Raw genomic sequence first — 144179 nt, 5'->3', positions numbered from 1 at the left:
GCTGTGTGTGAGACATGGTTGTGTGTCTGACGAAGGTGCGGCCGTGTGATGGTATGAGTGTGGCCGTGTAGGCCACACAGACTAGGCTATACTAGACGTGTGGGCTCACACGGGCATGCCCCATGGGCGTGTGAGCCCATATTTTTGAAATTTTCCCTAGGGTTGCACGGGTCATTTCAATCGACTGTAGGCCTACTGTAAGGTTGGTAAGGGTTAACCAAACCCTAAATTATATGATTTGATATTCTGATAGTTTGCTCTGAGTAGGACACCGATACGTATGTCCGATTTTTCTGTTATATATATCTAATATCTGCATGAAAGCATATTAAACATGATATTTCAGTATCTATATTCTCCATTTATGATCAGAGTGTGAATTGTATGTATGAAGGAAGTGTTCTGTATGACGACCTTCACCTATATTCTAACAGCTTGGCTGTATATTATCTGATGTGCTGTAATGACATGATATGGTGTGTAGGGTTGAGTGAGTGTTTTTAACCCCACATGGTGTGATGGGATGGTCGGAGTTGGTGTGTAGAGGATGGGATAAGATTTTGTTTATATGTCCTGCATATCTGATTTTGTTATATGTATCTAAAAAGGACTTAAGTCCGAATTTGAATCTAACTGTGTATGTGATTATTATATGAATGGCATGTCTATTTCCGTTGGGTTACACACTGAGTTTAGAAAACTCACATCTATTTGTCTGTTCTATTCAGGTAATCCACGGACTTAGGCGGATCGGTGTGACTGAGCCTCACGGTGTCCATGAGTTCGTAAACTGTTTAAGATTATGGTTTTCATTTTTAATTTAAGGATTACTTTTGGGAGTTTTGTAATAATTGGACTCTCCGAATTGTTTGGCTTAATTTTGGGTTTTGGGTTTTCGTTTTAACACTTTATTTGCGACGGTTATCTAAAAACACAGTTTTTACTTAAACCAAGGTTTTCCAAAAATACGATTGGAATTTTCAAATATAACATTTTCTATGACTTCCACTGTAAATTACTTTTTGGAAAATAAATTAATTAAATAATTTTTTCAATAATAGATATAAACAAATATGAGTCATAAACTTGAATGAGTTATCGAAATAACTCCGTTTTCAAAACCCTTCTTCGTGGCATATCCAGATCCTGTCATAATATCTAGGCCAGATTTGGAGTATTACATTTAGTAGTATCAAAGCAAGGTTGCAAAACTCAGGCTGTGAATTTTTGGGTTCCAAAATAGTGTTTCAAAAAGAACTGGTTTTAAATAACTTGGATTATTTTAAGTAAGTATGTGGTACACTGAGTCTCCGGCGTCGATCCCGTAAGTATTTCTAAATTTAAATAGAATATTTTGAAAACACTGTAGTTAGCACTTTTTGAAACTATAATGAGTTAGTTAGAGACTAAAACCTCTGGAATAATTCTAAACTTCTGATAATTTGTGTATAAAATATCTACTAATAAATACTGGAAGTGAAACATAAAATTTTATAATGTAGATAAAATTTGAATTTACAATGAGTGCCCATGGAACTTGCTGTCGTGGTATTCATGGGCGCAGTAGGGTCCGTAGAGAGGCTTGAATTGAGTCTTTCTCTTTGGGTGTATGCCAAATTTAGACATGACTAAGACACTGATCTCGCCTGCTATAGAGACTAGGTCTCAAAACAGCTCGACTGGGGACGACACACTGTCTTAAGCCATGTTAAGGGTGTTGGAGAGGGTCGCTGGACCCCATTCTAGATCTGAGGGCCATGGGTCGGTAACTGAACGACTTCGGTCCAATAGAGCTGAGCTATTTAGGGGTGTCACTAGAGTCGCCCCTACTGTGGCTGAGTATTGGTTAGAGGCCACCGTGAGGATTATGAACGATATAGACCGTACTTCTGAGCAGAAACTAAAGGGTGCAGTTTCTTTGCTTCGTGATTAGGCGTATCAGTAGTGGTTTTCGGTTGAGGAGGGTACTCAGCCTGATCGTCTAAGTTGGGATTATTTTAAGATTGCTTTCCAAGAAAAGTATGTGGGCGCGAGCTAAGTTGATTCTTATAGGCATGAGTTCATGAATCTCACGCAAGGTGATAGATTTGTGGTTGAGTATGAGGCCTAGTTTCTAAGGTTGAGCCACTACGCTCAAGCCATGGTGGCGTCTGAGTATGAGAAATATGTTCGCTTTGAGGATGGCTTAAGGGATAATCTGAGAGTATTGATTACTCCACAGAGGGAGTAAGAGTTCGCAGTTCTGGTGGATAAGGCGAAGATCGTCGAAGAGGTTAAGCGCGTGGAGCGCCAGAATAGAGATCGTGAGAGATGCAAGAAGAAGAGGAATCCGGAGCCCTCTAGTTCTATTTAGAAGCCTAAGAAATGGTCTAGACTTGATGGGCCTGTCAAAGTGGGGGTTCCTATTGCTCCTACTAAGGTTCAACCATGTGGTGATTATGGTAGGCACCATCTGGGCAAGTGTTGGAGGAGGATAGGGGCTTGTCTGAGGTGTGGGTCTTTAAAGCATCGGATTCAAAAGAGTGTCCACAGCATGCTGATTAGATACAAGCTTCGAGACCGAGTTCTGTACAGCCTTAAAGGGCAGTCCAGTAGCCACCTAGAGGCCGTGGACCGACTAGGGGTGGTAATGGTATAGGCCGAGGAGAGAGAGCACCGGGCAGAGGTACTAATAAGACTAAGGTGAGATAGTCTGCATTGATTTATGCTGCTCGACGTCGAGAGGATAGAGATGCTCCTGATGTTATTACGAGTACGTTCTTTATTTTTTATGTTCTATATACTACTATAATAGACGTAGGTTTTACACATTCCGATATAGCTAGTACTGTTTCTGAAAACTTAAGGATTTCTATAAAGTGTACTACTAGTGAGATTACCATACTAAGTCCGTCGAGGCAGTCTGTTCGACTGAATAAACTTTATAGGAATGTTTCATTGGAAGTACAAGAGACTGTGTTTCCTGTAAGTCTGATGGAGCTATCGTTTAGGGAGTTCAATTTAATTTTGGGTATGGACTGGTTGGTTAAGCATCGAGTTAGCTTAGATTGTGCGACTAAGAAGGTTGTTCTGACGACTAAGGATGATAAGAATGTGGTTGTGATTGGTGAGTGTCGATATTATCTGTCCAATGTTATCTCTGCTCTTGTGGCTAAAAAATTAGTTTGGAAAGGGTGTGAGGCGTATTTGGCCTACGTTAGTGTAGGGGATATTAGAACAATGAGGGAATTTTTGAATGTCTTTCCTGAGGAGTTACCAAGTTTACCTCCGAATCGAGAAGTTGAATTCAGCATTGAGCTTCTACTCGGAACAGCTCCAGTGTCCATTGCTCTATATTGTATGGCAACGAATGAGCTTACAGAGCTTAAGGCTTAACTTCAAGAGCTCTTGGATCATGGTTTCATCCATCCTAATGTGTCTCCGTGGGGGGTACCGGCTCTATTTGTAAAGAAAAAGGATGGCACTATGAGGATGTGTATCGACTACCGGTAGTTCAATAAATTGACTGTGAAGAATAATTATCCACTTCCGAGGATTGATGACCTGTTTCATCAATTCCGAAGGGATTCAATGTTTTCAAAAATAGATCTCCGATCTGGTTATCATAACCTTAGAGTTAAGGAAGGTGATGTTTATAAGACTGCATTTAGGACTTATTATGGGCACTACGAGTTCCTAGTTATGCCCTTTGGTTTGACGAATGCTCTGAATGCATTCATGGATTTGATGAATCGAGTGTTTTAGTCGTATCTAGATCAGTTCATCATGGTCTTTATCGATAATATTCTTGTTTACTCTAAGACTGAGGATGAGGATGAGGAGCATTTTAGAGTAGTGCTTCAGATACTCGAGGAGAAGTAGCGCTATTCTAAGTTGAGCAAATGTGAGTTCTAGTTATGAGAGGTAACTTTCTAGGGTACGTGGTTTCTGCTGAAGGGATCTGAGTTGATCCTAGAAAGGTGAAGGCAGTGTTTGATTGGAAACAGTGTAAGAATGTATCCAAGATCTGTAGTTTTTTGGGTCTTAAGGGATATTACCGATAGTTTTTTGAGGGGTTCTCTCTAATTACAACTCCTTTGACTAAGCTTCTGCGTAAGGGCGTTCCTTTTGCCTGGACTAATGCGTAACAATTGAGCTTCGAGAATCTCAAGTCTATTCTGACTCAGGCTTCTGTTCTGATACAGCCTGAATCTGGTAAAGAGTTTGTGGTCTATAGTGATGCATCACACGTTGGTTTGGGTTGTGTACTGATGCAAGATGGTAAGGTTGTAGCTTATGCATCTCGTCAGCTTAAGACACACGAAAGGAATTTTTTGACGCATGATCCCGAGCTAGCTATTGTGGTTTTTGCGTTAAAGATCTGGAGGCATTATCTGTATGGTGAGAGGTGTATCATCTACACTGATCACAAGAGCCTCAAGCACCTCTTTACTCAGAAAGAGTTGAATCTTAGGTAGTGTCGGTGGATTGAATTGCTCAAAGATTATGATTGCACGATAGTGTATTATCCTAGTAAGTCCAATGTGGTAGCTGATGCTCTCAGTCGTAGAGCGATGGCTGATTTGAGGGCGATGCTCGCTCGTCTTAGTCTGTTTGATGATGGGATTCTATTAGTCGAATTGCAAGTTAAGCCGACTTGGATTGCGCAGATTCGAGAAAAGTTGTTAGGGGATGAGTATTTGGTTTTGCAATCCTGGCAAGTTGAGGGTGGAAGTACATATGATTTTGGGTTGAATAAAGATGGGGTTCTATATTTTTGAGGTCGGGTTTCTGTACCAAATGATTCTGATCTAAGGCAGTCGATTTTGAGGGAGGCGCATAGTAACCCTTATGCTATGCATCTCGGTGGTAACAAAATGTATCGCGATCGTTGTGAGTGGTATTGGTGGCCAGATTTGAAACATAAGGTTATAGATTTTGTTGCTTATTGTCTGACGTACCAGCAGGTTAAGGCTGAGCACCATTTGCCTTCGGGTTTGCTACAACCTGTTAAGATTCCTTTATGGAAATTGGAACGAGTGATGATGGACTTCGTTAGTGGGTTTCCCTTGACACCCACTAAGAAGGATTTTGTTTGGGTCATCGTGGATCGATTGACCAAGTCTGCTCATTTTGTTCCAGTTCAGATGGACTACTTTCTACAAAAGTTAGCGAAGCTTTACATTTTTGAGATTGTTAGACTACATGGGGTTCCAGTTTCGATAATTTTTGAAAGGGATCCTCGTTTCACTTCTTGATTTTGGAAGAAATTACATGAGGCTCTGGGTTTGAGAATGGACTTCAGTACTACATTCCATCCTCAGACCGATGGTTGATTTGAGAGGGTGATTCAAATACTAGAGGATATGCTTCGGAGTTGTGTGATAGAATTTCAAGGTAGTTGGGAGGATTTTCTGCCATTAACTGAGTTCGCCTACAATAGCAGTTTCCAGTCTATCATCCAAATGACACCTTATGAAATGACACCTTATGAGGCTTTGTGTGGTCGTAAGTGTCGTACTCTATTATGTTGGACTAAGTTGGGTAAGTGACGGATTTTGGGTCCTAAGTTGGTTTCTGAGACCGAAGATAAGTTTAGACTGATTCAAGATCGTTTGAAGGTGGCTTCTGATAAACAGAAGTCTTATGAAAATCTAAAAAAGAGAGATATCGAGTACTCTGTGGGTGACTTCATTTTTCTCAAGGTTTCTCAGCGGAAGAAAGTTCTGAGGTTCGGTCGTAAGGGCAAGTTAAGCCTTAGGTTTATTGGGCCGTATCAGATTCTGAAGCGTGTGGGATCAATTGCTTATCAATTGAAGCTACCTTTAGTGTTAGACTATATCTATGATGTGTTCCACATCTCGATGTTGAGGCGGTATCGATCTGATCCATCTTATGTTGCCTCTGCCAAAGAGATTGAGGTTAGACTAGATTTGACTTTTGAAAAGAAACCAGTTTAGATTTTGGACCATGATATTAAGGTTTTGAGAAGGAAGTCCATCCCATTGGTTAAGGTTTTGTGGCAGAATCATTAGCACTAAAGGAGCTACGTGGGAACTTGAGGACTCTATACGTCAGCAGTATCCTCATTTGTTTGGATCAGGTAAATTTTGATGTCGAAATTTCTTTTAGGGGGTAGAGTTGTAACGCACTGATTTATTTATTCATGTTTCTGTAAATTCTGACACAATTAGGTATCTGCTTCAGTAATTAAGTGTTCTGGGTGTGTGTGTGAGGTCTTGGGTTCAAGTTTCACCTATGCCAAATTTTGTTATTTTAGATCTAAGCCTTACCCTTGTCGAATGGGCTTATATAAATCTGTTCATGAATTTATATCAGAATGATCCTGTTGGTTCGAGTGGTAAGAAGTTAGCTTGCTAGAGGTCTTGTGTTCGAATCCCTACGTGATCGAGGGTGATAATTTTTGCTTCGGTTTGACTGAAAGAGTTTGGATGGAATTGAAAGTCTGTTTAAATGGGTAGTTATCAGTTGGTTAGTGGTGGATTTAGTGGGATTTTGTGTGGTTTTAAATCTTTTTATTTTATTTTATTTTCAAAAAAACTTCGGCTCTCTCTCTCCTTAAAAAAATTGACTTTGGTTTTCCTTTCTCTGCATTTTTCTGGCAATTGACAATTCTTTTTCCTTACTATCTGATTTCTGTCAATTTAATTATTTAATCTTGGTGTTTCAGCTTTTTAGTCTTTTTGTGAGTTTGGTAAGTGGTGATGGAATGCTTTGCCCGAGTTAGAGAGTTTTTCCTTTAAATCCATTTAGAACGATGTTGTTTTACGGTTGGTAATGATTTTTTTTTGGCAATAGCAAGTCATGAAGAACGGGACTCTCCTCTCGCGGAATCGTAGTTGGAATCATTCGGGATATTGGGTAAGTGTTGAACACTCAAGTTTTCACTATTTTAGGTTTTTTTAGTTCGGTTTATCTGTGAGTTTAGACTGATTTTAGAAGTTTTTTGTGTCGATTTTAGGTGTTCGTTGGCTCGGGAGTGATTTCGCATCAAAACTATACTAAGTATGTACCCAAAACGTAGAAAATCAAGCTTTGGCGAAAGCTGAAAAACCATTATGTCGATGCCATATGGCCGTGTTCCTGGCCGTATGGGTGGCCGTCTGTGAGACACAGCCATGTGTCTGATGAAGGTGTTGTCGTGCGCAAGAAACGACCATGTGATGGTGTGAGTGTGGCCGTGTGGGCTACATGGGCTAGGCTATATTGTGAGCCCATACTGGCATGTCCCCACGAATGTATGGGTGTTGGGCCAGGCCATATGAACCACATGGGCAAAGCCAATCCGAGCGTGTGGGCCCATATTTTTGAAATTTTCCCTAGGGTCGTACGGGTCGTTCTGATCGACTGTTCGCCTACCTTAGGGTCGGTAAGGGCTAACCAAACCCTAGATTATATGATTTGATATTTTGATAGTTTACTCTGAGTAGAACATCGATATACATGTCTGATTATTTTGTTATATGTATTTGATATCCAATTTAAATTATAAAATGTCAATTTAAGGCTAATTACAAAAAGGTACACACACAATTCACATATCACATTCAACATGCAACAAAAGGAAATATATGTACACTTGGTTTCCCCCTTGAAGAGTACACACACAATTCGGCTAAACACCAAACAAAAACATTGATCAGACAACTCTCAAAGACATATCATCATTCGACCAAATTAAACAAGAAGTACTCACATACACAATTCACATTTAACTAAGTCCCACACCTGAATTACGCAAGTTCGCAGTCTAATTGCTAATTCGTAATTTCCCCCAACCCAAAATCGAACGAACCTAATCATGCAAATTAGATAATTTTAAATGTCAGGATCACAAAATGTAATTCTAAGTGTTTGTTGCTTAGAAACAATCAATCCACAACAAGCTTCGCTTTCAACAAGTTGCCTAATTCTTTCGCTTCAATAAAAAAATACAAATTCATTAAAACAATACTAAGTTATCAATTCTATGGAGATTAGTCTAATTTTAATTTTTAAACTAATTTTAATTAATCTAAGTCAAAATAATCTAATTGTATATCTAATTTAGGCCTAATTTCAATTTCACCATTACTCAAACATTATTTATCATACACTATATCTACATGTATCGATGTCAATAAATTAAAATTAAATTTAATATAAGAAAATTAATCTAATAATTCCACCACATTTACCTCATCCTCGAACAATTAATTAATCTAATTTTAACTCAAATCAAGTTATCATAAGCTGCAACAAATTCAACTTAATTATCTTTATCCACCACAATTAGCATTGATAAAATTGTACCAACTAATCTAAATTGTCACATTAAAAAAAGAAAAAAAGAGAGAGAGACTAATTTAAAACTAAGCTACATGAAATCTAGTTACACTTAACTTAGAAACAACCCAAGTTAATTTGGTTAATTAATTCTATCAAATTTTAACTATATGATTAATCAAAACAATTTTCCAATAAATCAAACTTTAATCAAAACTAACTAATCAAACCATAAAATTATAAAATACCAAAAGTATAAAACCTGATACGTGATATTCGCGACATGTTTTAAATATTTATAATTAATCGTTCTTGAAACTAACTATTATCACGATGAAGGCAAGTGTACCTATCGAACAGTAGTATAGCTTTAGCAAGACCGAATTGTCGAACCCAAAGGAACCAAGAGTACTAGTAATTACTTTCTTTTTATTATCTAGCCTAAAAATTAAGGGGTTTGTTTATCTAAACTAATTACTAAACTAAGAGTGCACAGAGAGAAGATTGGGAAAAAGCTTTTGGGAAAACTCGATTGATTAAGACAATACCCAAGGAAAAATCCACCTAGACTTCACTTGTTATTTGACTCTGAATCAGACAATTTATTAATTTGACTTGATCCACAAAAATCCCTAAGTTATATTGTTATCTCTCTCGAGACTAATAACGTCTAACCCTAGGTTGATTAATTGAAATCTCTTTCTAATTAACACCTAGTGTTGTTTTAACTCGATCTATGGATCCCCTTATTAGGTTTCACCCTAATCTGGCAAAATCTTATCACCCTCTAGGCGTGCAATCAACTCCGCTTAATTATGAAAAATTTACTCTTAGACAGGGTATATTCCTCCTCTGAATAAGAGTATTAACTTGAATCAATATCCTGGAATATTAAAACAAGAATTAAGAACACATAATTAAGAACAAGTCAAATATTAATCATACAATTCAGATAATAATAACAAGATCCGTCTTAGGTTTCATTCCCCTTAGGTATTTAGGGGGTTTAGTTCATAATTATAGAAGAAAACATCTCAGAAGAATAATGAATACAAAACATAAAGAAAACCCAAAACCCCAGAATGGAAATTGAAGGGAGATCTTCAGTCTTGATGATGAATCCGGCTTTTGAGATGGACCAATCGGCTTCCTTGAGCAATTCCTTGTCTCCTACTCTGCGTCCCCCTTCCTAAGTGCCTCTTCAGGTGTTTAAATAGGCTTTAGAATGCCTAAGAGCCCCCAAAATTGGTCTTTTCTGAATAGGGTTATACTTGGGCTCAGCAGGGACACGCATGTGTGACACACCCGTGTACGATTACTCCAGCCCGTGGTCAAGGCTGTTGAATAGGCACGGGCATGTAGTCTACCCGTGTAAGTCGTGCTTCGATCCTGCCAAAGGGACACGGCTATGGGACACGCCCATGTGAGGAATCCCAAGCCGTGTTGATTTCCCATGTGGGTCCATTTTCTCTATTTTCAGTCTATTTCTCGCTCTTTTTACTCTCCTATGCTCACCTAAGTATAAAACATGAAATTAAAGAATTAGGAGCATCAAATTCACCAAATCTAAGGAGAAATCATTAATAAATGTGTTAAGCATGGGATAAAAATATGTATAAATTACGGTTTATCAAAACCCAAATCCGTCCATACATGATAATAAAAACATCCACAATATCATTATATCTAGTAGCGATTCACAATACTGTTAAACAAGTGCAGCAACTAAACCAATTTTGATGGCATTTAAAGGTAATGGTTGAAGCAAACAATAGTTGAAAAAGAAATGAAGGAATCGATGTTGCAAAGTTTTGAGATTAGAACAACGACCACAAGATAATTGATGACTATAATTAATGGCTGGTCGGCAAACACACAGTAGGCTAAAATATGAAGAAATTGAAGCTTATCAACACCCAAATAATAGCCAGCACATTTAGATGGCAAATAGTGTGAGGTTGAGCAACAAAATTGAAGCAAATTAAATAGCAAGTCAGTAGCGAAAGTAACTAGTAGTATCTAATAGGAGGCTAATCAATAAGTATTTTATAACACCCCAAAATATATATGTAATAGCTCATTTTCAGTGAAATCGGAACTGTCATTTCGAGACCACAAATCTGAGTCTAGAAGAAAATTTATTTTAATATTATTTCATGCTCTGCATTATGATATATATGTCATATGCAAATTTCGTAAAGAAATTTTACTGATTTATGTCTAATCCGATAAAAAGGACTAAATTGCATAAAATGTAAAAGTTGAGTTCTAGTAGCTAAAAGGATCAAATAGCTATGGCATTCAAAATTTTAGGTCCTTATATGACAATTGGACCATTAAGAGGAGTTAGTAGATAAGTATAATTAGTCATTAATGGAAAATTAATTAAAGAAAATGATGAAATTGGAAAGTGAAATAATAAAAGATGATAAATGATAAAATAATTAAAATATCATCATATTTCCCAAATAAAACATGGAAACCCTAGCTAAGAGAAAAGAGTACAAGCAAGCTTATTTGGCTTAATTGGATAAGCATTCTTGTTTCGTTTTTAGTAATTTTTATGTTTTCGAGATCGTAATAGCTTAATTTAGCTATCTTGAGAATTAATTTGTAAAGTTATCAAAGTACTAGGGTTTTTACATGGATGAATATGTATGAATTATGAAATTTATGGTAGAAAATGAAAGGTTGTTGATAGGTAAACAACTTTTGTAAAGTGAATTTTGATGAAATTATGATTTAGGGACTAAATTGTAAAGATGTGACATTTATGGAAAATTCTAATTTTTGTGAAATACATGGGCTGTTATTATGATATGCAGAAATCAGATAGACTTATAATAAGGATTAAACTGCATGAATTTCATTTTTCGTGCCTAAGGACGAAATCAGAATTAATTAAAAGTATAGGGGCGAAATGATAATTTTGTCTAAGATGTGAATTGGATGGAATTGAATGTGAATTTTATTAAATTAAGTTAAATTTACTCATATAGATTCAGATAGACCTAGTACGGAATTAGATCGAGGAAAACAAAGAGTATTGGATTAGTACCCTACAAACACGAACATTGTCGAGGTAAGTTCGTGTAACTAAATTGTATATTTATGTGATATGCTTGATTTATATGTTTGTAATTTGTATAATTTTTAAGTATGAAAATAAATCACATATCCGACAATGTCTGACAGGAAATAAATCCAATTTGAGCAAATGAAATTAGATGGATACAGGTTTCCTGAAGTGGTTGTGGTTCTGTATATGTTGCGAACACACCATAGCTCGCAAGAGCATCCCGTTATAACTCATATGAGTATCTCAATATAAGATCTCTTGAGCTTTTCGATACATGTTTCTTCCAAGCTTCTCGTTTATATGCTCCTATGAGCATTCTGATCTGTAGTGATCCTACATGTGTTGCGGACACACCACAGCTCTTATAAGCATCTCAATATATGGCTATTCAGAGCTTCCCAATTAAAATCTCTTTCATGAGCTTCCTGATAATAGCTCTTCAGAGTTACCCGTTAAGCTCCCATAAGCTTTCTGATTTAAGCTCTTATAAGCTTCCTGTTATTAAGCCCAGATAAGCTTTCCGTTACAAGCTTACACGAGCTTTCTGTTATTTCACTTGGAAGAGCTTCCCGTTTAGATGCTCAATGAGCATTCCTGAATATGAATTGGCAGAATATAGTATGTACACTTTGTGTGTACTAATCATGTATCCATCGATATTATAAATGGTTCAACAGGTAAAGTTATGATAAATGACAATATGAGTTTGTGATAAAAGATTATGGACATATATTTGACCACATGAACATGACTTGTATATGAAGTTTGAATACATGATAAGGAAGGTACATGAATAAGGAAACTTGATTAATGATAAGTTCATACTTGTTTATTGATATTCAAGTGAAATAAATGATTAACATTTTTATGAGGATATGTGTATGGGCTATTGGCCAACTTACTTTGAATATATTATGTATATTTACCTTAAATGCAATTAAATGGTAAGTTAATTTCTGTTATACGAACTTACTAAGCATGAAATGCTTACTCTATTCTATTCCCTCTGTTTTATAGTAATTCAGAAGCTCGTTGGGTTGGAGGCTTGGCGGAGATACCATCGCACTATCCATCAGCTTATTTCAGTATATATAATAAATACATTTTGGTTATAATGGCATGTATAGGCTAAAGTGGTTATGGATGGTAAGTATGTGTTTGGTTGAAATTAGCCATTTGATATGGCTTGTAATTTAGTATGTTTTGATGTGTATATATATGGCCTTAATGTGTTTGATATGTTCTTGAAATAGTTGAATGATGGAAATCTTGAAAGTATATTAAAAATTGGCTTGTGAATGTATTCAAATGTTAATGTAGGTGGAAGACCAATTGGGTGAGAAATAAGGCTTGAAAATGGTCGTATTTTGTCCACACGGGTAGAGACACGGGCGTGTCTCAACCGTGTGTGACACACAACAATGTGCACGGGCGTGTTGTTCGAGCATGTGTCCCCTACATCTTTAAAATTGCAAAACAGATTGCTTAAGTATTTTTACACGGGCAGAGACACCGGCATGTGGCTTGGCCGTGTGACCTAAGTAAGTAACCACCCTAATTTAGACACGGGCTGGGACACAGTTGTGTGTCCCTATTTTGAATATCCACATGGCCTGAGACACGGGCATGTCTCTCGACCGTGTAAGACACACGGCTTGGCCACACGGGTGTGTGTCCCTTACACATTGAAAATTTTTTGAGATTTTGCAAAAAATTCTCTGAGTTCACTGTTTAGTCCCAACTTGTTTTAAATGCATATTTTAGACCTCGAAGGACCATTTAAAGGACAATATGATTGATTTCGAATATGAATAGTAAATGATATGAATTAACTGTATTTGTTCTGTAAACTCTGAAAATGCTCTGTAACCCTGTTCCAGCGACTGATATAGGTTAGAGGTGTTACAATATAAGGTTTCATGAAATAAATCATTAATAAATGACTTGGTCTTGACGGATAAGTAGTTAAGCACTCTTTAGAGGTCCTAGGTTCAAACCACACATTTCTCATTTCTTTTCTTTCTATTTTCAGCAACCTAGGATGAAACCGCATTAAAATGTATATTATTTAGAGTGAAAATTTAACAAGTGTGGATAGTTGCCTAATGGTTAAGCATTCTTCTTACTTATTTGAAATCTCAAGTTCAAGTCATGTCATACTCTTCCTTTTTCTTTTTATTTTTAGAAAAAAAGGGTAAATTTGCGATCCAACCCCTCGAATTTTCAAAACCCTAGGTATTTCATCTAGTTTTCCTAATTACATATGTATTTTATTTCCTCTTCAAATCTAAATAGAATTTTCCTCTCTTCTTTTTAAATTCTTCTTTTTCCTTTATTCTCCTTTTTCTTTCTATAAAATTTTACATCTTTTGCTGAAAACTATTCTCTTGCAGTCCCAAATCAAAATCAATTTCATTAAACCCATTTTTCGACTAATTGTTGAATTTATCATTGATGATCTTTGAATTCTCATAAAAAAGTCGATAAGTACTCTCATTTCAATTAGTAAAACCCGTAATTCTGAAATAGCATCGTTTCTCGCTAATCTTCCAATTCAATTACGAATTTTGCCGAAATTCTTGATAATCTTGGTTAATCTTGAAATTCGTTATTAATCCTTGTATAAATACAGTTTGAAGGACTTGATTTAGGTATCCCTGATTAGATTTGAACGAGAAGGGTGTCATTTGGCCTCTCGGTAACATGTGTGTATTTTTGTACAAGCGAATTGGGGCAAATCGTTCCTCAGGATTGGGCTGTACGACCAGCCACACGAGTGTATGGGCCATACATGTGGACCACACGACCCCCTCACATGGCTATGTTCCCTTAGAAACCTTAGGAAATTCAATTCTCACACGAGTTATGACCCTCCACATGGTCATGTCACCCCTACGCCTTGATTTTGCAATTTCCACATGACCTCAGTCTGTTACACGGCCTACCCACACGGTTGTGTAACCCCTCCATGCAGTCTAAGGATTTTTACATGGTTCGGCCACACAGTCGTGTGTCCCCTATTTCTCAAATTTATAGTTTTACCATAATTTTATGTTTTGTTCAGATTAGTCCTTGAATGGTTCCTAAACTATTTTTAGTGCTTAATTATATTTAATTGAGTTATTGATAATATGAATAATGCTAGAACCCATGAACTAATTTCCTGAATATATATTATATTTATATAATTACATGAATTGTGATTAAATATGTTTATTGTATCTGTATTTGTGAATTGTTTGTACAACATGCCGTATGATTTCGTTAATTTGGATCCTTGAAAAACACATGTTTTGGTTGCTGTAACTATTAGTTGAGAGTATATTTAGTGATGCCATCTTCAATCTGTTGTAAGCATGTTACCCATTTTTGTTTTTTTCTGTTATAAGCATGTTGTATTTTATTTCATGGGATGAGACGTTTTGAAAAGAGGAAGTTCTAGCAGAATATTAATCTGCAACTCTGGCGGTTTATCCACATACATTTGGAAGCTTTCATATTGAATTATGTTGTGTACTCACAACCATCTGGCAACGTATTAACCTACAACATTGGTGGTTCACCCACCCATTATTTGGCAACTCTCATTTGCATTAATGTAGTGTATTCACAACCATTTGGCAGCCTGCTAACCTGCAACTTGGTGGTTTATCCACAGCCCGGTGTGTAGAGATGGACGAGTTTTCAAGAAATATTATTATGGTGTATAACAGTGGGGGAGGTTCTTTTCTATTAAATTCGAAACTATGTTGCATTCCATACAAAGTATGTGCAAACAATTTTGAGATTTTTGAGATGGAATATATGTATGTATATATATTTATGTATGATGTTGATCTATTAATTTGACATTCCAAATATATTATTGCGAATTATTATATGTAATGTGATTTTGTATGCCAAGTGGTGGAGTTGATTATTTTGTGTTAGAACTCACACTGAGCTTCATAGCTTACTCCCTTTTAATTTCTATCTTTTCAGACAACCCACTAGGTTAAGATGTAGGCACAACATCCGGCGGGTCTCAACCCAATTTTTCATTTATAAAATTACTTTAGGCTCGTTATTTGATTTATTTTAATTATTATTTTCCAAAGACTGTATTATTAATTTGTTTCGAACTGTGGCTTGGGACTTAGGATTTGGGTGTGTTTTCATATTGCATGAAATTTAATTTGAATTTTAGGATATCAAGTTACGATTAATAATTAGCTATGCATAGACCCAATTTTATTAAAAACATAAATAAATAACATCTTTTTCCGCTACTAAACTTTAATTAAAAATGTTAGGAATAATAAATTGATATCTAAACTAAGTTCTCTACTAAATTAAACAACTGTTTTAAAATGACTGTTCTCAAAACTCTAATAGCTCTCTAGGTCACTCCGGTGACTAGTGTAATCTTCCGAATTCAAGTCAACGTCTAGGTTGGGTTGGGGAGGTTACATATTTTGTACAACATTAGTCGGTCAACATGAAAAATAGTAAACACGCATACACCATTCACAATTGATTTGAATCCCACACCTCGATTACAATCCGTAGAACATTAACAATTGATCGGAGCACTACTACAACTCGGATTCATTTCGATTCCTTCCCAGTCTGCAACTTGGACATGGTAAACATACAAAAAAATGATTAAAATCATCTAATGAAACCTCTATGGCATTCGATCAATAGAGATCAAGAAGGAAAAGTAAATCTAATTGATTGGATCAACTTATGCTACACTAGTTTGAAGATATGTGTTAATAGTCGATCAATAAAAATGAACTATCACTAACCAAGCTAAGAGGGTTCGACCAAAGGGTAAGAATATGTACCAAATCAACAAAAAAAAAGAGAAATAATGATGAAAAGATAAGACTTAGATGGGGTAGTAATGCAACAATTATGAAAGCAACAAAAGCTTCAATGTGCGACAATGGGAGAAGGAGAAATGGACAACAATGGAGAATAAAAAATGACAGCAACTTATGAACAAATATTGATATTAAAAAGGCAAGGATTGAACCAAATAAAACATAAAAGTGATAGGCAAAGGGGCGATACAAACAAAAAAATAAACCTTGTGTTTTAGGCTACAACAATGGTGGGTTACAGGAGAAAATTGAAGAAGGGAAAGGAAAAATGAAGGGGACAAAAATAGCTTGAGGAAAATAAAGAAAATAGGCTAAACATAAAATAAAATGCAATTTATACCTAGGTTAAAAAGGGCTTGGACGACAACAAGGTTTTAGGGAGCAGAAACGCTGAAAAATAAAAAATTGCAAGAGAAAGAAATCAAACTCAAGTCTCAAGGTCAATTTCACAAACTCTTTACCCCTAGGCCAATTCCTCATTCCTTTCATAAATGCTCAAATAATACCTTAAAAATTAGGGTAAGATAACTCTCAGCTCATTAACCTGATTTTTGGGATGAGACAAAGCCTGTTAATTAAAAATAATCAAAATAAAGTTTATTAGTTTAAAAACATATTAAAAATGTAACTTACAAATGAAATAAAAAAATTTAAAATAACCAAATTAAAAATTGCATTGCAAATATTGTATTTAAAAAATATTAAAAAAACTAAATTGAAATAATAAAAATGGTAATTGAAAAAAAAAAGCGATAATAAGACCATACCTTGAAAATTTTTCTTTTGATTGACTTTTCTGATTTATGTTCTAATTGTATTTGCAGGGATGAAATTTATAGGGAGAGACAAACTAATAAAAATAAAATAAAATGGAAGTTAGAAACGATGAATTTAATTTAATTGAAATAATTTAATATTAAATTTCTTAATAAATATATGCAGTAAATGAATAAGCATAAAAATATAGTGTATAAAAATTTATTCAAATAAAATTACAAAAAGGTCTAGATAACATAAATTGATATTTGCATGTTGTTAGTTTTATATTAACTATATAGATTTGTTACTTTGGTTATATATGTATATGTCCTCCCAAGCTTCCTAAACAAATTTGTTTTATCGCAAGTTTTTCTAACCATGTCAATTTTATTCTTCTTTTTCCTCATTTACTTCTTCTTGCTTTTGTTTTAATAATTTTCTGTTTTAATTTTTTTAATAACTCCTTGTAATTAATTATTTATATATACCATGTATGTATTTGTCAAAATGTAAATTAAGTCGTTTATAAATTCTTATGTTATGAGTAAAATTCTCATATTTCCATTCCTAAATCATGAAGTTTAGTGTAATCTCATTTTTCAATTATGTGGTAAGTGTTTGACCTCTTCAAAAAGCACTCGCAACAAAAGGATTAATTTTTACTACTATCAACGATGATTAACCTAATTTCAACCAAAAATAATAATATGTTCCACTAGTTTTCACGTCTCCTTTTTTTGTTTTACAAGTCCCTCTTTCTTTTGTAAGTCTTTCTCAAGTTTTAATTAAAGTAATAATTAAGTTTGGTTAAAGTTCACTATAAGTCCATGTACTATATTATAAAGTTTATTTTAGTCCTTATATTACCAAAAGCAACATTTTAGTTCTTATACATTTTAGTCCTTAATATTTTAATCCCTACACGTTAATTTTACCGTTAATGAAATGGCGTGACTAATGTGATATTAAAAAATTTTAAATCAAATCAGAAAGCTAGACAACAATTATGTAGAATGAGTAGAGGTAAGAAATTGATTTTGCTTTTACCCCAAATTGTTTTCAGTTCTATTAGTCTTTTTGTAAATAATTGTAATGTTTAAATTGTTTGTAGTTTGGTCCACATTAGTCGTCATTCAACTATATAATTCCATTTGTTTTCATGACCAATAAACTTTTAATTTGTTGTAATTTTTTATTTAATGCCACATCAACTACCATTAAGCAACATCATTCTATTAACAATAAAGTTAATGTATAGGGACTAAAATGTCAGTTTTCAAATGTACAAGGACTAAAATTTTCCTTTTAATGGTAGAGAGACTAAAATGAAATTTTTTGATGTGGTACAAGGACTTGTAGTGAGCTTTAACCAATTAATTTTACAAATTTTATATTAATTGTAGGAAAGTTAAAGATTATTAAAAAATAAAAAATAGAATTTAAAAAAAAAACACTAATAACTAATCAGAAATAAAATATTTTAAATTCATTATCATGAATGTTTTTAATTTATAGAACCGAATAAAAATAGTTGAAGATTTTCTCACGTTAGTCTAATAAACAAAATTTTGACACGTTAAACCAAACAACTAATTGTTTTATTGATTAAGGTCATATTTGATAAATAAAAAAAATTAAATTACGAAAATTTAAATATTGAATAAAAGTTTTAAAATTTATTTGATATATCACTTAAAATTAAGTATAAAATATAATTAGGAGGTTAGATAAATGTTATTTTTTATTTAAAAAAAGATAAATATAAAATTAAAATTATGATTTTTTTATTTTTATCTTTATTTTTAAAATATATTTCACATTATATTAAATAAAGCTAATTTTAAAAAATAAAATAAAAATTGAAAAGGAAGTGCTTTAAGTTTATTTTTGTACAAGTTTCAAATGGAAATCAATAAAAATGTTTATTAGTTTATTGTTTGGTTTAATCTCAATAGATTTAATTTAATATTTTTTTAGTATAGTCATAGGTTACTTCATCCATTTTATGGTCCAAATAAAAATATTATAGTCCCAAAACAAAAAATTATAAAATAAGTTTAAAGTACTTTAATTGAAAAATATCTGAGATGTATCTTCTGAATGCCGAGTTCTTGCCCTAACCTCATAAGTTATCTGTAAAAATAATAAACTAAGAAGTGAGCTAATAAACTCAGTGTGAGTCATAACTTAAGAGATCAAAGTCAATAAATAAAATATAGCACTCAAAACAAATGTTATTCAAAATTTCATAATAATAGAGACTTACAAATTTAATGTATAAATGCATGGTCATATTATTGGAAAATACTTTTGGAAAACACAACGGAAAATAAAATTTTGAGAAAAAAAAGAGTTTTAATTGTTTTTTTCTAAAACAAGAACTTGGTTATTATATCTAAAGTAATAAACATTGAATTAAAATTGTACATTTTTTATTCGTCTAGAATGAACGCTTCGATCGAGAAATCTTCTTTGCTACCCTCAAGCTCACATTGGTCAAGTGTGGGCTCACTTCTAATCAGAAAATTTTTTACAAAAATTATCAGTGGGATAATTTTGCAATTTCTCAAAATTTTTGAGACAATTTATAAATAAAAAACATCTCTAGAAATTTCTTGAAATAATTTCTTTAGAGAATTTTCTCTATACAACTTTTTCTTGAATTTAATTTAAGTGTGTGAAAAATAATTACCCAAGGCTCTCTTTATACAGGAGAGTTTAGGGAGATCAACTATAATTAAACTTAATTACTTTAATATCAAATTAATATAATACTTATCAATATAAATATTAGATTAAATTTAATATTAAATCTTATTAAATTAATAGAAAATTTATTTAGAAGACAAAAATTAAATTAAATTAAATATTAATATAATCACTTTAATATAAAATTAATAAAATAGATAAGTATTAAATTAAATTTAATATTAAATCTATTAAAATAATATTATTTTTGAAATAGTTAATCTAAAATTAAATTTTATAATAGATTCTCAGTAGAAGTGTAATTCTTCCACTGCTCAACTTTATTTTATAGTTTACCCTATTTAATTCTAAAAAGTTAAGTGATTAATTAAAATAAGGTAATAGTTGGGTGATCGATTTTGTAGTTTACCCTATTTAATACTAATGGTGGCAACATAAAAAAATTAGGGTAAACTACCTATTTAGTCACTCAAGTTTATACTCGTTCTTATTTTGGTCACTCATTTACAAAAAAATGTTATTTTAGTCACTCACATTAGATAATTTGTTAATCTTAGTCACTCTACTGTTAAATGTCTTTGGTCACCAGACGAAATGTTGACGTAGCACTCTTTTGATTGGTATAATAACAAATTTAGCCCTTAATACTATGCATATTTTTCAATTTGGTCCTAATTCTAAAAAATTCAACAAATTTAACTCTCAATGTTTGCATATTTTTTCAATTTAATCCAAACTAAAAAAATCAAAAAATTTGTAATTTAAAAACTTGGAAATATGAATTATTTATTATGAAAAGACATAAAAGTACAAAATATTAAAAAAATATTATTAGATTTTAAGATTGTGAAACGAGTTAAAATTATGTAAAATATTTTAATTGTAAAACCTTTTAATATTTTTATTAAAATAACAGAAAAAAAAAGAGTTTTGAAACCTAGAAAAAAAGGGTTTTGAAACCCTTCTCCTCTGTCGATTAGTTGAATAGATTAAGTTTTTTTTTTCTTTTGCTCAGTCTAGATTTTTTTTCTTAATCCAAAATTTCTAAACCCATAGATTTCTTGATCTCTCCTTTGTCAATTTTTATCTTAAAATTTCACCCATCTTGAAACCCCTAAACTTATTTTTTGAAAGCCCATAGATTTTTTTTAAAGGTTTTTAAAACCCATAGTTGAACAGAGTAGAAAACCTAAGAACTATTTTATTTGAAACTCATGTCTTCGCTAGAATCATTTTGAAGCTATAAAACGTGTTAATCGAAAAATTTTTTTTTGAAGAAATTAAAAGTTTCAAACTATGAATAGGAATTAAAAAAAATATCTGACTTACTGCTTCTTTGCTAATCGAAGAGAAGATTTTGAAGAAATTGAAAAGGTTTTCAACTTAAGAAATGGGTTTAGGGTAATTGAAGGTTTTGGATTTAAACAAAAGAAGAGAATAAACAGAACTTTTGTTTGTTATCTGAAAACGTAAGAATTTTTTCTTTTTCTAAAAATAATAAGAATTATTTATATTTTATATTTTTTATAAATAATATATATTTTCAAGTTTTTTTAAATTTTAATTTTTTTAAATTTTTGACTAAATTGACAAAACGTGTAAATATTGTGGGTTAAATTTTTTGAATTTCTTTTAGAATTAGGACCAAATTAATAGAATGTGCAAAATGTTAAGAGTTAAATTTGTTATTATACTAATCAAAAGACTACCACATCAGCATCTTGTCTTGTGACCAAATGCATTTAACGATAGAGTGACTGAAATTAACAAATTATCTAACAAAAGTGACTAAAATAATTTTTTTTTAAACGGGTGACCAAAATAAGGACGCGGGTAAACTCAATGATTAAATAGGAAGTTTACCCCAAAAAAATATAATGCTTAATTAAATTTAAACATTTCCGTGAAATCCTTTAATGTTTTTAAAATAATATAACTTATTTTAAATATAAAATGATATTTTAGTAATTCCTTAATTGAATTGGTGCCTAATTGACTAGTAAGACCAAGTAAATGGTTTAAATAATAGTATATATAATTCCTTTTGCTTTATATTTTTCTATTTCTTTTTCCTCTCTTTTGATCAAGGTTTTCAACATCGGATTGATGGTCGAATTGGTTAGGCCACCAATTCTTGATTTGATTGGTTCATTAATTTGATCAAATAAATTACTAAAAATTCATAAAAATAAAATATTTAAAAAATAGAGAAAATTGGTTCAATTGGATTTTTAACTTAATTCAACCAGTCTATATTAATCTCTAATGTCTCAATCTCGAGAGGGCGAATTTCAAGCATTGATGACATTGTCAAATATTATAAAGGAAGAAGAAAGAAGAAAATGAGAGAGAAAATGTAAAAATAAAATAAAATAAAATAAAAGAATTTTAAAAAAAATTAAAGCTTATATGACATAATAGTTTGATTGGAATTTTTTAAATGGTATAATTTTTTAAACTCTGTTTATTTGTTTCAATCAATCACTGATTAGTTTATATTATTTTATAATTATTTGACCAATGAATTTAACCTATAAATAGGCTCTTTTACAACCTTAGAAAAAACACCAATTAGAAATTAAAACTTATAACACATTTAGAGAATTTTGTGTTTACATTTTGAGGGTTCTTTGTTTTCAGGTTTTCGGGGTTTAGTTTTTATCGCCATCTTTTGTACTCTTCGTTCTTTTGCCATTATAGTAAAATTATCTTTACCCATAGTTTTTTTATCCTCTATGGAGGGGGTTTTCCACATTAAATTTGTGTGTTCAATTTTTTAATTTATTCCCTATTTTTTTTACTTGTTGTTTAATCGGGTCGATCCTAACAAATGGTATCATAGCTAGTTCATTTTTCATAGATCAGCCCCTTCAAATATGGCAACAACAAGGTTTGAAATTGGGAAGTTCGTTGGTAAGACAAATTTCAATCTGTGGTAAGTTCGGATGATGGCAATTCTAGTTCAAACCGGCTTGAAAAAGGTTATTACCGGGAAAAAGCCTGAGAATCTAAATCAAACAGAATGAGAAGAGCTTGATGAAAATGACTTGTTTGCAATCCAGTTGTGCCTTGCGAATACAGTATTGCAAGAGGTATTGATGGAGAAAGCCTCATCCGCCTATAAATAGGCTCTTTTACAACCTTAGAAAAAACACCAATTAGAAATTAAAACTTATAACACATTTAGAGAATTTTGTGTTTACATTTTGAGGGTTCTTTGTTTTCAGGTTTTCGGGGTTTAGTTTTTATCGCCATCTTTTGTACTCTTCGTTCTTTTGCCATTATAGTAAAATTATCTTTGCCCATAGTTTTTTATCCTCTATGGAGGGGGTTTTCCACATTAAATTTGTGTGTTCAATTTTTAATTTATTCCCTATTTTTTTTACTTGTTGTTTAATCGAGTCGATCCTAACAAATGGTATCATAGCTAGTTCATTTTTCATAGATCAGCCCCTTCAAATATGGCAACAACAAGGTTTGAAATTGGGTAGTTCGTTGGTAAGACAAATTTCAATCTGTGGTAAGTTCGGATGATGTCAATTCTAGTTCAAACCGGCTTGAAAAAGGTTATTACCGGGAAAAAGCCTGAGAATCTAAATCAAACAGAATGAGAAGAGCTTGATGAAAATGACTTGTTTGCAATCCAGTTGTGCCTTGCGAATACAGTATTGCAAGAGGTATTGATGGAGAAAGCCTCATCCGCCTTGTGGAAAAGGTTAGAAACTCTTTATGCGACTAAGTCTCTGGCTAACCGTTTAGTGTTGAAACAACGTCTATTTACGTTTGACATGAACGAATGTGAGCTTCTTAAAGATCACATCAGTCAATTCCTTAAAGATCACTTGGCAAAGATGGCGTTGTGGAAATATGAGTCAAGGTGGAGATTTGTTAAGTATGGCTCATATTTCAGTCAAATTTGAGAAATAATCTTCTAGCTAAACTCTGTTTATTGTTTCAATCAAATGCTGATTAGTTTAGATTATTTTATTATTATTTGACATATGAATTTAGCCTATAAATAGGCTCTTTTACAACCTTAGAAAAAACACCCATTAGAAATTAGAACTCATAACAAATTTAGAGAATTTTGTGTTTACGTTTTGAGGGTTCTTTATTTTCTGGCTTTCGGGGTTCTTTGTTTTCGGGTTTTCGGGGTTTAGTTTTTATCTCCATCTTTTGTACTCTTCGTTCTTTTGCTATTATAGTAAAATTATCTTTGCTTGTGATTTTTTATCCTCTTTGGAGGGATTTTTCCACGTTAAATTTGTGTGTTCAATTTCTTAATTTATTCCGCTATTTTTTTTACTTGTTGCTTAATTGGGTCGATCCTAACAGACACCACATTTAAATCATCAATTACAACCTAAAATTTCACTCCTTCTATATTCAACCAATATGCCATTCAAAGGCACCTCAATCAAGGACAATCATCAATTAGCTAGGTTAAAGCTATACATTACCATAAGCAACTTATTTCATTCAAATAACAACCAATTTGACCAAATATAAATACATATACACTTTCAACAAATTACCATTACAAGTATAACCAACTAAACATAGCTTTAAGATTTCCATCCCAACATTCAAACACATACATTCCAACTAATCAATTCACAAAAGAGCTACTATAGATTAATACTAATATAAATATTCACAAACATACATAACTATAGACATTTGTTGGCTTTGAACAAAACATTTAACAAGTTTACACAACATCCTTTTTATACAAGATACCTAAAAAGGGACATTCAAACATCCAAATTACCATATCTAACCAAAACAACCTAAGTACATGCCAAAATACAAAAAGAAGTACATCACTAACATTGACTTCGGAATTTTTCGTGGATGTTGAGTTGTTGAACAAGAGTAAGTACCTAATTTGCATTCAAAGAAAGATTCAAACATTAAATAAACTCATTCATTCAAAGAATCACACTTACACCTAGTAACCTAACTTTTTTTACATTTCAATATATATAAGTTTATTCTAAGGAAATTTACCATACTAATCCATAATTCATATTATATATCTTCCAAAACATCTTTGACAAACTAAAATTTTCTCAATAGATATATTATTCCTTACCGATACTAGTCATCCAGTAAATGGCACCCGGTGCCTAACGATTAAATTGTAAATAAGTGTTTCACCCAGCACTAGTCAAATAATTGACAATTATAATAATGTGCCCAACACTAGTCACATAAACTAATGAAAGTTGCACCCAATGCTAGTCGGATAAACTGACAAATATAATGGTGTGCCCTGCACTAGTCAGATAAACTAACGAAAGTTGTGCCCAGCATTAGTCGGATAAATCGACAAATATAATGTTGTGCCTTACACTAGTCAGATAAACTGACGAAGATTGAGCCCAGCACTGGTCAAATAAACTGACAGATATAGAGGGTGTGCCCAGCACTAGTTGGCTGAACCAACATTACGTACATAATTGCATAATTCCATATTTCATCAATTCATAATCAAATCTCTTACATTAATCAACTATGCTATATTCCATGATCAAGTTCATAACAGTTTCAATATAATTCCATAATGATTCATTCAAACAATTAATGATTAGATATTCAAATGACTATTAATTTTAAAAATTTAATAATTTAAGTTCAGTTTAAGGAATACGAACTTACCAGATTTGACAGCTACTAAGATTGAAGATGATTACTCGATAACCTTCTCATTTCCACGGTTATCAACTGATGCTCTTGCTTCTCAATCTAAAATCAATAGCTTAATTAATTTGCTTAATTCAACCATCCAAAATATTTATACACAAGCCATTAAGCTTTTAGTTACATTTTCCATATTTGCTCTCAACATAAACTTTTAATACAAATTAATCCTCAAATCAAAATCATGAAATTCAATAGTTTAATTCATTTATTCCCATTTAAATATTTTAAATTCTAGAATCATATAATCATCTCTTCAATAATATTTACATAAATTCTCCAAACTTTCATCTTACGTACAATTTAATCCTTACTATCAAAATTGTCAAATTAAACGCCATAAAAATTTAATTCAAATAGTCAAATATTTCATGACACTCATATAGTTCCACCACAACTAAAATTTGCAATTCAACTCTTATGTTTTCCAATTATAACATTTGAATCCTAAAATTTATAACTAGAAATAATTCCCATATAAAGTAACTAATTTAAACCATAAAACTTATGAACTCATCCCCCTCCACCATAAGGCCTTTTGTAATCAAACAAAACAATCCTTAAACTTCTATAATTTAACAAATAAGTCCTTAGATTAACTTGGTTAAGCTACAATTATCACAAAAACACCAAATTTATAAAAAAAATGGGGCCTAAATCACTTACATGCATGCATAAATAGAAACCAAAGCTTCAATCTTCTACAATGGTGTATCTCTTCTTTCTCACAAGAAACAAAGAAAAAGAGAATGATGCCTATTTGTTTTATTTTTTATTTCTTTCTTTTCTTTCTTTAGTTTTAACTTAATTACTATTTTACCAATTTAAACTTATTAAATTTACAACAAAACCACTCATACACTTCTACTATCTTGAGAATTGGTTTTATTATCCTCTAAGCCCATTGAATTTCCTCTTTATAATTTTTATTTCATTTACTAATAAACCTCAACTCTTGAATCTTTTACACTTTAGCCCTTTTTACTTAATTATCTATTTGAACCTTAAAATTTCCCTGTTAAATTTTAATACGACATCCATAAAACCATATAATTACCAAAAATTAACATATATATTTTAATTGACCCACTAACCAGAATTGGGGTCACAAACCCTTACTCCCGAAACCATTGGAAATGGGTCGTTACAATTCTCCCCCTAAAGAATTTCATCTCCAAAATTTACCTGAAAAGAGGTGCGGATATTTGAGATTTCATCATTTCCTCATATTCCTAAGTTGCTTCCTCGACATTATGACTACGCCAAAGAACTTTTCTGAGGGAAACTCGTTTTTTACCAACACTTTCACCCTGCGAGCTAAAATTTTAAATGGTTCTTCCTCATATGACAGATCAAGCTGAATTTCCACATCTTCTACTGAAATAATGTGAGACGGATCCGAACGATATCTCCTAAGCATTGACACATGAACAACATTGTGTATTTTCTGTAGTTCCATAGGCAATGCCAATCGATAAGCGATCGGTCCAACCTTTTCAATAACTTCATATGGTCCTATAAAATGAGGACTTAACTTTTTATTTCGCCCGAATTGAAGAATTTTCTTCCAAGGAAAAACCTTTAGAAATACTTTATCACCTACAACAAATTCAATATCTCGTCGTTTCAAGTCTCAGTATGATTTCTGTCTATCGGAGGTTGCTTTCAATCTGCTTCAAATCACCTTGGCCATATTTTTCGTTTCTTGAATCAATTCTACCCAACAACTTTCTTCTCACTCAATTCAGACCAATAGACAAGTGTTCTACAATTTCAACCATATAAAATTTCGTGTAAAGCCATTTGAATGCTTGATTAAACTATTATTGTACACAAACTCAACCGGAGGTAAATTACGTTTCCAACCCAATTCAAAATCAATCACACAACCTCGAAGCATGTCTTCCAAAATATGAATAACATGTTCAGATTGCCTGTCCATCTGGGGGTGAAAAGTCATGCTAAAATTTAGCCTCATACCAAGTGACTCATGCAATTGTTTCCAAAACCTCAAAGTGAATCGGGGATCCTGATCAGAGATAATTGAGATAGGTACACCGTGTAATTTGATGATCTCTTGATTGTAAATCTTAGTAAGTTTCAGTAGTGACCAATCAGTTGTGGCTGTGATAAAATGGGTCATTTTCGTAAGTCGGTCAACTATCACCCAAACAAATTTTTTCTTACTTGGGGACAATGGTAATTCATTACGAAATCCATCGTTATGTGCTCCCATCTCCATTTAAGAATAGAAATAGGCTGAAGCATTTTGATGGGGACTTGATGTTTTGGCTTGACCTGTTGACAGGTTAGACATCTAGCCACGAATTCAACTATTTCCCTTTTCATGTCGGGCCACCAATACAACTCCCGAAGGTCGAGACACATTTTCGATCCACCAGGGTGCAAAGCAAAAGGGCTGTCGTGAGATTCACGAAGTATCAATTCTTTTAACTCAACAACATTTGGAACACAGATTTGATTACGAAATTTAGACAGTCACAATTATCAATGCTGAAATTTCTAATGGAGCCATTAAATCATTTTTCTCTTATCCACCAACTTGTTATCCACTAACTGAGCTTCTCTAATATGATCAAATAGCACTGGTTAGACTTTCAACTCGGTCAATAAAACATCATTACTATTAACATTGAGCTGAGTGAACATCGCTCACAACTTAACTATAGATTTTCTGCTCAATACATCCACTAAAACATTAGTTTTCCTAGGGTGGTAATCTATAACACAATCATAATCTTTCAAAAACGACCCAACGATGTCGTCTTAAATTCAACTCATTTTGAGTTAGAAGGTATTTAATACTTTTATGATCAGTGAAGATATGACACTTTTCACTATACAAGTAGTGTCTCCAAATCTTCAAAGCAAAAATTACAGCAGCTAACTCTAAATCGTGCATTGAGTAATTATGTTCATGCGTTTTCAACTGTCTGGACGCATACACAATCACCTTCCATCTTGCATCAGAACACAACCTAAACTGTTCATTGAAGCACCACTGTAAACTACAAAATCCTTTCCAGACTCCGATAAACTTAAAACTGGTGCTTCAGTCAACATTTATTCCAGTTTTCCAAAACTTTCTTGGCACCGATTGCTCCAAACGAACTGTACATTCTTTTGCAATAGCTTTGTCATAGGTAAAGCTATTTTTGAAAATCCACTAATGAATCTTCGGTAGTAACCAGCTAAACCAAGGAAACTACTAATTTTTGACACATTATTCGGTGCTTTCCACTGAATTATGGCTTCAATCTTTTTTGGAACAACACAGATCCTGTCTGAAGAAATGACATGTCCTAGAAAAACTAATTCAGGTAGCCAAAATTTGCATTTACTAAGTTTTCCGTAGCATTGTTTTTCTCGCAAAACTTGTAAAATAGTACATAAATGTTGTTCATGTTCAGCTTTTGATTTTGAATAGATCAAAATATCATCAATAAAAACTACCAAGAACTAATCTAGGTAAGGCTGAAAGATGCGGTTCATGAGATCCATAAATGCCACAGGAGCATTCGTCAGTCTAAAGGGCATCACAAAAAATTTGTAGTGGCTATAACGCGTAAAGAACACAATTTTTGGTAACTCACTATCTTTGGCTTTCAACTAATAGTAACCCAATCTTAAATCAATTTTAGAAAAGATTGAAGCTCCTTTCAATAGATCAAACAAGTCATCGATATGAGGAAGAGAGTATTGATCCTTAATTATTAGCTTATTTAATTATAGATAGTCAATACAAAGTCGCATCGAACCATCTTTCTTTTTAACAAATAAAATCGGAGCTCTTTAGGGTGATATACTAGGACGTATAAAGCCACGACCTAGTAAATCTTATGGTTGAATTTTCAATTCTTTTAATTTGATCGGTGTTATACGATAAGGGGTGTAACGACGAAAAAAATTTCTCTTTCTGTTGGTCGCTAATTGGGGCGATTTATTAAACATTTGAAAACCAACTTTCGATTTTATTAACAAAGGGAGTCGCCACCGATCCTTTTTTGTAGGTGTGATCGGACACCTAATAAAATTATTTTAAAACAAAAAGAAGGCCAAATTTAGGTCTACGTGAAAGTCCAGAGAAAAATTGGGGTTCGGGAGTCAGTTACGCGCGAGGAAGGTATTAGCACCCTCGCGACACCCAAAATTGGTATCTCATAAACATGTGTTGACTTGATTTTCAAAAATACGAATTCAATTTGACATTTACTTGTGATCCAATTGAAAAATGAGAATTTTTAGTTTTCGATTTTTTTATTAGAAAGGGTGCCCCGTTTTTTAACACAAGCCGACAAATTTCACCCAACATAGCGATGAAATCGATGGCTTAATATTAAATCGGTACATTGCCTTATTTTTGAAATTAATTAAAACATGAGAAAAAATATTCCTAAAGTGAGAAATTAAAAATAGATAAAGGACGCAAAAAAATGATATCATTAATGAAAAATATTAACACAGAATACTAGAATATTAGAATAACAATAATAATGATATTTACAAAAAAATAAAAATAAAAACAAATCATGTACTAATAATAAAATAGGAAAAATGATATATTTGGTAATAATAATATAAAATAATAATATGTACAAAAAAATACATATATATATGCATATAATAAAAGTACGTAATAATAATAATATCTACAATAAAAGAAAATATTAGGAAACGTACATAAAAAATATATACATAAAAAATTTACAACAATAATATAAAATAATGATATGTACAAAAATATATATATATACATATGTACATAAAATATACACTAATATAATAATAGTTATAATAATACTAGCAATAGTAATAATTTGTAATAATAATATATACACAATATGGTATTTTAAAAAATATATATATGTATATATAATAGTATTTGAGAATATATACATAAGATGATATAAAATACATACATGGAATAGTATAAGAAATATATAACTAATGGCATTAAAAAATATATACATAATATATATATAATACATATAATATATATACGTATTAGAAATGATAAAAAATTATTAACACACTACATAAGTAAATAAAATATGATAATAATACTAAAATAATTAATTTAAATAGTAAAGTAACTAAAAAGAATTAAATTGAACTAAAAACAAAATATTTGGGGCAAAATTGAAATAAAAATAAAAGGAAAGGACTATATTGAACATGCGCGGAAATAGTGGGGGGCCAAAACAACAAATATTCCTTCCCATCAAAACTCAGCACATCAGTGGGGACTAAATTAAAAATCGCGACAAATTTCGGGGCCAAATTAAAAAATGAATAATGACTTAATTGCAAAATAATAAAAAGTGGAAGGGCTAAAAGCGTAATTAGCCCTTCCTTAAAGAAAACGCGGATCCTAGGCAGGTCGGGTTGGGTCGAACCGGTCCAAGTCAAAACGACGTCGTTTTGGAGGGCTATATAAGGCCTAAAATAACCAAAAAATTCATTTGGTGAGAGGGAAAGAAAAAAAAGAGAGAGGGAAGAGAGAAGGGAGAGAGAAGGGAGGGGGGAAAAGGAATCCGGCCAGGGGCCGGTCACCGGCCGTCCGTCGGCCGCCGTCCGTCGCCGGCGCCGGCCACAGCACGTGGTGGCCGGAAAAGGTAAATTTTTTTTATATTTGTTTTGTATATATATTATTATATTTTTTATTATGATGTATATATATAGATTAATAGATTCGAAAAAGGGAAAAAAATAAAATAAAAATAAAAATAAGAGTAAAATAATAAAGAAGATAAAATCACCTTTAGGAATTTTTTAGCTTTCGATTTCTGAGATTTTTGGTTTGTATTCTACGCTATCCACTTTCTTTCTTGGTTTTAATCTGCTAATATTGATGCAAAAATGAAGATAAATTCTTTGTATTGATAAAAAATTCCCCCCTTTACATGATTTTTGAATGGCTTTTTATAGCCATCTTTTACATGATTTTCTATTATCTTTTTTCTATTTTGTAGGTGATGGTGGCAGACAATGGATGTCAAAAATGGGAGGAAAAATGGGGCAAGTGGGAAAGTGGCTAGGTGGCTAGGGTTTCTTGGTTTTTTTGGGGGGGCTTAATGGGCTTTTGAATTGGGTTTAATATTTGGGTTTTGTAATGGGTTTGGGTAGATGTAAATGGGTCATGGGTTAAGGGTTTTAGTGGGTTTAGAGGTTTGGATGGGTTTTGATGTAATCGGGCCCGGGCAATTTAGGCTTCTACAGCTGCCCCTCTTTGCTCATTGTCGTGCAACAGGAATAGAGCAAAGACTTTCAAGGAAGACCAAATTTGCCCGGTCTTGCTAGGTCTTGACTTGCTTTGGAACTCTTCTTGTTTAGTTAGTCCCTTTTCAGTCCACCGCATCTTGTAGCTTTGGTTCACTCCACTCCATCTTATGATATACGCCTTGTAGCTTCAATCTATTCCAATGTAACTTCAAGGATATGAAATTTATGGCTTCGATCTACTTCACTGTAACTTCAGAAAGGTGAGATCTACAACTTCAATCTGCTCTTCTATCGCTTCAGTGAGATAAGGTTTGTGGTCTTTTCTTCTGCGACTTCAGAAAGGCAAGATCTGATGCCCTCGATCAACTCCACTGCAACTTTAAGGAGACTGAATCTGACGTCTTCAATCAGCTTCAATCTTTATTCTCTACTCGGCATGTGATCCTCTCGCAATATGAGTTGATTTTTGAAACTTATCTTGAAAAGCAGATTTTGAAAATACCTCGACATGTGACTCGAGGCTCAACTCACCTCTCGCAGAAATTAAAAAGCTCAACTCACCTTTCAATATAAATTGAAAAAATACCACAGTGTGTGATCTGAAGCTCAACTCACCTCTCGCAATATGAGTTGATTTTTTTTTAAGACGGAAATTGAAAATACCTCAGCATGTGAACCGAGGCTCAACTCACCTCTCGCAATATAAGTTGATTTTTTTGAAAACAGAAATTGAAAATACCTCAACGTGTCTTGAGGCTCAACTCATTTCTCGCAATATGAGTTGAATTTTTTTTGAAAACAGAAATTGAAATTACCTCAGCGTGTCCTGAGGCTCAACTTATTTCTCGCAATATGAGTTGATTTTTTTAACAACAGAGATTGAAATTACCTCAGCGTGTCCTGAGGCTCAACTCACCTCTCGCGGTATGAGTTGATTTTTTTTGAAAGATATAAATTGAAAAGCAGAAATTGAAATTACCTCAACATGCCTTGAGGCTCAACTCACCTCTCGCAATATGAGTTGATTTTTGACAAACAGAAATTGAAATTACCTCAGCGTGTCCTGAGGCTCAACTCATTTCTCGTAATATGAGTTGATTTTTGAAAAATAGATTTAAACACAAAAATTGACAATACCTCAGCGTGCCCCAAGGCTCAACTCACCTCTCGCAATATGAGTTGATTTTTGAAAAACAGAAATTGAAAATACCTCAGCGTGTCTTGAGGCTCAACTCACCTCTCACAATATGAGTTGATTTTTGAAAAACATAAATTGAACAGAAATTGAAAATACCTCAACGTGTCTTGAGGCTCAACTCATTTCTCGCAACATGAGTTGATTTTTTTAAAAAGTAGAAATTGAAAATACCTCAATGTGTCTTGAGGTTCAACTCACCTCTCGTAATATGAGTTGATTTTTTTTCAAACAGAAATAAAAAATACCTCAATGTGTCTTGAGGCTCAACTCACCTCTCGCGATATGAGTTGATTTTTTTGAAACAGAAATAAAAACATCAAAATACCAAAAGATGTCAACTGGTGGAACTTAGATGTCTTTTCCTTTGATTCAGTACAACTATCATCACATCCTCTTGCTCTACTGGAATACCTATATATGTCATGCATGATGTTATCATGATATGCACATTTTGGTCTTAAATGCCTTTATGCCTACATGATTATACTATGCGCCTTGGGCTTGTTTATCATATGTCCTCTTTCGTCATGATTTTTGATGATCTGTGTTCATTGCTTTGACTCTTGACTTTCTATTTAGGCCTTGTACCCATCCTCAAGCTTCATGAGTAACCTACATTTCTCAGATATCACTCTTTTGCCCCTGGTTGAACTTTGTCCTTGTGTTGAGGCTCTTGTACTTATCAAATTCTTACCCGGGTAATGCTTAACATTTCTTTCGTTTAGAGTATGTCATTTTACTATTTATCATGTAAATGAATCACATTATGAGACGCGTGAAAATGGTCAGGTAGGGACAAAAGGATACCTCACATTTATTTATTTCAAACGTGGCAAACAAAGAAAATTAACCAATGATAATGAGAAAGTGCCATAAAAAGACAACGGATCGCATTCAATGGATACAGATGCTCTAGATATTCAACACACGAACTCTTCCACGTTTCTTATCAAGAATCTTTTCTAGTATGGCTTCTTGCGTAGAAGATTTCGAGCTCCTGAAAAATGCTTCAAATGCTGTATTTTCGCTGTTTAACCCACCGTTCAACCGCCTTGCTCTTTAAGCCCGGGTTTGCTTCATTAGAATGCCCTTTCGGGTTTTCATCCTAATCTTTTGTGTTAATCAAGATGCCCTTTTTGGGTTTTCACCTTGATCCCCCCCTTTTTTTTAGGTATAATATTTCTTCCCAGCATCTGAATTTACTGGATTAGGTAACTCCTTCCCATCCATCTCAGTGAGAATCAAAGTTCCGCCCGAGAATGCCTTCTTTAAGACGTATGGACCTTCCCAATTTGGCACCCATTTTCCTCAGAAGTCTTTTTGTATTGGGAGAATCTTTCTCAACACGAGTTCTCCTTCGTGGAATTCTCTTGGCCATACCTTCTTGTCATGGGCCGCGATCATTCTCTTCTGGTACATTTGTCCATGACAAATTGCCTTTAGACGTTTTTCTTCGATGAGGTTTAACTGGTCATATCGAGCTCGAACCCATTCTGCTTCCTCAAATTTCGACTCCATTAAGACACGTAGAGAGGGGATCTCAACTTCGATAGGTAGCACAGCTTCCATTCCATAGACCAGAGAGAAAGGAGTTGCCCCCGTAGATGTCCATACAGATGTGCGATATGTATACAAAGCAAATGGTAGCTTCTCATGCCAGTCTTTATATGTCTCAGTCATTTTCCCAATAATCTTCTTAATATTCTTGTTGGCCGCTTCAACAGCTCCATTCATCTTTGGGCGATAGGGCGAGGAGTTATGATGCTTTATTTGGAATTGCTCACACACTTCTTTCATCATCTTGTTGTTCAAATTCAAGGTGTTATCAGAAATGATTCTTTCAGGCAAACCATATCGACAAATGATTTCCTTTTTCAAAAACCTGCAAACCGCAGTCCTCGTCACATTGGCAAACGATGCGGCTTCTATCCATTTCGCGAAGTAATCAATAACCACAAAAATGAATCGGTGTCCATTAGAAGCTTTTGGGGAAATTGACCCTATAACATCCATGCCCCACATAGAAAAAGGCCACGGAGAAGTCATGACGTGAAGGGGCAAAGGGGCTACATGAATTTTATCACTGTAAATTTGACATTTGTGGAATTTTCATGCAAAATTAATGCAGTCGCTTTCCATCGTCAGCCAGTAATATCTGAGTCTCATAATCTTCCTGGCCATAGTGAAACCATTGGCATGTGTCCCGCAAATTCCCTCATGGATATCCTTAAGTATTTTTCTGGCTTCAACAGCATCTACGCATCTCAAGAGCACCTGATCTTTTCCTCTTTTGTACAGGATGTCCCTATCAAGAACGAATCCCGCTGCCATTCTTCTGATTGTTCTTTTGTCGTTCTCGTTTGCTTGTTTGGGATACTTTTGATTCTTGATATATTCTAAGACATCATGGAACCATGGCCGTCCATCTGTCTCTTTCTCAATGCTGAAACAATGTGCAGGGACTTCATATATGCTCATTTGAAGAGGCATTATTTCTGTTTCCCTGTTTGCTTTGAACATTGAAGCCAAAGTGGCCAGGGCATCAGCCAATTGGTTTTCTTCTCGTGGGAGGTAATTAAAAGTTATTTCTTCGAATTCTTTAATCAACTCTGCCACTAGACCTCTGTATTTAACCAGTTTCGAGTCTCTCACTTCCCAATCTCCACGGATTTGGTAAATCACCAAGGCTGAGTCTTCGTATACCTCTAAAGCTTTGACATTTCGTTCAATAGCTGCACAGAGTCCCATGATACATGCCTCATATTCTGCTATGTTATTGGTACAGAAGAAATTCAGCCTAGCAGTGAGTGGGTAATGATTCCCTTCTGGCGATATTAAGACTGCTCCAATCCCATGCCCCAATGCGTTCGATGCACCATCAAAGCTCATCTTCCATGACTTCTCTTTTGGTGACTCGTATTCTTTTTCTGTAATGCACATCAAGTCTTCATCTGGGAAATCAAATCTCAATGGCTCGTAATCCTCCGTTGTTCGAGTTGCTAAGAAGTCAGCTATTGCGCTTCCTTTTACTGACTTTTGACTCACATAGACGATGTCGTATTCTGATAGTAAAATCTGCCATTGTGCCATTCTTCTTGAGAGTGCAGGTGATTCCATCATGTACTTTATTGGGTCCAGCTTTGAAATTAACCATGTTGTATGATACACCATATATTGCCTGAGTCTCCGAGCTACCCAAACCAGAGCACAACAGTATTTTTCAATGGATGAATACTTTGCCTCATATTCGGTGAACTTTTTACTGAGGTAGTAGATCACTTTTTCTTTCTTTCCTGACTCGTCATGTTGCCTCAGTACGCAACCCATTGAATTTTCGAACATAGTCAAATACAATATCAATGGTCTTCCCGGAGTTGGCGGTACTAGCACTGGAGGACTAGATAAATATCGTTTTATCTTATCAAAGGCCACCTGGCATTCCTCATTCCATTCTCCAGGGTTATGTTTTCGAAGAAGCCGAAAGATTGGGCCGCATTGGTTGGTAAGTTGAGCGATGAATCGGGCGATGTAGTTTAACCTCCCTAAAAATCCTCTGACTTCCTTTGGCGTGCGCGGAGGTGGTAACTCTTGAATAGCTTTTATTTTATCTGGATCAACCTTGATACCTCTTTCACTGACAATGCAGCCCAGCAATTGTCCCGAGGTAGCCCCAAACGTACATTTGGCCGGATTGAGCTTTAGTTGGAACTTTCTCAGTCTGTCGAACAATTTCTTCAGGTTCACTACATGCTCTTCTTCCCCTCGGGATTTAGCAATCATATCATCGATGTAGACCTCTACTTCTTTATGCATCATGTCATAGAATAACGTCACTATAGCCCTCTGATATGTTGCCCCAGCATTCTTTAACCCAAATGGCATCACCTTGTAGCAGAATATTCCTCACATTGTTACGAAGGTAGTTTTTTCCATATCCTCAGGGACCATCTTGATCTGATTATACTCCGAGAATCCGTCCATGAAAGAAAACAATGAATGTTTTGCTGTGTTATCCACCAACGTATCAATGTGTGGTAAGGGAAAATTATCTTTAGGACTTGCTCGATTCAGGTCACGATAATCCACGCACATTCGTACTTTACCGTCTTTCTTTGGCACCGGGACTATGTTAGCCACCCATTCTGGATATTTGGAGGCTTGTAGGAACCCAGCATCAAATTGCTTTTTGACTTCCTCTTTTATCTTCAACAACATCCCAGGCCTCATCCGTCTTAGCTTTTGTTGAATGGGCTTGCATTCTGGCTTTAATAGGAGCTTATGGACCGCTACATCTTCATCCAATCCTGGCATGTCCTGATATGACCATGCGAATACATCTTTGTACTCGCGAAGCAAAGCAATCAAATTATGCCTGGTGCCCCCTGAAATAGAAGTCCCAATCTTCACTTCTTGCTTCCTTTCTTCAGTTCCCAGATTTATTGTTTCAACAGATTCTTGATGAGGCAAAATCTGTTTATCCTCTTGTTCCACCATTCTTAGCAAGTCAGGAGACGAGACATAGTCTTCAGCATTTTTTTCGACTTCGAATTCTCCTAAACAAACAACTTTCTCAAAATCGATTTCAGGACTCGTAACGGGTTTGTTCATGCTGTTGACATCTGAGCACCTGAAAGTTGAATGGAAAAGGAAACTATAGAGGGGCATCCAAACGAAATGTTATGGCATGGCATGAGGCAAATGCAAGGACAGGCTATGAAATGAGAAAATGATTATGAAATTAGTGGTAATGCGAAAGATTATGGCAAAATGCATCTTCATTAATATTTATGATAAAGAGCGAATGCAAGCTCTTACAAAAGAATTCTATTATATCTAAGGATACAATAGAATGTTAATGTTTGAGCATTAGTCTGAAGACTTATAAACTATAAGAAGGTCCTCGGCAGTCCAATTGTTCAACATAAAACCCGGGGGACAAAGGCGTATCCTTGAGATATCTTTACTTATGTCAGCTCCTTTGTCAATGACATTTATACTGATGTTCTGAAAACCCTTTTCGATCATTAACATTGTGCCTTGTGCATTATCCTGCCTCGAGTATATCATTCCCACAGATGTAAATGATCTTGACAAAGGAGGGAATTCCATAGGTTCCCATTCTGGTTCTCGGCCTAAGGTTCTCGCGATCCTTCTTTCCTGATCTTTCTTCCACTGTCTTCTTCTTTGACGCATATCTGACCAAAAACCCAAACCGTATCGGGCCTTGTGGTGCACTGGCTTTAGAGCCCTGACTATTCCTTGCAAATATCTCCCTAAACCTTTTCTCGCTCGAGCTCCCCTTCCTACAGTCAGTTTGACACCCATCCTGGTATTTCTTGACAATTTTGGCGCGAAAATTCTGTTTCCCTCAGCGACGAATGTGGCATTGACAAATTCAAGAGATCGGAAGGAACATTCTACTGCGTCTTTGCTTACTTCAAGGTATGGCGCATCAGCAGAGATAGATGCGACAATGTCTTCTTCTCCCTCGACAGTGATCAAACAACCATCCATGATAAATTTCACCTTTTGATGGAGGGATGATGGGACTGCTCCAGCAGAATGGATCCAAGGTCTTCCCAAGAGACAATTATATGATGGTGTGATGTCCATGACTTGAAACTCAACATCATATATGTAGGGACCCACTTCTAGAGGGATCTCGATTTTTCCCATAACTTCTCGTCTTGTTCCATCGAATGCCCTTACTGTAGAATGGCAGGGCCTTAGATAGGATATATCTATCGGAATCCTGGAAAGTGTGGCCAAAGGCATGACATTGAGTGCCGATCCATTGTCGATGAGCACGTTCGGTATTATATAGCCCTTACAATGGGTTGTGATATGCAATGCTTTCACTGAGCCTCTACTATTGGGCGGTATTTCATCGTCACTAAAAGAAATGAAATTATCTGCATTCAAGTTGTTCATCCATCTATCCAGTTTTTCAACGGATACATTGTTTGCCACATAAGCTTGATTTAACACTTTCAGCAGAGCGTTCCGGTGTGGTTCTGAATTCAACAGTAGAGATAATACCGAGATTCGCGCTGGCTGTTTACTCAATTGTTCTACCACGTTGTACTCACTGTGCTTGATAAATTTTAAGAATTCCTGTACTTCCTCCTCGTCCACATGCTTTTTAGCTTCTTGTTCAGGCACAGTTTCATGCCCATCTTCGGTCACGTGCATCGGTGCTTTTCCTTTCTGTTTCAAGTCACTGTTCTTCTTTATCTCCTTCGAATAACATTTTCCACTACGAGTGAAATGACCTACTTCCCCGACGCTTCCAGTCATGGCTTTGGGTTTTTCATCTTCAGGTGTGACGATATTAACGTCATATTTCCATGGTACTGCTTTATTGTCCTTGTAAGGGAAAGGAGACGGTACTTCAATTATCACTTTTGGTTTCACCGGTTCCTTCCTTGCATCGTAATAAATTACGAATGGTCAATCGGCGCTATACGGACAACCTGACGATTGATTATCGGAGGTACATACTTCTTTCTCATTGGCCTCTCTTTCATTAATGATCTCAATCTCCTTATTATCTATCCAGTCTTGCAGTAACCTTTTAAATTCCTCACATGATTAAATGTTGTGCCCTACAATTCCATGAAAATCACAAAAAAAATTGACATTCTTTTCTGAGATTATCGTCGGGGCGACAGAGCAATCTATTCTTGACCAGTGCCTCCCAGATTTTCTGCAAAGGCGTCCTTATTTCTGAAACACATCTTCTGACTTGCCATTCATCTTCTTTCCCCACTGTGCTTACATTCCCTTCAGTATGGTTAGGGAACGGGTTCCCAGTTGCATTACTGGCACTATCGAATCGTAGGATACCCGCATCAATTAGTTCTTGAACTCTCCTCTTAAAGGCTAGGCAATTTTCCGTGGAATGTCCCTGGTTTCTCACATGGTATTCACAACTAGCGTTTGGGTCGTACCATTTCGGGTATGGGGGCCTCAAGGGTGCCTTATAATGCGGGGATATCAATTGCTTCTCCAAAAGTTTTGGGTACAGTTCCCCATATGACACAGGAATAGGGGTAAATTGTAGTCTCTCGGAATTGGGTTTTGCTGGCCTCTGCTCGTTTTTGGGTTGACCTTGGGCGGGTATTGTATTTTGTGGGAATGTGGCGGTTAGTCTCGGGTTACTTGTGGTGTAAACGGGGTAAGAAGAGTAATGAGGCGGTGTTTGGTAGTAAGGGGTTTGATGAGGGTAATAGAAATTCGGAGGTGGATAATTTCGAGGTCGGGTTGGTTTGGATATGGGTTAGGGGCATAACGGCTTCCCATTCCCACCATGTGGGCTTCTGGTTCTTTCTTCTTCATGGGTGCTGCCCTTCTTGAACTTTCTTGACCTTCCATTCTACCGCTCTTGACGGCATTCTCTATAAGCTCACCGGATATTACAATACCCGCAAAGTCTTTCGTGGCACTTCCCACTAGTTTGTCATAAAACGGTACTTTCAAAGTGTTAATGAAAAGAACGGTTATCTCTATTTTTGTTAATGGGGGTTCCACTTGGGCTGAGACATCCCTCCATCTCTGCGCATACTGTCTAAAAGTTTCTGATGGCTTTTTCTCCATCATTTGCAAAGTCATCCGGTCTGGCACCATATCCGATACATGCTTGTATTGCTCACAGAATGCTGATGCCAAGTCCTTCCAAGATCGGATCCTTTCCCTACTAAGTTGGTTGTTCCACCGAAGAGCCAATCCTACTAGACTATCCTGAAAACAATGTATGAGTAGCCGGTCTTCATTCACGTAACCAGTCATTTTTCGACAAAACATGACAAGATGCGCCTTTGGACATCTCGTGCCATCGTATTTTTCGAAATCAGGCACCTTGAACTTCGGAGGCAGAACTAGATCGGGCACCAAACTGAGCTCTTTGGCACTTAATGCAGAGAAGGCTTCAGTACCCTCTATTGCTTTGAGTCTTTCCTCTAAGCTCCTATACTTCTCTTGAGCCTCATGATCGTCCATTCTCAACCTGGCTATTTCCGCTGGATCGTCCAAATCTGGAACAATTGGATTGGCAGGATTAGCCCCAGAATTTGATATGAATATTCCTTGCCCTAAATGAGTATGTGGCACCGGCCATTGCTCTGGGTCTGTGGGTTCTCCTTGGGTGTACCCTCTTTGTGCTACTCGGGCGTGTTGTGGAGTGAATTCGGGGGGATAGAGCGGGTCTTGATTGTGATTAACTCTTGATCGAGATTCCTCAATGTCAGGGCTCTGCATGGGTCCCTTTCCTTTAACTAAAGCTGACATCATCTCCATCATCTTGGCCATTTGATCCTTCTGTTCGAGTGATTATTCTCGTGATCACACCATTAAGTCTCTCGTCTCTTGCTGTGACCTAGCCAACTGCTCTTGTAATTCCTTTTGGATTCTTTCCATTCTTTCAATCCTTTCATTGAATTCAGCCTCCATTATTCTAGTTTATCGACGCGTTCTATACGAGTGGCGTGGTTCCAGATTTAAAGTATTGCAACTGCGAATTGTACGTTTTAACCTCAGCAAATGAGTACGGGATATGCCATGAATGAATGAATAAATGCATGAATGCTTGAATGCCAAATGAATGTTAGTCATGAATGACATGTAAGGAATTGGTGTTGATTTCAAGATAGCCCCTATTTAGGCATTTCGTTCATCAAAAGAGTTCATTACAAAACATTTTGCCATTTTTGATTCAGCTATTACACAAACTTTCTAGCTATATCGCCATATTTCTTTACTCGCTCTAAGAATTCTGATATGCTCGATCGTTGGCTTGGTGGGAATTGGCAACTAAGATTTTCAGCTTCTTCCGATAATTGTACCATGTACATGGCTACCCCACGAACTTCATTGATCAAATAGCTAAATTGCCTTTCTTTTTCTTGGAGGCCCTCTTCGTAAGCACGAACGTCTCTATCTTTTTCTTCCAAAGCCTTCAAGAGAGTATCTAACTGTTGTTGACGATCTTACAGCATATCTTCTAACTCTCGTATCATTTCTTTTAGTTCTTGACGTTTAGATCGACTAGTCATCACCTCGGCAGACACAACTTCATATTCGGCATTCTTCTTCCTCAATTCTATCATAGCCCGCGCAGCCTTTTCTTCCTCTTTCTTTGCTTTTCCTTTCCAAAATTTCATCCCTCCTTTAATGTTGCTTATCTCCTCTTTCCATTCTGCCGACGACTTGCCCAGCCCACTATTTTTTATTGTGCCTTTTAACTTTTTATTTTCCAGATGGAGGTCTCTTAAGTCATTTCTCACGACTTCAACTTCTTTTTGCACTTTCTCGGTTCTGGATCTTTCGATCTGGACGTCGATCTTCAACTGGTAATTTTCTTCTTGAAGAATACTAATGTCCCGCAACATTTTGACCTTTTCGTGCTCAAATTCCTGTCTTGCTATTTCTAGCTCGGATGGCACTTCTGTCGAGAAAGGATTCTAGACGGCGTAATTTGTCGACGAGATTTGCTGGGTGTTCACCCGTTGCTTTCTCCATATGTCGTAATCTTGGGTGAGGGTATCAGCATATAGAGCTAATTCTATGTGATGAATTCTCTTTCAAGACTTTGCAGTATCTCGGACCCTCTTCATATATCCTTCACCCGTAAAAGCAAACTCTGATTGTGCTAATCTTCCGGTGGCGGGTATGAATTGTCGCGAAGAAAATTGCCTTTGGACTAATAGTGGGGCATATTCGACTCCTCCCCATAATTCGAGTAGTGGTACCCAATCTTGATCTCCGACCTTGTATAGCAGAGCCGAAGGGCGTATCCACGGTGCTCTCCACGTTATATCCTCAGTTCGAAGGTTCTAAAAAACTGAGACCCAATGCTGTTCAGTGACTTCCTTTGGCCATTCTTTCTTGAGATAAGCTTCCAACGGGGCAAATGTTTTTGAAAACATATGGAACGGGGTACGCTCTACTTTCCAAAAGTGACTCAAAATCCAGACATTTAGTAACTGCGCGCATCCAATAAAGCGTCCTTTCCCCATTTTCCTACAACTATTCAGGGATCTGAAGGTCTCGGCTAGGATAGTCGGGACGGGGTTGATTCCTTGTTTTAACCTTTCAAAGAAATCGACTACTGCAACTTCAAGATGTCCGAGAACTTTCGGGAAAATGATCAAACCGTAAATGCCCAAAGCGAATAGATTTATCCTTTTCAACATGTCGGGATGGTTCAGAACCAAATCTTGTAGGGCAGACCATGGAATACAAATGGTTTCATTCTTCTTCTTTATCTGTTTTTCGGCCCATGCGTCAGTCATGTCTGTCAATCTCACCAACTTTTTCTTGAAGGTCATCGGATTAGGTTTTTCACATATATCTTATAGGGTTGTACATTATCGATACGAAGCAGAACAGCGTACTCTTCTATAGTCGGGGTCATGTCTTCCTGGTTGAAAGTAAAACATTGGTAAGCCGGATCCCAAAATCTGACCATGGCTTGGATCAACCGTTCGTCTATGTTGACAGCAATCAAGTTGGCTATGTCCCCATACCTCTCAGTGAAGATACCCCTAGTGTCCGAGTCCCACTAATTCCAAACCCGAACCAAATCTTCAAAGTTATTCTGGCGGACATTCACAGTTACGTGCTCGGGCAGATTGGCCATACATCCCTCCCGTAGACTATCCCCTTTTTCTTTCTGAGTTTTTAGAGACCAATCTCGGACTACGGCATTTTTTTCGGTTGTTTGTATAATTGACTCTTCCATTAGAAACCCGTTTTTTGGCAACTAATCTTTAGTCAACACCTTTCTAATATGATGCCTATAATGCATGATGAAAAACAATACGACAAAGACAAACAACCTTGATTAGTAATTAAATACAGACAGAAAAAATATGGAAACTTTAACGAATCAAACTACCCAAATCTAGTTTATTAAACAGACCCAATCCCCTTTGTATAGAAAGTGAAAATGCAAAAGGCAAGAGGCATTCCTCCCGTGCACTTATTTTGGTGACTACTAAACGGACGGAGGTTCTGCATGGCTCTAGTTAGGTGGCTCGTATGGTTTATTATATGCGGTTTTGGTTCTAGATAGGTACTCGAATTGTCCGTACTGTCATCTGCTAAGATTAGTACGAAGCCTCGGTCATAGCCTATCACAGACTCACAAGTTCAATTCGAGGGATTACATTTACTTATGCTTATGCGGAGGGACAAGTTAACTCACGAAAGCATAAGTCATATGTAACCCGAAAGTATTCACTAGCCTGTGCGGAGGGACGAGTTAACTCACGAAGACGTAGCGTTTACTTTCACTTAAACAGGGGCGGAGCCCGGGTAGAGAGCTCATGTTAAAATGCAAGTGCACAGTGTGTGGGAGAAACTTGCAATCCTTTCATTTATTTTAAAACTACAAAACTAAAACGAAAGATAAAACAAATTAGGGGATACGTATGTATAATTTTTTCGAAAACAAAACTTAAGTATCATGATTAAATATTAATTTGAACACGGAAATTTGAAAATTTTGACAACACGCATTTAATTCAACTCGACTCTAAAATATGGAAGTCCCCAGTGGAGTCGCTAGTTGTAGCGACAAAAAAAATTTCTCTTTCAGTTGGTCACTAATTGGGGCGATTTATTAAACATTTGAAAACCAACTTTCGATTTTATTAACAAAGGGAGTCGCCACCGATCCTTTTTTGTAGGTGTGATCGGACACCTAATAAAATTATTTTAAAACAAAAAGAAGGCCAAATTTAGGTCTACGTGAAAGTCCAGAGAAAAATTGGGGTTCGGGAGTCAGTTACGCGCGAGGAAGGTATTAGCACCCTCGCGACACCCAAAATTGGTATCTCATAAACATGTGTTGACTTGATTTTCAAAAATACGAATTCAATTTGACATTTACTCGTGATCCAATTGAAAAATGAGAATTTTTAGTTTTCGATTTTTTTATTAGAAAGGGTGTCCCGTTTTTTAACACAAGCCGACAAATTTCACCCAACATAGCGATGAAATCGATGGCTTAATATTAAATCGGTACATTGCCTTATTTTTGAAATTAATTAAAACATGAGAAAAAATATTCCTAAAGTAAGAAATTAAAAATAGATAAAGGACGCAAAAAAATGATATCATTAATGAAAAATATTAACACGGAATACTAGAATATTAGAATAACAATAATAATGATATTTACAAAAAAATAAAAATAAAAACAAAACATGTACTAATAATAAAATAGGAAAAATGATATATTTGGTAATAATAATATAAAATAATAATATGTACAAAAAAATACATATATATATGCATATAATAAAAGTATGTAATATTAATAATATCTACAATAAAAGAAAATATTAGAAAACGTACATAAAAAATATATACATAAAAAATTTACAACAATAATATAAAATAATGATATGTACAAAAAATATATATATACATATGTACATAAAATATACACTAATATAATAATAGTTATAATAATACTAGCAATAGTAATAATTTGTAATAATAATATATACACAATATGGTATTTTAAAATATATATATGTATATATAATAGTATTTGAGAATATATACATAAGATGATATAAAATACATACATGGAATAGTATAAGAAATATATAACTAATGGCATTAAAAAATATATACATAATATATATAAAATACATATAATATATATACGTATTAGAAATGATAAAAATTATTAACACACTACATAAGTAAATAAAATATGATAATAATACTAAAATAATTAATTTAAATAGTAAAGTAACTAAAAAGAATTAAATTGAACTAAAAACAAAATATTTGGGGCAAAATTGAAATAAAAATAAAAGGAAAGGACTATATTGAACATGCGCGAAAATAGTGGGGGGCCAAAACAACAAATATTCCTGCCCATCAAAACTCAGCACATCAGCGGGGACTAAATTGAAAATCGCGACAAATTTTGGGGCCAAATTAAAAAACGAATAATGACTTAATTGCAAAACAATAAAAAGCGGAAGGGCTAAAAGCGCAATTAGCCCTTCCTTAAAAAACGCGGATCCTAGGCGGGTCGGGTCGGGTCGGGTCGAACCGGTCTAAGTCAAAACGACGTCGTTTTGGGGCTTAATTGTAGCCCCCAAAACGACGTTGTTTTGGAGGGCTATATAAGGCCTAAAATAACCAAAACATTCATTTGGTGAGAGGGAAAGAAAAAAAAAGAGAGAGGGAAGAGAGAAGGGAGGGGGGAAAGGGAATCCAGCCAGGGGCCGGTCACCGGCCGACCATCGGCTGCCGTCCGTCGCCGGTGCCGGCCACCGCGTGCGGTGGCTGGAATAGGTAATTTTTTTTTATATTTGTTTTGTATATATATATTTTATTATATTTTTTTATTATGATGTATATATATATTAATAGATTCGAAAAAGGGAAAAAATAAAATAAAAATAAAAATAAGAGTAAAATAATAAAGAAGATAAAATCACCTTTAGGTATTTTTTAGCTTTCGATTTTTGAGATTTTTGGTTTGTATTCTACGCTATCCACTTTCTTTCTTGGTTTTATTCTGCTAATATTGATGCAAAAATAAAGATAAATTCTTTGTATTGATAAAAAATTCCCCCCTTTACATGATTTTTGAATGGCTTTTTATAGCCATCTTTTACATGATTTTCTATTATCTTTTTTCTATTTGTAGGTGATGGTGGCAGACAATGGATATCAAAAATGGGAGGAAAAATGGGGCAAGTGGGAAAGTGGCTAGGGTTTCTTGGTTTTTTTTTTGGGTTATGTTTTTTTTTTTTTGAGGGGGCTTAATGGGCTTTTGAATTGGGTTTAATATTTGGGTTTTGTAATGGGTTTGGGTAGATGTAAATGGTCATGGGTTAAGGGTTTTAGTGGGTTTAGAGGTTTAGTTGGGTTTTGAGGTTTAGTTGGGTTTTGATGTAATCGGGCCCGGGCAATTTGGGCTTCTATAGGGGGTATGGACATAGGATCTGTACCAGAGAACACTTCGATTGCAAATTCAACCTTCAAATTAGGTGGTAATTCGGACAACTCCTTAGGAAACACATCAGAGAATTCACAAACAGTTTGAATATTACTGATTTCACTATCCCCAGTCTTTGAATTTATAACATAAGCTAGAAAAGCATCACAACCCTGTTTTAACAACTTATTAACTTGAATCGACGAGATAATCTGATTTGAACCACTCGTTTTAACACCAGTAACTTATAAAATCTCACTACTCGAATTTTGAACCAAAAACTTTTTCTTTTGGCAATCTAGAACTACCCCGTGCTCGGTTAACTAATCCATACCCAGAATTACATCAAAATCAGCAAAAGATATAATTAATAAATCCACTAGAAAGGTCAAATTTTGAATTTTCAATGGACATCGTTTACAAACTTGATTAACTAACACTGTTTGACCCAACGGACATGATATAGACATGGCTGCTTTGGACATCTCAAATTTCATACTCCCAAATTTGACCAGATCGATATTAACATATGAATGAGAAGAACCAGAATCAATCAAAGTATAAACAGGTATGTAGAATAACAGAAAAATACCTGCTACAACATCAGTAGCATCTCCTTCATCACGTGTCTGCACAACATAAACATAAGCCGACGCTCTGGCCTCAGGCTGATGAGTGACTGTTTCGCTCCTTTTTCTTGATCCACCTCTCAAAACTGATTCACCTATACCCATCCCTCGACCCTTAACTACGGAGGTGGCTCGTTGTGTTTCATCAAGTGAATTATTTTCATTCTTCAGACACTCACGGGTGAAATGCTCCAACGATCCACATAAAAAACAACTCTTTGCCAATTTCCAACATTTTCCCCAGTGCTTCTTTCCACAATGTTCACAAGTCAGAATTTTAGAATTTCTACTCGGCCATTTTACACTCTCAACCAAAACTGTAGGAGTCCCAAAGCATTTTGCATTTATCTTACCAAAATCCCGAGACTTTTTGCATTTTATTCAATGCTGTCAGTCTTGCATCTGTCTTACCAAAATCTCGAGACTCTTTGCTTCGTTTTGTTACTGAATGAGAGCTAGGAGTCCTAAAGCATTTTCCCATAACCTAAGAAGGTTCAAATTTCTTATTTAATCCCAGAGATTGTTCCACCATTTTTGCTCATTCAAATAGATCCACAAACTCTTTAATCTTCAGTGTAACTAACTGAGTTCTGATTTCATCCTGCATTCATCGTAGGAAACGCTTACAGCTTGCTTCTCCGATAGGGATAAGTTCCATAGAATACTTTCTGAGTCACATATATTCTCGTTCATAATCTACCACTGACAAATCTCTTTGCTTCAACAATAGAAATTCTTGTTTTCTATATTCGAGATTATAAAGGAAGAAAAAAGAAAGAGAGAGAGTAAATTCTTTTTTAAGTTTATATGATGTGGCAATCTATTATTGATTGGAATTTTTTTATCAGATATAACATTTTTAGTGTAAAATGGGTAACGAAAAAATACTTGTGACTAGCCTTATTCAAAGGTTGAGCTATCTACCCAAGCTTGAAGGCCTACCCGAAAATTTGGAGGTTTAGAAAAAAATATTAGGGTCAAAAAATGAGCTTGAGAAAAAAACTAGACCCATTTAAAATATGGGCCGAGCTTGGGCTTGAACATACAATTCCTGAGATGACCTGTTTTTAAGTTTATAATGTTTTGTATTATGTTACTTTTATATATTATGTAACCTATAATGCAAAAAAAAAATCTATGCAAAAGAAAAAAATAAATCTATGGTAATATATAATATTACTATAATGTAAACATTACAAAAGGCTTAACTCACAAATTGGTACCTAAGCTATACCATTTTTCTCATCATGGTCCCTAAACCTTTTTTTTTATCATTAGTAGTACCTAAACTATTTTTTCCCAAGTTGGTATTTTCATTATTCAAATTGTTAAATCTATTATTAAAAAAGGTGTAACCTATAAATTGATACTTAAACTATGTTTTTGTTTTCATTTTGGTACCAATACATTTTTTGTCACAAGTGATACCTAAATTATTATTTTGTTACCCATTTTACACAAGAATGTTCTATATGTTAAAAGAATCTGTCACATCCCAAAAATAGGGTAGAAGAAATAAGGAGAAAAATTTAAGAATTTATTTTTTTTAAAGTATAAGGTAAGAGAACTAGAATGCCTTAAAAATTATTTGTGTTAAAAAAAATAACAAGAATGAGCCTATTGGTTCAGTGTTAAAGCCTTAGCTTACCTCTAGGTCTTTATTTTGAAACCTCTTGTGTGCATTTAGCCAAAATATTTTATTTTTCTATTTTTACCCTATGGAAGTGTCGAATTTTCAAAATAGCCCAACCAAAAAAACTATTTTTTAATTTAATCCTTATTTTTAAAATAGTCCTAATTATACATGAATTCCTAAAACCTAATTCAATTAGGGAAAAATAGTTTTATAAATAGGAAATCTTTTCAAACAGTGGAATTTTTACCTAGTAAATTTTCAAGGAAAACACCCTCAAGTTCTTCTCTTTCTCCACCATTACCAAATCAATTTTCAAAGCAAAAGGATTCAATGTTTTCAAAATCGTCGCTCTCCAAGTAGATCGTCAATCTCCTCTCCCAAATTAAGGTTTTTGTGTCATCAAATCAGGTGTGAGATCTAAACTTAAACCTTTATGTAGATTTGAAGTAGTAGAAAGTAGAGAACTTGTATAGGCGAACACCAAAAGAGAACCCCTCTATATGTGCGTACCAATGTGCGAGCCCTTGTGTGTGAGCCTATGCATAAGCCCTTGTGTATGAACCTAAGAGCAAGCCCCTATGTGCAAGATCCTTGCATGTGCGAACCCTTAGCATGTGAGAACCCCCTAGTATGTGTGAACCCTCTTGTATGTGAACCCTTTTTGAATGCAAAACCCTTATAGGCAAGCCCTCTCATGCAGATCCCTATTGTGAACCCATATGCAAAATCATATAAGATTTATTATGTGAACTCCTAATTTATATCTTCGTGAACCCTACATGAAAATCATACGAACTCTATGTGTTTATACATGCGAACTCTCCATGTACTACTATGTGAACCTAAATGATTAGTTATGCAAACCCTATATATATACATCTGAACCCTAGGTGATTAATATGTGAACCCTTCATGTTGTTACATGTGAACCTATGTGTCTATATATGTGAACCATATAGATTAATATGTGAACCCTAGCATTAGTAAGTTTGTGAGCCCTTATGTGCGAAGTACTTGTGTGAACCCTATGTACAAACTCTGTATATGCGAACCCCTAAGTGTGAACCTTACTCGTGCGAACCCTACTTATGCAAACCCTTTTTGTAAGCCCTTAGGTGCGAGTCTATATGTGCCACCCTATATGCGCGACCTTTGTAAATGCAAACCCTACTTATGTATGTGTTAGACAAACTAAATATGTTAAATCGCATGAGTATGTTGTATATGTAATATTGTTTTAATTCACATAAATTAATTACTTAAGTGAATTTGACGTGAATGAATTCATGAACACATGTTGTTATATGATAAGTTTAAAGATATCAAATGTAGCACCGATTGATGATAAATAGCATAATATGCTAAGTATATGTGCATAGTTATATAAAAATAGGTATGGAAGACGAAGAAGTTCCATATGAGATAGAGGCAATTTAAGTCCAGACCCAAAAATAATACTACACGAAGTAGGCGGCAATGTCTTCAAAACTGAATTAAACCAAGATGATAGTTTAAAAAGCCATCAAAACCGGACAATTGAGATGGTAAGTTATTATAGTAAAAGTCATCGTCACAGATGACAAGTGAATGGCCATCTTCGTCGGGAAATCCGAGATAGTTAGTTATTGATATGTATTTTGGAGTGTCGAGCAATGCTCAAGGACGAACAGGATGGATGGGTGAGAAATTAAAATTATAATTGCATCACATCATTAGTATATCCTGTACATGCATGGATTTATTAAATATTTCTTATATTATGCTTAATTTGTTATATGTCATGAATTGAATGTTTTACTGTTTGTGTAATTATATATACCGATTTAAAAATTAGACTCACACTGGCTGTCATAAGCTCATTCCCCCTTTTTCTTACCTCTCATGTAGCGCAGAGAACTAGGACTTGGAATTGCATCCGAGGGACCTTAGATTAGATACTTATATTGCTTTTATTTTAAAAGTTTCATTAAAGTTTTCCTTAATCATTTTAATCTTTTAGACTTGTAATATTAATTATTCTTACTTTTATATCTTAGGTTTGAGATTGATTAGCTTATTAAGCATGTTACTTAATTATTACTCTGATATTTGCATATTATTTGGTTTAGAAAACTATTATTTTAAATTTTTTTGCTGCTTTACAAAATACCTAAAGTTTTGATAAATCTTTTCTTGAAAACCTCAATTGTTTTAAAAACGCCACAAAAATAAATGTCATAATTAAATTTCTGAGAGAAGCCGACTTAGCAAAAAATCCTAAGTCAAGTCGGGGGTGTTACAAATTCCAACCAATACTAATTTGTCATGTAAACTTAAAAATATTTATTTACCTCTTTTTTTTTTTACATTGTTTCTCTCGCTTTATTTTTTCTATTTCTCTATTTTTTTTCTTCTTTTATAATGTATTGCAATACTAGTAATGCTCGAAACTCATTCTTCTCAGGTCAAGATGCTGACAATTAATTCTGTTTTCAAACTTCATCACATGCTTGTTCAACCAGGAGATATCGAAAAAGTTATTTCATTGATTAAAATCAGTGTTTTCAAAACCAAACTGGAGATAAGTGTTGAATTGATAGACTTGCAAACCAATATAGGTTGGTTGAACCAAGCTAAAAAATAATAGAATCAGATTTCTTTATTTTTTGTTGATTTTTTTTGTAAATTTTAATTATTTATGCGATTGAACTAGAAGAACTAATCAAACTAAGAACTAATAGCTTGAACCATAACGACCCGATAGTCATGAGTATCAGAAAGTGTATTTTTGGGCCTCCATTTCGAAAAACAAATTCGTAAATATTTATTAAAAATATTTACGATGATTAGTAGTGTAGTTAATTAGGTTTTGGTTAGGTGAATTTGTTTAAATTAAGGTTAATTAGGTCTAAGGATTAAATAGAATAAAGTGTGAAGGCTTATTAATAAAATAGAGAAAAATAAAGGGACTAATTAAGCAAATAAACCATAAAATTTACAATTGTATGGTAATAGTAAATTACATGTGTAACAATATTATACATATATTTGTAATAATTATATATACTTACTTATTATTTAAGAAAATATTATTATATTATATTATATTATACTATAATTAAAGTATAAAATAATTAATTAATTAATTAAATCAAATTATGACAAATGTGTAGTAATGGCGAAATACATGTGTAAAAATAATAATCATATGTATATAATAATACATGTATTTCTTATTGTAGAAGTAAAATATATATTATAATATAATATAATAATAAAAAGAAAACATAAAAGAAAAAGAAAAAAAAAAGAACAGAATCGGGGAACGAAACAGGGGAAAGAAAGAAGAAAAAGAAAGGAGAAATTTAGAGTTTGAGGTTGAAACTCAAAGTGCTAACGTTGTGCCAGAGACCTCGACTAAGAAAGGGAAATACAAGATTAACGAGGAGTAGCTCGAGAATTATGGTTTGAATTTCTATAATCCAAATTTAAAAATTTTTATTTGTTGTATTTTAAATTAATGTGTATGGTAAGTAATTAAGGTGAGTGTTGTTTATTATTATCTTGATATTGAAATGAGATTATATGAATTTGTGATTGATGAAATTATTGATTGATATTGAAATGTGAATTTTGTGACAATGAAATACTGAATATTGGTTGTGTCTGAAAAGTGAAACGGAAACCCTATTAACTGTATCGGGCTGAGTCAGACATAGTTGACATGCCATAGGATTGGAAGAGTTCAGAGATACTTCGACTACGAGTCGATGAGACACTGGGTGTCAAATTATTACTTCGGATAAATTCGATAAGGTACTGGGTACCAACTTACTTCGGCTTGGCCGCTGGGTGTCAATCTATTACTTCGAATTATCCGATGAGGCATTGAGTGTCAAACTGGTGTGTTTTGGTTGGATCCGTGTATCCGTCCAAGTCCGAGTCTTGTTAATAGGGGTAAATGAATAATAAAGTCTTACAATTGATATTGAAATGAAATGATATGAGAAATGGAAGTGATATAGTGAATTGAAAATAGAATGTGAAATATGTTGACAACATATAGAATATTTGAGTTATATATTCATGAATTGAGTATGGTATGAAATGATGTATTCATGAATTGAGTATTACATGACTAATGCCATTGACGAATAAATATGGTTGATATGTGAATAATCATTTATATAGCAATTGTGTGAATTAGGATATTGTTTAATAAATGAAAAATGTTAGTTATGATATGATACTAGACATTAATATGTCCTTATAAATTTAATTGTGCCTATTATTATATTATATTGTTTTTTAAATATTCAGATTATAGAAATACCACTGAGTTTTTACTCAGCGTACGTTTTGTTTTCCATGCGCAGATTAGGTACAGTGATTTTGAAGAGTTGTAATCGAGGTTGTGAGCATTCATCTCATCACATCTCCAAGTGCCAAAAGGGTATGTTTCAATATTTTGAATAGAATGGCATGTAATTAGGAAGATCAAGTATGTTCCAAGCAATAGAGACTAAAATATAAATTATAAAAATTTATTATTTTTTAATGTTCAAATATATTAGTGATTTGCCAAAATCACTTTGGCACCAATTTTGATATTCCTATATCAGGTTCCTTGGGTCGAACTGAGTTTAGGGGTGTTACATGAACAATTCTACCATTGGTCCTGTTCTAAAGAAAGAAAATATATATATAAGAGAAAATAATAGTCTTTTTTACCCTATGTCAATTTTTAATTGGTTACCTTTTTTATATAAAAATAGACTTTATAGTTCAACTAACCATTGAACTAACAGAAGTACCAAATTAGGGAAAAAAAAGTAGTTTAGGCCACTTGTAACAAAAAAAATTTTTAGGTACCAAAATGGGAAAATGCATACTTTAGATACCAATTTATGGGTTAAACATTTTTTTCAAATAGGCTTAATGGTTTAACTAATAGAGGTACCAACTTCAGAAAAAAAAAAGTAATCTAGGTACCACTTATGACCAAAAATAGTTTAGGTACCAAGATGGGAAAAAAATGTGTAATTTAGGTACCAATTTGCGAGTTAAGCCTAAAAAAAGGTCAAGATGACTATATATAAAATTTTAATAAATAAATAAAAATGAATAAAATTATTAAATATTAAATTAAAAATTAATATGGGTAGTCCTAAAATGAGCTTGGATTAACCATTCACAAATATGGGTGGACTTGGGAAAAATTTTAGTCTCATATTTCAAGTCGAACCAAGTTTGGATACACTACAGGAAAATAGGGCTTTAGCGGCATTTTTAGTGGCGTTTGGAGAAAAAACGCCACAAATATTATACATTAGCGGCGTTTGCATTAAAATGTCGCAAAAAACTGAGCAATAGCGGCGTTTTTGATCCAAACGCCGCTAAAAATAGAGCAATAGTGGCGTTTTTAGTCAAAACGCCGCTAAAAACTAAACAATAGCGGCGCTTTTGAAAAAACGCCGCTATAGATCCAGCTTTTAGCTGCGCTTTTTAAAAAACGTCGCTAGTGCTCAGTTTTTAGCGGCGCTTTTGGAAAAACGCCGCTATTGCTCAGTTTTTAGCGGCGCTTTTTGAAAAAACGCCACTATTAATCGAGGTTTTAGCGGCGCTTTTGAAAAAACGCCGCAAAAAAATAATTTAGTTTATGGGTTATGGGTTAGTGTTTAGGGCCTAGAGTTTGGAGTTTGGGGTTTGAGGTAAATATGGTAAACTACTTAACTTGTGTATCTTAGATTTTTTTTATAATATAAATCTAAATAAGATAAATATAAATTATTATTTTAAAAATATATATATATCAAAATGGGTAAAATCCCAAAAGTATACATGAACAATGGTTTAGTGTGCAATGGGTTAAATCCCAAAAGCATAAATTATGAACACAATTATTGATATAACATCATTTTATATGACTAATTATTTTTTAATTTATATGTTAAATATTTTCTTATATAATTGTAAAAGAGATAGTATTAATTTTAAAATATTGAATTAATTATCATTGTAGTTTATGGTTTATGGTATATGGTTAAGAGTTTAATGTTTATGAGTTACTATTTAAGGTTTATATGGATTATGGGTTTAGGGATTATGGGTTATGGGTTAAGGGTTAGGGTTTAAGTTTTAGAGGGGTTGGGGTTTAAGGTTTAGGGTTTATGTTTTATGATTTAAGGTTTAGGGGTCAAAAGTTAGGGATTTAGGGTTTAGATTAATTAGTATTTTTTTAATTTATATATTAAATAATTTATTATATAATTGTAAAAAAGATAATATTAATTTTAATATATTAAAATTATGATTATAGTTTAAATTATTTAAGAGATAATAGATAAACTTTATATATATTAAATGGTTTAGGATTTAAGGTTTACTTAAGATTTGTTAAATGATAAAATTTTTTACAATCAATTAATACTTTTATATTTAAAAATATTTAATCTAAACCATTTGATTCATTTAAATATTAGATTTAAAAAATTGATAAATAAATAAAAAAAAGTAACAGATTGATACGGATAGGTAACTATCTATTTTGGATAGGACTAGATTATAACAAATAAAAATGAAATACAAAAACTAAAATCATTCCGCATCAAATTCTAGCAAAATAGTTATATTTAAGTTAGGAAGAAATATCTCTAATGAAATGGAGATTAGATCGGAAAAGAATAATATAAAATCATGATTAACGTCTCAATCTTTAATAGAAATTTGATATGTGAGAGATTTATTACTTACATTGAATAATTTTAACTTAATAATTAATTACAGCCATTTAATTATTTGTTTTCTTATTAAAATACACGATATTTATTTTCAGAGTACTTAATTTTTTTATTTATAAAAACTAATTTATAAAAAATAGTAATAATAAATATTTTATAAAATTATTTAACTAATAATTTTTAGCAGATAAAATAAAAAAAACTTTTAACAGAAAGCGGTATCATTTTATTTAACTAATAATTTTTAGCAGTTAAAAACGGCATCATCTTATTTAAAATGAAATAATTTGTAATAAAAACGCCACAAAAAAATCATTTCACTTAAAATAAAAAGCGCGGTTTTATTCCCAAATTTCCCCGCTCTGAAACCCCTCCGTTGCACTTTTCAATCAAGAAACTCTCCAGCAGATTTGGTTTCCAGTTAGACTCTGAGATAGAAGAGATGGCAGTGTAGATAGGCTTTCAGCATTTTCAGCTATCTTCATCCCTTTGTTCACACTTAGTCTTAAGCAGAACCTTTCTCCGCTCTTGGCATCTCCTTGTGTTAATCTTTTGTCTGTAAATATTTGTTCCTTCTTTCCCCTTTATTTTCTTATCGATTTAATCAATTTTTTCAAATCATTTCCATGTTTATTGCTTTGAGTTATGCCGAGAAAAACTACATATATATAATCATTGCTTTTCTGCTGTTTCGATTTTGCATGATATATATATACATAGCGAGCGAGAGAGAGAGAAATTAACAGGTAAAGCAGAGGGAGAATCGTGAAAGATTCCTAAGGTGGATCTAAGACAAGGGAAGAGGCCATTGCCGCCGTCTGATCATGAATCGGAAGAGAAAGAGGAAGCACCCCATCAGTTCTACACGGCTAGGTCTCAACAAGACACCAACGCCATGATTCAAGCCCTAACTCACGTTATTGGAAACGATAATAATAATAATCCACTACTTGTTCAACTTCATCACCATAATCAATACCAATACCAATCTCAACATCAACCTCAAGGTACATATCTACTATCTGGTTCACTCCTATGCCATCTGCCAGATTTTATCGTGTTATTTTGGTATTTGTGTATTTATCAGATCAAAGGGAAAATTAATTTGGTTTTGGAATGAACTTACTTGGGTTGCATTTGCAGATGATGGAACTTATGCAATGAAGAAAGTTCTCATTCAGAATAATGAACAGTTAGAATTGGTTCGGGAGGAGATCCGTGTTTCATCCTCGTTTAGTCACCGTAATCTTCTTCCCCTTCTTTATCATGCTATCATTTCTGTTAAGGTAATTGTTCAGATCTCTCATTCTAATTAGCGGTGTAAAATAAACTGTTCTCATTTGAATCTGCCAAATTATTTCCACAGCTGTCGTTCTGAGGCACTACAGCTTCAGGTGCTTTTTACTTCTTTACTTTTCTTCAGTATTGAAGAGTCTTCTTATATTCTCTGTTTTCAAACTTCTTTCTCATCCTCGCTGAAAACTATCCCAAGCTCTTCTAGTTCCTTAAACCTGTATGCTTCATGTTCTACCAACAAACATATGCATGCTTAAACATGAACAAAATGATGTATGAGTACATAATTGGCTTATCTGTTTGATGCATTTTTGATATCCTAAAACATGCTGATGTAACAATGTTTGATTGCTAATCACATGATTTTCACTTTTGTTTTCTCTTCAATAATGATTGATTGCTAATCAATGTTTTTTTTTTTTACCAGGATGCTGTCTAACAATTGCATAACCAAGCCATGTTTTTAAGATTGATTGCAAATGACTGATATTGTGAAATAACACTTACATAAGATAAAGTAGTAACTCGGGCTTTGGTATGCAGGATGAACTGCTTTGGTTGGAATTGCTTGATAATTAATGTTGCTCATTTTTATAAATTGGAAAATAATTTCAAACCGTTGGTATTTAAAATAAAGGCTATATTTTTATAAAAGTGACAAGTCTCTTTTTATTAAATTATTAAGTTGCCTATTTTCCAATGCTTTGTTTTCTTATTATTAGCTTTATTGTGTAATCAGCATATTCTCACTTGTTTGGGATGAATGGCATATTGTACATACAGAGGCTGCGAAAGCAGTTCATAAGCCAACCAATGTGGAATGCTTGAGCGGGCTTACAATTAAATTGGCTGCTTTGGGTTCAGAGCACACAGTTGTTGTTACTGGTATGAAACTGGAAATGCTTCACAAGATATGGATTATATTTTCTTGCAGTACTATTTTGGATATGCTTTTGATATGTATGCTTGGATGTAATGTCTGTATTTCCTTTTCTATGTACTTCACCAGATGGAGGTGAGGCTTTAAGTTGGGGAGCAGTTGCATCTGGAAGACTTGGTCATGGCCTTGAGTCGAGCATTTTTGGTTTTTTAACAAGCGACAGGTTACATTTTATGTTTACTTGATTATTGGCTGATATAAGAGAGCCTTCAGCTATTTTAGAACGGGAAGGAAAGGATCTGATTAAGTAGGCATGTCAAAGACAAAAAGCATAAAAATAGACTGGAAATGGTTGTTATTGCCAAGGCCTACTTAGACATTTTAGATCGGGAATCACCTATTTGATGTCTCCTAGGAATGCCAACTTTTATTAGTGTTTGACATGCACAAAGCTATATTTTTTTTTTCCTTCTGCCTACAGATAGTGTACTGTTTGTTTTATTTTCTCCTTTCCCTTCTTTCACTTTCATATTTGTTTGTTTTACTCTTCCTTTTAGAAATCAGATTATTTTTTCTGTTCTTCGTTTATTTTTTATTATGAGTTTCTATTTTCATTTCATCTTGAGCTTTCTGTTTTCTCACAGTAAAGATTTTTAAGTTTATATATTTATAATTTTTCAGTGAATATACACCAAGGCTTATAAAGAAATTAGAGGGTATCAGGGTAATCTCTACCTGTAACTTTGAACTTTTTACTGGTGTAACTAAAATTGCGGTGGATGTGTCAATTTCTTTCTGCTAACTGTGGACCTTTGGCTTCATTATTTATCCCTGCATTAGGTCAAAAGAGTTGCAGCTGGCTTGTTGCATTCAGCATGCATTGATGGTAATTTGAAATGATTTCTCTTATGGTCAATCAATTTTTATGACCTTATTACTGGACATATTCCAAACTTTTGTTTTCAGATCTTAATTTGTCTAGGTATTGCAGAAACTAGGTCTTTGTTTGTGTTTGGGGATAAAGTGGTAGCTAATCTTGTAAGTTCTAAACCTGTCAGTTTTAACACCACCTAATGTTTCTAGTCATATGGCATTTTTGAGTGATGTTATCTTAATGAAAATATTTAGGGATTTGGGGAGGCCAAGAATGCAACCATGCCATCCATGATCAATACATTGCCATATTCAGAAGAAGTTGCATGTGGTGGCTACAACACTTGTGTTGTAACAAGTAATTCTCTTTATTGCTGGAACAAGTCTTAACCAAGATCAAGATCAAAGTACTTCACTAAGTTATATATGCAGGCATTGCAATGAGAGGTGATGATGATTTGACATTATATTCTCATCAGGATGAATTTTATTTTAGAAATTGTAATACTTTGTGTGTCTGTGTGTGTGTGTGTTTTTTTTTTAGGTATTAAATTACATATTGAATCAATGTTTATGTATTAAATTTAAATTCATTAATTTTTATATTTAGTTTTGAAGTTTAAATTTTAATGGAAAATTTAATTTAATTAATATTTTTTATTTATCCTTAAAAGTATATAGTTTAAAGTTCAAATTTCAAAAATTAAACATAATATAATATTTAACATAAAAATAAATATTATTTAATTAAAATAAAATATTTTTTTTAAAGTTTATGATTTTTAGCGGCGTTTGTGAGAAAAGCACCGTTAAAGCCATGACCTTTAGCGGCGTTTTTTGCGGCGCTTGTGAAAACGCCGCTAATAGTTCTAGCGGCGCTTAAAAACGCCACTAAAGGCCAAAAAAAAACGCCGCTAAAAGTCTATTCTCCTATAGTGATAAGTATAAAGTGTGTTAATATTATACTTAAGCCTGACCTGAATCTATCCCGGCTCGGCCCATCAACACATCTGCTTATGCTAAAAAAAGTTCAGGTCTCAACTTGAAAAAAAGAGTATAATTTAGGTAATAATTTATGGATTAAGTGTTTAATTTTTTTTTTAAATATACACAATTTGACTAACAATTGGACTAATGGAGGTACTAACTTAGAAAAAAAATTAGATACCAATGATCTTAAAAAATATAAATATTAAGATGAGAAAATAGTATAATTTAAATTGTAATGTATTGGTTAAGCCAATTTTACATGAATAAACATCATTATCTTCATATAATTTAAAAGTGAAACAAACTAGTTATGACTAAAATAGGGCCCATTATACCTATTAAAGCTTTTAGGTCAAACAAAAGGCAAAAAGTGAGGTTCCAGCAGAATAAGTTGGAATAAAAGCCCCTATATTGACCTTATATCCATTACCAACATAAATGCATCCATTGCTCACTGACATTCCACCATAAACAGTTGCACCAGTCTCATATGACCACAAAATTCTCCCATTTTTAGCATCAATGGCATATATAGGTCCTTGTTTATCTGTTGAACCAGCAAAAAGTACACCATTTGCTATGGTGACAGGACCACTAACTCTGGAATTGCTCGGATCTGCTGTCGACCATAGGATTTCATCGCTTTTAGCATCCATTGCCACCCATCCACTAGCATTCGTATTTGTTTGGGACGGTATTAAAGTAAAATTCATGAATAGCGAGTTGGCTAAGTTGGTGTAGACCCTCTTCTTATCCGTAGCCGCACCCCAAGTGCCTCCTCCTCCTGGACCACCAGGTCCGACCTCCTATACATCCAAAGTGAAGGTTTTAAAGGAAAACAATGGATAGAAAAGGACACAATGAAGTAAAACTTACAGTAGACCAAATAAGGTCACCATTATCTCTATTTAGAGCCCAAGCAAATCCACTTTTTTGAACAGCAATGACAATATCTTGCTTAGTTCCATTGCCATCGATACTTAGCATCATCGGGGCCTCTCCAAAATCGGCATCAGGGTTGGGACCAGGAGGACAATTCAGGGTGGAAAGGTTATTGCAGGCTAAGAACCAAAGATCATATCCCCCTAGCTGACGATACCATTTGATTGCACCAGTTTCCAAATCAAAAGCTAAGATTGAATTTGAGTGGTTTTCGGGCTCAATACACTTGTCTGGACTAGTCGGCACAGTTTGATTATTCTCAGCTTCTTGACATTGGCGTATTCGAAGAGGGGCTGAATATAGGTTCCCGGTGCTAACATAGATATGGTTTCGAGTTGTATCGATGGATGGACTACTTCCCCAAATGGCTGCTCCTGCATATTCCCCCTTTTGACCGAAATTATCAGGTAAAGTAAAGGTTTGCCATAGGACTTTGCCGGACCGGACATCTAATTTGGCAAAGCTACCGCGGAATATGCAGCATTGCTCTATGCTTGCGCCTTCTTCTTCTGAAGATGTCCCTACGTAAAAATGCCTGCAAGATTTCTTAGATGTAAATGTATGCTTTTTTAATCTATTCTTTATCTCTTTTAACATGGGTATTCGATATATATTATTTTAAATTTTTTACTAAGCCCCCAACTTTGTTCCACGATCCCCATTGGATAGTTTTTAGGAATTTTTTTTCTTTGAATTTAGAGGTTTTTGAAAAATAATATCTTTGAACTTATATCAAGACATGCATACAACACAAAAATTGAATATGAATATTTGAAAGAAAAATGAAAATGGGAACAAAACAAACTAACCCTTTATAGTAAGTTCCAGACATAGTGATGATACAGCGGGATGGTTATCAAGCTGGGTTGACCAAACAAGCTCGCCAGTTAATCTTTCGACAGCAATAACAATGGCACGGCCAGAGATTCCAATGATGAGCAAATCATCTGCAATTGTTGGCGTTGCTCTTGCAACTGTCCAGTTAACATTCACGATAAAACCAGTGGCATTAAGCCCAGTTAACTCATCCAAGTTTTTCTCCCAAACAAGGGACCCATCACAGGCTTTAATAGCATATATGTTCCCGTTCCAGCTCGGAAAATAAAGGGTTCCATTGAAAATCGCTGGCGTCGCGGTTATGTCTTTGCCTGCAATGAATTCCCATTTCAAACGCAAATTGGAGACTGTTTCAGGGCTGATCATGGTCTCCTTCTCCGCATATCTTCGGTTATATAAGTCCCCACCATGGTTCACCCAGTTTTGTGAAGACTTGGGCTCTTTGGCAACTGAGTTCCACTGCAAACAATAAACATCTTATAAATATTAGTATTAGGAGATATTGTCCATTTTGAAAGTGAAAACCATTTTAACTGTTTTGAAAATCTTCTGAGTTCTAACAAAAGAAATTATCCTTAGAATGGATTCCCACAATATGCAACATAAAGCTTTAGGGTTTTTAGGAAAAGAACTTACAGCAAATCCTGCAAAGGTTGGGTTGAAAAATGGGAAAATAAATATGAATGTGAGAATAACATTGTTGTGGAATATGGAGGCCGCCATTGAACTTGAATGTTGGTATATATGATATATCACTGCAGGAATTTATATAGAACATAATCAATACCAATTTAGCAGCCATAATTATAATAACTCATTTTAGTCCTTTGAATTTGTGGTTTGCAATAATTTTGTTTTGCGTAAGGTTATATCTAGAGTCGGCTAATTAATACTTGTGGAAGGCGGTATTCATCCTAATTGGTTTGACTATGTATGTGGTTTGAATTTATACAGTATTTTATCATTTATACTCTATCTAGAATCATATATCATATATATCGCGTGTGTGTATATAATACTACAGCTCCAAGTTGATCTCAACAATCTAAATTTTATTCAAGTCAATACCTAAAATTTAAATATAAAATTATTTATTTTTATCTCTTAAAAAAACAAATTTTAACAATTATCTTTTATGTATAAAATTTGATATTTAAATTTTACTTTGGCTTTCCATTATACTTATTTTTATTAAGTTTTTATATATTTTGATTGGATATGTATATAAAATTATATATTTAAAAATAATAAAATATTATTTTATTCAATGAAATGAAAATAAAATGAATTAAAAATATTAAAATATTAAATTCCAACTAAAACTTAATTAATGCATAAAACTAAAATATTTATTTAATTTCAAAACCAAATTAATTAAAATATGAAAATATTTTATTCAATTAAAATTATATATTTAAAAATATTTTTTTATTAAAATGCTTATAAGTTTCTATTAAATTGTGCTATGTATTATTTCTAAGTAATAACAATTTCTCAAATTTTTTATAACATTATTGTTCTATGAAGAAATTTGTATTACGGAGAACATTATTGTGATATTATGTTAATATTATATAATGAAAAAGAAGTATAAATTATGTTTCTTAATTGTATCATCATAAAAGATTATATTTCTCAACTGTAACAAAATAAATAATATTTGAAAAAGTCAATTCTCAAAAGTTTTCAAATATAGAAATAGATATAATTTATCGAAACTAAATAGGTAATTTCATTATTCTCTCTTTTGGTTGCTCCCTTCCTACAATAAAATACTATAAATATTAATGTTAATATTGTGGATGCGAGCCTTTTTAATTGTATTAGACATATATTATTTCTAAAATTAAAAATTTATTTCTACTTTCAAAAAAATATGATGGCCTAATAGTTAAAAGTGTTTATTATCTTAAGTGTAATTTTGTTTTGAGTCGCATTGATCATATTTGTTGTTCAGACTTTACTCTATTATTGTAATTAATAAAAACGTATTCAATTATTCGATTTAGCACGATGAAAGGTGATTTCTTGTATTGATTATTGATGTATGATTTTCTTGGAAAGGTGATTTACCCGACAGTCTTATTATAGTATGATTTTCTTGAAAAAAAACCAGTTATAAAATTATATTTTTTAATATTTTTGAAAATATGTCTTAGTAAAAAGCATTTACTTTACAATATTTTCTAATTTCTTCTCATTTATTACCTTCCCATTTTAATACCAAATCAGACTAGAAAATCAATTAAAATCACTGTAATTAAAAAGTATATTCTCTTAATTGACAACTGTCAATGTTTATGGCTAATTTTACTAATCTTTTGATTATACTATATTACAACGAAAACCTCATTCAGCTTTCACAAATTTCTGATTAAAAAAAATCATGTATTGTACAAAATGTTCACAATTTCTGAATCTCTACTACTAAATTTCACTACATCATTTTATTTATGTTGCTAATGAAAAGTGGGTAATCCTATAATCCTATATTGGTTGATAAAATATTTTTAAAGAGATTTAAATATAGCATTCTCTTTTATTTTTATTGAGTAATTTAAAAGCTCAACACACACACGTTGCTGTCGCCAAGTCTGTGTCTGTGTCTACGACATATACATAGCATTTTTTTTTTATAAATCCTCTGATTTTTGCGAAAAATTTAGTCAGTTGTATTTTTTTTAGAAGATTAACACAATGTGGTTTACCACTTTTCCCTTTCAAGAAATAGTAATAGCAGGTCATTTTCCTCATTTTACATAACAAACAAACAATAATTTTTCTCTCATGCTCTTTTTCTTTCATTTGTTTTCTTTTTACCAGTTTTTTAGTCAAATTTTTGCCTACATTTTCTGCTTTGTTTTTCAATTCCTTTTGAGAAAAGCAATATCAATTGTGTTCCATCTTCTTTATTTAGGTGTACAACCCATCACTCGGCTCAGTCCCAGTCCGTGTCCGTTTCCTTCTTAACACGTGTCTACGACACATAGTGCGCGTGTTTCTTTTTGGACAAAAATTTTGTTTTTTAATTTATTTTCAGAATATTTTTAATTATGAAAAATCCTCTAACTGTTGTGGAAAATCTGACCAGTTTCATTTTTTGAGGAAACAAACACTGCATGTTTTACCATTTTGCCACTTCGAAAAACAATATAAATAGTAGGTCATTTACTTTTACATAATAAGCAAACAACAATCTTTCGGTCATTCTCCTTTTCTCTCGTCTGTTTTATTTTTAGTAGTTTTTCAATCGATTTTTCGAGAAAAAAATACCAATTATGTTTTACATTTTTTATTTGAGTGTACAAATTGCTGCCCAACCCGATCTATTTCCATGTTAACATTTGTCTACAAAACATACTGCACATGTTTCCTTTTGGATAAAATTTATGTTTTTCCTTTTTTAAATTATTTTAAAAATATTTTCAATTATGGAAAATCCTCTGATTATTGCAAAAAATTTGGTCAATTGTATTTTTTGAGGAAACTGACACTACATGTTTTACCATTTTGCCCTTTCAGAAAACAGTATAAATAGTAGGTCATTTTTCTCAATTTACATAACAACCAAACATCAATCTTTCTCTCATTCTCCTTTTCTCTCGTTTGTTTTCCTTTTAACAATTTTTCAATCAAATTTTCGATTATATATTTTTTTGTTTTTTGATTCCTTTCGAGAAGTGCAATATCAATTGTGTTTCACATTCTTTACTCGGGTATACCAATCGCCGCTCGGCCTTGGTACGTGTCCTTGTCCATGTCCATCTTAACACGTGTCTATGACATGTATCGTGTGTGTCTCTTTTGGGATAAATTTTTTGTTTTTTTTTAAATATTTTTAGTTGCGGAAAATCCTCTAACTATTGTGAAAAATCTGGTCAATTGAATTTTTTGAGGAAACTAACACTGTGTGTTTTACCGTGTTGTCCCTTTGGAAAAAATATAAATAGGAAATAATTTTCCTCATTTTACATAATAAGCAAACAATAATCTTTCTCTCATTCTCCTTTTCTTTGGTTTGTTTTCTTTTTAGTAATTTTTTTAGTCAAATTTTCAACTGCATTTTTTGTTTTGTTTTCTAATTCCTTTTGAGAACAATAATACCAATTGTATTCCATCTTCTTTATTCGAGTGTATGAACCGTCGCTCGGCCTGGTTTGTGTCTGTGTCTGTGTCTGTGTTAACATGTGTGCATGTTTTTTTTTTGGATAAAATTTTTTCAGAATATTTTCAGTTGCGGAAAATCCTCTGACTATTGTAAAAATTCTAGTCAGTTGCATATTTTGAGGAAACTAAAATTGCTTGTTTTGTCATTTTGCCCCTTCTGAAAACAATAAAAATAGCAGGTCATTTTCCTCATTTAACATAACAAGCAAACAACATTCTTTCTCTCATTCTCATTTTCTCTTGTCTGTTTCTTTTTAGCAATTTTCAATCAAATTCCCTACTACATTTTCTTCTTTGCTTTTCAATCCCTTTCGGGAAGAGCAATACAAATTGTGTTCCACCTTCTTTATTCGAGTGTACGAGCCGTCACCCGACCTATTCGTGTCTGCGCCCATGTTAACATGTGTCTACGGTACATACCAGCATGTTTCTTTTTGGATAAAATTTCTATTTTTTCTTTGTAAATTATTGTCAGAATATTTTCAATTTCGGAAAATCCTTTAACTATTAAGGAAAATCTAGTCAATTGCATTTTTTGAGGAAATTGGCATTGTGTATTTTACCATTTTACCCCTTCATAAAACAGTATAAATAGTATGTCATTTTCCTTATTTTACATAACAAACAAACAACAATCCTTCTCTCATTCTACTTTTCTCTTGTTTGTTTTCTTTTAGCGGTTTTTCAATCAAATTTTTTACTACATTTTCTACTTTGTTTTCTGATTCCTTTCGAGAAGAGTAATAACAATTGTGTTCCACCTCCTTTATTCTGGTGTATGAACCGCTGCCCGGCCCAACCCAATCTGTGTCCGTGTCCTTGTTAACACATGTCTACGTACCACGTGTATTTTCTTTTGGATAAAATTTCTGTTTTTCTTTTTGAAATTATTTTCAAAATATTTTTAGTTGTGGAAAATCATGACTGTTGTAGAAAATTTGATCAGTTGCATTTTTTAGGAAACAAACATTGCGTGTTTTATTGTTTTACCCCTTAAGAAAACCGTATAAATAGCAGATCATTTTCCTCATTTTACATAACAAGCAAACAACAATCTTTCTCTCATTCTCCTTTTCTCTCGTTTGTTTTCTTTTTAGAAATTTTTCATTCAAATTTCTGACTACATTTTCGGCTTTGTTTTTCGATTCCTTTTGAGAAAAGCAATACCAAATATGTTTCACCTTATTTATCTGAGCGTACGAACTGACGCGTGGCCCCGTCCTTGTCTGTGTTCGTCTTAACAAGTGTCTACGACACGTACCGCGGGTGTTTCTTTTTGGATAAAATTTCTATTTTACTTTTTTAAATTATATTCATAATATTTTTAGGTGCGGAAAATCTGGTCAGTTGTATTTTTCTTAAGTAATTGACACTACATGTTTTACCATTTTGCCCCTTCAAAAAACAGTATAAATAGCAGGTTATTTTCCTCATTTTACATAACAAGCAAACAACAATCTTTCTGTCATTCTCCTTTTCTCTCATTTGTTTTTCCATTTAGCAAATTTTCAATTACATTTTTTACTTTGTTTTCCGATTCCGTTTGAGAAGAGCAATACCTATTGTGTTCCACCTTCTTTATTCAAGTGTACAAATCGCCACCCGGCCCAGTCCGTGTCCATGTTCGTGTTAACATGGGTCTGCTTCACGTACTGCACGTGTTTCATTTTGGGTAAAATTTCTATTTTTTCTTTTTTAATTTATTTTCAGAATATTTTCGATTGCAAAAAATCCTCTGACTGCTGCGGAAAATTTAGTCAATTGAATTTTTTGAGGAAATTGACACTACGTGTTTTACCATTTTGCCCCTTCGAAAAATAGTATAAATAGCAAGTCATTTTCCTCATTTTACATAACAAGCATTCAACAATATTTCTCTCGTCTGTTTTCCTTTTAGCAGTTTTTCAGTCAATTTTCTGACTACATTTTCTGCTTTGTTTTCTGATACCTTTCGAGAAGTGCAATGGCAATTATATTCCACCTTCTTTATTCAGGTGTATGAACCGCCACCTAGCTCGGCCCGTGGCCATGTTAACACGTGTCTAAGACAGGTATCAAACGTGTTTTTTGTATGAAATTTTATAGATTTTTTTATTTTTTAAATTATTTTCAAATATTTCTAACTATAGAAAATCCTCTAACTATTGCGAAAAATTTGGTCAATTGTATTTTTTGAAGAAACTGACACTGCATGTTTTATCGTTTAGCCCATTCGAAAAACAATATAAATAACAAGTCATTTTCCTCATTTTACATAACAAGCAAACAACAATCTTTCTCTCATTCTCCTTTTCTCTCGTTTGTTTTCCTTTTAGTAGTTTTTCAATCAAATTTCCGACTACATTTTCTGCTTTATTTCCCGATTCCTTTTGAGAAGTGCATTACCAATTATGTTCCACATTCTTCATTCGGGTGTATGAATATCTGTCTGGCCTGGTCCGTGTTAATACATATTTACAACATATACCCCGCATGCTTATTTTTGGATAAAATTTTTGTTTTTCCTTTTTAAATTATTTTTAGAATATTTTTAGTTGTAGAAAATCTTTTGACTATTGTGGAAAATCTAGTCAGTTGCATTTTTTGAGGAAGCTGACACTATGTTTTTTACCGTTTTGCCCTTTCGAAAAATTATATAAATAACAGGTTATTTTCCTCATTTTACATAACAAGCAAACAATAATCTTTCTCTCATTCTCCTTTTCTCCCGTTTGCTTTCTTTTTAATAGTTTTTCATTCAATTTTTTTACTAAATTTTCTACTTTGTTTTTCTATTCCTTTTGAGAAGAGCAATACCAATTGTGTTCCACCTATTTTATTCTATGTACGAATACTAAAGTGCTATGTTAACCTTGGGGTCAACGTCCTCTACATGATTATACCGATCAGGGGCAAATTTGCTTCTAAAGCAGTTGTTCTTCTATGGCAAGTGATTATTTTTGTTTACGCTTAATTTATTTTCCTACCAGTGCTAACGATTTTGTTTTATAGTAATATATTTTCAACACTTTATTCATTTTAGCATATGTGGTTGATGTTCTATATGCTATCTACATTGAGCGAAATAATAATACTTTTTTCCTTTTAGATTTTTTACACGTATTACCAGATAGAAAAATGAATCACTGTTGCAACCTTTAAATTGTAGGTCTTCTTTTAATAATTATATATTAACATTTTTTTTATTACATTTCACAAATTCTTAAGCTACGTTTGGTTGGAATATTACCTTTTTACGTATATTTTACTGTATAAGTTAGAATAAACTAATTCAGTTGGTAATATTTTGAGGAAGTCTTATTTTTTACAAGAGTTATTACTCATATTTATTTTACTATATTTTACTATATAAGTTAGCAAGAAATCAATTTTTTTTAATTTTATGTCTAATTATTGTAATATATATGTCATAAATAAACTTTTTCCTCATGTTATTACCTTAATAACCAAACGAGGCATTAGTGTTATATTTATTATATGTGTTTATACTTTTATATTTTTTAACACATTTATCTTATATTTTTTATTCTAGACAAATTTTGTAATCCTTCACATAACACAACAAGCAAATCTACTACTATAAAATATCCCATCATGGTATAGTTTTCATTGCTAAGTTAGTTATAATTGTTTACCATCAATACATTTATTTAAATTCCAGATGTTTATCGTCCTCATACTTCAGTGGAAATCACAAATTGTACATAAAATTTGGGGTGCCTCTTCTCCGTGAAAAAGTGTCGAACAATCCCTTGCGTTTTGTTGTGGATAAGGTCTTTAGTAAGCTCAACAGATGGGATGCTAGGAAGTTATCTATAACGGGCAGAGCTATTTTAGCAAATGCAAACTTATTGGCTATCCCTAGCTATTTCATGCAATCCATGATGATCCCTAAAGGGCTATGTGATGAGATCAAGTGTATTGTTTAAAAATTTATTTGGGGTTCTACTAAGGACCAACCGAAGATATCTTTAGTCAGTTGGGAGTCGATTTGTTAACCTCATTCATGTGGGGGACTGGGATTTAGGCATTTGAGAGACCAGAATACCTTTTTCATGATGAAGTTGATTTATCATTTAGTCTCCAAGTCGGACACTTAATAGGTTCACATTCTTTGATCCAAGTATTGATTGAAGGAGACTCTACCAGAAAGTATCTTACAAGGACAATGCTCATTCTTTTAGAGGGCTTTTTCCAAGGTTTGGCCCCTACCCTGAGAGAATCTGCTTTGGTGAATTGGTAATGTAACAATATTAGATGTTGGATAGATCCATATATTCCATATGTGGGACCTTTATTTCTTCACGTACCATCCCACACTAATATCAAGATTGATAGTCTACTTCTTGAGATGGTTACTGAAGAGGGCTCTTGGAATCTAGAACTCTTTCAGCTTCTGCTTCTAGAGAAAATTATTAGACGTATCGTGGGTATCCCCTACCACATCTATCAGCGGGTATTGACAGGATTGTTTGGGCTCGAACTCGAAATTCAACTAGCTTCTTCTCTCTTAAAAGTGTTTATTTGAAGGTATAGGAAAAGTTGAAGGATCTAGATTGGAGCATATCGTGGAAATTTCAAAGCCCCTAGAGAGTTAGATTTTTCATTTGGCTTGTATTGAAACAGTGCCTACTCTCCCATAGGACATAATAGTTCTTGTGGTTTGTGAAGATACCATTCTGAAGATATTATGCACATCATTAGAGACTGTCTTGTAGCTAGAGACATTTGGTTGCAAGTTATCCCAGTTGAGAATTGTCTGAGTTTTTTTGCAGGAAACCTTCATGAATGGTTTGTTTAATTTGCACATTTCTTCTTCAATTTTTGGTGAGGTGATGTCCACAAAACTAACTAAAATTTTGACTAAGGCAAGTGCACCTATCAATTAATAGTATAGCTACGGTGAGCAAAGATATCGTTCCCACAAAGACTAAAAGTACTAGTAATTACCGTCTTTCTATTATTTAACTGAATAATTTGAGTAATTGATTAAAAACTAAAATTAACTAAATTAATTAACTAATGAACACGACAAAGAATAAATCAGGAAAATAAACGATTAAAAACCAAGAAATGAAACAATAACCAGGAAAGAATTCACTTAGATTTCATTTGTCACTATCAATCTAAATTACACAATTTCTTTACTTACTACATTGACCCATAGAAATCACTAAATTATGCTAATATCTTTTTCGTGAATAAGAGCAATTGAATTTAGGTTGATTAATTGAAATTTCTTTCTAATTAAAACCTTTATTCTTGCATTAACTCGTGCTATGAATTTCCCTATTAGATTTTACTCTAATCTGATTAGGATTGCATGCAACTCCACTCAACTATACAAGATCTACTCTTAAACAGGGTTTATTCAACATTTGATTTAAGCACATCAAACTTAGATTAATAGTCTAGAAATATTAAACCAAGAATTAAGCACACATAATTGAGAATAAGAAACTAATATTTTATTGCGTAAAATAAAAATCAAACAGCAAAATCCATGATAGGGTTCATCTCCCTAGGTATTTAGAAAATTAGTTCATTCTTGAAAATAAAAACATCCAAGATATAGTATAACCGAAAGAAATAAAGAAACTCATGATAACCTCCTAAGAAATCAACTAGGAGTCTTTAATCTTAATGGAAATCTACTTCAGAATCGACTTTAATGATGTTTTTGGGTTGTTTCTCAAATTTTCTATGACTGTTCTCTCCTATCTACTTATTTTTGTCATATATACGTCCTAGAATACCCCAAAAACCTAAAAATCATGATTTTTCACAGTTCAGGGTGTAAATTTGCGAAAATCGATATGGTCTACCACATGGTCGTGTGGTATCACATGTGGGTCACACGATCATGTGAAATGGGTCAGCCGGTGTGGCTCTTGTAGTTTGCTTCGATTTTTACTCGTCTTTCGCTCCTTTTGATCCCAAGTACTCTATTAAGCATAAAAAATAAATTTAAAGGATTGGAAGTATAAAATTCACAATTAACATTGAATAATCACCCAAAAACACATTAAGAGTGAAATTAAAACATGTTACTTTTAGCACTTATCATGAGGTGTGTTGGTCAAGTTTATTTGGTTTGCTTATATGGAGAATTTGGAAGAATCAGAATCTCTTCATGTTCTAGGGAACTTCTTGAAGTGCAATTGAGATAGTTAAAGTTTCATTTATATGGGCTAAACAACTTACCTCCTTTCATCATAAGGAATTGATCAAACACCAGGTACCAAAATCAATAACCCTAGTGCAGGATAGATGGATACAGCTGTAACACCCTTCGTCCGTATTTAATACCGAAATAAGGTTACGAAGCATTACCAGACTTACAACACAATTACACAAACTTTTCACATACATTATATCATTTCATACATTCATCAATTAATCTTAATCAATTTATCCCTAATACGAGCCTATGAGGCCCTAGACATGCTTTGGGAATGGTTTGGGACTAAACCGATAACTTATGAAACATTCTCAAAACTTGGAAAATTTTTCTCAAAACAAGAGACACACGCCCATGTGGCCAAGCCGTGTGTTTCACACAGCCACCAAACACGCCCATGTCACAAGCCGTGTGGACATTTGAAATAGAAGCACATGGTCGTATTCCAGCCCGTGTCCTACCCCGTGTCCAAACAAGTGAGCTTACTGACTTGGGTTACACGACCAATACACACGCCCGTATGGTCAGCCCGTGTACCCTTCGAAATGGCTAGCATACCCGTGTGCCAGGCCGTGTGTTAGGTGGTGCCAAACCTGTAGGGTATACTGACTTATGCCACACGACCAAGTCATACGCTTGTGTGTGAGGCTGTGTGGAGCATACTTACTTGATTTATAAAACCATACTAAGGGACACACGGCCTTGTAACAAAACTATGTGTCACACATGGCTAAGACACACGTCTGTGTCTCTACCTGTATGGACAAAAATAGGCAATTTACCAAGCCAATTTGCCATCCAAATTTGTATATAGCTACACAACTCAAATGACACCAAATTTAGCAGTAATAGACATATATTTCAATTTGAAACCAAGCATGATTTATACCATTTCCAACACTAATTAATACAAAACATAAATACCACATATATCCACCTAAATTCATACCAATCATTGACTTCTCAAATCACTAAAATGACTATTCACAAATATGCATTATTTGGTCTAATTTCATAAGCATCCCTATATCCACAAATCACCAATTTACTATTCATAAGATATTGGTGATGACCATCAGGATATAGGTGACTTTGATACTCACATGGAAGATGTTGTGAATGATCAACAATAAGCACCTATAGCTCCACCAGCAGTTCCACTTCGAAGGTCTTCCAGAGATCGACGATTTTCTGTCAAATATTCTTCTAATGAATATGTTCTTTTGACTGACGGGGGAGAACCTGAATGTTATAAAGAGGCTATGGAGAGTGAATGCAAAGATCAATGGGTTGAAGGGATGAAAGATGAACTTCAATCCTTGCATGAGAACCATACCTTTGAGTTAGTGAAACTGCCTAAGGGTAAAAGAGCTTTGAAGAATCAATGGCTTTACAAGTTGAAGCAAGAAGAGAAGTCTTCATCTCCACGATACAAGGCTAGATTGGTCGTCAAAGGTTATACTCAGAAAAAAGGGGGTTAATTTTGAAGAAATATTTTCTCCAGTTGTAAGGATGTCTTCTATCAGAACAATATTGAGTTGGGTAGCTTTTTATGACCTAAAGGTTGAACAAATGGATGTGAAAACTGCTTTTCTTCATGGTGACTTGGAATAAGAGCTTTACGTGGAGCAACCAGAGGAATTTATTGCACAAGGGAAAGAGGACTATGTGTGCAGATTGAAGAAGAGCTTGTATGGTTTGAAGCAAGCTCCAAAGCAATAGTACAAGAAGTTTGAGTCTGTTATGGGAAGCAACGCTATAAGAAGGCTACTTCTAATTATTTTGTGTTTGTTAAGAGATTCTCTGGTGATGATTTTATAATTCTTTTGCTCTATGTTGATGATATGCTTATTGTTGGTCAAAATGCTTCTAGAATTGAGAAGTTGAAGCAAGAGTTGAGTAAATCATTTGCAATGAAGAATTTGGGGCCAGCAAAGCAAATTCTTGGCATAAGATTGACACATGATAAAAAGGCCAAGAAATTACGGTTATCACAAGAGAGGTACATTGAGAAAATACTTCAAAGGTTTAGTATGGACAAAGCTAAAGCGGTGAATACTCCCTTTACTACGCACTTTAAATTGAGTGTTAAGCATAGTCCTTCCATAGAAAAGGAGAAGGAAGAACTGCAGAAAATTCCTTACTCTTCAGCCGTGGGTAGTTTGATGTATGCAATGGTTTGCACGATACCAGACTTGGCTTATACCGTTGGTACAGTTAGTCGGTTTCTTTCTAATCCAGGCAGAGAACATTGGAATACAGTGAAGTGGATTATGAAATATCTTCGTGGCACTTCCAACATGAAACTTTGTTTCGGCAATGAGAAACCTGTTTTCATTGGGTATACAGATTCAAACATGGCCGGAGAAATTGACTCGAGGAGATCTACTTTAGGTTACTTGATCACTTATGCAGGGGGAGCTGTGGCATGGCAATCGAGATTGCAAAATTGTGTTGCATTGTCCACCACCGAATCAGAGTTCATTGTAGCAACCGAAGCGTGCAAGGAGATGCTTTGGATGAAGAAGTTTGTGCATGAGCTTGGTTTTACTCAGGAGAAGTATGTCATGTATTGTGATAGCCAAAATGCTATTCATATTGGTAAAAACTCAACTTTTTATGCTAGATCTAAGCATATTGATGTGAGGTACCATTGGTTACGAAATGTTCTTGAAGCTAAGCTGTTAGAGCTTGAGAAGATACACACTAATGATAATTGTGCTGATAAGTTGACAAAGGCCTTACCAAGAGGAAAGTTTGAAGCATGTTGTTTGACCTCCGGTATGGAGGCATTCCTCATATAGTCGGAGGGGGAGATTTGTTAGGTGTGGGTCCCATTATGTGGGGAACCCTTACACCGGTCAACCCAACTTAAAAGGGGTTGTTTATTTCTTTTGTTTGGTTACAAAAAGGAAAGCTTCTACCACATATTTATTACCCTTTTTTTGGATTTGAAAAAAAGTCATTCTTTTTGGCTTTTACGTGTGGATGTGGGCAGCCATTTATCGAGAGCCAAAAATCAAATTTTAAAAACAGAGAGATTGAAGCTTGTCAAAAAAAAAAAGATAGGAGAAATCAGTTTTTTTTCAAGTGTGGTGCAGTAGTGATCAACTCTTCGATCGAAGGTCCATCCATGGTTCGATTGAGCTGATTTTTGGACAGCAGCTAGGCGATAAGGAGTTCTTGATTTTCTACGGTCAAATTTTTCATCTGAACCTTATAGCATCGGAAATACCCGTTTTTCAGCAGCTGCATTTTTGGTGATGTTCTCCCATTTTTCTCTCTTTTGCTAAAGATTACATATTGTTAGCCTTGTTGGAGTTGAATGCTTGTTGTAGGCTTGATATTATGATCTTGTAGTTGAACATTTGATGATAGTGGAGCTTTTGATCGGACTCTAAAGTCCCGTGGTTTTTACCCTTGATTTAGAGGGGTTTTTCACATAAAAATACCGGTGTCTCTATTTATTTATTTTTGTTGTGGTTGCATTGGTTGATTTGGGATTGATTAAGGTTGCTAGAGAACATATTTTGTGCTATTGTGCTTGCCATAATTTTTGACAGGAGTTATAGGGAGAGAAAGAACACCAGTTGTGCTTTGCTTTGTTTCGGTTGTTCGGTTTCTTCCTAACAATTGGGACCTTAAATATTTATTCATGGGGATTATAAAGGGCTGAATAAAAATCTATTTGGGTTATTTTCGGTTTAAACACTTCAATTTTTATCCCACGCTATGTAATCCTATGTAATCCATGAAACGATCTTTATTATTTAATTTAATCCCAAGGTAGCTTAATTTTTTATAATTAAGTCCAATGTTTAGTTTTAAATTTCTCTAATTTTAATATATTTTTGTTTTTTAAACTATAAAAAATTAAATCAGAAACTTAAATTAAGTTTATTAATAAATAAGATTTAAACATTTTAGATCATTTGTAGTTTAGACTAGAGGTGTGCATGGGCCGGGCTACCCGGCCCGAAGGCTCACCCGAAATGTGAGAGGGTTTAGGCAAAAATATAGACCCAAAAAATAGACTTGGACAAAAAAATAAGGCCCGTTTAAAAAATGGGCCGGGCCTCGGGTAAGGTATTTTTAGCCCGGGCCCGGCCCAAATCACTAAAGGACAAAAAAAATCTGCATTTTTTTTTATTTTTGAATGTTATTTCCTTGTTGTTTTCTCCCTATTTTGCTACCATTTTACTATTATGTTGCTATTATTTTGTTGTTATTGTTTGGATATTGTATAAAATTTATTTTATTGTTAATTTTCTTATTATTTTAGAGGCATTTGTTAATTTTTTTATTATTTTAGAAGCATTTGCTTGTTAAGTTACATTTATCTTAGTGTTATTTAAGTCTACATATTTTTTAAAATTTATTTTTAATTTGTTGGGAAATATTTATTTTGATATTTTTTATATTTTTGATGTATTTTATATATTTAAAAATAATATAAAAAATTCGTATGGGCAGGTCGGGCCGGGCGGGGCCCGGGTTTTAGTATTTTTATCCGGGTTGGGCTTGGAAAAAATTTTAAGCCCATATTTTGGGTCCGGCCCGGCCCGAGCCCAATAAGTGGGCATGATTTTTTAGTTGAGCCCGGCCCGGCCATGAACACCTCTAGTTTAGACAAAATAAATTTAATAAATTCCATAAAAAAAATTCTGTGTTTAATCAACGAAATTGTATATAACATATAATAATAATTGAAATAATAATTTAAGACATTACCTTTATCAAATAAAATATCGAATTAAAAAATATATAAAAAAGTATAATTTTTTATAATATTAATCATAAAATTAAATTTATACTATAAAATAATTTTAATATATATACAACCAAATCTACATGAAAAAAAAACTAATATATATTATAAGCTATACTAATAATTAAAGAAACATTCCAACATGAAATCCATATATTTATGACTAATAGACATCCAATTTGAGTAACACATCAACATCGTGACGTAAAAAAACTAAGATATACATATATATATATTATAAGCTATACTACTAAGTAAAGAAACATTCCAACATGACATCCTATATTTATCACAAATAGACATCCAATTTGAGTAACAAATCAACATCGTGAAGTAAGAAAATTAATATATATATATATATATTAAGCTATATACTACTAACTAAAGAAACATTCCAACATGACATCCTTATATTTATGGCAAATAGACATCCAATTTGAGTGACGTAAGAAAATTAATATATATTACAAGCTATACTTTCCAACATGACATCCCTATATTTATAACAAGAAGACATTCAATTTGAGTAACACATCAGCATATTAATTTATTTCAATTTGAGAAACACATCAGCATATTAATTTATTTACATTTTTTTTGTATTTTCAACTTTTAATGTTTACAGCAGTTAATCAATCAAATTCATTTATTTTGGTGGTTAATAAACCAAATTTATTGTTGCACATCATTCAAAATAATAAACTCTCACATATTCAAAATAATCAATTAATCTGTAAAAACTTTGGATGTTTGTTGGAATATACCGGTGTAATACTCTCTATCCAGTTTCATCAAGCACAAATATCAAGATGTCACATTACCTTCTCATATCATACTCATAGTAAATTGTCATATTTATTAAAAAAATTCATCCTCTTATCAGTGGTCCTATAAATTTTTAGTCAAACATATATCAACCATCATTAGAACATGCCAAATATACTTTAAATAAGCTTATAATAATAATAATTAAAAATGCATTAAGACCACTTAGCAAAATTTTCAAGACAATTACGTAGGTATCGATATTAGAACATTGGTATCGATATTATCCTTGCACGGTATGGATACCGTATGGAAAATTGGTACCAAATCAGCATTCTATTTCTCACTTAAAAACCCAAACCTCAAAAATAATCGGTACCTCTGCCAAAGTATCGATAATTCTACCCCGAGTACTGATACCAAATTACAATTCTGATTTCCTGCACATTTCAAATCACAGATGTATCATTTTTGCAACACGAATATCAATTTCTTTGCTTCAAACCAAAAAGATACAACATATATGAGCATATAAGTCATTCCAACATGTATCAATTCATCATGCTATCATATCACCATCAAATAAAAGTCAAAATGACTATAGTCACAGTCTCAAACATCTAAATTAAGTCCAAGTAACAATCAACATATTGCGAAACAAATCTCATAAACTTAGGAACAAATAATCTATGGAAGCATCCATAAATATCATGATAAATACCAATAAAAGTCTACCACATTACCTTATTCCCAAAACAAAAATAAATAACAATAACACCTACGAAAAAACAGAAACAGACTTGCTTAGATCACCCTTTGGCAACTACACCACTCACATGGGCTCATTACTAATCTACAATGGTTTAAAAAGGGACTAAAATGTAAAGTTGTGAAAATTGATGAAAAATTCTAAAATTTATAGAATAAAGGTGCTGTAAATTCTATATTTAAATTTTGGTTAGGCTTGCAATAGGGAGTAAATAGCATAAATTTCATTTTCCGAGCCTAAGGACGAAATTGGAATTTATGGAAAAGTTAAGGGCAAAATGGTAATTTTTCTTATGATGTAAATTGAGTCCACTTAAATATGAAATGTGATAAATTAATGTTAAATTTACTCGTATAGATCCGGATAGACCAAATTCGGAGCTAGAACGAGGAAAAAAAGGAAAATGTCGGATTAGTAGTGTAATGGGCCAATTTAGCCCGGCCCATACCAAAAACCAAAAATCAGAAATTAAAAATAAATTAAATGTCCAAACTTCCTTTTACAAAGCAATAGGCCTACATGAAAAACCCAATAACCATATCCAACTATACCCATTCACAGCCCATTACAACCAACCTAAAAAGCTTAAGCCCTATCCCATGGCCTGAAATTGGGCCAATTTTTGGCAAAATAGAAAACCCTAGGGCTAATTGCCGCCGCCGAGACCTCCACATACGCCGCTCCCCTCTGTACATCTACACGGCCTTTGTACCTGCAAAAAACGATAAAAACAACAACAATAACAGTAATAGACAGCAATGTACAATAAGAAAATGAAAAAGAAAAAAAAGAGAAAAAAGGCTGGTATTTTGTATTTTATTTTTGGTTCGGCTATAAAAAGCCGAATACGTTTCTGTAAAGAAAGGAAGAAAAACGAAAAAAGAGAGATAGCAATAGAATACAGAAATCAAATACACTTCAAGGTGGTTCATTCATTGATTCTTTGTTCAGATTTTTCTATTTTATTTCTTGCTTTGTTTTGAATCTATCATACTAATATACAAAAAAAAGAAGGTTTTCTTACCGTTCATTCGATGTCAACCTAATCGACGTTTGGTCCTCCGGTCCAAAGGTAAACAAATCTCTAAGGATTCGAGCCACGGCGGAGATGGGGGTTCATTAAGTGCCGATGAAGCCACAAGCCGACCAAGAGGGGAAAGTTAAGAGGGTTAAACAAAAAACGCTTTAAGGTTTTTTTTTGAGAAGATAATCAGTTAAATGAGTTTTTTATGGCTAATTTTAGTTTTTATATATGAATAAAACGGCACCGTTTAAGAGATGGAAGAACCCACGCATCGACCCAACCCATAGTCGGATCCGCGTGTTTTTGTTCCAAAGAGGGGAATTTGTGCATTTAGTCCTTCCTTTTTGCGCCATCATTTGATTGGGGCCTTTCTCTTTTTCTTTTGTTTTTTTAATTTTTCCCTGAAATTGGTGCAACATTTCACTTTAGTCCGCGTTGAAACTTTGCGTTTAGAAGCTTGGAATAATTTCGTTTTTAATCCTCGCCCGTTTATGCGCATTCTATTTTGGCCCTGGATTTCTATTCTAATAATTTATTTGTTTGTAGATTATTCTGTTGCTTTTGTTTTTGTTTCAATTGAGTCTGTTTGTGTGTTTGTTTTTTATTTTTTTATGACTTATTCATTATTCATTTTTAAAAAAAAAAATTTTTAGTTTATAAATTGAATTATATTGTATATTTTTTTAATTTCATATTATCCTAGTTGATTATCTTTAAATTCCCTTTCAAACATGTTTATATATTTTTCTTTTAAATCTATTTATGTATATCATTTGTTTCCTTTAAGGACTCAATTTTAAATTATATTTTTGTTTATCTCAAACACTTTCTTATATTATTATTCTTTTATATATTCATTATTTATATTAAGTTCTTCACTTTATGTATATTATTGATAAATAAATCTTGTTTCAAATTATTTTGTATGACCATTGATTTCATATTATATAGATTGTTATTCGTATATATTCTTTTGTATATTTTTATATGGTTGTATTTATATAATTCATTTATGTTAAAACTTTCTAATATGTATATTATTTGTTTTAAAATTTTATATGGGTATACATTATTATTTTTATGTACATAATTTATATTATATTTTTATTTATTTTGGTTTTAAATTGTTTTGTATAGCACTAATTTTAAATTTCTTCTTATAATACTTATTTTGAAATTCATTTATATATTGAAGTTTATATTTTATGTATTATTTATTTTTATTTTTATTTTTATTTTATAATTGATTTCAAATTTTTGCATGTATCATTTGTTTATATACATATAATTTACTTTTAAATTGTTTTTTTTTTACATTGTTCATTTCAAATTTATCTTCCTTTACATTATTTGTTTTAACATTGCTGATTAACATTTAAAAGTTTTTTTTTTTGTTTCGTTGTTTAAATAGATCTTTTTTATTCATTAGTCTTTATTTAGAAATGTTAAATAGTATTTTATCATTGGGTGTGTTTTGATTTACATAATTTGTATCTTTATATTATTGTCAATAATTTATATAATATGTTAACCATGTACAGGTTCCATATTTGTTACTTTGATTTTTTTTTCATTTCCGTGTATTGAATTATGATTGAGATTGCTAATTTATTTGCCTAAAATTGTTCATTTCATTTTCTTTACTTCAAAAATACCGAATAAATGTATTATAAGTTCGTTTTTATAATCATTCCTATTTAAAAACTTATCAAAACAAGGTAATATTTTGGTTTGAAAATTCGAGAAATTGTGTCATAACGTGCTGGGTTTCAATTTTTCGTTTGACCGAATAACTAAATATCCTTTCCAAATTTCATCCATGTTTTCTTAAATTAAAAAACAAGGTAATATTTCGTGTTTGGAAATTTGAGAAATCGTGCCCTAACGTGCTGAGTTTCGATTTTCCGTTGACCAAATAGCCAAATATCCTTTTAAAATTTCAATGCATGAATTTTGGGAAATCATAAGATGATCTTGGTATCGAGGGTTTGGAATATTGTACCCTAACGTGCTGGATATGATATTTTATTCCTTCAGGATAAGGGAGTCTTAGCATCCAATTCAAGTATATTCAAACATTTTTAAATGGGATTATATTTTAAAATCTTTTCAAATTTTCAACATTAGGACATTAATCAATCAATTAGGTACCAATTTTGGGCGTTGCGAGAGTGCTAATCCTTCCTCGTACGTAACCGACTCTCGAACCAGTTTTCTTGACTTTCGTAGGCCAAAAACAATATTTTAATAAAATAAATTGTTTTATTAGGTGATCCGATCACACCTAAACAAAAAGGATTGGTGGCGACTCCATACGATATTTTAAAGTCGATCCCCATTTTTCAAAATAAAAAAATGGTTTCAACAAGTAGATTTTATGTACACGAACATTTGTCGAGGTAAGTTCGTGTAACTAAATTGTGAATATTTATATGCTTGAATTAAATGTTGTGTTTGTGAATTGTATAAATATCATATATATATGAAATTGAAAATATATCTGACAAAGCCCGATCAATAATAATGCCCGATAAATGATAAATGATAAAAATTTTACTTTTATACTCGAAATGAATGTTAAATGTGTTTATTTGAGTATTGTGAATATTATAAATGTATGAAATAATCAAATGCCTGATAATGCTTGAAAAATGTTAAATCCCGTTTGAATAAATGAAAATCGATGGATAAATGTGATTTTCAAAATGAATGAGGTCCTGCATTTGTTGTTGACGGGATTTAGCTTAGACAAGTAATTCTATTGACCTCATTATAGATAGGATTTAGCCCAGATGGGTAATCCAGGTATAAGTCCTCTCGAGCATATATTATGGATTGGATTTAGCCCGAATGTGTAGTCCAGATCAAGCTCTTTAAAGCATATTTCATAAAAAGGATTTAGCCTGGACTGGTAATCTTGTTGTATACATGTACGGCCCGAGAGTGTACTCTCTGAAATAGTACCTTATGGGTACCATTGGACATTAATTGTCAAATCCTGATTTGTACACCTCGAGTGTACTACTTGTGTGTCCATCGATATTCTGAATAAATTCAACAGGTAACAATCCAGACATGAGAAGGTATGAATAAGAAATGAGTTATTATACGTATTTTTTTGAAATATAAGAAAATGACAATACATAATAATCGATATATGAAAATATGAGATGATGATATTTGTACATGGAATTTATTTGAGGAATATATGTCCATCCTTGATTATAGACTTGTACACCTTGAGAGTACTACTACTTGTGTGACCTTGATATTTCAAATGATATGAGTAAAGTTCTGATATGAAATAATCTGAACTTGAGATGAACTATTATGAAATTATACTTGTAATATAAAGAGATGATTTATACATGTTAAATAAATACATGTTGTGGAAAGAATATGTGCATGGAAACTTGATTGTTGTTGAGCCCATATATGTTTTGATGTTATTATGGAATATATGACTAACAAGGGTAATGAGGATGTGTGTAGGGCTTGATGTCAAACTGATTGAATATGCCTTTCATAGTTACCTCAAAATAGAATGAATGGTAAGTTAAGTACAATTTTATACGAACTTACTTAGTTTTATTTCTCTATTTTTATAGTAAATAGGAAGCTTGTTGGATTGGAAGCTTGGCGGAGATCACTCACACTATCCATTGGCCCATGTCGGTACAATATGGTAAATCAATTATGGTTATAATGACATGTATAGGTTATATTGGTCATTTTGGCATGTAAATGTAAATGATCATTATAATCTAGCCATTGGAATGGCTAGTGATGATTATGTTTTGGCACATGTATATATGTATTTAAGTTTATTTTATAGAGATAAGTGTTTATTATTGATTGATTGAGAAAGATTAAATGAGTATGCTTATAAAAGGTCAGATTAAAATCATGGATGCATGTAACAATATATCATGTTAGATGTTATAAATTGCTTGAATTCATTGCTTGGATTGGTTGGTATTTGGATGTAAGTTGGTGCAAGAATTTGGTAAAAATTTTGGGTGAGAAATGAAGCTAGAAGTGGCTTTATTTTGTCCACACGGGCGTATGTCTAGACCGTGTGTGACACACGGCTTGGTACATGGGCGTGTGGTTAGGCCGTGTGTGCCCTGCACCTTAAAATTGAGAAACAGAATGATCAGAATTGAGCACACGGACAAAGACATGGGCATGTGTCTCAGCGATGTATGCTACACGGCTTAGAACATGGGCGTGTGTCTTCGCCGTGTGCAACCTGCACCTAATTTTGAAAGAATTTAATTAACCACACGGCCTAGCACACGGGCGTGTGGCCGACCGTGTGCACAAGTCAGAGAGTTACACGTGGTCGAACACGACTTGTAGCACGAGCGTGTTCCTTGGACCACACGGGCGTGTGAGCCCTGCAACTTGGAAAATTTTTGAAAATTCACAAAAATTGTTAGAGTTTCCGATTAAATCTTGACTCGAGTCTAATGGTCGTATTGGGCATCGAGGGTCCATTTAAGGGACGTTATGAATACTTTTGGAAAATAAATAATAATTGACTTGAAATACTTGTAAATGTTTTGTAAACTCTGGTAATGCTCCTAACCCTATTTCGACAATAGATACAGGTTAGGGGTGTTACATCAACACCCAAAATCACTGTACATATAGGTGAGTGCTCACAATCCTATTATATGCCAACTATATCCAACGGTTTCAAGATTACAAGGCCAAAATATCTGAAATCAAACACATATCACCTATTGGTTATCAGTGCACTATCACTGCATATTTGCATCTTTAGCAAGGCATTGTCACTAACATTTAACATATACATAAATTGTACACATTTGCACTTTCACAACGGTTATCATAACCACATATCACATGTTATAACATCTCAATTCATATAATCACAAACACATAATCACATAGTTCACAAGATAACATAGGTATGAGAAAGCTTACACTCGGAATTTAAAGTAGGGGTTTAGGCTACTACTAAATTCTCTAATAACGCATTGAATAATGTCCACAAGCAATTATTCCAAACACTCACAAATTACGCTTTCATCGAAGACCCGAAAGCTCCAACTAGCTTTTCCTTGCCTTTATCTCTACTCGTAGAAGGTCCAATCGAATCTGGAACTTCAACACAACAATTCACACAACAGTGCATTCAATAATCAACTAAGAACTCACCACAAGCAACCCAAAACATAAGCTTAAACTAACTTCTCATGTAACTGAAACCTTTAACATAGCCAACATAAAACTCAAATATCTCAGTCTATACTCAATATTTTCGCCTAAAATCAATTGCGTTCATCTTATAATTCACCTATGACTAATTCTCAACCTTTAAACTATAATAAAATACTCAATTCATAGTATCGACTTTTTCGACATGTTTTATGGCTATTTTTTGAAAATTCATTAAACTCAAAAATTATTTAACGAAATGTCGAAGTAAGTTTAGAAACCTTCTAATCATGTTAAAACAAGTTTAAAAACACTTTAAAAATATGTTTTTATGCAAAAATCTAAAATCCATCATTAAAGACCCAATTTTCAGTTTTTATTCAAAACATGCGATTTAATAGCCAAAAACTTGGTTTTAAAAACTAATTAACATTTAAAACTAATAGGAAGATGAATCGTTACCTTATTTGATGAAAAACTGAGCGTTTGATCAAAAACCCAAAAAACTTGAAGTTTGATCGAAAACCCAAAAAACTTGAAAGCTTGGCAATGGAGAAAACTATGGTAATTTTGGGTGTTTTTCTTTGTATTTAATGGAGGTTTAAGGCTTGAATGTCGATGGAAATCAAGAGATTATAGTTTAGAAATAAAAAATCGATTGAGAGACTCTTAAGAGAATGTGAGATGACAAAACAATTGAATGAAGAAAGCTAACGTGAAAATAAGCAGTAGGTGGGGGTTTAATAGGTTGAATTTTAAAATCTGGTCTAATTTCCTTTTAAAAACTTTAAGTTTTGACTCTTTTACAAATTAATTCTTTTTTTCCCAAAATTAAAGGTGTTTAAAACTCATTTTCAGAAATTGATTTAATTTTCTAAAAATCATTAGTAAAAAAAATTACCAGTATACCATGTCACAAAATTCCGAACACTCTAAAGCTAAAATCTCTTTCCGAACACTCTAAAGCTAAAATCTCTAAAATATCCCTAAAAATCCTAGGCCCTATTTTGGGGTGTTACAGCTTCCGATGGCCTCCATCTCTCACATCCTATATTGGTGATAGGTAATTTCTTTTCAACCTCATCAAGTTTATTCAAATAGGCTATAGTCTAACTCGAAATTTGTCGTGGCGATGTAAACATTCTGGTATGGACCCATTTATTTCCTGCGGACTAGAGAGACCAAACTGCGCATGCGATCTTTCGACAGGTAATACTAGGCAGAGTGTTAAACAAATTTTGAATCCACTGTTGATAACTTATGTCCTCCCTTACTCCCTCCCATCTGATATCTAGTAGATGCCAAGTCTCAACTGTGAAAGAGCAGTCGCGAAACCCATGCTTCAAAGTCTCAACACACCTCAAACATTTTGGGCAAGTCGTAGCTCCCACCAATATTTTGTTGTACATGTTGTAAAAAGTAGGAATTAGATTATTGAAAATACGTCTGAATGTAATTTTTACCTTTTCTGGAAAATTTAGCTTCCATAATTTCTTGTAAAAAGGTGTATAGCAATTATCCCCCTCTATTGTATTTGCATCCCTGATTCCTTGTAATAATCTATACCCGCTCTAAGGGCCAGTTCTGCATTGCTTTTCAAAAGCACTTCTGGCTCCAAAAGCACTTTTCGAAGAAAAGTTGTGCAGAACAAGTTGTTTTTGGCTGAAATTTTTAGCTTTTCAGAAGTGATTTTCAAAAGCACTTCTGAAACGGAGAAAAAATTTTTAGCTTTTCCTCTCCTAAAAGCACTTTTAGTGCTTAATTACTTTTTCACCCCTTCAATAATAGAGTACTTCTCTTTTTTTTCTTGGTACTTAATTACAAATGTGTTAAAATCATTAATTAAAAATAAAAAAATATTTTTTAAAATACTAATTACAAATATTTAATAGTTATATTTAAATATTTAAAATATAGTTTATATACTCTAATTAAATTTTATAAATAATTAATATTTATTGCTTAAAAATATTTAAAATTTATATTTTATATATTAAAATATTAACAAGAAATTATAATATATTTTTTCATATTCTTACTAAAATATAATAATATTAACTAATTTAAATATTATTTAAATGTATATTTGTTATTTTATAATAACATGTCTAAAATAGACATTTTATTTCTCAAAAGCACTTTTTGACAGCAATGCTAAACACTCAAATTTTAAACCAAATTGTTCAAAAGCATTTCTCAAAAACACTTTTCCACATCACTTTTCAAAAGCACTTTTCAAAAGCATTGCCAAACTAGCCCTAAATGGTAAATACTCCTGAGGACTATGCTTGTCAAACGATCGCATCTACCTGGGCTTACGAAGCAAGGGGAATGCAAATTATTTTCCTTGCCAATAGTGGATAAAAAAAATTGGTAATTTTCTCCATATCCCACTTTCTGTCCTGCTGCACTATTAGCTTCGAAACAGTTGTAAAAGGCTTAGAGTCGTTTGTAACTTGTATTTTTCTTCGTCTTAATCCAGGGACCCAAGCATCTTCCCAAACATTTATTTTAGGCCCATTCGGACTTGCCATCCTAGCCCATCCAACAACAACCCCTTTGCTTACCAAATACTCTTCCATGTATATGAGGGGTAAGCTCCTAACCTTGCTTGCAAAAAATCTGAAGTAAGGTAATATTTTTCCTTAAGTGATTTTGCTAATAACGAACTCTGATCATTAATAAGACATCAACCTTGCTTAGCTAAGAGAGCAGTATTAAATTTACTAAGATTCTGAAAACCTAAACCATCATAATCTTTAGGTCTACACATTGTAATAGGCCAATTTTGGCCCAGATGAAAATAAATAAAAAACCCAAAATAAACAACAAATGTCAACAGTCCAGATTACAAAATTATGACCCAAATTACAAGGGTTCAATAGCCCAACAACTAACCAAACCCTAACCCAAAAGATACAAGGCCCAAATAGCCCAAAAATTAAAACACTCTAAAGAACCCTAGGGTTCTCATGCGCCGTAGCAACCATCAACAGCCTCGATGGCACTTCTGTACACTTCCACATCAGTTGAACCTGCGAGAAGAAATGAAACAGCAATAACAGAATCCAGTAGCAGTATAGCTGGAAAATAAAATAGATTTATTTTTTTTCCTTTCTTTGATATTTTATTAGATTTGGTTATAAAAGCCAAATGAAAACACTGTATTGGGTACGAACAAACGCATATCAGAAAATACAAGTAGATCAAAGGGATTATTCTAAGGTCTTTTGTTTTCTTTTACTTTATTTATTTTTCTTCTTTTGAGTCTATTATACATATATTTTCGGAAAATATACAAAAAAAGAGAGAGGACGTACCTTTTATCGGCTGGAATAAGTAGTTTTTTTAGGCTCTGACCACCACGCACGGTGGTCGACAATGACGAAACCCGTGGCGGCCAATTGCTGGTTCGATGGCCGGACCCTGGGAAACCAGAGAGAAAACCCCCTTCCTTTTTTTTAGAGCACGGCAAAAATGAGCTTTTGCTCAATTTTTTTTTTTTTTTTGCTTTTATAGCCACTTTAAACGACGACGTTTTGGTCGGCACTCTTAATTCCAAAACGACGTCGTTTTAAGGCCCTGGATCCGAGTGTTGACCCGACCCGGGAAGGACCCATGTGTTTTCCATTAACGGGAAATTTTCGCATTTGGTTCTTTCTTCTTTCTTGGTATTTCAAATCGATTTATTTTTATTTTTCGATTTTGCTCCATGATTTTACCGGTGATCCATTTGGGTCCGCATCAGAACGATGCGTTTTGAGGGCTTGGGATATTTTCCCAGTCAGTCCCTCTATTTTTCACACGCGTTCATTTGGATCCTTATCATGTTTCGTCAATTTTTGTATTTTATAATTTGTACTCTATATTTATTTCCAAGTACAATTTAAGCCTTAACCCTTTACAACTTCAATTTCTTCCATTTTTTTTATTTTTAAAAAAAAACTGTTTATTTAATATTTTATTTAATACTTTACTTATTTTATTACTTTCATTATTATTTTTTTTATCATTTTATATCTTTTTACATATTTTTAAATGTTAGATGTATTATTATTATTATTTCTATTATTATTATTATCATACTATTAAATTAATTAGTTAAATATTTAATATTTATTCGTTTGTTTATTTACTTATCATTTTTATATATAAATTCATTTTATTTTCATTTTTTTATAAATTTCTATTTTATTTGTTTATTTCAATTTTTTATATAATATCCATTTCAAACACTTTCTTATATTATTATTCTTTTATATATACATTATTAATATTAAGTTTTTCACCTTATGTATATTATTAATTGTTTTTTAATAAATCTTGTTTCAAATTATTTTGTATGATCATTGATTTCATATTATATAGATTGTTATATATATATATATATTCCTTTGTATATTTTTATATGGTTGTATTTATATAATTCATTTATGATAAAACTTTCTAACATGTACATTATTTGTTTTAAATTTTTATATGGACATACATTATTATTTTTATGTACATAATTTGTGTTATATTTTTATTTATTTTAGTTTTAAATTGTTTTGTATAGCACTAATTTTAAATTTCTTCTTATAATACTTATTTTGAAATTCATTTATATGTTGAACTTTATATTTTATGTATTATTTATTCTTATTCAAATTCTTACATGTGTCATTTTTTTATATACATATAATTTACTTTTAAATTGTTTTTCTTACGTTGTCAATTTCAAATTTATCTTCCTTTTATTAGTTGTTTTAACACTGCTCATTACCTTTTAAAAGTTTTTTTTGTTTCATTGTTTAAATAGATTTTTGTATTATTCATTAGTCTTTATTTAGAAATGTTAAATAGTGTATGTTGTAAGATTACTACCATAAGGTGTATTTTGACTACATATTTGTATATTTATATTAGTGTCGATAATCTATATAATATGTTATCCATGTATATTTTCCATATTTGTTACTTTGTTATTCATTTCCGTGTATTATGATTGAGATTGCTAATTTATTTGCCTAAAATTGATTATTTCATTTTCTTTACTTCAAATAAACCGAATAAATGCATTTCAAGTCCATTTTTATAATCGCTTATTTGAAAGCTTCTCAAAACAAAGCAATATTTCGTGCTTGGAAATTCTAGAAATCGTGCCTTAACATGCTGGGTTTCGATTTTTCGTTGACCAAATAAGCGAATATCCTTTTGAAATTTTCGATGCATGAGTTTTGGGAATCATGAGATGATCTTGGATTTGAGGATTTAAATTGTCGTATCCTAACGTATTGGATGTGATATTTTATTCCTTCGGAGCAAGAGAATCTTAATATCCAATTCGAGTATATCCAAACATTTTTAAAAGAATTGTATTTTAAAATCTTTTCAAAATTTCGACATTAGGACATTAATTAATCGATTAGGTACCAATTTTGGGTGTTGCGAGGGTGCTAATCCTTCCTCACACGTAACCAATTCCCAAAGCCGTGTTCTTGAATTTCGTAGGCCAAAATCAATATTTTAATAAAATAAAATGTTTTATAGGTGACCCGATCACACCTAAATAAAAAAGATTGGTGGCGACTCCATATTTCTTTTTAAAGTTATCCCTATTTTTTCAAAATAAAAAATAGTTTCGACACACATTTTTTACCACTTACACCAATGAATTTCACGCTTACCCCCAAATTTTTGCCACCAAAACCAAGCGATGATTTGTTCTAATTCTGAGCAAAAAGAAGCTGATAATAAAAAGCAATACATAGTAAACATAGGTATAGCTTGAAGAATACTCTTAATAAAGACCTCCTTCCCCCCTTACAATAGCGACCTCATACACAAATTTTTAATGCAATATCTCATTCGATCCTTTAGGCCTTGAAATGTCGTTTTCCTGTTACGTCCTACCATATTCAACAAACCTATATACCATTCAAGATCCGTAGCAACCCGAACTCCTAGACAACTCGATATCACTTGCCTCTCCCCCTCGTCGATTTGGTGCTAAAATAAATGGTTGATTTATCGAAATTCACACATTGCCCCGACGCTTCTTCATATTCTTAAGTAATCGTTTTAGGGCTAAAACTTCCCCTACTGTAGCGTCTTCGAAGAGGATGCAATCATCTACGAATAATAGGTGAGAAACCTTTGAGGCCCCAACAAATTTTTACCCCATTTAACAATCTGTTTCGACTAGCCATGCGCATCAAGGAGGAGAGACCTTCGCTACAGATCAAGATTAGGAACAAACTAAGTGGGTCACTCTGTCTAAGACCCCTCTCTAGGAGAAATTTGCTCCCCACCTTACCATTCATAATAACCGAGTACGAAATCGAACTAACACAATGTATAATAAAATCGACCCAGTTTATTGCAAATCTCATTTTCAAAAGCATCCTCCTTATGAAATCCCACTCCACCTTGTCATGTCTTACTCATATATAGCTTGAGAGCGAACTTCCCCTTCTTCCCATATGATCTTTTCCTCTTGAAGACCTCCAAAATTTCATAAAGTAATCAACCGGCTAGGAACAAAAGCGTTCTACGCTTCATCAGTACAACTATTAAGCACTTTCTGAAACCTATTAGTCACAATTTTAGAAATAATCTTGTATAAGACCGAACATAGACTAATAATGCGAAAAAACTTCATGCTAGTGGGATTAAAGGTTTTCGGAATTAGTACTATGTGCGTATGATTAATGTCCTCCAAAAACATTAGATTCGTTTAATACCTCAAGACAGTACTGCCCCACCTTTTGTCCCACAATGTGCCAATAGGTTTGAAAAAACAGCGCAGGAAAACCATCGAGACTAGAGGCTTTAGTTGGTGCCATTGCCTTTAGGGCGGCTTTGATTTCTTCAATCTCATACCTAGCCGTGAGGCGTGTACTCAACTCGTTCGAAATACATTGATTAACCCACTCCAATAAGGTATCTGAAATATTAACACCCTTCGAAGTGAAACGCTTCATGAAATATTCCCTTGCAATATTGCTAGCTTCACCCTTATCAGTAGTAAACTGCCCATCCCCTCTTTCCAACCCCTTTACCTTATTCTGCCGCTTCATTTGAGATGCAAACTAGTGGAAAAAACTCGTATTCTTGTCCCCTTGCTTAAGCTAGTTAACACATGCTCTTTGCTCCGAATACATCTCCTTTTCCAATGCCAAATTCAACTCGACCTTGCTTGCCGAAAGCTAAGATATTTTCATTATTTTAACTCCTTTACTCTTTTACTCCAGCATCTCCTACTTTCGCGCTTATTTCTTTTAACCTATCCGCCCATTCCATCAAGCCACAACCTAGCGATTCAATACGTTGAGGCACTGTTCCCCTGCTAAGCTCCCAAAGTCGACAGACCTCCATCTCACAAGTATCTTCCGACATCCAAGAGGCCTTGAACTGAAACTTAAGCTTTTGAAAACGTCGCTTAAAATTTTTTTTTTCAATAAATAGTATATTTTTAGTGAAGCTCACCTTAAAATTTCCCTTACTACATGGCATTAAAGACAATATTATTTTAATTAACTTTAAAAAAACATCTTAAATGATATTTGAAGTAATGAAAGTATAAAATTTCAGTCTATAATTTATTTTGAATTAAAATTTTCTCCAAAACTTTTCTATTTATAAGTTACTGACAATCATCCCTTTTTTTTTATCAAAAATTTATTTTTAGCCATTATTTTAAGTTTATTTGTAATGATGTTTTAAAATTTAAAAAGAAAAAATATTTCATTAAAATTACACATATTTTTAATAATATTTAAATACAAAATTTTAAATTATTCTATATTAATATTTATTTTTATTAATAAATACAATTATTTAATACCTTGCACAGGTAAATTAATTAATATTTATATTTGTGAATAATATGTCAAAAAAATTTTATGAAGAAAAGACGAGCGTAATATTCGAACAAAAAAGCACTTGAATTTAAAAAAGTCCAAAATCAAAAAACTTGGTATAAAAAATGTGATAATCTAAACGAGAACCAAGGTAATTCAAACCTAAAAAATCTAAATGTTAAAGCACCTTGAGTTTAGAAAAGTACAAATTCAGAAAACTTCAAATAAATAAAAAAATATGATAATCTAAACCAGAAATCCATTGTCGATGAGGAAATTCAAACCTAAAAATTCTACATATGAAAGTAGCTTGAGTCTAGAAAAGTCCAGATTCAGGAAACTTCAAATAAAAAATATGATAATCGAAATCAGAATTAGTCTGGATATGATAAACAATTATGATAATCTAAACCAAAACCAATTTGAATCTGAGATTTTTCAAACCTATAAATTCTAAATATGAAAGCACCTTGAGTTTAAAAAAGTCAAAATCCAAAAAACTTTGAATAAAAAATATAATAATTCAAACTCCAAATATTCAAAATCAACACAACTCAATCCTACACATCTAGGCAGCCAATGATAACATCAAATCTTATATATACACCGCCTGCCAATGAGGATTTGGTTCACATTCAAATCTCAACTCAGTTCCATAACTCATCATACCAGAAGCTTTTTTTTCAGAAAAGCAATTAATCCACAAAAAATGAAAAAAATACATAAGAAATTAACTCTAATTATTTCTCAAAAGATTTCTGCTCCAAAATAAAAATGATGCATTATTGAGATCAGAGTTTGGTTAAAAATATTGTCGGTCACTGTTTAATCAGAAACACGGACCAAATTAAACCTCATCATATCTCAAAATATTTGAAAAGAAATCATGAAGAAATTTCAAGAGATATAAATAAGAAAGATCATCAGAGACTTAAATACAAATAATCACGGATTAAATCCAATCATATTGTTGCAGTTTTATTTTTCTCATCAATTGATCGATAAAACACGAAATTAAAAAGAAATTACATTACATTTGAAAAGAAACTGAGAACGCCGGAAACCCTTAATGGGGAGAATAGATAAAAATATATATAAAAGATTGGTAAAGGCTTTAGGTTTTGGCAACTATTTATAGAACTGATTGAGGAGTTTTAATAAACCCTAAACTTAAACGGTCCGTTTTGTCTTTGGGCCTTCCGGATAGTCGTCGGCTTAACTGGGTTTCCAAATTTTGGCACGCCTTCTTTGAAGGCTTGCTTTTATCTTTCATTTTCTTTTTCTTTATATTTTTTCTTTAATATTTTTATCTTATTAAAAATTTAAAATCTTAAGAAATTCCATATTATATCAAAATAATGAATTTTATTCATATTATTTTTTAATTATTCAAAGTACATATTTCCTTTTATATACAAATACCATTTGGGATAAATTTCAAGATTACATGTCAACTTTTAGTTTAATGTACAATATTATATATGAACTTTGATTCTGAACAATTTTATAAATAAAATATTAATTTAATTAATTTTTTTATAAAAAAAATAACATAATTATTGATATAACACTATTTTAAGAATACATATTGCAATACAAAGATTCATATATATGTAATATAAAAGTAAATTGAAGTATTTATTCCTTTAAATTTGAACATTTGAATAAAACTAAAGTTTCATGTATACCTTTAAAACGTAATTAAAGTTTTATGTGTATAACTACATTGAAATAATATTATTATATCAAATTTCGCATGGAATTAAAGTTCATGTAAAAGAACATTGTAACAGCTTGATTTTAGTGAAATCAGAATAGTAATTTGGGGACAACAAATCCGAAGTCAAAAAAGTTATTTTATTATTATTTTATTTCCTACAGAATGATAGTAGTACCGTATAAAAAATTCGTTAAGAAATTTTACCGTTTATATGTTCAATCTGATAAAAAGGACTAAATCGTGTAAAGTGAAAAAGTTGAATTCTAATAGCTAAAGGTATTAAATAGCTATAGAACTTTAAATTAGAAGTCCTTATATGATAATTAGACCATTAGAGTTGATAGTGGATTTAAATGGTTTGACATTATTGAAATTTGAATAAATTTTTAAGGTAAAATTTGGTAATTAGTAATTAAAGTTATAATAAATAAAACAAAACAAATTATCATCTTCTTCCATCCTTTTTCAACCGAAAATAGAAGAAAAGAGTAGCCATTGTTGAAGCTACATTTGGCCATCCTTATATTCTCAATTAGGTATGCATTTTTGTCCTTTTTTTTTTGTGATTTCTATGTTTTTAGGATTGTAGTAGCTTAATCTAGCTAGCCCGGGGACTAATTGTGAAAATTTTAAACTATTAGGGTTTTTCCATTGATGCATGTACATGAGTTTTGAAGTTTGATGATAGAAAATGGATGATTGTTGTTAGATAAACAACTTTTGTAAAGGGATTTTTGGTAAAATTGTCAAATAGGGACTCAATTGAAAAATAGAAAATATTACATGGTGAAATTGTGAAATAAATGTAATATAGAGCATTATGGGACCTAATTGATATTCGGCCATTGTGGGTTATGGTAGAATTTCATGAATTTCCATTTTTATGAGCTAGGGACTAATTTGCAAAGAAATTAAAAGTATAGGGGAAAAATAATATTTTTTCCAAAATATGACTTTGGGCTAAATTGAATAAGTTATATATTAAATTGAGTTAAATTTATCCGAATCAAGTCAAACCTCGTACAGAGTTAGATCGAGGCAAAAAGAAAGTCTAGGATTATTCGCCTTAGTATCTACATATACTTATTGAGGTAAGTTCGTGTGATTAAATTGTGATTATGTGTTTTATTTTGAAATATGCATGAATTGTAAATTTGCTACATGTATACACGGTTGCATATCCAACTACATACGACTACCGAGCCCCGTTTAAACCTTAGAAATTCGTAGGATACAAATGACATGTGATTAAGGTTTACATGATTCGGGTACTAGTCCTGACCATCCTACCAATGGCCGAAGTCCTGCATGTCTTACGGATACTCCACAGCTCGTGTGAGTAGTATCATGTAGCTATGTTCTGACCCACAGCTCATGAAAGCATACCGATTTACAGCTCGTGAGAGCATACCGATCTACAGCTCGAGTAACCATATCGATTCACAGCTCGTATGACCATACATGTACAGGATTTAATCGATTACAATTATATAAGTTAGCACACTATGTGTGAGCTATCCTGGGTATCCAACAATATTCTAAATGGTTTAATGGGCAATATTCTGATACAAATTGGTAAGAGTTCAATACAGACTATTACAGCCATACATATGAATTACATGGAAATGTTATTACATGTTATATGGAAAATGGAATTGGATGACACAAGTATATGAAATTAATCATTTGATGTGCTCATCCATGATTATTGGTTTATATATGTATTTACATGGCTAACATGGTTGATGTAAATGTGCTTAGGCATATGGCTAAATTATGTTGGGATATGATATGTTTACTTACCTATTATGTGACTAAATGGTAAGTTTTATTATGTATTATATAAACTTACTAAGCTTAAATGCTTACTCTATGTTATTTTTCGTGTTTTATAGTGAATCAGAAGCTTGTTCAGGTTGGAAGCTTGTCGGAGCTATATCACACTATCCATCGACCCTTTTGATACATTCGGTTGTTTAATTTTGGTTATAATGACATGTATATGTATTTTGGTTAATGTTGGCCATATATTTTGGTGGTTGTTTTGGCCATTTAACTTGGCTTGTGATATGGCATTTTGTTGATAAAATGGTATAGATTGGTATGTTTATAAGTAGATGTAAAAATGGTTGAATGATGAAAGATGAAATGATAGTTGAATGTGCATATTGTATAAGTCTTGCAACTTGTTGCAAATTGGTACTTTGATATGCATGATCTAATTGGTTATTTGATGCTAGTTATAGAATGGCATTTTGGTATCAAATGGTTGTGTTTTGGTAAGTAAATTACATGGTATGTATTGATGTAAATAAACATACAAGTTAGTTGATTATTTGGTCAAATTGAATACATGGTTAGACATGTTTATAAATTGTCATTTGAGGTGCCTAAGGGCATATTGGTTGGATAATATTATACCATATGTTTATGGCTTGTTTAAGCTTGATTTGGATACCTTGTTATGGCTTGTAAATATATACAATGTTGATTATAGGTACATGCCTAATTGGGTGAGAAAAATGGCTTGTAAAATGGTCTATTTTCGTCTACACCGGTGTGTGTCTCAGCTATGTGTGACACACAGCTAGATGACACGGCCGTGTGTCCCTTGTAGCTTTTAAAGGGATGCAAGTCAAGTTGTTACGCGGCTTAGCACACAGGCGTGGAGCTTGGCCGTGTGACCCAAGTTAGTGAGTTACACGGGTACGGCCACGAGCTGGGACACAGTCGTGTGTCCCTATTTTGAATGCCCACACGGCCAAAGACATGGGTGTGTCTATTAACCATGTGAACCACATAGCCTGAGACACGGGTGTGTCTCTTAACCGTGTGAGTCATACTTTCGTGTGACCCCTACAGTGTTGAAAATTTTCAATGTTTTCTGGAAAATTTTCTAAGTTTTCGATTTATTCCTGACTTGTTTCTAATGCATATTTAGGGTCTCGAGGGCTCGTTTAAGGGAAAATATGTATGATTTGACTTGATTTTAATGTTTATTGCTATGATATGAAATTTTTTAAATTTATGTCCGTTTGAATTGTAAACTTCGATAATGCTCCGTGACCCTGTTCTAGCAACGGATAAGGGTTAGGGGTGTTACAAATACACCTTACATTGGAATCCTGATCGACGCCCCTCACGATCAAAGCTGGTCCGATACACCTAAAACGGATCCTTCAAATGATATCTATACATGATTTAATAATTGATTTCAAGATTCGTCAAGATTATCGAAAGATTCGACAAGAACCGAGAAAATTTGTGTAATCGGATTATAAGGTTAACGTGGATAGGAGTTCTACAAAAATTTGAGTTTAAACACTGGGGTTGAGGTGTACTACCCGAACTTGGATGAAAAGGACCGAATGGTATTAATGGCATAATCGACAATCGGTAGGAAAAACGATTCAATCTGGAATTTATTTTTGATTCAAAAATCAAAATAATTTTAGCGACAAAATGAAAATATGATGTTAAGAAAAGAGAGAGAAAAAGAAAAGAAGAAGTTATAGAGAATAGAGGGAATAATTCTACTTGGAATGAAAAATAAATCAAAATTCTAATGTAATTAGGAAAAGGAGAACTAAATACCTATGATTTTCAAACTTTTAAAGGGATGTATGGTAATTTACCCTTGCAACCGAAAATAAAAAGAAATAGATGGAAATGGAGTGTTCAAACTCAAGTATGTAAGGGGGAGGAGTGGCATGTTAACCATTAGGCCTAAGAGTTATTTCTTGTTTTATTTTTACTCCAAACAATATTTATTTTAGTATATTTTTATCATAAATTGCTGAAAAAAAATTTTAAAAAGAGAGAGAATAGTGAGTTTAACCTAAACTCTATAAGGAGTACATTAACTATTTAACCATCAAGCCTATTCAATTTCTTAGTTAATTGTTTCAATTAACCCCTTATATTTTGGGGGCGTGACAATCTCGTTTAGTTCCATTGATATCGATACTTAGCATCATTGGGGCCTCTCCAAAATTGGCATTTGGGATTGGACCAAGAGACAGTTCGGGTTGGAAAGATTGTTGTAGGAAAAGAACTAGACATTATATCCCCCTAGTTGAAGATACCATTTGATCGCAACAATTTCCAAATTAAAAGTTAGGATTGAATTTGAGTGATTTAACACTAAACAGTAGCATTTGAGACACGAAAAACATCCACAATTCATCGAAATGCCAAAAAAAAAATCAAACAATATATCTCCACCACAAAATCATCTTGCCTACAACAAAGACTAAAACACATCCCTCAAAGTTGAACTGCACCAATAATCCAAAAATGTCATCAATATCCAACACAGAGATTCAAATCAACAAAGAAAAAATCACAATCCAGAATTCAACGTAGAACAACCAAAATAACACCACACACAATCAATTGAACCAAATACAAAGACCACTACAAACCTCACAATCCACATTCTCTCTTTCAATCTAAGAGATACCACCACAAACTTTGATCCAAAAGCAATGAACAAATATAAAAATGAACAATAAAAAAAATCTATCTTCATCACTCATAAAATCATGGAACCACAACAAAAATTAAAATCACACCTTCGCTAAAGAATGGAACTTAGGTTTAGCTAGCGTCATCATTACGAACATAACAACTTCACTTTATGAAACATGAAAAGACATCTTACAGCTTTAAATTTTACTAGTAAATCTATCCATTTCAAGTTGAACCAATTCATCAATAACTTCCTCATCATGTCCGCCTGCCTTAAGACCTAACATTTTACCTAGTTATCAAGCTTTTATAGCCTCTTTTAAAATTGCTTTCCTACGAGTCTTGAAATCGGAATTCGAAAGTGATTCATTAGCAAATTTCTCTAACGATGCAGTACAAGCCAATAATCTAGGATTACCCTTTCTTAGTCTACCTCGTCTCTTTTTCATTGTCGCATCTTCTTTTCCGCTCCTTAATCTGACAATTTCATCATCTTCAAAATCATAGATGCTTCTCATTTCCTATTATTGCCCATGATTCGCTCCAAATTTCCAGAATCGCTTTAGTAAAATTAAGCATGTCATGTTATAATATAAATATTAAATATTATATTTAGTAAACCTTTTAAAAAATAAAAATATATTTAATTATTAAATATTAAATAAAAAGATAATATGGATAGGGATCAAATTATTTATTTATTGCAAAAAGTGAAATTGAACTTAATAATAATATATTATTGTGATGGTCAATTTATCATAATATGCTGAAAACGTTTTAGATTTGAGCATCTACGTTGAAATTTTTGAAATTTACAAAAATATTTTTTTTAGAAATAAATGAAAACATATCCTACAAGGCACGTTTTCTAGAGAGATAAATGAAAATGCATCCTACATTACGCATTTTTTCTTTGTTGAAAATTATTTTTCCTATTTTCTTTTTTATTGTGATTGAAAATTAGAAGTTTATAGATTTATTTTTTTTCTATGTTTGAGATAGACATTGTTATATTTTTAAGGTATGTTTGAATTTACAGTAATACTGTAGAGCTCGATGACCTACAAATTCAATCTTCCATGTGAGTATGGAGTCAACTCCTAAGAAGCTAGACCACATTGCAACTCATGGTCCTAATTGATAATGATTATACGGTCCCTAATTGAAGTGTAACTAGGGCTTCAAATTTACTAAGGTTATGTTATCAAGGGATGAAGCATAAATGGGGCCCTAGTTGACAATGCTTATGTGGCCATGACAACGAGTTTCACCTCATCAGAGGATAATGCTTTACAAAACCTATACAGAAGTCAAAGAAGAAAAACACACGAGCCTTTTAGTATAATCAAGTAATTTATTTTATCCATCATCACCAAAGGTGGTGAGCCCGTTACTATAACCTATGATAGAGTTTAAGGCAACAAGATTTTTGATGGGGACGAGTTATTATGCGGTGTAGAAAATATGAAATGTGAAGCAACCATTATCGCCCCAATTCGCTTGTCATCTTTTCTGCACTACAGAATAACTTGTCCCTGTCGGAAATATTGTTGCCCCCAACTCTATCAAATGTTTTAGTAACATGGTCACTGCCTTTGGTGGAGATGAACAAAATCTATTACTTAATTATACTGAAAGGCCTCTATGTTTTTCCTCTTTTACTTCTGTATGGGTTTTATAAATCATCCTCCTCCGATAAGGTGAAACTCGTTGCCATGCCTACATAACCACTTTCATATAGGGCCTCAGTTGTGCTCCATCCTTTGACAGTATAATCTTTGTAAACTTGAAGCCCTAGTTACACTTCAACCCGAGATCGTATAATCACTGTCAACTTGGACCTCGAGTTACAATGCAATCTCGACTTCTCAGGTGATGGCTCCATACTCACACGATAGGTGAAAATTATAGGTTGCCGATCTCCACGACCTCACCGTGAACCCAAACACAACTTAAAACTATGGCTATGTCTCCTTCCAAAAAAAGAGAAATAAATATTTAAACCCAAAAATTTCAACACGTAAGAAAAAAAACAATTTAAAGGAGACAGAGATATAATGGAGTAGGGGGATGGAAATAACCATTTATATAGAGGATAGGCAAGGGTAAAAATAAAATAAATTTTCAATTTTATCTTGAGAATCTCGGGTTGCAGTATATGAAATTTATTCCGAGAACCCCAGGTTGCAGTGAGCTCAAGGGCTAAAATTTAGTGTTAGGGTTGAAAAATCTAAAAAGAAAACACTCTCTGCAAGAACACGCATTGTGAAAAGCGTTTTCACTGCCATGTCAGATGAAAAAAACGTCCTGCAATGAGCATTTTCTCTCTAGGTGTTTCAGCCTTAACCTTAACTTTCAGCTTCTACCTCTAAAACCCCATTGTAACACAAGATTCTCAGGATAAATGATTGTATTGGTGCCTTGTTAAAAACGCCCCTATGGTGAGCGTTTTCTTCCCCACCATTTTCAACTTCAGACAATGTAACTTGGGAATCTTGGGATAAAATTGTAGAACATGTTTTTTTTCCTTGCTGAAAACTCTTTATATGGGTAGCATTTTTCCCCCCACCATTTTCAGCTTTAACTAAGTACCTCAAAACCTGTGATGTCGAAGCAACAAGTGTTAAACATGGGATTATTTAATGTGCCTCGGGGTATTGTTCTCTATAAAATAAACTCAATACATTCCCCTGAGTTTCCATACCCACCTTTTGAGAAGATTGTTTCCATAAGGATACTTGGCATTAAGAGGAGAGGGTCGTCGTTAAAAACTTGAATTTCGATATAGTTTTCCAAGCAAAGGTAATTCATTAAATTACGTGTAAGTTTTTTTTTTTAATTTGGGTGATGATAACTATATTTTTACTATTTTCCTAGTTTTAAACTTGTAGAATAGGATATTTGGATCAAAATGAGTAGACAAATTAGAGTTGTTATCCATTAGTATGGTCAAATTTGTGAGACCGAAATTGGGCTCATTTTTTTATCAACCCAATTTGAAGATTTGGCCTTCAACTAGAGTATAACTTTAAAAGAGATTCGATCAAAGTCTAGCTAGAAAGTGGGGATTTGGAGAAGAATGTTTTTGCTTGAAATGTAGATATCTAATGTCATTGAACCTCACTAAATATGGCATATTTGAGATTGCAGGGACATTGAACTAAAGACAATGTTGAATCCCATTGCTCTAGTGGGAATACTGTACTAGAGTTATATACCCACTTTGTCGATGTTGACAAAGGTGGCTTGAGCTTGATTACATTGCGTCCGCCAAATTCCACCTCAGATCAAGAAGTAGAAAGTCCCACCACATGATTGTGCGGTAGGTTCACATTATTGTTCTAAAGCTCCTACTAGGACACCCTAAAATCATCATCAATGGCAAGGCATTCATTGGTTTCACCTTTCATTACAATTTCGAGGGATAGTCAAGCGTATTTGGTCACTGGGCCTATGATACGCCTGCACGACATTTTAAAAGTGCCTTTAATTTCAACTTCAACATGTCGATGTTCAACCCCGGTAACATTTACACGGGTACGCCATCAAGTTACTTTGGTGGGCCAAACAAAAGTAATTTTGGGATTAACATCATATTTACAAAAATGGATGATCTACTATTAACAACCTCAATTGGCAAAGGCACATCCAACCCTAAACATGCAACTAGGGTTGATAACAAAGAGGGATTGGTGGAGGAAGAGAATAAAGAGAGGCCTGAAACTAATAATGACCCAATATAAGGGTTCAGATAAAGAAATTACAGTAATTTTAGAATTGGATCTCATTCTTACTGAACCAGAAGATGATAGTTCTGAAGGGGAAGCTTTGGGCATTGCTTGATAGGATGATTCGGGTTTCATGGCTTACACACCTCTACCTCACATGTGTAATATTGATCTTGCTGCTGAAGGCGGCTTAAAATTCCCAGACCTCCCTCATAAAAGACCAAGGCATGTGAGTTAGTCAACATTTTTCAATGACTTAGAAGCTAGAATGGTGTTTGCCTCCAAAGATACTTTTATAGCTACAGTCAAACAGTATAGCATACAACATGTGGTAAAATTCAATGTTACATGCTTCCGATCCAAGAAATATGAGGCAAAGTATGCAATGTGGGGAACAAGATGTCCATGGAAAATTATGGCATCTGTGAGGAAGAAGTTAGCGTTCTAGACGACCAGGAAGTATACCACTCCATATACATGTGTTGTTGTAGGTATGTACCATGGTTAACAACATTGATCTGAATTCTAACCTTTATTCGACATTGTATTATGTATGGTGACCCAATTTATTATTTTTTAGGGATGTCAAACGATCATCTAGAATTGGATTCGAACATGATATTTGACTTTATATTACCCAAGGTGAACGCGAGTCTTATGATTTTGATCCAAGTTTTGATCGCACACATCCATAGCGAGTTCGATTACACCATTTCCTAACATAAGGCAAGATTGGCAAAACAGAAGGTGTTAGAGAAGATGCATAGTGGGTGGGAGAAATCTTATAATGATTTGTGGTAATTGTGTTAAGTACTGGAACGGTACATACCAGGTTCCGTAACTGACTTCAAACGAAGCATGTTGATCTGTCACAATTCGTTGTGGTAGATTAAACTTCTTTCTATACTTAATGAGCTAGTTAGAAAGTAATAATTAGTTATGTTTTTATTTAGTTTTCACCTTAAGCACTTAGGTAATAAAATAAGAAATTCAGGCATTTTATATGACTTTGTGGGCTAAAGTAGGCCCTAAAGAAAATGAAACTATCATTATTTTATGAATTGGAAAGAAGATTAAATATCTAAGGTTTTCACATTTTAAGGGGCTGATTTAGAAAATAAACCATTTTGCCAAAATTGGGGAAAAATAAGGGAGAGTGGCATGGACAGAACTCGAAACAATGGGCAAATATGCTAAGGCCTTACCACTTGGGTTGTTGCCCATACTTAGTCATTTCCTATCGTATTTAATATATATACTAGCTTGGTTTTGTTCATTGGTTGCTGAAAAATAAAAGAGTGAGGCTTGAACCTTAACTCTCTAGGGAGTTTACTAAGCTCTCTACCACCTAGATTAAGGCTCATTTATTGATGACTTTATTAATTCTAACCCTATGATTTTTGGGGTGTTACAGTTCTCCCTTAAAGAAATTTCATCCTCAAAATTTTCCTAGCTCAAATAGGTGAGAATATTCTTGACAAAATGTGCCTTCTGTTTCCCATGCGGCCTTCTCAAGTCTATGGTTTTGCCACGGTACCTTAACAAGAGGAATTTGCTTCCTTCTCAGAACCTTTACATCATGCTCTAAGATTTGCATAGGTTCTTCTTCAAATGAGAAATATGGTTGTACCTTGATCTCTTTGATTGGGACGATGTGCAAAGGGTCATATTGATAACGTCTCAACATGGAAACGTGAAAGATGTCATGAATTCAATCCAGTTCGGGAGGTAACTGGAGTTGATAAGCAACTAGACTAACTCTTTTGAGGATTCAGTAAGGTCCTATGAACAGTGGATTTAACTTACCCTTTCCACCAAACCTTAACATCTTTTGTCATGGGGACACTTTCAAAAAGACTTGATCATTGACACTGTACTCAATGTCTTTTGTCTACTGAAAGTCACTTTTACCTAGTTCGGTCCAACATAAAGGAGTTCGGTATTTGTGTCCATATAATGCCTCATAAGGTGCCATTTGAATGCTTGATTGGAAGTTATTATTATAGGAAAATTCGACTAAGAGTAAATGTTGTTCCCAACTACCTTAAAATTCAATGATATAGCTTCTTAACATATCTTACAATATTTGTATAACCTTCTCGGCTTGTCTGTTAGACTACGGATAGAAAACAGTGCTAACATCTAATTGAGTTCCAACAATCTTGCAACTTCTTCCAAAAATTGAGACATAAGATATGGATCTCGATCTGGGATAATCAACATGGGCACTCCATGTAACCTCACTATCTCTAAGATGTATAAATTAACCAGCTTCTATAATGAATAATCCTTGCGGACAAGTAAAAAGTGTGCTGCCCTAGTTAACCGGTCTATAATCACCGAAATTGAATCTTTCTTAGTGGATGTTAAGGGTAACCGACTGAAAATGTCCATTATTTGCTCTCACTTCCACTGTGGTATTTTAGTAGGTTGCAACAACCTAGAAGGAGGATGACGCTCAGCTTTTACTTTTGACAAGTTAGACATTTGGCCAATAAATTAATTACATCATGTTTCAATCTCGGTCACCAATACAACTCTTTCACACCCCGATACATCTTGTTTCCTCCAGGACGCATAGTATAATGGCTAGTATGTGTTTCCTGAAGTATGGATCGTCTTAACTCATCATCATTCGGCAAACAAAACCTCCCTCGAAAACATAAGATACCATCATCATTAAACCTGAAATCCTCAGTCTTTCCCTCTTGTACTTGCTAAATTCGGGGTGATAGGGTTATCTCTAAGGGTTTTTTAGCTTTGATTTCATCGGGTAAGGTGGGCTTTACTTGCAATTCTACTAGAAAGCCTCAATCATCCACTAAACTCAACCTAGCAAACATTTCCCTTAAATTCGTCAGCTGCCTTCGGTTTAAGGCGTCTACAACAACATTAACTTTCCAAAATGGTAATCAATCACACAATCATAATCTTTTAACAGTTTCAACCACCTTCGTTGTCTAAGGTTCAATTCTTTTTGGGTGAGAAGGTATTTAAGATTTTTATTATCAATATAGATGTAAAATTTCTAACCATACAAGTAGTTTCTCCATATCTTTAGTGCAAAAACTATTGCAACCAACTCTAACTCATGAGTCGGGTAATTGCACTCATGTTGCTTTAACTGCCTTGACACATAAGCCACTACTTTACCACCTTGCATCAACACACAACCAAGGCTGGTATAGGATGCATCACTGTACACCACATAATCTTTCCCTAATTCAGGTTGAATTAAAATAAGAGCTTGGGTTAAAATTACTTTAAGCTTTTCAAAACTATTTGTTTTTCTTCCGCCCACTTAAATGGAGCATCTTTTCTCAATGACTTAGTTAGGGGTGTAGTTATCAAGGAAAACCATTCAACATATCTATGGTAATACTCAACCAAACCTTGAAAACTATGAATTTCAAAAATATTTTTGGGTGGTTTCCATTCAAGGATCATTTTTATTTTCTCCAGATCTACCCAAATACCCTCTGCAGATACCACATGACCCAGAAACATAACCTTTTTAAGTATGAATTCACATTTACTCAACTTGGCATAAAGCTTCTTTTCACAGAAGATTTGTAGGACCTTCTTAAGGTGCTTATCATGCTTAAGTTTGGTTTTGGAATAAACTAGGAGATCATCAATAAACACCACAACAAACTAATCAATGAAGGGTTGTAACACTTATTTCATTAGGTTCATGAACGCGACAGGAGTGTTGGTTAAGCCGAATGGAATTACAAGGAATTCATAGTGGTCGTAATAGTTCTAAAAGTAGTTTTTGGTACATCTGCCTCATTTACTCTAAGTTGGTAATACCCAGACCTTAAATCTATTTTGAAAAATACAGTTGCACGTCTAAATTGGTCGAATAGATCATCTATCCTAACCAGAGGATATTTATTTTTAATGGTTAACTTGTTAAGCTGTCGTTAATCTATACATAACCTAAGGAAACCATCATTCTTTTTCATGAACAGGACCGAAACTATCCTTGGAAACACGCTGAGCCTAATACACCCATGATCCAAAAGTTCCTGAAGTTGGATTTTTAGTTCTTGTAATTCTTTTGGTGTTGTACGGTAATGAGCAATAGATACTGAAGCGGTACAATATAGAATTAATGATAAAGATACCTACTATGACATCAGACGCATCCCTCTCTTCACAACCCTAACAACATAAACTAAGGTAGGTTGTCTTACTTTAGTTTGATTTGCTTTGGTAGCTACATTATTTACGGCCCGTTCTGCCCACAGCCCCTCAGAGGTAATTGGTCCGCTATCTGGTTTTGGGCCTGATTTTGGACCAGAGCTTGCATCTGCTCAGTTCTGTTTAGTCAACCTACAATTGAAACAAGCACCCAACTTTCTCCGGCACTCACCTAGATGACATTTAGCACAATGCACACAATAGTTGGCCTTATCTCCTAATTTAGCCATAATTATCCCTTGTTGTAGTTTACCCACTCTGGTTCATTTCGCAGAATGAAAGTTTAAACTAGAGGAACCAGAATCTCTTTTAGACGAAACTTTGTTTTTTCCCGTTGTTCACGATTCACCAGCTTGATCTCTTCTAAGATTTTGGCATTCTCCACTAGGGTTTCAAACATCTATTCCTAGTGGAGCAACTTGAATTTTGAGGTCAAAACGTAGCCCATTTTTGAACCTCACACACTTGTCTTGTTCTGTAGCTACTATCCCTTGGGCATAATAGCTGAGCCTTAAAAATTCAGCCTCATACTCTACTACGATCTTATCACCTTGCTTCAGCTCGATAAACTTAAGCCTATGGGCCTCTATATACATTGTTCCCACATATTTCTTCTGGAATGCCTTGTAAAAATATTCCCAGTTAATATGGTCAGTCTGCGTGCCCCAAACGGCAGACTGCCACCAATGATAAGGCTATTCCCTAAGTAAGGACACAGTGTCCTTCAACTTCTATTCTAGAGTATAGTCTAAATCCTCCCGAATTCTCTCTGTCGACTGCATCCAATAATCAGCGACTATGGGAGTTGTACCAACATTTCCCTTAAATGTTTCCACCCTATTTAACTGGAGTCTCTGTACAATAGATCCAAGGCTTTTTTTATCTCGATTGGGCTCCAACAAACCTTTGTAAGACCCTCAGCATCACCTGTATCACATCATCATCATTATTCTTATAGCCTCTGCCAACATTGGTCGTAGAGTTTTCGATATACTCCTCCTCAAATATTAGGTCTTCGCCCTGAACAGTGCGTGGCTCTACAGGTGCAGCCCTACGAGGCCTACCCTTTCCACGTCTACCTTGAGTGTTAACAGTTTCACAAAAATCTAAGTAGTTTAAGTATATCTACAATTTTCATACAAAAATTAGAACATTAGTTTTTATTCATAATCTAAACTTTTATTGTATATCCAATGTTTTAACAATAGCTAAAGTAAGACCGACACTAGAGTCTTGAATTTGATTTCCTACAAAAAAATCAATTTTTCAAAAGAATTTTGTGATATGATTTTACCCAAAATGCCCTTTTAATACATGCATGCATGCAATTTATTCAAATTTCTATGGTCTAAACTTAGAAAATATTAGGCTCTAATACAACCAAATGTAACCCCCAATCCAGCTTAGATGATAGACTCGAATTTGGAAGATTACATTAGTCACCGAAGTGACTCAGAGAACTATTGCAATTTTGAAAACAGACATTTTAAAATATTTGTATAATTTAGAAAACTTAGTTATTGGTTAATTATGCCTTAAATTATAATTACAGTATAGCATTAGAATATAATAGTTACTAATTTTCTTTTAAATAAAAACTAGGGTTCATGCATAATTTCTTTAATAACTAAATATTCTAAACTTAGATGTCATGTCACTATTTCAAAATAAAATAATATTGTTCTTAAATAAAAATAAAATACCAAGTAAAACTAAAACATTTAAAGTAAATTCGAAGCTGAGACCTTTCGATTGCCATACCCGCGTCCTAACTTGGTGGGTTATCTGAAAAGATGGAAAATAAATGGGAGTGAGCTATGAAGCTCAGTATGAGTTCCATCATAAGATAAACAAAACAACCGATAAACATATTAAATCAAATCATATAGCTTAAATCACATCTTAGCAAATTTAGAATATTGGATTAACATAACAATTTTCACAACGTATAAACAAATACACATACACCATATCATATCAGAATTTTCAGAATTTCAAGCACATGCTTTACGGATGCAAACGGATTCCGTATAACAGATAAAATCCTACCCCACCACTACACACCATACAAGTTCCCTAGAACTCATCCATCCCTACACATCAGATTATGGATGAACCACCAAATGTTAAGAGTTAATACGCTGTCAGATAGTTGTGAATGCACAACTTTATTGCAAATAAAAATTGAAATAATGGGTGGCAAACCACAAAATTTGCAGTTTAATATGCTGCCAAATGGTTATGAATACACAACATGTTAGCAGATGAAAGTTTCCAGATAATATGTGGATGAACCACTAGATTTGTATATTTATAGTCTGCTAGAACTTCCTCATTTCAAAATGTCACATCCCATGCAAAAATTCAAACATGCTTATAATAGATTATAATAGAAAGGGTGATCATGCCTATAAGTAACAAAATATGGTAGTAATATTTTCAACTATTCAATATAGAAGCAAAAACACATGCTTTTCAAATATTCAGTTTAGTAATTTCATAAGGCATGTTATACGAAAATCATAAGTACAGATACAATAACATAATTATTCACAATTCATGCAATTATATATATATGTATGTGATATTAATTCATTCAATTATATTATGGAACCATGCATTGTTCATGTTATCAGGGACTTGTTTGCTTAAATCAAACCATAAAAATAGTTCGGGAATCAACTAGGAACTAATTCGAATAAATCATAAAATTTTGAGTTAAAATTGTAAGTTCTTGGTTTCAGGGGACACACGGTCGTCTGACCAGACCACGTGGGAAGCACTGGGCCATGTGGAAGGGTACACGACCATGTGAGAGACTATGGTCGTGTGGCATTCGAAACTTCAACCTACAACGATGACACAACCATGTAAGGGGTCCTAAGCCATGTAAGATGTGTAATCCTAGGGCTTCAAAAGTGGCGTGGCCATGTGTGAAGGAAAAAGTGAGAAAATATAGGGAAAAAGAAACTATATTTATATTATGATTTGGAAAGAAGATTAAATATCTAGGGTTTTCACACTTCAAGAGGCTAATTTGTCAAATAAACCATTCTATTGAAAAAGGGAAAAAAATAAGGGAGAGTGACATGGATAAAACTTGGAACAAGGGGTAAATATGCTAAGGTCTGCTAGCTATACTTGGCCAATTCCTACCACATTTAATACATATAATAACTTGGTTTTGTTTATTGGTTGTTGAAAAATAAAAGTGGAAGAATGAAAAGAGTGAGGCTTGAACCTTCGCTCTCTAAGGAGTTTACTAAGCTCTCTACCACCTAAATTAAGTCTCATTTCTTAATGACTTTATTAATTCTAAAATTATGATTTCTGGGGTGTTACATTGGAGATACGGGTCGAATTGATTGACCTACAAACCAATACAGATTGGTTGAACCAAGCTAAAAAAATAATTGAACTGAGTTTCTTTATTTTTATTGGTTTTTTTTTATTTTTTTTAAATTTTAATAATTTAGACGATCAAATCGGAAGAACTAGTCAAACTAAGAACTAGTAGCTTGAACGATTCGACCATCAATCCTATTCTAAAGAAAGAAAAATAATATATATAAGATAAAATAATACTTTGTGTTTTTTACCCCATGTCAATTTTTAATTGATTATTTTTTTTATAAAAATGGACTTAATAGTTTAACTTACAATTGAACTAATAAAAATACCAACTTAAGGGAAAAAAAGTAATTTAGGCCACTTATAACCAAAAAAATGTTTAGGTACTAAAATGGGAAAAATGCATACTTTACTTACCTATTTATGGGTTAAGCTTCTTTTTTAAATGGGCTTAACGATTTAACTAACAGAGATACAGCCTTATGAGACAACAAGTAATTTAGGTACCACTTATAACCAAAAACAGTTTAGATACCAAGATGGGAAAAACGGTGTAGTTTAGTACCAATTTGTAAGCCAAACCTAAAAATATGTTAATATGGCTATATATAAAATTTTAATAAACGAAAATATACAAAATTATTACATATGAAATTAAAAATAATATAAATATATATTTTAAACTAAAAATTAATATAGGTAGACCTAAAATGAGTTTGGGTTAATCATTCACAAATATGGGCGAGCTTGGACAAAATTTTAGGCCCATATTTTGGGTCAAACCAAGTTTGGCCAAGTATAAAGTGTATTAATATCATACTTAAGTCCGACCTAAATCTAGACTAATTTGGCCCATCAACACCTTTATTTGTGTTAAAAAAGTTCAGGTATCAACTTGAAAAAAAAGTATAGTTTAGGTAATAATTTATGGGTCAATTTTTTTAAAAAAAAATATACTTAATGATTTGATTAAAAATTGGACTAACGGAGGTACTAACTTGAAAAAAAATAGGTACAACTTATGATCTAAAAAAAATTAAATACCAAGGTGAGAAAATGGTATAATTCAAGTTGTAATTTATAGGTTAAGCCAAAATTAAACAAAAAGTAATGTTGAATAACACATCACTATCTTTGTATAATTAAAAAGATAAACAAACCAATTAGGGCCCTTCACACCTATTGAAGCTTTTAGGTTACACAAAAGGCAAAAAGTGAGGTATCAGAAGAATAAGTTTGAACAAAAGCTTTTACATTAACCTTATATCCATTACCAACATAAATGCATCCATTGCTCACCGACATTCCATCATAAACAGTTGCACTAGTCTCATATGACCACAAAATTCTCCCATTTTTAGCATCAATGGCATATATTGGTCCTTGTTTATATGTTGAACCAACAAAAAGTACAGCATTTGCTATGGTGACAGGACTACAAACTCTAGAATTGCTCGGATCCACTATTGACCAGAGGATTTCAACGCTTTTAGCATCCATTGCCACCCATCCACTAGTAGTGATATTTGTTTGGGACGATATCAAAGTAAAATTCTTGAATAGCGAGTTGGCTAATTTGGTGTAGGCCCTCTTCTTATCCGTAGTCGCGCCCCAAGTGCCTCCTCCTCCTAGACCACCGGGTCCGACCTCCTATACATCCAAAGTGAAGGTTTAAAAGGAAAACGATGGATAGAAAAGGATACAATGAAGAAAAACTTATAGTAGACCAAATAAGGTCACCATTATCTCGATTTAGAGCCCATGCAAATCCACTTTTTTTTTACAGTAGACAATATTTTGCTTAGTTCCATTGACATCGATAATTGCTCAACTAGGAGATATTAAAAAATTTATCGCTTAGTTCATCATATGCTTGCTGAACCAAGAGATATCGAAAAAGTTATTTCATCGATTAAAACTAGTGTTTTCTAAACCAAACTGGAGATAGGGGTTGAATTGATATGTACAGGCCAATTTTGGGCCCAACCCCAGACCCAAATTACCCTCAACCCCTTTACAAAACCCATACACCCTCAGCCCAACTAACCTATTAAGCCCGTTTACCCACCACCTAACCCACTAAACCAACCGGCCCACTTATATGCCATCAGGCCCAATACAACAAAACCCACTAACCCACCTAAACCTAAGTAACCAAAACAGAAGCCCAACTTTAGACTTAGGGTTTCAGTTCCTGAAACCCTAACCTAACAGGCGCCGAACCTACCCCCACCTACCCTCTGCGCCCCCACACCACCGGTCACATCTGCCATGCTCACCTGCTCCGCCATTCACCCATCCCCTGCAAAGACCAAGACAGAAGACATGACAGAATAATAGAAAAAGTTTGTAAAAAGGGTTATAAAACCCGATTCAAAAAGCACTGTAAAGGGTTCGACAGTTTTGAAAACAAGAAAAAATAAGAAAACATTCTAAATCCTAAACAATAGCAATCTCCCCTCATCATTTAGATAAACAAAAAGCAGCCGAGCAATCCAGATCACAGAATCAGAAACTAAATCCTAAGGTGAATACCCTATTGTTTATTTTTTTGTTTTATTTTCGAATATTTTTTAAAACATTTATAAACAACTAAATAAAAAAACAGTATTTTAAGGCATAAAAAAAATAAAATAAAATAACTAAAAAAATCTAAAATTTTTACCTTTTTCTGGCCACCGTGTACGGTGGCCGGCGCTGGCACCGGCGAACTCGGCGACCGTCCGGTGACCGGTCCATGGCCGAGTTCCTCTCCCCCTCTCCCTCTTCTCTCATTCCCTCTTCTCCTTTTTTTCTTTTCCCCCGCTACAAATGAAATTTAAAAAAAAAATTGACTTTTATAGGCGTTTTGGTCCCCTCCGTTTAATAATAAAACGCACCGTTTTGGGCCCCGGGTCGGGTCGACCCTACCCGCTCCGACAGGATCCGCGTGTTTTTTAAAACGGAAGGGCTAATTTCTCTTTTAGCCCTTCCACTTTTCTAGGGTTTTACAATCAAGTTTTTTTAATTTTCAGTTTGGCACTATAATTTGTTTCACTTTTCAATTTGACCCCTCCGTGCTGCGCAGCGTTTTGGTAGTAGGGGATATTTTCTATTTTGGTCCATTCGGCTTGTTTGCGCGTGCAGTTTAGTCCTTTGCCATTTTTTTTTTAAAATTCGCCCTAAACTTTGTTCTTTAATTCGATTTAGCCCCTCTTTGTCAATTTACTGTTTTATTTTCGATTTATTTGTTTTCATATTTTGTTATTTATTAATTTTAATATTTATATTTATTATATTAAATGTACTCATTATATGTCTTAATGTATAATTTTATATATATGTATGCGCATGTAATATACTTATATAGTGTATTATATATAATTTTTATATATTATATATATGTGTTTTAAATATCATGTTATATATATATATATATTATGCATATGTATATTTTCAATATTATTAGTTATATTTACTTATAATCTTCCATGTATACATTTTGTATTGTCTCATGTACGTACTCTGAAATACTATCATATGTATATACATTTTTTACCGTATCGATTATATATTATTATGATTTTTTTTATTCTTACTATATTTATCATCAATATTAGTATATATTTCACTATATATGTATATATTTATGTGTATATAGTATTATTTTCGTATATTTCATTATATTATTTTTAAATAATTATATTATGTATATATTTGTAAATATCGTAATTCTCATATATTTTGTGTTATTTCATACATATGTCTTATATTATTTGTTATATATATATTTCTTTCACTAAATCATGTATATGTTGTTAAATACCATAATATTTATATGTATATATATGTATATTCTTTTTTTTTGTATTGTAGTATTTCATGTACATATTTTTTTATTATCTTATTTACTATTGTTGTTAATCTTAATATATGTTATATATATATGTATATATCTCTAGTATATATAAGTATATATTTATGTAATATTTCAATAGGTTTTATTCCCAATATGTATGTATCATATAAATATTTGAGTGTTATATTATATATATATATTTTCAATGTGTGTATATTTTTATATTGTATTACATTTTTATACGTCATATATAATTTTTCAAGCTATATTACATTTTACATATTATCATATAAATATATACATATATTATTATTATTTTTAACTACCTTATGCACATTATTTTTAACTTTACATTATGTATGTATTTCTCATGTTATTAGTTGTACATATATTTTTTATGTTACCTTATATACATATTATTATTTTATATTACTATTACTAAGTATATTTTGTATTCGTTCATGATTTGTCTTTAATTTTATTTCTTTTGCAAATGACATTGTTATTGTTATTCTAATGTTCTAGTATCTCATGCTAATATTTTTCATTCATAATGTCACCATTTGCATCATTGATTTATTTTAAATTCTTACTTTAGGAATATTTTTTCCTATGTTTTAATTAATTTCAAAAATAAGGTAACGTATCGATTTGACATTAAGTCATCGAATTTCATCGCTATGTTGGGTGAAACTCCATTGACTCGTGCTAAAACGGTATGTCCTTCTGAAAACCCGAAAAAACTAAAATTTCTCGTCTTTTCAATCAGATCACGACTAAACATTACATTGAACTCGTATTTTTGAAAATCTAGACAATACATGTTTATGGGATACCAATTTTTGGGCGTCGTGAGGGTGCTAATACCTTCCTCATGCGTAACCGACTCCCGAGCCCTACTTTTTCTCTGGATTTCGACGTAGACCCAAACTTAGCCTTCTTTTGTTTTTTTAAAAAATAATATAGATCTAATAGGTGTCCGATCACACCTATAAAAAAGGGATTGGTGGCGACTCCTTTTTATCTCAAAATTGAACCTCAGTTTTCAAACTTTTTCACTAGAATGCCACAATTAGCGACCAAACTAAAATTTTTTACATCGCTATATGATAGACTTGCAAGCCAATACAGGTTGGTTGAACCAAACTAAAAATAATTGAATCATATTTCTTTATTTTTTTTATTTTTTAACTTCTTATTTTTGTAAATTTTAATAATTTATACGATCGAACTAGAAGAACTGATCAAACTAAGAACTAATGACTTGAACGATTCTATCATTGGTCCTGTTCTAAAGAAAGAATATATATATAAGAGAAAATAATACTTTGTCTTTTTTACCCCTTGTCTATTCTTAATTGGTTATCTTTTTTATATAAAAATAGACTTAATAATTTAACCAACCATTGAACAAACAAAAGTACCAACTTAGGGAAAAAAGTAGTTTAGGCTACTTGTAACCAAAAAAATGTTACCAAAATAGGAAAAATGCATGCTTTAGATACCATTTTATGTTAAGCATTTAAAAAAAATGGGCTTAATGGTTTAATTGAGGTACCAAATTCAGATAAACAAAAAAGTAATTTAGGTACCACTTATGACAAAAAATAGTTTAGGTACCGAGATGGGAAAAAAGAGTGTAATTTAGGTACCAATTTGTGATTTAAGCATAAAAAAATGTCAAGATGACTATATATAAAATTTTAATAAATAAAAATATATAAATTTATTAAATATTAAATTAAAAATAATATAAATATATATTTTTAAATTAAAAATTAATATGGGTAGGCTTAAAATGAGCTTGGAGTAACCATTCACAAATATGGGTGGACTTGGGTAAAATTTTAAGCTCATATTTCGAGTCGAACAAAGTTTGGCCTAATATAAAGTGTGTTAATATCATACTTAAGCCCGACCAAAATCTAGCCTGGCTCCGCCCATCAACACCTCTACTTGTGTTAAAAAAAGTTCAACTTGAAAAAAGAGTATAATTTAGATAATAATTTATGAGTTAAATTTTTTTTTAAATATACTTAACGATTTGACTAACAATTGGACTAAAGGAGATACTAACTTAGAAAAAAATTAGGTACCACTTATGATCTAAAAAAAATTTAAATACTAAGATGAGAAAATGATACAATTTAAATTGTAATTTATTAGTTAAGCCAAATTTACATGAATAAACATCACTATCTTCATATAATTAAAAAGAGAAACAAACTAATTATGGCTAAAATAGGACCTTTTACACACCAATAAAGCTTTTAGGTCAAACAAAAGGCAAAAAGTGAGGTTCCGGCAGTATAAGTTGAAATAAAAGCTCCTATATTGACCTTATATCCATTACCAACATAAATGCATCCATTGCTCACCGACATTCCACCATAAACAGTTGCACCAGTCTCATATGACCATAAAATTCTCCCATTTTTAGCATCAATAGCATATATAGGTCCTTGTTTATCTGTTGAACTAGCAAAAAGTACACCATTTGCTATGGTGACAGGACCACTAACTCTGGAATTACTCGGATCCGCTATCGACCATAGGATTTCACCGCTTTTAGCATCCATTGCCACCCATCCACTAGCATTCGTATTTGTTTGGGATGGTATCAAAGTAAAATTCATGAATAGTGAGTTGGCTGAGTTGGTGTAGACCCTCTTCTTATCTGTAGCCGCGCCCCAAGTGCCTCCTCCTCCTGGACCACCAGGTCCAACCTCCTATACATCCAGAGTGAAGGTTTTAAAAGAAAATAATGGATAGAAAAGAACACAATGAAGACAGACTTACAGTAGACCAAATAAGGTCACCATTATCTCGATTTAGAGCCCAAGCAAATCCACTTTTTTGAACAGCAACAGCAATATGTCGCTTAGTTCCGTTGACATCGATACTTAGCATCATCGGGGCCTCTCCAAAATCAGCATCAGGGTTTGGACCAGGAGGACAATTTGGGGTGGAAAGATTATTGCAGGCTAAGAACCAAACATCATATCCTCCTAACTGACGATACCATTTGATAGCACCAGTTTCCAAATCAAAAGCAAGGATTGAATCTGAGTGGTTCTCGGGCTCAACACACTTGCCTGGAGTAGTTGGCACTGTTTGATTATTCTCAGCTTCTTGACATTGGCGTACTCGAAGAGGGGCTGAATACAGGTTCCCAGTTCCAACATAAACATGGTTACGAGTTGCATCAATGGATGGACTACTTCCCCAAACAGCTGCTCCTGCATATCCCCCCGTTTGACCAAAATTATCAGGTAGCGTAAAGGTTTGCCATAGGACTTTTCCGGACCGGACATCTAATTTGGCAAAGCTACCGCGGAATGTGCAACACTGCTCTATGCTTACGCCGCTTTCTGCTGAAGATGTGCCTACGTAAAAATGTCTGCAAGAGTTCTTAGATGTAAATTGCCTATGCATTTTTATTCTATTCACTATCTCTTCTAAAAGGCTCTTCTGGCATTAGGAAGGTTTGAATATAAATAATAAGTTTAAAAAATGAACTAGGATAAAAAAGGAAGAAGACATAATATTAAATTTAACCCTTAATGTTTACAATTTTTTATCAATTTGACAATTTTTTTGAGCTAATTTTGACTTCAACATTTTTAAAAGAGTCATTTTTGAGCATCAACCTTTTGAAAAAGAGACAAAATGATGTTTTTTTAACAAGAATACTAAATAAAAGTTTAAATTTTTAAATACGATAACTTGCATGACAACCCACATGTACTCCATGCTAATTTTTTAAAATTTTTATGAACTTTTTCATATTTTTTTTAATTTTGATTTATTTTAATTTATTTTATAACTTTTGAATTATTTATTGACGTTGTATATAAGATAAAAATATTATTTTAACATGATATGTACATGAATTGGCGTGCAAATCTTATTTTTATAGGTTAGTTTGTTTTGTTAAAAATTAGTGTTTTAATTTGTATGTAAATTTAAAATATGATTTTACTCTTTTTTTTGAAATTAAAAAAATGAATAATAATTAATTTATGATGACAGTTGTATTCCCTCCCTCCTCTCTAGTTATAGTCTTGATATAAATCATCTCTCCAGCATGTTAGCCTCATCCAATTGATGGATTAATCAACCCCTAAAATGTCAAATAAGTTAGCTATGACGGTTTTGCTCAAAAAAAAAAGTTAGCTATGACTGATACATACATACATATATAAATATATAAGCAGTGTTTTAATTCCATTTAGCTCTAGCACTTAAATATTGTAATCAAATTCATAGTCTTTGATTAGATCATCATCTTTCAGAATTAATCTTGTTCAAACTTCGAATATAACTGTTGAATATATAAATGTTTAATAAGAATATGTTCTGTTCAATATATATATATGAGATATTTTTAGATGTGGATTGTACTCAAAATTTTGAGATTTTTTTTTAAATTTTTAGAAATTTTTAAATACATTTCTTAAAATTTTGAAAATTTTTATTAACTTTACAAAATTTTAGTTAGATCCCTAATTTCTTTTTCAAAAAATTCTCATTTAGTTCCTAATTTTTTTTTACAATTTTTACTAAGCCCCCAACTTTGTTCCACGATCCCCATTGGATAGTTTTTAGGATTTTTTTTTTGTCTTTGCATTTAGAGGTTTTTGGAAAATAATATCTTTAAACTTATATCAAGACATGCATGAAACATAAATATTGAATATGAATATTTGAAAGATAAATGAAAATGGGAACAAAACAAACTAACCCTTTATAGTAAGTTCCAGACATAGTGATGATACCAGCGGGATGGTTATCAAGCTGGGTTGACCAAACAAGCTCGCCAGTTAATCTTTCGACAGCAATAACAATGGCAGGGCCAGAGATTCCAATGATGAGCAAATCATCTGCAATTGTTGGCGTTGCTCTTGCAACTGTCCAGTTAACATTCACGATAAAACCAGTGGCATTAAGCCCAGTTAACTCATCCAAGTTTTTCTCCCAAACAAGGGACCCATCACAGGCTTTAATAGCATATATGTTCCCGTTCCAGCTCGGAAAATAAAGGGTTCCATCGAAAATCGCTGGCGTCGCGGTTATGTCTTTGCCTGCAATGAATTCCCATTTCAAACGCAAATTGGAGACTGTTTCAGGGCTGATCATGGTCTCCTTCTCCGCATATCTTCGGTTATATAAGTCCCCACCATGGTTCAACCAGTTTTGTGAAGACTTGGGCCCTTTGGCAACTGAGTTCCACTGCAAACGACAAACATCTTATAAATGTTAGTATTAGGAGATATTGTCCATTTTGAAAGTGAAAACCATTTTAACAGTTTTGTCTTCTGAGTTCTAACAAAAGAAATCGTCCTTAGACTGGATTCCCACATTATGCAACATAAAGCTTTAGGGTTTTTAGGAAAAGAACTTACAGCAAATCCTGCAAAGGTTGGGTTGAAAAATGGGAAAATAAATAGGAATGTGAGAATAACATTGTTGTAGAATATGGAAGCCGCCATTGAACTTGAATGTTGGTATGTATTAAAACTTATTTTCATTCTAGCAACTGAACATCCAATTTAGCATTTAAAACTCATTTGGACTGCCATATAGGACTGACGTTAGGGAGGTAACGGAGTTTAACGATAGAGTGACCACTTCGTAACAAAACGATAATGTAAGTGACTAAAACATAACATTTGAAACATAAGTGACTAAAATGTAATTTGAGGTAAACAAAAGTGACTATTTTTGTAGTTTACCTAGAATAGAAATAGATATAATTTATCAAACTAAATAGGTAATTTCATCATTCTCTTTTTTGGTATTGCTTTTCTTAAAAAGGAATTAGAACCGGAAAACAAAAGTTTTGAAAGAAAAAGACAAGCTGTTGGAGAAAAGATTGCTTGTTGTTGTTAAAAATGAGAAGAATGGCCTGCTATTATATTGTTTTCTAAAGGGGAAAAATGGTAAAATAGTAGTGTCACTTTCCACAAATAGTAGAGGATTAATATTCTGCAACAGTCAGGATTTTCCTCAACCAAAAATATTCTGCAACAGTCAGAGGATTTTCCTCAACCGAAAACATTCTGAAAAACAATTAAAATATTTCTTTGCCTTACCAACTTTCCCCCACTAATGCAAAGGAATTGAAAACTTTTCTAAACATGAGAAAAGGTAAAACATGATAAAAGCAATAGCAAAATTAGTCACTCGAGCACTAGTATCTTGTTGATTGACCTAATACGTAATGAAATGAGTGATTTTTCTCTTTAACAAGTGAATGAATCTTGAACTTGTTAAGATAGGGGTTAATTCATGACTAATCTAAAATACAATTGATGTTTCGTGATAGATCAACACGTTTTAGCCAATATACCTTGGGTTGCTGGTAAGTGCTCTAGAAAGACTGTCCAATGTATTTCATAGAAGGTGGCTAGTTCTTCACACTTACATAGGTGATCTCATCAAGTCTATCTCAATATAAACCACCAGAATCATAACTATGATATCATTAAGAGCATTTGTTAAGCTCATCTTCTTAAATTTAAGTTCGATGAATTCATCAAGTCCATCTCAATAGAACCACCCAAACTCTAGGTTATAAACTCATTTATGTAACACCCCATATTTGACCCGACCGTCGGATCCGGACTACAGGGTGCTACATTCCATGTCCAAATCTTAACTAACACATCCATTAGTATATTCCACAATTCATGTTCATGTAATACAAATATTACCTAACATGGGTAGCTAATTGACTTCACCAATTACAAGAACTTATTACAATTATATAACTTTAATTTATAATACAATTTTTTTACAAGGGTAACATTACCATATTAAAATATTTACTTAGTCTTGAAATTAATATTCTAACCATATTTAATTACAATTTTGACTATGACCCTGAGGCCCCGCCTCTAGGTCACCCCGTTGTATGTATATTACAACTGAAAAGTAATTTTGCCTGAGCACGGTAAATTTTGGCCTGGTCCCTCTTTGAATCCTTGAATTTCCCTTTTTTACCTGCAATACATAATAACATACAAGTAAGTACAAATGAACTTAGTGAGTTGTCTAATACCTTGTACTAGCACAACGCTAGAAAGCTTGTACATCTTGGAAAGCAATTCAGCTCACTCAATTGCATTGGATCTATTATGGACGATTTGAAATCAGGAGATTTCACATTTGGACTATACGCAATCTTGCACATATAAAGCTCCCACTTATGAGATTTCAAAGATGTATAATCATAAATACAAATTTATAGACATTTGACGTTTTGGCAGATTATACCCATGGATTCTTTCTTCAATAATTATTTTTGTGGACTCTTGTGCAATTACCTCCCTAAGAGATAGTCATTGTAAACTCTTACTTGCAGACTTATGGAAGAAAACCTATAGATAATTCCCAATGGCACGTGACTTGCATCAACGGATAAAGATAGCCAAGTGAGGTGGATATTGGCGAATGGTTTCTGTTGTGGACTTCTATTAATAATTTGCCCTAACAGACACAAGTATGTGGATCCATACTTACGAATACATATACATTTCGCGCAGAGACTTAGATAGATACATGCTTGAATAGGCAACTCATTCATTACGGATTAGTAAGAAAATAATTTCTTATATAAAAAGGGGTTCATATTCGCGAACTATTTTGCAAATTTCCACAAGGTGGAATCTACGTATAGCTATCATGTTAGAGAATCTGGTGAACTGTTATACATATAAATTCTTATAGAAGATTCATTAATGTATATTCATATATGGAGGACTCATGCTGACGGATCCCTATATGAATACTATCATGCAAATTCATTGAAGGAATTTCATAATCATAGCAGATTCATACATACGAGTTCATAAACAAACATTAACATGTCGAAACAGATCCCTATATGTAAGCTATTTTGCGAATGTTCGCATTAAAAAATTTCACGTATAAATTTGTCATAAAACCCAGAGAATAAGTCTAGCGGATTTTCATGTATACAGATTCACGAATATGGCAGACTTTCATAACTTACATATGCAAACTCATAAAGTGCAAATCCCTAAAAGAAATCATCATATAGAAATAGATTCACATATGTGAAATACCTTTCTGGCCTCCACTGGATTATGTCATGCAAGCAAATATGGCAGACCTCCCTAGATTGTGCCATGTAGGCAATCTGGTAGACCTACCTAGATTATGCCATGGCCATGGACTTACTTTCATTCATACGGCTTAAAGCCTTAAACTCTGCAAAATCTCATATTACCCTTCAAGGGCTTTCATACTACCTATAAAGGGCTTTCATATCCATAAGCACATATTTTACATACAAACCAACCAAACCTTTGCAAAATCGAATGCCATTAATACTCATTCTCATTCAATCCGCTCGAACCTCTACAAAGCTAAATAACACGTGGTACAGAATGCACAACGTGACATATCACCCTCTATCATCTACCAATACATCCCTTCACACTCTACATACTATTCATATACATGCATTCATACACAAACACTCAACCAATACTACTGTTAATACACGACACATAGTATGCCAAACATTTCATCTGCATATGGTTAAACTTACAATTGGTCATACTTATACAAATCAACACACATCATATATCACGATACATCTACATTCAGCCATAGAATAATTCATCATTTGCACAACATTCAACCGTAGAATATTTCATCATTTGCAAAACACTAAGTTAACATACTTAACACACAATACTGAAAATAAGTGAGCACCCATTTAAGACCTGAGTTCTGAAACCCACCTGGAAGTTGACACTGAATCCATTTACTTAATTTTCCCTTGTTTCTTGAGCCTCTTTAGCCAACTAAACACAACAAACATTTTAGAAATCCAACAAAGACAATTCACCATCATAAGAACCATAATATATTTGTATGCAGAGACAATTTAATGATTATTTACAATTTTACCCATTACAGAATAGAATCAATGGATTAACTAAAATCCTTAACTTTCTTCCATTTTCTTAAATCTATTAATATAGATAGGTTAGAATGCTTACCAGTTATGAAATTTTTCAATTTATTCAGCTCAAACTTCAAGCTCTTTACTTCATGCGTAATGCTCCTTAATCCTTCTCTCTTCTAGAACAGAATAGAGAAAAAGATGAAGAAAGAACAAAAAAAAATTGTAGATATCTAAAATCATCATGTCTCCTTCTAAGAAGTTTCTAGTTCAAAAGTAACTAAACTAAAGGTTGAAATCCAATCTTTTATCAACTAGTCCTCCCAAATAAAAAGCTTTTCAATTTAATACCCAAAGTCGCTGCCACAACTTAGGCTTAATTTTTTTGGGTGTGACACATTAAGAGTAAGAAAATTAACCTCTCATATCTGTGAATTCATCAATCCCGTCTCAATAAAACCACCCAAACTCTAGGATATGAATTCATTAAGAGTAAGAGTTCAACCTTATGCATGTACATTATTCACCATAGGGATAAATAAAATGTACACTATGAGTTTTTACATGGTTTCATTTGACTAGAAAACTGAGTTGGGATCCACCATGAATTCCTTAACCACTAGGCTTACGACCCATCCCCCTCGACGAATCAAATACCTTTTTTCCTATTTAACCGTTTGGTTAGTGGATCAGCTAGGTTTCGTTCAGACCTCACATATTTTATATTTCTCAATTCTCTCATAAAGGAATCTTCACAAGTAGATTCCTAAACCACTCGACCTGTAGCCCGACCTAGTTAAGAGTTATATTTCTCAATCACTAAAAGGACTAAGGTAAATAATCACTTACTTTAACTTCACTGAAGACCATTTGGAGAAAGCTCAACCTTGATAACTAGCATAGTAACTTCCGGACTGTGACACTCTCTTTTACTTACTATGTCAATGAGGGTCACACCTTTAGTAACCTTGTTACATTGAGTTGACATTTTAGTCTCTAGTCCATTTTGGGCCTTTTAAGGCCTAAGGTTATGATCCATTCAAAGCACGTTGAACATAAACTCGAACTTTGTCTCATCTCAATCACTGATATAGTCTCGTCTATGTTCATTCTTCTACCGAACACTCAAACTCAACGCCACAACACATAATCATCAAATTACAATATTGAGGAACCTTGATGGTGATCCTTTTTCGACTGAATATTATCATGTTTTTGATACTCAAAACTACATCCTTTTCAATATGGCACCAACCATACTCTTATGGTAACCAGCTGGATGTGTCCCTCTAAACGTTGTTTATGCTAACCACCCTTTGCGGCACCAACACTAAGGTTCTCAACATGAGAAATTCAGACACATTGGCCATTCCCAACTTAGGCCCTCTCATCCCCTCCATGGTCACCCCATTGGGTGTGGCCATCTTGGCTAACCACAATACATGCGACACCACCATACTATCAAAGGTGGTGAGAGGTAGGCAACATCATACGAGAAGGCCACGACGAGCGCCTAAGAGTCTAAGGTTTAGAGCAACTACCAAGGCGGGTCTATCATCGAGAACAACGCAAGAAAAGGCATCGACGGTCACACCACCCTCGGGTTAGCATGGCTCGACTTATTTTGGTTCTTTCATTAACCTTTTTTTTTAACAAGCATTGCATTTTACACCATATTTCTTTGTTTTTACACCGCCTTCAGGTATTTATTCTTTTTGCACAACCACTTTTGTCCCCATCATTTTACCCTTCGATGTTATCGACATATCAGACAACAACAACTCCGACGATAATTCCTACGCTGACTATGTTTGCGACATCGATAAGAAGTCTATATTTTATGTCATTAGTGTATGGGACAATATACTTATATGTCGATAGTGATGCAAACACCTTTAAAATCATTGGTCTACCAAGGGGAACCATTTTCGCAATCACCTGTTCGAAGAATGAAGGAGACACGATGACAATTGAAAAGCAAACTACAATCAACCACGGATGAAGGCGAAGAAAAGGATGGGTTGAAACCATAAATTGAACAAAGAAGAAATCTGTCTTGCCATCAACAACCACTCGTTGTGGCACACATTTTGCTCAACGACATAGATTTTTTTTTTGTACTTGTCGTGTAAATCTTAATTGTTTAGCTAAGTTTTAGTCAATAAAATTATACAGATATTGGATGTGAAATATTTTTAAATAAATATTGTTTTTGGTAGCGCCTATTGGTTTCGTTTTCACTCTCCCAATTTCAACCCCTGCAACGCAATAATATTTTCTGGACATTTCGAGTCGACCTCCACCTACCACAAACTACGAGTGACCAAAACTCAATTTGAATAAAAAAAATAAAAAATACGAACTTCGACTTAATCGAATTAAGTAATTCGAGTTTTGATTTCAAATCAAGCTAAATTTTACAATTTTCAAATAATTTAAAAAGCAATTTGGTATAAATACCTTTTTTGGTACCTATCAATTTTAAAGATTACCAAATTAGTCTCAACATAATAACAAAAAATTTCAAAATAATTTTAAAATTTAAAAAATAATATTAGTTTTAAAACTCAATATCTATAACAATTCTAAAGTTTATAGTTTCCACCAAATCTAAATCTATAAAACTTTAAAAAATTTAAAAAAATCCTAAATATTTTTGAGAACCTAAACACTAAAACCTAACATTAAAAAAACCCTAAACCGTGTAAAAGAAAAACCTAACACTAACACATTTTTCTGCCAAATCCGCTGAAAACATGTCCCACTAAACTCTTTTCCTTCTTTCTCCAAAATAAACTTAATTCAATAATTTTCTTAAAAAATCATAAATGTATTTCACGTTTAGAATATTTTTATCAAAATATCTAAAATTTGTCATTAAAAATATTGATAAATCAAAACGAGTTTAAGAAAAACTTTTGCTAAATATTTCATTAAAATTTCCCTTACCAGTTCCAACAAATATCTTACAATAAGATTATTTTATTTAAAATTAATTTTTTTAAAAAAAATCTTAAATGATATTTGAATTATTTTGAATTCAAATTTTCTCCAAAATTTTACCATTAATGTATCTTATAAGTTAATAATAATAATGCTTTTCTTTATCAAAAATTTATTTTTAGGTATTAACTTAAAGTTTGTCTGTAATGATGTTTTAAAATTTAAAAAGCAAAAATAGGTCAATTAAATTATACATATATTATTAATAATATTTAAATACAAAATTTTAAATTATTCTATATTAATATTTATTTTTATTAATAAATGCAATCATTTAATACCTCGCACAGGTAAACTAATTAATATTTATATTTGTAAATTAATTCATCAATAATTTTTTATTAAGAAAAGACGAGCATAATTTTCGATCATAAAATTTCTAAACATGAAAGCACTTAAGTTAAAAAAAGTCCAAATTCAAAAAACTTACCAAAAAAAAAAGATTATCTAAACCAGACCCAAGAAATTCAAAACTAAAAAATCTAAATATGAAGAACCTGAGATTAAAAAAGTCCACATTCAGAAAACTTCAAATAAAAAATATGATATTCTAAACCAAAACCAGTCTGCGTATTAAAAAATTAAATCCCAAAAATTCTAAACATGGAAGCGCTTAAGTTTAACAAATCCAAATCCAAGAAACTTCAAATAAGAAGTATGATAATCTAAACCAGACCCAGTCCGGATATGAAAAATTAAATCCCAAAAATTCTAAATACGAAAGCGCCTAAGCTTAACAAATCCAAATCCAAGATACTTCAAATAAAAAATTTGATAATCTAAACTAGACCCAGTCCGGATATGAAAAAATTAAATCCCAAAAATTCTAAACACGAAAGCGCCTAAGCTTAACAAATCCAAATCCTAGATACTCCAAATAAAAAATATGATAATCTAAACCAGAATCAATCTGGATATGATAATCTAAAACAAAACCAATTTGAATCTGAGAATTTTCAAACCTATAAATTCCAAATACGAAAGCACCTTGAGTTTAAAAATGCCAATCCAAAAAACTTTGAATAAACCAAACTTAAAATAATCTAAATCCACACACTTGGGCAGCAAATGAGAACGACAACTCTTATATATACCGGCTGGCAATGAGGATTTGGTTCAAATTCAAATCTCATTGTCCTTTTTTTACTCTGTTATAATGATTAGTCTACAAAAAAAATTATAACTAAAAATTCAAGGTCGGGAACAGAAGGGTTATAATTTTTAAATAAAATCAAACTTCTGCTCAGAAAATATGAATTTTCTTCTCATAGATTTTCTTTTAAAAAATCTCTGAAGTCTGACATGTGAATTTTTTTTCATAATTCATCATTGCAGAATCTTTTTTTTCAGAAAAGAAATTAATCCGCAAAAAAACGAAAAAAAATATAATAAATTAACTCTAATTATTTCTCAAAGATTACACACAAAATAGCCAAAAAAAATTAATACATTATTGAGATCAGAGTTTGGTTAAAAATATTGTCGATCACGGTTTAATCAGAAACACGGACCAAATTAAACCTCATCATATCTCAAAATATTTGAAGAGAAATCATATATATTCTCTTCGAAGAAATTTCAAGAGATATAAATAAGAAAGATCATCAGAGACTTAAATACAAGTAATCATGGAATAAATCCAATCATATTGTTGCAGTTTTATTTTTCTCATCAATTGATCGAAAAAACCAGAAATTTAAAAAAATTTACATTACATTTCAAAAGAAACTGTGAACGCCATAAACCCTTAATGAGGAGAATAGATAAATATATATATAAGGCTGGTAAAAGGTTTTAGGTTTTGGCAATTATTTATAGATCTGATTGAGGGATTTTGATAAACCCTAAATTTAAACGGTGCCGTTTCTTTTTGGGCCTTCCGGATAGTCGTCGGCTTAATTGGGATTCCAAATTTTGGCACGCCTTCTTTTAAGGCTTGGTTTTATCTTTCATTTTTCCTTTTCTTTATTTTTTTCTTTTTTTTCTTTAATATTTTTATCTTATTAAAAAATTTAAAATTTTAAGAAATTCCATATTATATCAAAATAATGCATTTTAGTCATTTTATATTTCCTTTTATATATGTATACTATTTGAGATAAATTCTAAGATTACACGTCAAATTTAGTTCATGCAATATTATAAATGAATTTTGATTCTGAATAATTTTATAAATGAAATGTTAATTATATATTTAATATAAATGTAAAACAAATAATGCAATACAATAATATAAAAGTAAATTGAAGTATTTATTTCTTTAAATGTGTACATTTAAATAAAATTAAAATTTCATGTATACGTTTTACTCAAAGTTTCATGTATATAACTATACTGAATTAAAATTATTATATCAAATTATACGTCAAATCAAAGTTCATATATATTTTTGAAATATATTTTTTTAGTTAAAACAAAATCGAAATACATCAAACTAATATGACTTAAAAAGCAAAATATGAAGCTATAATTTATTTACAACTTTCTTTTTGAAATGATACGAGCATAGTCTTGCTTAGAGCTGATCATGGGTCGGGCGGCCCGGCCCGGCCCAAAGGTCCGCCCGAAAAATGGGAGGGTTTAGGTAAAAATATAGGTCTGGAAAATGGGCTTGGGCAAAAAACAAGGCCCGTTTAGAAAACGGGCTGGGCCTCGAGTAAGAGTTTTTTGGCCCGGGCCCGACCCGGCCCGGCCCGAATTATATATTAATATATTTTTTATTTTATTTTTAATCATTTTAAATTTTTAACTATTTTTTATTATATTGTCAATTTGTGTATTGTTTTAAAAATTGTTTTAGTATCATTTTTATTTGTTTTAATATTTGTTTTTATGTTTTTAAATATATTTAATTTATTATATATTTAATTTTTTATTTAATGAAATAAGTAAAAAAAATTAATATGGGTCGGGCCGAGTCGGGCTAGGGCTTAGCAATTTTATTTCGGGCCGGGCTTGGACAAATTTTTAGGCCCATGTTTCGGGCCAGGCCTGGGCCTAGTAGACGGGCCTAAAATTTTGTCTGGGCCCGGCCCGAACCCTGCCCTGTCCGGCCCATGATCACCTCTAGTCTTGCTACATGAATTTGAGGTGTTGAAATGAAATGCCATATTTTTATTTAAATGAAATATAATTAATAATTTTTTATTTATATACTTTAATTTATAGATTTTTCCCCAATAATATATATTAAAAAATTTTATTAGGGAAGCCAATTAAATTTTAGTTCAATTGGCATGAACATTATTACTAATACGGGGAGCATATGTATTCGAAAGTGCTGAAATACATTATCTTCTTATTTATGGGTTGAGGAGGGGCAATGGATAGTTCTAGTTATTGTCTAAAAAAAAACTGATATGATAAGAACCTATAATGAAAATTTTCAAAAAAAAAACCTTTATAAATAATTTTTTTTTCTTTATGCTTATACTTTTTTTTTCCGAATAGCAAATGTATATAATATTTAAAAAATATATTGTAGGGTAAATTACGCAATTAATAACCAAACTTTTATAAGTTTTATTTTGAACACCAAAAAATAAAAGATTTTATTTTAGGCACTTTTGTTTAAAAAAATTTATTTATTTTAAGTACTACTGTTAAAAATCATTTTTCATTTTGATCCCCATCATTTATTCATTATTATTTTATACTTATTTTAGTCACACAACTTTAAAAATGTTTCATTTTGGTCACTTATTTCATTTTTTTTTAAATTAATTTTATTTTTCCAAACAAAAATATGGATTTTTACAAGGAATTGAGCTATTTAGTTGTAGAGATGAAACTAGGGGTGTTCAATTGGTTAACCGACCTTTCAAAAATTTTAACCATTAACCGAACTGAAATTTTTTCAAAAAAATTAACCGAACCGAAATTTTTTTGGTTAATTCGTTCGGTTAACCGAATTAACCGAAAATTATATGTTTTTTAATTTTTGGTTAAAATAAGTATAAAATTAACCGAATTAACCGAATTAACTGAATTACCTGAATTATCCAAATTAACCGAATTAACCAAATTAACGGAATTATTTGTAAAATTTTTATTTTTATTTTTAGATTTTTATTTTTATTTATTAAATTATTTGTAATTTTTATGATTGGGTTGGGTTGGGTACTTGGGTTAATATATATTAGATCAGGTATTTGAGTTTATGTTGGATTGGGTTTGAGTGAATAGTGAGATATTTATATAGTATAATTTTATTTATTAATTTTTGTCGGTTAACCAAATTTTTCAGTTAACCGACCGGTTCCGAACCGAATTAACCATTAACCAAAAACTCAAAAAATTATTAACCGACCCCCCCGAATTAATTCGATTAACCGACGGATTAACCAAATTCGGTCGGTTAACCGAATTTTTTTGGTTTTACCCGAATTTTGCACACCCCTAGATGAAACTCAAGTTTTCTTCTGTAACTCAATTCATTGTAAAAAAAAAATCATGTAGAAACCTAGAAAATTCACGGGAAAAACTCAGGTTTTTCCCTTATTATTGAAAAAACTAAAATTTTAATCATAAAAAGAGAGGGAAAAAGGAAATCAAGTAGATAAAACAGTTTTTCCTATAAAAATCCAAGTTTTTTCCAGAGAAAAGAATTAAAATTAATTTTAGAAAAAATAATTAAAGAAAATTAAAAAGATGAAATAATTTTCCTTATAAATACCTAAGTTTTTCCTATAAGAACTCAATTAATTCTTTGTAAAACTCAAGGTTTTCCTTTTTATTGGAAAAAATCTAAAACTAATTCTAAAAAAAAAATTGAAAAAAAAATTAATTTTTTATGTAAAAACACAAGTTTATGTAAAGACGTAAGTTTTTCTTTATAAACTTAGGTTTTTTTTAACGGAAATCTAAAATTAATTCTAAAAAATAAATAAAAGAGATTAAAAGGAAAAAATAAGTGACGGAAATGAAAGTTTACAAAAGTTGAGTGACTAAAATAAGTCTACTATGATAATGAATTAACCGTGGGTGATTAAAATGAAATTGATTTTAAATGACAGTACCTAAAATGAAAATGATTTTTAATATCAATGCCTTAAATGACTTTTTTTAATGCCTAAAATGAAGACTTATGAAAGTTGGATGACTAATTGTATAGTTTACATTTTATATTTTATAATTAATTTAAATAAAAATATTTGTAATTATTTAGTAATTGTTAATGCATATAATTGACTAAACAACTCTAAGCTCAAAAGTTTGTTCATGCCGATCTGAGTCCCTAACGATTTGAGTATGAGAAAGCCCAAGCCCTTAATAGATTCGAGTTTGAGAATATTCGAGCCATAAAAACCCTAACTCAAGACTGGTCTAACCTAAAGCCTGAATTTATAACTAAACAATCATAATAAACATTAATAATTAACATAATTTTATTATATTACTTAAAATAAAAAATATAAAAAATTAATTATTATTATTTTCAATGTATTCATATGCATTGCATATTTATATTAAAATTTTATTAATAGAAAAAGTAATTAATAATTTTTATGTTAAATTATAAAGTGATTTTTTTAAAAAAACTATTAATTTAATGGCAAATATTTTAATACTATATTTATATATGTATAATAAATATATAAAATTAATAATTATTAAAATCTATAAACTAAACTTTAATGATAGTATAAAATATATAATCACACAAGATATTAATTAAATAATACAACAATTTGTGTTATACTTATTACAAATGATTTCATATAAAATATATACTAATATAACATTATATAATATAAAATATAATATTACATGATATTATAATATTTAATCATTGATGCATATATATAAATTATTAATATAGTATATAGTATATGATATGATATAACATTATATAATATAGTATGAATGTACGAAAAATATAAGGATTTAGAGTATATTTCAACTAGTATAATAATAATTAATATATTATGTACTACTCTACTATTATAGTATGTGATATATGGGAAAATTAGGGAAAAAGGGTCAAAAAAATTTGCAAAGTAGACTTTATTATATAATTACATATTTATTATTTTATTTATATAAATAAAAGAGTTGTTAATTAAAAATTAAAAAAAGGTTTTAAACAACATGAGATAAAAAATAAAAATATGATAAGGAGAGGAATCAAACTCAAGACTTAAGGATAAAACCATTAACATTTAACTATCTAACCAAATGAGCTAATACATCAAAAGAAAAAGAATTTTGTAGAAAGCATTTGTTGACATGTCAACTGAATTGAAAATATAATATATTTTATAAGTATTAATATATATATATAATAATTATTATATTATAGATTATAATAAAAAATATAACATCAATCGCTACGTGTAATTTAGTATATTAAAATAAATATTTATAATTATAACTAGCAATATATAGAATGTTATTAAAAATTCAGTATTTCTATTAAATTAGATTTTGAAATGTGCTTTAACTTTTATAAATTGTATTTGGGTATTATGAATAATTTCTTTTTATTTTGGACTTAATATTTGGACCATAATTAGTTTATTTTGAGTTTGGATAATAATGAGTATATTATTTGGGCTTGGACTTAGTATAATATATTTGGGTTTTTGAATAAATATTTTAGAATATGAATATTAAGTTTATAAAATTAATAAAATAAAAAGTATACAATTGTCAATATAATATATGCTTAAGGTCCAAAAAGCCCTTAGTAAAAAATGAAAAAAAAATCAATTGAGCTTAAAAGAAAAAGTTGCACCCTATTAAGTCCTTAATGACAAAATAAAAATAAAAATAAAAATCAACTAAGCCATTTCATTAACAGAAACCATTAGTTGACCAGCTTGACCATTAAAGATACTGACGTGGTTGACGACAGCCACCAAAAGATAATACATGGCATGCCAAATGGCAGGATGCTAACTCAACAAGTCACATCAATAAAAATAATTTTTTTTAATTTAAATTTAAGATGAACTTAAACACATGATTGTTTATGTTTATTTAAATCTAAAACTATAAAAAGTTTAGAAATTATAAAAAATATTAAAAATTATTTAAAAATTATAAAAAAAGAAAAAAAATTCAAATTATATATATTTTTAATTTTTATGAAAAAATTATATATATTTGTAGAAAGAAACAAAAACAAAAAACATAAATGATCGTATGTATATAAATTGACAACTATTTTCTCCCAACAACTAAGGTCAATGCTATTATTAATATTTCAGCATTACCACACGAAATCTGGCATAATACAGCAGTTGGATCGTGTAGTACCATGTTATACCTAAATAAATCATATACAATTTCATCCAGTGGTCTCCAAAATGATGGTTCACTTTCATCGTTTTACTAGTGACTTTTTTTTATCCTTAAACCAACAATAAAAATAATTTTATTAATTCACATAATATCATAGAATAATATATTTTACATATAATAAACACTTTAGTTATTTTATATACAACAACTCTATTAAGTATATATAATTTATATTTTTTTATAAGATAAATTTTAATTGTGTTGTCATCATATAAAAGTAAAATTAACTATTACATTTGAAATTAAAATATTTATAACTTATAAAATTTAAAATTATTTGAATTCGTCAAAGTCCACTCGATTTGATCTGAGCCCGACTTTGAAAAAAATTGAACCCAAACAAACCCAAGCCTGAGAAAACTTAAACTCAAGAAAATCCAAGTCTGAAAAAAATCCTAATCTAAAGTAAACTCGATCAAAGTCCACCTATTTGTCAACTCTATTAATGCAAGCATAGGTAAATCGAAATTACTTTAATAAAGACCTCTAAATTTCAATTTCAACAATAGGTTAATTTTTAGACATGTTTAAATAAAATTAAACATTTTATCACATGCGTTTGTGTGTGAAAATTATGTATTTAAATTACAGGAGTGCATTTAAAAATAACATACTATAAAAAATAAAACTTAAGGGTTTGAAACTAGAGTTGTCCATGGGTCAGGTCAAGCCCAACAAAAATTTTAGGCCCATTTTCTAGGCTTGGGCCCACTCATATTAAATTTTTTATATTATTATTTTTATATAATTTTTTAAAATATAATACATCAAAAAAACTAAAAATATTAAAATAAATGTTTCTCAACAAATTGAAAATAACTTTTAAAAAAATATGTATACTTAAATAACACTAAAATATGTGCAATTTAACAAGAAAATGCCTCTAAAATAGTAACAAAATTAACAAATAAAAAGAGTTATACAATATCCAAATAATAACAACAAAATAGTAGCAACATAATTATAAAATGATAGCAAAATAGTGAAAAAAAAAAACAACAAAATAGCAACAAATTAATAAAAACTAGCAAAAAAAACTGCAAATTTTTTTTATTTTGCATATTCGGGCCAGGCCAGGCTAGGCTCGAGCTAAAAAAGTCTTACTTGAGTCCCGACTCGTTTTTTAAACAGGCCTCATTTTTTTGCCCAAGCCTAATTTTCAGGCCTATATTTTTACCCAAACCCTCCCATTTTTTGGGTGGACCTATTTGAAACTAATAATAACATCAATTCACTATGTACAAAATGACTTTTCTTTCCATTTTTAATCAAAACCTTGTAATATTATATACTGGAAATTTTATCATATGCATATGCGTGTGGAAACACATATTTATATCACAAAAAATGTGCTTAAAAATAACATACAATAAATAATGAAACGTGTGGTTTGGAACTTATGAATAATAACATATGAAATATGTACCATATTAAAAAGAAAAAAAATAGCTTAAATTGTGAGTAAAACGGGCTTTAAACACATAAATACGTCAAATTAAGAATATCAAATGAATACAATTATTTGTGACACCAACTCAATTAACAACATTATTAATAAATTAGAAATCATATCACATGTATATGCATGTGGAAACCGCGAATTTAAAACACAAATATGTGCTTAAAAATAACATACAATAAACAATGAAGCTATGAGTTGAAACTTATTAAATCACAATAACACATGAAATTAACAACACAAATATATTAAATTAAAAATACTAAATGCACTACAATTATTTATCATGGCATTGACATCAATTGTGAGTTAGTGTCGAGTTGACTTGTTGTAACACCCTATACCAAACTCGACCAACAAGTTTGGGTATCGAATGTCATATCAACCTGAACAATTTAACAACATTTTAAAGTTTGACTTCTACTCTAGCTGGTATAATACATGTGTTAATTACTTACAAACTTCCTGTCTTAATGAGCTAACAGACATTTACAAACTTTACAATAAGTCTATAATACATGTATAACAAACTAAATCTCTAAGGTATGGCCTTTAAGGGTGCCCCTCTATATACATGAAACGTCCTCCCTACCCATTTCCAATACTAGTGGGGTCTGGCTTGGTCCCTTCTATGGATATAAAGTCTTTATCGTACCTTCACCCAAGTAACAAATTTTAGAAGTTCCGAAGAACTTAGTGAGATTTGCACATAACATTCATGTAAGTTGGCATAAATCTTAAGAATTTGAGATTTCTGGCTTAAAATTTAACTCATTGAAATTCCTTGAAAAACTTGCGAAATCAGTTGGTAAGCCCAATGCCTTATTTTTTTTGAGTAGTTTATCGGTGAACATAGATCCTGATCTGATCATAACCATGTTCTCTCATGGGTCTTACCCTCATTTATCATTGTTACACATCTTTGATACTCGTATTCACTACTTCTAACTGGCAACGATTGGCATTACCTAAGTATTTGTCATAACTACGGGTCCTTACCAGAATAAGATATTTTCCTTATCATTTTTTCCTTGATGAACTAGGGCCCACAATGTAACCCCATAGTATCTGTTCTTTCATTCCATTCCTTTAAGATGTTCCATTAGACATGTAGTACTCGACATACTATCTCCTACTCATGTCTTTCATGAAGGTTTCCACCCTTAGTAGATCAACAAGATCTTTACCGTGTTTCACGGTCCTATAGGACTTTTGCTTTTCACTATTCTCTAGTGGACTTCATTGATAGACATCATATTACCCTCCTGTCAAAGGGATCTCTCCCTCCTTTTCACACACAACTGGGTTGGGACGCTTCATTTGTTCTACTTATCATTGCCTCTTGCGAATTATCTTGTTTGAGTAAATTCTCTCAAAGAATTCTATTACTTTTAAGAATTCAATATACAATGGATGAATAAAGTGAGGGGGAGGCTCTCTATTTATAGTTGAGCTCTCCAAAATCGACGGTCTAGATTAAGTTATATCAAAGGACGAGATTAAGTCTATCCCTTAAATCAAAGGATTTACAATATTACAATATCAAATCTAATCAAGTCTTTACAAGATATGATTCCTATCAATTTTTTAAGATTAGTTCCCATAATTACCAAGGTAGCTTATGTTTCCATATTTGCATCATCAGGCCACCTATGCTTTAATTTAATAGGCTTCTCCATCAGTTATTTGAATCGAGCCAGTTATCGTGCGCTAAATAATCCCATCTAATTGATAAACCTCCATGGGGTGCATCTTGTGCGATGGTCACGGGCTTTGCGCTTTGGCCCGTGACACTATCTTGTAACTAATCGTGCATGTCATATCGCAACTTCTTCTATATGTTAGAAAGTCGGGTTTGGAAAACGCAATAGAAAATAAGTTTAAGGAAAAAACAAAGTTTTAATTTTTTTTTCCAAAACTAGAACTTGGTTGTGATATCTAAAGTAATAAACACTTAATCAAAATTGTAACTTTTAATTCTTCTAGGATGAATGCTTCGACTGAGTAGTCTTTTCCACTATCCTCAAGCTCAAGTTTGTCAAGTGTGGGATCTCTTTGAATTAGAAAATTTTCCACAAAATTACTAGTGGCGTAATTGTATAATTTTTCTAAACTTTGGGGTCAAGTTGTAAATAAAAAATATCTTTAGAAATCTTTTGAAATTTCTCCAATTTTTTATTTCAGATCCAATTTTCAAGTTCAATTACCAATCGGGCCAATTGTCTTACTTGAAAATTAATTTTCAGAAATATCATATTTTTTAATTAATTTGATTAATCAAGCAAAATTAATTTTCCCCCCCAAAAAAAGCACTAAGATTTTCCAAAATGAATTTTTCAAAAAAATTCTTTAATCAAATTCTCTAGTTGCACAATTCTCATGATTGCCCAATTTCGATTCCACATTGAATAAATCGACTCAATTAAATTATTTCCAAAGTCTTAAGATTTCCTTCTTATTCAAATGTAGTTTAATCGAGCTTTTATTGAGCTAGCGGATGACCAATTGGATATATACAATTAGGCTCTAGTAATTGCAATTATGTCCAGAAGCATCGCTTCGGTAATTCAAAATTTACTTAATCATGGAGTTAGTTCAAAAGAAGTACCATGATTGAAAACTCCTTATTGTATACAATTTACGAAAGCAATTCATTCAATTGCTTTTTCAAATGACCTTGACATGTGTGTGTTACCCTAATATGATATCCTTGATTTCTTTGAGTCAAATCCATTCACTCAATATACTCTTATTTTATCTCATTGTCACCATTGTGTTTTCTTAATGATTAACATGATCACTGTCAACAAATGACTGTGATAAATTGCTCGTTCGAGAACAAGCAACCTGTAACACCCTTAACCCGTATATGTTGTCGACACAGGGTTACAAGGCATTATCGAATAACACATCCCATTCACATACATTTATACATTCATTGTCAAAAACCATTCTTAAACATTCACATTGTCCTTTATAAGGTTCTACGAGACCTTAAAACATGCTTAAAAATGGTTCGATACTAAACCGATCACATAAAAAAATTTCTGAACACTTAGAAAATTTTACATTCATAGGTCACACGCCCGTGTAAGCAGGCCGTGTGCCTCACACGACTATCGAACACGCTCGTGTCCTAGGCTGTGTGAAAATAGAGCATACATACTGACTTCCACCACACGGCCGGAGACACGTCAGTGGGCCTTGGCAGTGGAAAACTGGAGGGGTTACTGACTTGGGTCACATGACCAACCACACACCCGTGTGTCTAGCCCGTGTACCCTTCGAAATGGCCACAAACGCCCATATGCCAAGGTTGTGTGCCTCACACGGTCGTCAAACATGCCCGTGTGTCTAAGCCATGCTCGAGACTGACTTAAATTCGTAGGGCTACCCTAGGGGACACATAGTCGTGTAACATAATCGTGTGTCGCACACAGCCGAGACACACGCCCGTGTCTCTGTCCATGTGGACAAAAATAGGCTATTTGCAAAGCCAATTTGCCACCCATTTCTCATGCACACAAATCAACCTTAATGGTACCATTTCAAGACATTTATGAGCAATCAAAATCAGCCAATCCATACATATTCCATGCCATCTATACACAACCATTTCAATTACTCAATTCCACAACCAAAACATACCAAAACCATTAATCTTGCATAACTTCTAAATATATTTCTTCATCACCTTATGACCTATTTCATGCCATAAAACTTACCCTTTTCAACATCACATAATCAAGCTACAACATTTAAGGCATTATAACATCTCATGTATCACATATTAAGCCCATTATTCAAGCCAACTTAAATGGCTATAATTACAATAACATATACATCAAAAGCAAACCAAATCACATGGCTAATATCATGACTCAAAACATATCATAATGACACTAGCCTATACACGCCATATACCATATATATAAAGCTTCAAAAGTACCAACGAATTGATTCGATAGTATGATTATGGTTCTCGATGATCCCCGATGTTCGAGCTAGCTTCAAAACTCTATAAAACAAAGACAAATATCACACAGTAAGATTCATCGCTTAGTAAGTTCGTACTAAATATATATATATATTCAAAAATTTATAAACACTTAATAAGTCTCATATCACCATTCAATTCTAATCCATGACCATATATCCTATATACAATTCATCAATCTTCATACATATAGTATCAACTACCACATAGGTATCGTACCTACCTGTACTTTCCCGTACTTATTTATTTCATTCTCACCTCTTTGTTCAATACATTAAATCATTCGGAATTCTCTCAATACTTCAAGAACTCACACACTTAGTGCAAAAATAATTAGCTGAAGCTATAACGATATCGCACACTTAGTGCCATCACATTAAACCGAAACTATCTCAGTTTCACACACTTAGTGCCACATATAGCTGAAGCTATTTCAATTCGCACGCTAAGTGCTTTATATAGCCAATGCTATCTCGAATAGCACACTGAGTGCCGGACGTAGTCAGTTTATCGTCGTACGCAATCGTAGTTGCATATATGCAATTTATGCAATATTAAAGCATTAAATACATAATTGTAACAATGTTTATCATGTATGAACTTACCTCGTACTCAGAATTGATGAATCGGATCGATTACTCGATAACTTTTGATTTTTCCCGATCTAAATCCGAATTCTTCCTTTCTTGACCTAGATGTATTCAAAATTAACTCATTTAATTACCTATTCATTCAATTTCAGCCAAAAATATATATTTGGACATTTTCCCACTTTAGCCCTTAAACTTTCACATCTATTCAATATAGTCCCTATTTCACAAATACATGAAATTCACAAAATTCAATTTAACCTATGCTTGGCCTAATTACCATAGTACCCTTAGCAACCCATATTTTTCATTTATTTTACATTTCAACACCTCAATTTTCTTTTTTCTCAATTAAATCCCTAATATGCATTTTTACTCAAAATCACTATACTAAAAATGTATATTAAGCACCAAGCTTTCATAATTCATCATCAAACCTCATTAAACACATGAATTCATCAATGAAAACTTTTAAATCATTAACAAATTCAAAAATTAGGGCATGGGCTAGCTAATACTCAAAGCAACAATAAGAAAAAGTAGAAATCATCAAAAACCAAACAAAATTGCTTACCTAATCAAGCTACCAAGTTGTCGAAATGTTAAAGTTCATAAACCCTAGCTTTCTCTTCTAATTTCAGTTCAAAGAAAAAAAAGATGAACATGTTTTTTTATCTTTTGTTTTATTTATTATAATTAATAACCAAATTACCAAAATAACCTTTAATAAAATATTTAAAACACTTAACCATATGTCCATATAAGTCCATTAATGTCTCAAATAGTTCAATTACAACATAATGTCCTTTCATTTACTAAATCATGGTAATTAAGCACTTTTAACAAGTGGAATGCAGCTTTTATATTTTACGCGATTAAGTCCTTTTCTCAAATTAAACATCCAAACGATAAAATTAGCATACGAAATTTTCACACATATCTAATCACATGCTATAAACATCAAAAATAATATTAAAATAATTTTTTGACCTCATATTTGTGGTCCTAAAACTACTGTTCCGATTTACCTAAAACTGGGCTATTACAACTCTCCCCCCTTAGGGATTTTCGTCCTCGAAAATCTTACCAGTGAATAGGTTTGGACATTGCTTTCTCACAGCATATTCAAGTTCCCACGTAGCTTCTTCAACCCCTTGTCGATGCCGTAATACTTTCACTAATGAAATTTTCTTATTTCTCAGCTCTTTGATCTCACGAGCTAGAATTCGAATCGGTTCTTCACTGTATGATAAATCTGACTAAATCTCAACTTCGGTCGAAGAAATAACATGCGAAGAATCGGATCTGTACCTTCGTAGCATCGATACATGAAACACATTATGAATCTTTTCTAACTCAGACAATAATTCTAGTCGATAAGCGACTGGTCCAACTAGTTTAATAATCTCCTACGGTCCGATGAATCTCAGACTCAATTTGCCTTTACAACCTAATCGAAGTATTTTCTTCCACAGAGATACTTTCAGAATTACTCTATCCCCGATCTGAAACTCAATATTTTTCCGTTTCGATTCTGCATATGATTTCTGATGATCTGAAGCTGCTTTCAAATTATCACGAATCACTTTCACCTTCTATTCAGTTTCTTTGACCAAATCAACCCTGTGTATCTTATTCTCACTGAGCTCTGTCCAGTACAACGGTGTTCGATATTTATGACTGTAAAGAGCTTCGTATGGTGCCATTTTGATACTCGATTTAAAACTGTTATTACACGCGAATTCAATCAACGGTAAATACTTTTCCCACATACCTTCAAATTCAAGAATGCAACATCTCAACATATCCTCGAGTATCTGAATAACTCGTTCGGATTGACCATCTGTTTGCGGATGAAATGCAGTACTAAAATGTAATTTTGTACCTAGTGCCTCTTGTAGTTTCTTCCAAAACCTCAATGTGAACCTCAGATCTCTATCCGAAACAATAAAAATATGTACTCAGTGTAATCTCACAGCCTCGGAGATGTACAACTTAGCAAGATTGTCAAGTGAATAATCCACACGCATTGGAATAAAATGTGCTGATTTTGTCAGTTTGTCAACTATAAGCCAAATCGTATCTTTCTTTCTTGGAGATAAAGGTAATCCCGACACAAAGCCCATGGTCACTCTAGCCCATTTCCACTTAGGAATTATAGTCGGTTGCAATAATCCTGAAGGCATTTGATGTTCAGCTTTAACTTGCTGACAAATCAAAAATTTAGAAACAAACTCTGAAATGTCACGTTTCATACCATTCCATCAATATAGCTGTTTCAAATTATTATACATTTTCGTGCTTCCAAGATGAATAGATAAACGACTAATATGTGCTTCTTTCAAAATCATCCGAATCAACTCTACATTTCTCAGGACACATATTTGACCTCTGAATCTCAAACAATCATCAGTGTCAACTTGAAACTCTGAATCAAGGTTCAAATCACATTGAGTTCATTTTACTAACATTTCATTATCAACTTTCTAAGCTTAAAAAATCTGCTGTAAAAACAATGGTCTTGCTTTCAATTCAGCTAAAATCGAGCCATCCTCATATATAGCCAATTGAGTATTCTTTGAACATAGAAAAAATAAATATTTTAGGCTTAAAGCGTCAGCAACAACATTCGCTTTTCCTAGATGGTATTCAATTATTAACTCGTAATTTTTAATAATTCTAGCCATCTCTGCTGTTACAAATTCAAATTTTTCTGAGTCATCAGATATTTCAAACTCTTATGATCTGAATAAACATGGCATTTCTCACCAAACAAATAATGACACCAAATCTTCAGCGCAAATACAATAGCTGCTAACTCTAAATAGTGCGTCAGGTAATTTTTTTCATGTGGCTTCAACTCTCTCGAGGCATAAGCTATGACTTTGCCTTCCTGCATTAAAACACAGCCCAAACCATTCAACGATGCATCACTATATATTACGAATTTTTTACTCGATTCTGGCTGAAGTAACACTGGAGCTTCGGTCAATAAACCATTCAAACTTTACATCTTTCGGAAGCAATCTCGTCAACGGAGTCGCAATCCTCGAAAAGTATTTCACAAATCACCTATAGTAACCAGCTAGTCCTAGAAAACTACAGACTTTAGATACATTTCTCGGAGGTTTTCAATCCATTATTGCAGAAATCTTGCTTGGATCGACTCGAATACCCGATGCTGACATAATATGCCCCAGAAAACCAACTTCACTCAACCAAAATTCACATTTACTGAACTTTGCATATAACTTCTTATCTCTCAGAGTCTGCAATACAATTCTGAAATGCTCGGCATGCTCAGTTTCATTTCTCGAATAGATCAAGATATCATCTATGAACATAACAATAAATTGATCTAGGTACGGTCTGAGAATACGGTTCATTAGGTCCATAAGACTGCAGGAGCATTCGTTAGTCCAAAAGGCATAACTAAGAATTCATAGTGTTTGTACCTCGTTTTGAATGCAGTTTTTGACACATCAGAGTCTTTAACTCTCAACTGATAATAACCCGACCTCAAATTCATCTTTAAAAACATTTTAGCCCATTTTAATTGGTCAAACAAATCGTCAATTCACGGTAGAGGGTATTTGTTCTTAATTGTCACTATGTTGAGCTGTTGATAATCTATACACATTCTCATCGTACCATCTTTCTTTTTCACAAATAACACAGGAGTACCCCAAGGAGAGAAACTGGGTCTTCCAAAACCTCTATCTGTCAATTCTTGCAACTGAGCCTTCAATTCTTTTAACTCTATCGGAGCCATTCTATACGGAGCTATCGATATCGGCATTGTACCCAGCATTAACTCAATACCAAATTCAACCTCTCAGATCGGTGCTAAACCCGATAACTTTTCAAGAAACAAATCCCCATACTCATACATAACTGACACTGATTCAATCTTCTTTTCAGTCATTTTTTTATTAAGCACATAAGTTAAATAAGCTTCGCAACCCTTTCTCATATATTTCTGAGCTAACATTGATGAAATTATTGATGGCAAGCCATTCAAATCATCTGACTCAATTCGAATAATCTCATTATTTTGACATCTCAAATCAATCGTCTTTCTTTTGCAATTCACAACAACAGCATGCAACGTTAGCCAATCCATACCCAGGATTATATCAAACTCGTCAAATGGAAACAACATCAAATCGGTCGGAAAGCAATTATCTCAAATCACCAATAGACAATTCTTGCACACTTTATCAACCAAAACACACCTGCCTAAGGGGTTCGATACTCTAATTACAAATTCAATAGATTCTACAGGCAAAGTTTTACTGGATACTAAGTTCACACATATATATGAATGAGTTGATCCTGGATCTATCAATGCAATAGCTTTAGTATCATAGAGAGTAAAATTACCGGTAATAACATCTGGAGATGACACTTCTCCGCGAGCGCGAATAGCGTAAGCTCGTGCAGGTGCTCTAGTGTCAAATCTCACTGCAGTGTCTCGTGTCACACCTCTACCACCACTCATATTTCTAACATTTTGAGATGATCTCCCTCTAACTGCAGTGTTACTCGGTCTCTTGTTCTGAGCATTATCTTTTTCAGCTACCCCTAGGCAATCTTTGATAAAGTGATCTCGTAAATCACAATTGTAACAAGTTCTATTATTATATTTCATCCAACAATCTCCAAAATGTCGTCTTCCACACTGTTGACACTCGGGTTTAACATGTTTTACGCTACTAACACTCGATACTGATATAGCTTAAGTTTAGGGCTGGTGTATGATTTCTCGTTATCTTTATTCTGATATCCCGTTGAAGCTGCTATCGGTTAAAATAGTCTCTAGATTTCTTCGATAAGGAATGATAAGATTTATTCATCGACCTCTTCCTCGAATCTCTTGCTTCTAAATCAACCTTTCTTTTTTCTTCGCTGAGATCCTCGGTTTTACAAGCCCTTTCAACTAAAACAACGAATTCTTTGTTTTTCAGAATCCCAAATAATAACTTTATATCTTTATTCAATCCATCAACAAATCGTTTACATATGATCTCTTCAGTGGCAACATATTCCTGAGCGTACTTGCTCAAACGTACAAATTCTCTTTCATATTCTATCACAGTCATTCGACCCAGCTTCAATTCTAGAAATTCTTTATGTTTCTGATCGAGAAATCTTTGACTTATATATTTCTTTTGGAATTTGGATTGAAAGAACTCCCAGGTGACTCGTTCTCTAGGAACCACAGATGTTAACGTTTTCCACCAATGATATGCATTATCTCTAAGCAAAGATACCACA

General features: G+C 32.6%; 3 protein-coding genes, 2 long non-coding RNA genes, 5 other non-coding genes and 1 pseudogene across 16 annotated transcripts; 1 reads left to right on the top strand and 10 right to left on the bottom strand.

The window, feature by feature from the left end:
* The first annotated feature begins 56095 nt into the window (after nt 1-56095).
* Nucleotides 56096-59474, top strand: LOC107944917 (ultraviolet-B receptor UVR8). 6 transcript variants are annotated; one of them, XM_041114276.1, is made up of 9 exons: nt 56096-56328; nt 56495-56781; nt 56918-57016; nt 57854-57955; nt 58080-58173; nt 58632-58674; nt 58791-58836; nt 58933-58988; nt 59079-59460. In XM_041114276.1, the coding sequence occupies exons 2-9, from the start codon at nt 56670-56672 to the stop codon at nt 59211-59213; spliced, it is 687 nt and encodes a 228-aa protein (XP_040970210.1). In that variant the 5' UTR covers nt 56096-56328; nt 56495-56669; the 3' UTR covers nt 59214-59460. The 6 variants fall into 6 exon arrangements, with proteins under 6 accessions (XP_040970210.1, XP_040970214.1, XP_040970212.1 ...); XM_041114280.1 differs by having other exon boundaries at nt 56096-56332; nt 58917-58988; nt 59079-59275; XM_041114278.1 differs by having other exon boundaries at nt 56097-56328; nt 58942-58988; nt 59079-59469.
* Nucleotides 59475-60034: 560 nt separating this feature from the next.
* Nucleotides 60035-62405, bottom strand: LOC107959811 (polyvinylalcohol dehydrogenase-like; annotated as a pseudogene).
* Nucleotides 62406-78703: 16298 nt separating this feature from the next.
* On the bottom strand, nt 78704-79674 carry LOC107961458 (uncharacterized). The gene is made up of 2 exons (XR_001701296.2): nt 79267-79674; nt 78704-78954 (listed from the first exon to the last, which is right to left on the bottom strand). It is a non-coding gene; the product is annotated as an uncharacterized lncRNA (long non-coding RNA).
* A 7496-nt stretch (nt 79675-87170) lies between these two features.
* LOC107959810 (uncharacterized) lies at nt 87171-88354 on the bottom strand. Its single transcript, XR_001700971.2, has 2 exons — nt 87774-88354; nt 87171-87488 (listed from the first exon to the last, which is right to left on the bottom strand). It is a non-coding gene; the product is annotated as an uncharacterized lncRNA (long non-coding RNA).
* A 4730-nt stretch (nt 88355-93084) lies between these two features.
* On the bottom strand, nt 93085-93163 carry LOC121229932 (small nucleolar RNA SNORD18). Its single transcript, XR_005927883.1, has one exon. It is a non-coding gene; the product is annotated as a small nucleolar RNA SNORD18 (small nucleolar RNA).
* Nucleotides 93164-93215: 52 nt separating this feature from the next.
* Nucleotides 93216-93297, bottom strand: LOC121230178 (small nucleolar RNA Z199). The gene has a single exon (XR_005928127.1). It is a non-coding gene; the product is annotated as a small nucleolar RNA Z199 (small nucleolar RNA).
* A 17588-nt stretch (nt 93298-110885) lies between these two features.
* Nucleotides 110886-112579, bottom strand: LOC107959808 (quinohemoprotein alcohol dehydrogenase ADH IIB). Of its 2 annotated transcripts, none has more exons than XM_016895964.2 (2): nt 112052-112579; nt 110886-111422 (listed from the first exon to the last, which is right to left on the bottom strand). In XM_016895964.2, the coding sequence occupies exons 1-2, from the start codon at nt 112061-112063 to the stop codon at nt 110964-110966; spliced, it is 471 nt and encodes a 156-aa protein (XP_016751453.1). In that variant the 5' UTR covers nt 112064-112579; the 3' UTR covers nt 110886-110963. The 2 variants fall into 2 exon arrangements, with proteins under 2 accessions (XP_016751453.1, XP_040970208.1); XM_041114274.1 differs by having other exon boundaries at nt 111513-112427.
* Nucleotides 112580-115740: 3161 nt separating this feature from the next.
* Nucleotides 115741-120707, bottom strand: LOC107959807 (polyvinylalcohol dehydrogenase). Its single transcript, XM_041112032.1, has 5 exons — nt 120674-120707; nt 120538-120615; nt 118355-118859; nt 116410-117010; nt 115741-116339 (listed from the first exon to the last, which is right to left on the bottom strand). The coding sequence occupies exons 1-5, from the start codon at nt 120705-120707 to the stop codon at nt 115881-115883; spliced, it is 1677 nt and encodes a 558-aa protein (XP_040967966.1). The 3' UTR covers nt 115741-115880.
* A 6080-nt stretch (nt 120708-126787) lies between these two features.
* LOC121230184 (small nucleolar RNA R64/Z200 family) lies at nt 126788-126889 on the bottom strand. Its single transcript, XR_005928131.1, has one exon. It is a non-coding gene; the product is annotated as a small nucleolar RNA R64/Z200 family (small nucleolar RNA).
* Nucleotides 126890-127006: 117 nt separating this feature from the next.
* Nucleotides 127007-127085, bottom strand: LOC121229943 (small nucleolar RNA SNORD18). Its single transcript, XR_005927894.1, has one exon. It is a non-coding gene; the product is annotated as a small nucleolar RNA SNORD18 (small nucleolar RNA).
* A 65-nt stretch (nt 127086-127150) lies between these two features.
* On the bottom strand, nt 127151-127232 carry LOC121230177 (small nucleolar RNA Z199). The gene has a single exon (XR_005928126.1). It is a non-coding gene; the product is annotated as a small nucleolar RNA Z199 (small nucleolar RNA).
* Nucleotides 127233-144179: the final 16947 nt, after the last annotated feature.

Source organism: Gossypium hirsutum, chromosome A05 (genome assembly GCF_007990345.1).
Source record: "Gossypium hirsutum isolate 1008001.06 chromosome A05, Gossypium_hirsutum_v2.1, whole genome shotgun sequence".
Classification (NCBI taxonomy): Eukaryota; Viridiplantae; Streptophyta; class Magnoliopsida; order Malvales; family Malvaceae; genus Gossypium; species Gossypium hirsutum.
The sequence above is the reverse complement of the archived record's forward strand: the minus strand, read 5'-3'. Positions and strand labels throughout refer to the sequence as shown.

Bases quoted from the DNA above. Each gene is read 5' to 3' on its own strand.
- LOC107944917 (XM_041114276.1), top strand. From the start codon at position 56,670: ATGATTCAAGCCCTAACTCACGTTATTGGAAACGATAATAATAATAAT. The intron at 57,017-57,853 runs GTAATCTTCTTC...TTGTACATACAG, and splicing joins TTCATCCTCGTTTAGTCACC to AGGCTGCGAAAGCAGTTCAT. The intron at 58,675-58,790 runs GTAATCTCTACC...TCCCTGCATTAG, and splicing joins AGAAATTAGAGGGTATCAGG to GTCAAAAGAGTTGCAGCTGG.
- LOC107959807 (XM_041112032.1), bottom strand. From the start codon at position 120,707: ATGTACAAGCTTTCTAGCGTTGTGCTAGTACAAG. The intron at 118,860-120,537 runs GTAATATACATA...AACATTTATAAG, and splicing joins GGCAAAATTACTTTTCAGTT to ATGTTTGTCGTTTGCAGTGG. The intron at 116,340-116,409 runs GTAAGTCTGTCT...CTGGATGTATAG, and splicing joins GTGACCTTATTTGGTCTACT to GAGGTTGGACCTGGTGGTCC.